This window comes from Calidris pugnax, unplaced genomic scaffold (assembly GCF_001431845.1).
Source record: "Calidris pugnax isolate Ruff unplaced genomic scaffold, ASM143184v1 scaffold398, whole genome shotgun sequence".
Taxonomy (NCBI): domain Eukaryota; kingdom Metazoa; phylum Chordata; class Aves; order Charadriiformes; family Scolopacidae; genus Calidris; species Calidris pugnax.
In genome coordinates, this window is record NW_015091280.1 from 3246684 (window position 1) to 3390862 (window position 144179).

Sequence of the window (144179 nt, forward strand, 5' to 3'; positions counted from 1 at the left end):
AAAAGCCAAAAGCATGAAAATCCAACCCCCCTGCAAAAGCCCAAATCCAAAAGCGTACTCTTTGGAAGAAAATGAGTTTAGTGCCTTAGGAGTTTGCTGAAGTGAAAGCTGATTCTAAGTTCAGCAGTTGAACAATCTAGTCACGGTTATAGTGTTTGCTTTAAATAAATGTTCTTTGCCGAGTGCCTCCTTTACTGAACATGCTTTTTGTTGCTTTGAGTTTTCCTGTAGCATCCTCCTCCTTTCATCTTCTAGATTTTGAATCCATTTTTGACAGCGTGATTCATGTTTGCTTAAAAAAAAAAAACAAGAAAAGCAAGCTGTATGCAACTAGTATGTGGGACTTTTTTAAAAATAAGAAAGTTGTGAGGGATCTTGTTAAAGTTGACTTCTTTGTGTTGATCTCAAGAACTCGAGTTAAAAGCTTCTCCAAGTGTGTAGCAACTGCATCAGCAATTTATATGGATGGGAGATCAGAGCTATATAATAAATAGCTAGCTGCATATATATAACTTCTAAAAGCCTCCTATCTTGTCCATTAAATAACTTTTTTTTTTTAATTAAAAAAAGCCTCTAATTAACCATGTGGTAATATTGTGGTATGATTAAGGGAAATTTAATTTGAACTAGAATTCATTTATTTGGCAGCATACTATTTAACTCCATCTCTGAATTGAGCTGTCTACATCGTAGTAATATTATTCCAGTTTAATGATAGAGCTGCTGACTTACAATTTCCCTAGCATGCAATTACAAAGCCTGAGCAGCCTGTTCCCATCCCCAGCTCTGCTGTTGGAGACTTCCATGGCTGACTGCCCCAGAGGTGGCTGATGCTCTGGGGTCACGCTTCACTTTGGCATCCCACTGCAAAATGTTTGGGGGAGAGAGGCCCATGTTCCTGCGTTGTTTCTGGAGGGAAGGACTGAATATCCCACCCCTGCTCTGTTGTACCAGGTTTTAACAAGGAACACTGAAGTTCTAAAACAGACCACAGTGAAATCTTCTCCACACAGTCCTCTGTTGCCTCCTGTGACTCTGCACCAAAAATATTGAGGCTGTGCTGCTCTGACTGATGTCTGCTAGTATGCTGTTCAATGTGGTTATCTCAGCTCATATTGAAACACGAGCCGATTTTGTGATAAAGCACCTACATGGTAGACCTCTGAGCATCATCTGAAATTTAGAAGTCACAGAAATTCTCTAACAGTGTGTTTTGGGATTGGACTGATTGCTGCGGGATATGAGAGGGAACAAAATTCATTTGAACTCTCCTTCCAGAGTTTAATGCCAAACTTTAGTTTCCTAGACCATGATTAAGATAGTTGTCTTGAATACTCTCTTCATGTGAAAAATCTATGCAAAAGTAGTTAAGCATATGATCTCCAGTAACATAGAGGACATACAGCTTTCATTTTAATTTGGCTCATGCTGATGGTGTTTTATCTACTGTCTGCAAACGAGGAAAGGTAACAAGATGGCAATCTTTCTTTCCTTTTTTTCTCAACAAAGAGGATAGCTTTTCCATATGTCTTTCATACTAAATGTTTTAGGTCCCATGTCTCCTCTCATCAGTCCCACTTTCTTTGTACATCTGAAATAGATGGGATCTTTTGCTTGCAAGGAATGCAACTGACTGTTCAGAAAGGGTCAGAAAATGTCTTTCTGGCAAAAATGTCCTAGAAATTAGGTTTAAACCAGGAAAGTGCAGTTTTATATACCTATGTGTATATATATATATGTATATATATATTCAGTTATTATCAGTGAGGTATGTGTGCTTTGAGAGATCTGCTGTTTGATTTTGCAAGCATGTGGTACGGTGGGTAGCTGGTGTCAGAGATGAAGGTGGCCTCAGTGGCAGAGAGGGCTGTGTCGCACACCGGCAGGACAGGGCAGAGCCAGGTAAGTCAGCACTAACTGTGGCACTGAATTGTAACTTGCCCTGTTTAGATCAAAACTCAGCAATGAAAGTTTGGGAGCATATTTGCATTTTTGCTGCTGAGTTTTTTTTCTAAATGGTACTTCATATCCTTGTAGTAAAACAGAAAGGGAGCCTGTAAGTAATATCAATTATCCCCAAGTATGTTGCAGAGGGAGGGAGTTTGCTTTTTTGGAAGGCAATTCTGATGAGTTTTAGTATTCTGTGTGTCCTGAAGACAGGTTTTATTGTTCTGGCAAACTACCGGCATGTCTGATTGCTTGAATATGCTATTATTATCAGTTAACTTTCTGAACTCAGGCACTGAACAACACGAGATTGTTGTTACATTTTCTTTTTCTTTCTTGGCCGAATTGTTCTGTCATATGACAGAATTGGGAAGAAGTTACTGTTCAAATATATCCATTTTTCTTGACAGAGCAATCTGCAAATATAGCTATTAAACATTCCATCTCATAACATGTATTAGAATGCATAAGATTTTATAATATATTTTGGAGTATACACTGAGGATATAATTTATTAATAGAGCTAAACAATGACAAATTTTTTGCCATTAAAGATGTCTTTTTGTAGGTTTCTGATTAAAAGAAAGGAGGAGGAAAAAAAAGTAGCTCTCTAAAAGAAGTGAAAACAGCTGAAACGTAGGTTTCTGATTAAAAGAAAGAAAGAGAGGAAAAAAAAAAAGCTCTCTAAAAGAAGTGAAAACAGCTGAAATGCACACAGCTCAGCATTATCAAATGCGTAATACCACGCAATTATTATTTTAGATACAAACCAGTTAATCTTTCAAAGGAATGGAGTTCTTGACATATCCAATTTCATGTACTGGCTGCACTTCCTGGTGTCACCAAGCGAGGTGTGTGGCAGCACTTTTTCCAGATAAGCAGTTCTCCTGTTAAAATGTTTGGATCGTGGCATCCAGGAAGAAATCAATTAGAAGTCGATAGCTCGTAGGTAGGAAAGTTGCAGACCATGTGTCAATCCTATTACCTGGGGGTGGGGAGAATAAAAAAGAAAATTAGAGTTTATGAAGTCCTTGTTTATTGGGGGTGGGGAGGGGAGAATAAAAAAGAAAATTAGAGTTTATGAAGTCCTTGTTTAACTTCCAGCACAGAAAAATGTTAGTTTTTCCTCTCTTGCTCTCCACAGTTTCCATTAAATGTGCTTTCCTCCCAGGAAATTCAAGAAAACCCACGCTGTTAACTAGCTTGCAGGATGGTGTTTGTTGTGTCTTGGAGTTTGTCTCAAGCTAAACACGGGCTAAAATTTGGGAAGCAGACTTGCTTTAGAGATGAAATATATAGTACCATTAACTCCTAAGAAAAATAGGTTGATATCATGGAAATTCTGCCTAGCTGTTAGCTACATCAATATGAACAGGACCATTTGATTTATGACTTCATGTATAACTCCAAAGATGGAAGAACAAAGCACATCTCCAGCTGCACACACACTTCACTTTCATTTTTGAGGGCTGGAGTTCTGCAGTTACAGAGGTACAAAAGAAATCCTGGCTCTCAGTCTCTAGGGGCTTTTACTCCAAAATTGCAGGTAACAAAGAGGACTCGCTATTAGTCCTGAATAGCTTTTCCTTCTTTCCCTGAATAAATTAACATAGTCTTGTTTTATTTCTTGTTTTGACATCTTTAAACTTGCATTGTGTCCGTGCTGATATGGCAGTGACACATTTCTATATTTGTTCATCTTGATCTCATTCAAAATTCAAACACTTCCTGAATATTAGCTCTCCTCGCTTTACTCCTCATCCTTATTCTTCTGTGACCTGCTGTACTTGTCAGAGCAGCTGGTACCACGGTACTACCTTTCACCCATCTGGGAGGCAGATGGGCTAATCCACAAAGAGCCACTATTTGCTCATGGATCAATTTTCAGAGAGTCTAAAGTGAACAACTGACAGCCTTCCCAGAGATGCTGAACGTGTCCATGCCTGGGAAATGTTTCACAGAACAAGAAAAGTCTCTCAAGACTTCTACATATTCCCCTAGATACAGGAAGAAAGACAGACCATGGTCATTTTTTCTTTAAATCAGAAGATTGCTTTTTGCTTATAGCAAGTGGCTCTGCAATTTTTTATTTCATTCTATTTTTTTTACGAGGGAAAATACTACAAAAGGAAAAAGGGAGGACTTATTCTCCTCTCCTAGACAACAGCAACTGCAATAGTTAAAGTATTTTACAAATTCAGCAAGGATTGTGTCATATCAGAAGACTAATTTGTATTGACCTATGATCTCTTAGGTTTTTCAGTTTTCCTGCTGGCATCCTGCTCTTTATTTAAATATTTGGGCTTTGCTGCCTGGAGAGTCACTATATCCTTACTGTTTAAATATGATGTAAAACTATTTAGCCTTGGTTTTCGGAAATTTTGGAAAAGTACAAGATGGGCTAGAAGTACACTTCATCTTTCAGAGTTTAGTTAGCCATGGGATGTATGCCATAGTATATCTGACATCATGTAACCTGCATATACGTTACCATAAGAAAATGTCCTCCAGCTCTGTTAGAGGACAGGTTGTTACTTTACAAATTCTCTTTTTATATCAATCGTAACAGATTGAAAACCAAGTGAATAATGGTTCTCAGGTGTATTTCTTAGGATGAGTTAAATGATGATGGTTTATTTGTCTCCTCAGACCTTGAGTTTGCAGCCAAAAGGCCAGGCAGTGGGATGCATTACCCTTGACAGACAGTTACGCCAGAGCAGAACCTCTATTGCAGTCAGAGTTGTTTTCCTTTACAGAGAACTGTATCTCTCTTGTGAACTCTGTGCACTGTCCGGGGAGGGCAGGTAATACCTCAGAGAAGACATGAGCAGAGAGCCTGTATATGTTCTAAGTTGCTGGAAAGTGGCCCTGTAGGTGTGACAGTCCTATAAAGAAAACGATACATTTTCACCTCGCAGCATAGGCTGTCGCAAGAGTTGTAACACATTTTAATTGAGGAGTGGAACTGTTTTCTTCTATGAGCTGGCCCACGCCTATTGTGTGCTTTTCACCTTTGTTCACCATCTGTCCTTGCTGGAGCTGACGTCTGCCATCTGAGGGCTGCCTCCCGATGCTTAATTCTCTGATTAGATGCTTATGGCACCCTCAAAAAAAAAAACAAACCAAAACCAACCAAACCTCCCCCCCCCCGGAAAACCCAAGACAATCGGGTGTCTTTGTATGGTACACACTTCCATATCCCCATGGTGCTTTTGTGCCCACACCCTTACGAACAGCCTTTTGTGTGTCCAGACCCCAGATGGCTGCCTGCAGTCACAGCCTTTAGTAGAAGAATCATATTCAAATTGTCTAATGGATAATAAACTATACTGACTTTGCTTTTGATGTGAATGGATGTTTTCAAGTTGAAGAAACAAAAGATTTCCTGGGGAAAATTACTGAATATATGTATCATTGTAAATCTTGAAGCGGGGGGGGGAGAGCAAGCTGAATAAATTACAAGTATTTATTGAGTTTGCTGAGGAAACAAGCACTGCAGAAGTTGAAGATTAAACCCCAGAATATCTCTTAAATCCTGCTGTCTAAATTATTGCTGCTAAGCAGCTGACACAGACTTTTTTGTATGTTCTGAATTCACACAGGCCATATTTGATACCTGGAATACTTAGCAGTTGAATTTTACTGAGACAAAATGCTTTCAAGAAGACTTTACAGTTGCTAGAGTATTCCCAGAAATTTGCAATGGCAATAACTGAAAACCTTTGAGGCTCTTTCCCCTCCCCTCTGCCCTTCAAATCAAGGAACAGAAAAATATGACACATCCTGAGAGTTTCAGATGGAGTTTCAGATGTTGGTAATCAGTCTGAGCGAAAAACAGTCTTCACGGATATTAATCAGGCTTAAGTGGTATCTTTGAGTAAGTATTCCAGGGCTGGGGAAACCAAATTGTGGATTTTTTTTTTTGGTTGGTTTGTTGCTTGGGTGATTGGGTTTTTTTAACATGATCAAATATGTATTAATGTATTTATATTTTTTTTAGCTTTTTGAGGCATGATGCTAAAACACGTTTCTCTAACAAGTAGGTTTTTTTATCTTTTACTACAACTTTTATTACTATTGTAGAAGTAGTAATTAGCAGTGGACTTTTTTAACATAGAAGGTAAGATTATGAAACAGTAAACTCTTAGCTATATCTAATATTCCTGAAATATTAGAGATATATATTAAAAAACCCTGTAAAACAAAGGTGAATGTCTGGAATATGCTGGATGATAGGGAGGATGTGAATACATCCACCTTTGTTACAGTTTCCACAAGTTTGGGGAAATGTGGGATTTTTCTTCCAGAAGCAAGGCAGAATGCAGGGTAAATTCTGCCTTTTCAAAGAGAAGGATCTTTTTTGGACCTACCTCTTCATTTGTCTGGTAGATATATTTTGAAATCTCGTAGAAATTATCCGCTAAGTAGTTTAGGAAAGCAGTTCTGAAACAAAAACCAGTCTGTTGCAGTTAAAAAATTTCTGAGCACTGTATATGAGACATACATTATTGCTTGTATTTCCAGAAATACATTGTGGGGAAATCTGGATGACAGATCTACTCACATTAGCTCCTCATGATAGCATTTGAAAGAACAGCTAATGTGCTATGGTTTTGCACGCTCAACTTGCCTGTGATCCAAAGTATGCATCTTGTGGCTTTCCATAAGTAATTATTTTGGGATGTCGTATTCATATTAAAAGAAAAAGATAGGAGAGAAAGATCATCACAGTCACTTCTTGCTTACTATAAAGTCAAACCTTTTCCCGTGGGAGGCCATAAAGACCTATTATCTCAGTTGACTGGCTCAAGGAACAAGTACCAATAGTATCAAAAGCATCAATAGTATCTAATCTGAGTTTCCTTCACATGTGTAGTAGCTGATGTAATAGAATGAATACACAGTGATCTAATGATCCAGGGGGCTGGATCAGTCATGATGCAGTCTAAATCAAGCTACGATGATGTTGATGCATTGAGGAGACTTAAGTGAACTAACGAGGATCCCCTTGCACCCCAAACTTATCAGTGTCACTGTACTTTTGCAAAACAAGCACATTATGCCCTGCAGGGTCAGCAGCCCTGTGTACTTGACTTGGTTTGAGGTGTGACAACCATCGTCCCAGACCGTGTATCCATCTCTCCCTACTGAAAATTTTGTGTGTGATTTCTCTCCTGCAATGGACCTTCCTAGAGTTGCCTTTGATTGCTATAATGTACTCCGGGAAGTGCTAGGTAGTAATACCACTTGAAAATTAAAGCTAGTGCAAAATATGATTACGTGCATTATTAGATTTCAAAGCAGAGACCACAACGCCAGAGTCTTGTGATGCTTACTAGCTGCCAGTCAGGTTCTGATGGGGTTTGTGGGATTGTAATGACTTGAAAGGGTCTAATGTAGTTTCAAAGCAACTTCTTAGAAAATGCCTTTTTGTACTGGACTGCAGCAGCCAGTGGAGGTACGGGCTCTCTGGGCTTCCCAAACAAGAGCTACCTCCTCACAGATCGTTCTCAGACAGAGGTTTCTGTGTTGGAATTTAACCACTGGAATTTGCCCTTTAGATTGTGCAGAACCCAAAATAAGTAAATAGAATGAGGTTTGGGTTATTTTCAGTTCTGTAACAACTATCTCCATTGTTTATCAATTGATTCTGTTGCTTCCTCTGAGACATCCCTACCTCGTTTACTGCTGGCACAGGCCAAGTAGTCATTAACAGTGTTTAAGGAAAAACCCTTCCTTAAAAACCTTGGACTGTCTTGTTTCTGTGTTGGTGGACACTTATGGCTGCCCATGGCTGACTGAATTTTGCATGAAGGAAAGACTTGAATACCAACTGCCCAGGGCAGCCGGTTACTTCGGACAGTCCTTGAGACCATGAGCTCTGATGATGATAATACACGAGCAAAACAAAAGGGGACTTGAGCTGCTTTCTTCTTACCTGAGAGTATTGTGTGTGTATAGTCTGAGTATTTTTATTTTTTCTATCTATCTGATGTGTTTGGGGAAGAGACTTGACTATGTTATAGCATGTGAAGTATCTTTGGATAATCTTTGGAAGTACATCTGAGAGTGCAGGTAGCTCTGCTTTTGGGTAGGCAGACTTGACATTTTCAAATAAGCTACTCTTGCAATGTTAAGTATTTCTGAATGTCATCCTTATTTCTCAAATGGGGCATGCAGAATCTTTATCCTCTGCTTAGAATCTTTGAACTAATGAAACATTAATGCAAGTGCTGATTTCCTAATCTCTATGGGTTTTCATCATTGTGGTTGCAGCAGGATGTACTCTAAGAAGGTAAATTCTAACTACTGCCCGATGGCCTATGGGAGCAGATCTCAGGCTCAGTAGCAATTTGTCAATTCATTAAGAGATGCACGTATCCTAGTTTCCTGGTTAATAGCTTTGGTGGACTCTAAGTAGCAGTGGTAAAGTCGGAATTCACCGTTAGAAGTTCATGGCCAGATCAGAATGAAAACGCTCGTGTAGAGAAGCTCTGTCACCAGGTGGTGCTTTGACTGGTTAGAGGAAGGTGTATCCTCCCGTGTTTCTCTGGATCCCTTGATAGAAATGTCCAGCATTCAGGGAAGCAGAGCTTTAGGACTGGAGTACTCTTAAGATTTAAACATCTTGTGTGGGAATTTTGTGAACTTTAGACAACTACAGCTAAGGTCATGTCTTTTCATGTGAAAAAAATGAAATGTTTGAAATGCATGAAAACAAAGATTTTCATCATAAATCTCAGCTTTGGTTCCTCTGTAAGAATGATGGCTGCAGTATTGCTGTACTTAAGAGGGCTGTTAGAAATAACACGGGCTGCCTAAGCACCTTAAATGGAAAATCTGATGCAATGAAACGTTCTTTACAATCCATTAATCTCAGTGGTGTATTTGTACTGTCTTGTGGACTTCAAGGTGGGCTGTGTCCATACTGTCCGTTCTGCTGATAACCTTGTCTTTGTAGCCTCACTTAACTCTCCCTTCTACCTGAGAGTATTGCGTGTGTATAGTCTGAGTATTTTTATTTTTTCTATCTATCTGATGTGTTTGGGGAAGAGACTTGACTATGTTATAGCATGTGAAGTATCTTTGGATAATCTTTGGAAGTACATCTGAGAGTGCAGGTAGCTCTGCTTTTGGGTAGGCAGACTTGACATTTTCAAATAAGCTACTCTTGCAATGTTAAGTATTTCTGAATGTCATCCTTATTTCTCAAATGGGGCATGCAGAATCTTTATCCTCTGCTTAGAATCTTTGAACTAATGAAACATTAATGCAAGTGCTGATTTCCTAATCTCTATGGGTTTTCATCATTGTGGTTGCAGCAGGATGTACTCTAAGAAGGTAAATTCTAACTACTGCCCGATGGCCTATGGGAGCAGATCTCAGGCTCAGTAGCAATTTGTCAATTCATTAAGAGATGCACGTATCCTAGTTTCCTGGTTAATAGCTTTGGTGGACTCTAAGTAGCAGTGGTAAAGTCGGAATTCACCGTTAGAAGTTCATGGCCAGATCAGAATGAAAACACTCATGTAGAGAAGCTCTGTCACCAGGTGGTGCTTTGACTGGTTAGAGGAAGGTGTATCCTCCCGTGTTTCTCTGGATCCCTTGATAGAAATGTCCAGCATTCAGGGAAGCAGAGCTTTAGGACTGGAGTACTCTTAAGATTTAAACATCTTGTGTGGGAATTTTGTGAACTTTAGACAACTACAGCTAAGGTCATGTCTTTTCATGTGAAAACAATGAAATGTTTGAAATGCATGAAAACAAAGATTTTCATCATAAATCTCAGCTTTGGTTCCTCTGTAAGAATGATGGCTGCAGTATTGCTGTACTTAAGAGGGCTGTTAGAAATAACACGGGCTGCCTAAGCACCTTAAATGGAAAATCTGATGCAATGAAACGTAGTTCTTTACAATCCATTAATCTCAGTTGTGTATTTGTACTGTCTTGTGGACTTCAAGGTCTTTACAATCCATTAATCTCAGTGGTGTATTTGTACTGTCTTGTGGACTTCAAGGTGGGCTGTGTCCATACTGTCCGTTCTGCTGATAACCTTGTCTTTGTAGCCTCACTTAACTCTCCCTTCTACCCTTATTGGGAGCTTGCCCGAAACTCAGACCTGTATTCAGGCCTGCATCCAAACAGGGAGAATTCCAGGGCTGTAGATACACACACAGGATATAGAGGCAGTGCCTAAATGGTCTTTTGTGGAGAACTGCTCCTGCCTGTGCTGCGAGGCAGCTCTCACCAGTGAGCTGGGGGGCTACAGGGCAGGTGACCAGGACTGTCAGCAGAGCAGCTGGTACTAACAACCAGAATAGACGTTGACCATAGTGATACCCCGAAACCAAGTGGATAAAACAATAGTAATGGATTTGTTATTTAGATGGATTGTAGGGTCAGGGCTCAATACATTTCCTGCATGTATGTAGGAAATGTTTCCTAATTACTTTTGAGCAGAGCTGGGGGTGGATGAAGGTTCGCCATGCAGTAAGTGTGGCTTGAAGGTGAGTGTGTCTGGGAAGAACAAATTTGGGCAGTTAATTCTTTTCAGTCTGTTTGCCAAGCTCAGATGCCACGATACAACTTCAAACTATGATTTGCATGTGTGATAAAAGTAGGAAGCAGATTATTGCCTTCTCTCTTTTGATCTAAATCAACTTTCCTTTTCCTTGTCTTGCTTCTTAACTGCCCTCACTCTTTGATGGGCAGCAGTGGGCAGCTCTTACTCTCAACTCTCTGCCCAGCCATTCCAAGCAGGTAGGAGAGGCAGACAGTTTCTCACCTGCCCCTCACCACCTAATGGTGGTGCTTCCCAGTCACATAGAGAAACATATATTATCCTTAAGATTTCCTTTCTGATTGTGATTTTTATTTTGTGAGGTAAATCAAACCACTGGAAGACCTGGGGAAACACACCATGCTTATAGCACAGCCTGAGTTCTGCCCTTTGCGGCGCACAGCTCCAGGAACTGTACCCAATGGCTCAGTTTGTTGATTTAGTGTCACAGAATTTATCCTGAAAGGTTCGTAATGTTATACAAACGTGTGCCTCTTCCTCACCTCCCCAGCTATTGTATGAGATGAGCTCAAAAGAACTGGCTGTATCTATACTGTGCTCAAAGTCTGTTTTAAAACTGTGTTAATATTTTAAAATGTGATTGTTTCGTATTCTTTTAATGAGCCCTCATCTATGTACAAATAGCATGTTCTAGGCCTCATTAATCAAAGTGACATTTTCTACACCCTCAAGTGTTTTCACATTTGCACATGAAGTGTGTTCCCAAAACTCTGTGCTGCCTGATTGATCTTTGTATTGTTCAATTTTCAGACCTGGCTGAAAAGATACAAAAGTTGACTTCTAATGTGATTTCTTTAATCTTCTTTTGTAGAATTAGTCTTACAAACCATGTAGAAAGTCTTTCCAAGTTTGCTTTTTGCATCAAGCTTGGCACAGGCTTGAAGGACCACATCCCATCTTGCACTGGAAAACATACTCCTTACTGCCAAAAAAAGTGTTAGGAGACACTGCTGCTTTGGGAAAGTGTGTAAGAGGAAGAATTCTGTTAAAAACTGAGGAAAAGAAAGCAAAACATCCTTCAAGGCACAGGCTCGCCTCTCTTACTCTGTTCAAACACTGCCATTGCCCATTCTAGGGCTCCTCTCCCAGATGAGTGCTGTGGAACAGATATTAGCCAGTGTCCGCATCCAAGAGGAGGATTTAAATTCAGTAACTTGTCTGCTAGTAAAGAGCACAGATGACTACTCATTTTAAGACTTCCATGTGTGTATATATAAACCAGACAAAGACTGCCTGAGGGAATGGGAAGCAGCAGAAAGCCTTTTCTAGGCTTAAAGAACTGTGGAGCATATAGAAAACTCCCATTCATCCCTATTTATTTATTTATTTATTTATTTGTTGTACTTCTGCCAGTTATCCCAAAGGCTGGGGGACGAGCGTGTATACAAGACCTGGAGAGGCGCTTGAGCTAAGTCTTCTTTTCTAAAATATTTCAGTAGGGTTCTGGAGTGTCTGACTCCTGGAGACATCTTTACATCCCCACAGAAGGGGCGCTGCCATTACCTGACACTTTTTCTGCCCACATCACATGGGCTGTGTGAGACACACAGCCAGTTTCACTGCAGCTTGTACGGAGGGTTTCTTGACTGAAGACTCCCAAAGAATTTGCAGAATTTCCTCTCAAATTTTTTTTATGGGCTAGGCATGGGTATTTATCTTGTCTGGCTCAGTTCTTTGCTAAAAGCCTGGCTGAAGATTTTAGTAAAAGAAATAAAGGTAATGTAGAAATAATTATCACCATGAAAGAGCTGAGAGTGTGTGTGTGTAAACTTGCCTTCTCCCTCCCCAGGTGTATAAAGCATAGGTAGAACAGCAGAATTTGAGGAAAAGTACCTGCTAATGCAAGTCCTTCACCTTTGTAAGATTTTGTTGTCTCCTCCTGCAAGAGATGGTTATTTTATGTCATCTTTACGGACTGCTCTAAAGCCTCTGAGAGAGGCTAATGTGGTTTTGGGGTGGGAAGTGCACAGACAGTGTGAGGAGAAGCGGCATCTGACATGTCTGGAGCTCTGGCAAGTGCTCTGTGTGGGAGAGGGAAAATGCAACAGCTGTGTGAAACTTTTCCGATGTTCCTGGTGGTGGTGGTGTTCAGAGCCAGACATTATTGGGATTGGAAAACAGTGATTTTCAGGTCGGTACTTACTGATATTAATGAGTAGCGACGGAAGGGCTGGCCTTTTGACTGTTTTATAACCTGCACTGGTTTGACAGGACTCGCCTTGCCTCTAGCCTTGTGGGTGACCTGCAGCTTACCTAGAAGTGTGTGTTTGGTGTAATTAGAGCTTCACCTGCACGTCTATGGCCTGGAGAGATCACATCATGAAAAAAAACCCACCCAAGAACATACATGCTTTGTTTATCCTCAGCCCCTGTGTGATCTCTCCCGTCCCCAGCTCCGGCTCTCCCTTGCAGACCAGGAGGTGCCAGCAGGAACCCGTTAGCGGGATTTCTGGCATTTCCCTGTTGCTCCCTGGAAGCTGGCAGGCTGACCGTGGGGTCGGATTCTCCCGGGGTGCTCCTCGGCCTCCCGTGGGTGCTCCACAGCCTCCGGGGCCGCGCAGCGCCGCGCACCTCGCCCCAAGGGCACCGGGGGAGGGCGGGCTGAATGGAGGGACGCGGAGCGCGGCGGCACCTTTTAGGAAAAGTTTGTAGGTGCCCGCGGGCGAGTGCCACGCGTGGGCGGCGGGGCCGCGGTGCGGGGAGCCGGGGGCGGAGGGGGGGAGCTGGCGGGCCGTGGGGGGTGGTGGTGGTGGGTGGTGGAAGGGGCGTCGCCATCTGTTGTTAATTCCCCGGTCATTGGATTAGTAACCCGCGGTGATGAGATCAGCGGGATCGGCTTTCGCGAGGGGGCACGGCGCTGGCCGCGCTCCCCAGCTGCGCCGGCCCTCCCGGCTGCTCCCCGGGGCAGCGGCTGGCCCCGGCGCGGCGGCAGCGGCTGGAAGTCGGCGGCTGGGATCTGTCTCCCTCCCGGGGAGAGTTACCGTGTGAAGGGGACGCTCCTGCAAGTCACGGTGGCTGGCGTTTTGTGGGTTTTTGGGGTTTTTTTTTGAGTTTGTTTACTTGTGCTTCGCCTCTCTCCCCGTGGATTCTCCTGCTGCTGGCGTAGCGGATCGGCAGAGGGGCTGTGGTGGGGTTTATGGTAAGTTTGCCACGGGTGGGTTCTGCCGTACGTGGGAATTGTGCGTCTTGTTGCACACCATGTGAGACGAGGTGGTTTTCTTTTTAAACAGTGCTGGCTTTTAAGCTGCTGGTTAAAGAAACGCGCTTCTGAAACGTTTTCTGCTTTATAATGAAATGTTTCACAATGGAAATTAGTTTCCCGAGCTGTAAAAGAGGATTATTTCTAGATGGTAGATAGCTAAAGATTTACGTTTCTTATAAACTTGAGTTTATTTGACTTTGCGCCGGTGAAAGCAGAATCTCTTGCCTAACGATTGCCACAAGCTAATATTTTACAGCGGTTACTCGGTGCTTTTTCCGGCAGTAAAAGCCAGAGCTCGGCTCAGCTGTTCGGCCGGATCTGAAATACCAAACTATCTCCTCAGCAAGGGGAAGGAGCCGAGCCGAGCCGAACCGCGCCTTTCTCGAGCCGAGCCCGAATCTGTGCGCAAGACTCGGGCTTCAACAAAGAAAGGTATTGACTGAATTTGCCCTCACGTTACTTGGGCGAAGTCGCTGGTGGGCGGCCGGTCCTGCGGCAGGGCCGGGGGCCGAGCGGTGCCCTGCGGTCCCGGGCGGACCGGGGGGGAGAGAGAGGGAGAGGGGGGGGGGCTTCGGTACAGGGGCAGCCGAGGAAGTTGCTGTGGCAGCGTCCATGCTGGCAGCAAATCGGTTTTATTTCTTTGTGTTTAGGACTGAGCCCAGGCTGCTACAGAAAGGTGGTGGGGGGGAGCGTCCTATATAGAGGGACGGCCAGCTACAGCCCGTCGGTGCTAAAGTCATAACTGATATTTTCACAGTGCCCCGTTTGCCTTGGGTGACAGAAGCGATCCCCGATAAGATATCTCGACATTGTGAAGCTTATCCTCTGGGGGAAAAACAGCCCCAAAGAGTGACTCTTCATGCTTGTGGCTGAAAGTGGCCTGGCTCACGCTGCGTGTCTCAAAGGATGCTACATTTTTAATGTTGTTTCTGTAACTAAAGCAGCCCGTCGGGAACGTGAATATCAGATTGCTCTTAGGTTATTTGGTGCTGCTGACAGAGTAATGCCAGATACCCTACATTCTCTTAATAACAAACGGAAGTTTTATAACTGGCCTTGGTAGTGGAAGTCTGGTTTTCTCGGTAGCGAATATGCCGGGGTGTCATGCTGCTGACTCTGGATGTCCTTGGATGACTGTCCTGTGCCTCAGTGTCCCTGCCAGGGCTGAAGGGAGGCCCGGTACTTCCCTGCGTCACCAAGATGATAAAACTTGACAGGTCCGTGCCTTGCTGAGGCCCTCCTGTGGGTGTTGCTCGGGAAGAACACCCTGGCGCTGTTAGGCTTGGAGAGCCCTGTGCTCACACCGATACTGTTCTACCGTGTGCTTGCTGGACTTCTGTTTGTCTTTGCAAATGTCACCTCAGGCAGCTTTGAAACACTAGGCTTCCTGTTCGACAGGCTTTGGGGCTTGGGAGTACTGAAGCTGTGCCACCTTTTTGCTAGGAGCTTTTCAGAGTTGAGAGATTCTTGGTTTTTTGCCTAGAAGCACAATCCTCCCGTAGTGAAGTACTAATCGAGTATTTTGCTTCTTGAAAGAACCAGAACTTCTGATTTTTGGTTTGACTAAATTGCAGTCATCTTTGACTCACGTTTGTGCAGCGTAGGAATTTCTGAATGATGGGCCATCTCTCCTGTGACTCCACAAGCAGCAGCTCATTAACTTGTCAGGCTTTATTGTTGCTGTGTAAACTTCTGTAATGGGTTTTCCATGTACTAAGAAAAATCGAGAAAGCTATTTTTGTGGGTTTTTTTTTTTCCTTCACAATCATTGTTTGCCCCTCTTCTCTGTGTAGGTCACTGTCCTTTTTTGTGAGGAAGGAAAATAATTTTCACAGTGGAACTCGATGCCATGTCACAGGACTCCGTGTGATGGTTACTTTGAGTTGGCTTTTCTTAATTCAAACAGCTGGAGACTTCCTCTGAGGAGCTGCTTTGCCTACATATTTGAGGCATGATGATGGCAGTTGAGGAAGAAAGCAGAGCATGGTTTTCTGAGAAGTTAAAAATACTTGGTTAAAGTGATTAGCAAGATCATGTTAGATACCCAGCTGTCCCCATCCCCATAATTCTTCTTGGTCCCAAGAAGATGAGGGTAGAAAGAAGGATGCCTTTACCAGATTCAAGTTCTGTAAGCTATGCTGCCTTTTAACTCTCTTGTCTCTTTAGCCTGCTTGGCTGCTCACTACTGCTGCATTCACATCCTTTACTCAGTTCTTTTTGTGTTGGGGCAACATCACTTCAGTGCAAATTTGAGGCTTTCAGAGTGCTTCCAGGCACGGTAAATCCCAGCTTGAATAATGGTAGCGCAGCGCGGCCTTGATATTCGCATCCATTTCCTCCCTCAGTTAGTGAGGATGAATGCACTCTTCTTAATAGAATATCCGCGTAAAGGAAATCTAGACGTCTTTTCAGTGTAGCAGGTTTCCCAGGGTAGAAGTTTGACGTAAATGGTGCTGGACTTTGTAAATCCTGGCTTAAGGCCAAGGTGAGCCTGATGGCAGAGAGGAGCGGAGGCTCGATGTCGTGGGGGTGCCTGCCCTCCTGACGCCATCCAGGAAGCAAACCTGGGCTCCTGACGCCAGGAGCAAAGGGCTCCGTGCTGGCAAAACCCTGTTGAGATGGACGCAGCTAATTTAGTGTTAATTACATTAATACCCTATACAATTCGATGCTAATGGAGTTATAAGGCACACATGTTATCCTGGGGTCTTAAAGGATTTATTGCAGTATTTTTTTGTGATGAAGGCAATGCTTAGGGCTGTCCGTTGAACAGCTAACCAATTTTTTGAAATCTCAGCGTAGGGTTGCTATATGTAGCTAAATATTTACTAATAATTCTGGAAGCTACTGTTGTTGCCCTTAACTGTTGGAAAATAAACATATGCTGTGGACTGAAACTCACCAGACCAGATAGCTCCCTCACCCACGTGTGGCTTTTGGGGACTGTGTCCATGCTGGTGAATCCGTGTCCCTCCTGCAGCACACGCAGCCTTCAGGGATGGCTTAAAGCTGGCTTTTTGACATGCAGTTTAGGCGATGGAGAGCTCTGTTAGCTGCTGTGTGGTTGTGCTGTAGGATAAGGTGTTAATGCATCGTGTGCTTCCTGGAAGAGTAATTTATGTCTTTTAGACTTCTGTAACTTACGCTCAGGTTGTATGTGGGCGTTTTGCCAGTTTGCTTTGAAAAGGTGGGTGTGGGTCACTAGACCATATCCTACAACTCTACCAGGGTGTGCCCCTCCAGAAGGGCTGACTCCAGAGTTTACTAATAGGGAACAATCAACTGTTGTCCTTTGATTTGAGAAAGTTACTTTGTTACACTCTTGAAGATATCCTTGTTTGAAAGCATCCCTGTACTCGACCTGTGCTCTATCTCTCTGTGCTCTGGTTTGAAGTGGTGGGTGCTGTCTGAACCCCACGTTAAGGTCATGCTGTCAGGAATGTCATGATGTCAGGAAATGCCTTTTCCTCGCCTCGGCTGCTTGCACTGCTTTGCAGCCCGCAGTTCTTTTAGATTGTTTAGTGATAAAATTGGAGTGTGGGGATTTTTTTGTGCGTGTGGAAAGCTGACAGTGTAACGGGTATCATCCACGACCTAGCAAGGAAAAATCCTTGCCCTGAAGAGATTTTATTTTAAAGCAAAGGTTAAAGAGAAGTGTGTGACCCGTTAGCCTTGATGGCAGCACGGAGAAATGCATCAGAGGAGAGGAAGAAAAATGTGGCTTATGTTTTGGGAGCAGTGCTGGGTAAGGGAGAGCAGTGCTGGTGGGGTGTCACGGCTTTGAGCTAAGAACTGCAGCTGCAATTTGACTGGCAATATTTGATTAAAACCTGGTGGCTATATTTTGGCTATCTTTGCTCTGTTAAAGACTGGGCCTGCCCATGGGGAGCGTTGGGTAGAGCTCACTTCTTTCCTTTGGTTCCTTTTGGACCAAAAATGGAGTAGTGACAGGTAATGGCCTATTTAGACATGTGTATGTGTGTATGTTTGATCTGTGGGTGTGCTGCCTTTTTTTTTTTTAAAAGGAATGTCATCTTTACAGTAGGGGCCAATGGAGTGCAGCTCCTAATGTGTGTAGTGATTGAAATGCAGAAATTTAACACAATTTGTTGTGTTTGGCCCTAGGAAAAAAAAAAAAAGAAACACATGAGGGAGTTTATATCTGGTTTGCTTCCTTAGTAAGAAGTGAAGTACCTGGGCTAAGCACGGGTGCTCAGGTTTGACTGAAATCTCTTCATACTGAAGTCACTTGAACTTAGACCAATGCTGAGCAGTATTTTGTTTAATTTTTTTGCTTCTCTCTGCTTATTCTATGTAAATTTGGGTTGAACATCAGTGGCTAATCCTGCTCTTGACTGGTGTGAGATGACAGGTTTTATTGTGTAGCACTGCAGAGCCCGGGTGACTTAGCAACTTTATCTTGGAGGATTTGTCAGAGGCTGAAGTGACAAGTATGATTTGGTGCGCAGCGCAAAGCGCGGCAATGTAGAAAATCCATCTTTCAGCTGATTGCAAACTAATTCTTTCAGAGCTGTGCAGCAGACTCTTTAGTTGAGTTTGTTTTCTTGATTTAAATACGTGCATTTCCAAGAGCTCATCGTTCTTTTCTCATTTTACCTGTCATCAAAGTCTGGCGCGCACTTGTCTTCTGTTAGACTGGGTTGTCCCTTTCTACGTTAACAACTCCCAAAGAAGATCTCTCAAAGGACTTCTGAGAGAGAGAAAAAAGATTGCCCATGTTGATACTGTTTCAGCAGAAGAATGAGGATTTTCTTCTTGCACAAGCTGGTCCATTCCCTGGAACCTAATCAACCTCTGAACTGCAATAGCTCTGTCTCCTGAAACCTTCCCTTGGCGGGGTGGCTTCTGGTGACAGCCTGGGACATCTGAGTCTCAAGGCTACGATAAAGGACTACAGTAGGACTGCTGACTTGCACTTTGCTATTGTATTTCTTTAGTGGTTTTTCTGCTTTGTACCTGAATGCAGCAAAGCTCTGTGTGAGGGGGAGAAGTGAGGCCACTAGAGACCATTCAAGCTCCTACACCCAGCAGCAGCAACTGCCTCATGTGACTTTGTTTTTCTTGTGATTAAACTGCAATATTCTGTAGTCTGAGCAATGCGGTTTCCATTTCTTTTTAAATTCAGTAGCCTTTGTTAAAAGTGGTGTTTAAAATTTGGCTTGTTTAAAATTGCTCTTTCAAGGGGGCATTAATCATGTGAGAGCGCTTGCTTTAGGCATGGAAAAAGGTGGGATTTTTCAAAACTGCTGAAAGGTTTAGATACTCAATTGTCCTTTAATTTTTACTGTTTCTCCTACATCTTTTCTTCAATGAATGTAGAAATAAATTCCCTCCAGTGGAGGGCTACATTTTTCAGTAGATATTGGAGTTCATAATTTTAAAAGAAAGCCTTGTTGCACAAAGTATTTATGTCAGTGCTACATTTAATACTGAGAATGTGCTGTCCACAGAAATCCCTAAGTGGTGATGGTAGCTGGAGGCATGATCTATGAGTTCGGTTTTTTTGTTTTTCTTTAAAAATATTCTGAATAATAGTTTAATTAGGGAGGTCCAGAAAGTTGGAAGCTGGAAGAAAGTTGGCTGTTATCTTTGAACACTGACCTGTTCCCCAAAATCTTGAGCTTATTTAATAATTAAACTATTTTTGATAAAAGCCACAGAATGCACAGTTGTGTCAATGATGACTGTATTGCTTCAGAGGTGAGAAAATGCTGTGACAGTCACACTTATGTGTAGCCAAGGAAATAGTTGGATTAGGTGTTGGGTGAAGAGCATTTTAAATTCGGAGCTTTAGCTATTTTGTAAGTTACTAGCTAAATTATAAAAGGTTTCTTGTTTTGAGAATTACTTTAAGGGTAGCTTGGACATATAGAACAATCTGTGTTTTTTCAAGCTAAATATTTTAGACTCTGTTTCCAGAGTAAGTTCTGCTGTGTTCCTTGCAAAAGGTTGTCGTGTGCTTTTGGCAGCAGAATCATTGTGGTGTTTTGAAGTGAATACTTGCTTTAAAATAAAGTTCAAATATGAATTTGCTCATGCTAGTATTCCTTGGTCAATGATGTCATTGCATATAATTTTGTACTGTATCCTCTATTTGACTTTGTTTATGTGAGTTGTTGGCTTGAGTGAAAAATGATCCTAAAATGCAGTGTAGCTAGCCTGGGGATTTAAGAGTTAAAATTGAAATGTGCTCTTGATGGCATTGTTTGTGTTGTATTATTTGCTTTTCTGGTGGAAAGAGACACTTAGTTGAGGTTAAAAAAAGCCCATTAAAATTAAAATTTAACTACTCCATTTGGTTGGTTATCTTCAAAGTTTATCCTTATTTAACCTGTAAAAAGATCGACTTGTAGATATTTTTTCAGATTTGTGTGACATATTTGCATAGGGAATCGAGTGTCTGTTCCCCAGGGTTTATCACTGGTCTGCCTGGGCTTAAGCTGAGGACCTCAGTGTGTGACACTTGCACTTGCTGAACTTTTTCAAGGCCCTGGGAATATTTTTGGGCTCCAGTTATTTCACTTCAGCGGGGTCATTATTTTACCCTTTGCGTAGCAAAGAAGCAGCAGCGTGCCCCTAGGTTGATAAATTAAATTCTGAGTTTTGATGGTTTCATCCCATGCTGTATCAAAGTCCCTGTCTGTGGAGCACAGCAGCGAGGTGGTTATTTTGGGGCTGTGACCTTGCAAAGAGGTTTAGTTGCATTATGTTGCCTTGGCTTTCATAAATTATGATGTAGCATAAAAAAGCCAAAATACGATTTTCCATGTTGTCATTGAAGACTGTTGTTGAGCCTGTCAGAGCTGACAGAAGTTGTTTGAACTCAAGATGATGACACATCAAAGTGTGTAAAAGACAGCAAACATTGCCATCCCCACCTCATTTTGACTGCATCGCTGCGTGTTGGTGTGACAGGGTTTGTGCCAGCTGTTGACTGTGTCCCTGCATTTCAGTATTGTCAGTCTCTGATGCTATTAACATCTGGGTAATTCTTACTGTGATATTCTCACTTCTAATTAAGAGAGTACTGATCATTCGCTAAATATTTATGCAGTCCTTGGTTTTGATGTTGCAAGATAAAAAGGGTGTGTTTTCTATCATCTTTGGTATTCAAAGGCAAATAATGCATTGAAGCTGCTGATTATTTAAAATGATTAAAACATGAAATAAAGAGGTTCCTTTGTACTTTGGTCAGTGCTGACGTAACTGTTTCCAGCAGTCTAGAAAATCTTACACGTAATTAGTTCATTGATGGCTTGTTTAGACTAAGATGCAGTGTTGTAAGCGCAATGATCTTCTACCAAAGATGTGAGAATGTGCTCAGGAAGGATTTGTTACAACATGTATCCTATCTCATCCTTTGAGGTTTAAATATAACGAGATATATTAAACAAGCATGAGCATGAGACCTGGAGTGTGTACTGGGTGTTCTTAAGTTTCTTAACGTTCATATTAACGGTATGTGAAGCAAAGTGTGTGGGTGGAGGGAAGGAAGGGCAGAGAGACTTGCCTGTACAATAACTCTCCCGGTAGCTGCGTACTGAAGGATGGACATAACGGGAGGAGGGAAGGAGAGGAACATTCAACAGGACGAATTCTTGGAGGTGCACCTGGAGAAAAGGTGATTCATTTATGAAAGGGACTAAGCTTAAGTGTTCATCAGGATTTAAAAATGAAATTGGGAGTGGAAATAGACTTAGTAGGCAGGGTGAGGTGTCAGAGTTGTTGCCAGATACTTCTGTGATGCTCAGACTCTGGTGGGAAGTCAGCACTGATGTGGTAACATACTTTCCCTCACCTCAGTAAGCTGCGGCGGGATGGGAGAATGTGTGTGAGGCTGCTGCCTTGAATTTATGTCTAGGGATGTGGTGGTCCTGGTCCTTCAATTTGCTCTTTTTTGCCTTTTTTTTTTTTTTTTTTTTTTTTCCAGTGAGCCACTTAAAGCATTGATAATTGGCTTGCGTTTCCTACTCTTAGAGCCTGTAACAAGAATCAAGTTTATTTTTACTCATCTGCACCTCTTTCTAGCAACGTTGAATGATAGTGCAAGAGAAGAAAAAATCCATATGTGCCAGGCCATCTCAGTTTAACTGCTGGAAGAAGACACCCAGGGGAAATTCAAGCTGAAACGTATCAACACTCTGGGGACATGTGACTGACTGATGAGCTAGCTTTTACTGCTGTACTCCATCCACATCCTGCTAATAGGAGGTGTGTGAGCAGGAAATCTTAATGAATACAAAAGCCAACCCTTTCCCTTTATTTTTAGACTTTGTTTTCCCTGGTCTGAAATAGTTTTGAACTTGGGGGAGCTAAGCCTGAGGTTGGGCAGAAGTGTGACTTAGTAGTGGATGCTGCCTGGTGTGCAGCTCTTCAGGAGCTGAGGGGGGAGACTGTATCTCTTTCCCTGTAGCTAGGGGTTGCTGAGATTGATTGATCGTCAGTGTAACATAATTCCAGTGTGTGGAAGCCTGATACCCTGTTTGCTTCTGCAAATGGATGAAGATAGTGAATTAAAGCAGAAGTATTTTTCTTTTCATTTTGGGTATTGGAAAGAGTGAGAAAACCACTGCCTAAATCTGGCATCTAAGTTTAGATGTCTGAATTAGCAACGCAGGAGACATAGTAGTGAGTGTAGCAGGCAGCTCAGCTCCTCCAGAGCAATGCTGGCAGTCTAGACAACTTGGGCACTAAACTCATTCAGGCAACTAAGCTCTGCAGAGCAGGCAGCTCTTGACACCCGTTGTGAAAAATGTGTGTGGGATGCTTCCTCTGGATATCCTCACACCGAGGTGGAACTGGCGTTTTAGTGCAGCTTTCAGCACAGAGCTCCCACTGAAGTGGTCTTCACAATGGATTTTCTGCTTGTGCTTTTCTTTTTTTTAAATCTGAATATTTGCATGTAGTGGTTTTTGCTTCCACAGCTGTTCTGTGTTTGGTTTCCTAAGTGGTAAGAGATGTGGTATGCTGAAATCAAAGCTGAGCCTCATAGGCTATTGTATAAATATAACTGTAAGGGAGAACTCAAGCAGTTGCTGTATTGCAGCAAAGATGCGTGGGTTGATGGTAGAATTCAGTTGTTGTGTTTGGGTCTCTTATGGTGCAAGAAGAAATTTTTATTACATGTAATAATTAGCTTTTGAAATAAAGGGGATTATCTTTCATTTTAATCACTCTGCCTTAATAGCAGGGAAGTGTAAGAATCCGAACTCTGTCCTCAGTGTTTTCTAGAATGACATTTTAATTGAATTTTATATTTATGGGACTGATACTTAAAACTTGTCATTCTCATGGGTTCTTACCCATTCCCCTACTGTATATTCATCAGTTGTATTTTTAAAGAGTGTAAACTTCCTGCTCATCTTGCCAAAGAAAAAATCCCGTAAACAATGTTTTGTGAAGAGAATTATTACTCCTACTGGTCATAATATTCAGCTACGCTTCTCTTGTTAACATGAAGCATTATATAGTTGCTTCATATCCAGTACGTGAATAGCTTGTAAATAAATAACAAAAGTAGGTTTAAATTTCATGCTTGTACTTAGCAAAACTAATGGCTGGTAATCAGCGTAATGGCTGATGATAGATTGTGCTGTGCCAGCGGGGAACTTGTGCCCAGAAAAAGTAACACAAGATCAGGAGTGGCGAGAGACTGGTTGGTGAATGTGTTCTTCTCCAGATGCTTTCTTAATTCCTTCAATTAACTTGATTAAGCAGCTTAGCTTAAAGAAGCGGAATTTGTGATTTGGAAGTTCTCCCATGTAGTATATTCCCGTTGCTTTAGGAATTAATTCCTTTAATATTTTGTCTGTGTAAAGCAGGCAGCCTTGGTTGCTCCTGTGTCTTGCCGAGACACGCGATGGTGTGTGCTTAGTATGAGGAGCACACACAGGGGTGGGTTTTCTGCTCTCTGCAATTGGATCTAGGCAGAAGTCATAAATCACAGTGATTTCTGCACAGCACAACTGAATGGAGACTGACTACCTTATTTTTTTTTTCTATTAGTATTGAAAGTTCTCCCCTGCTTAGATCACTATGAATCCTTCCTCAATAGAGAAGAGCGAGGCCTTTTATTTCCTTTTGCCTTTTACTCCAGAGCTGTGTTTCGTAGTGCAAGGTCAGCTCTGAATGCTGCCCTCTGGTACCTGAGCGGGGCAGCTGGTGTATCTATGGTAGAGCCTGACCAAAGCAGCAACTGAGAAGACTTTATACGTGGGATTCTTTCTTCAAGAGCACTGTTCCAGTTAAAGCATTTGAAGGTGCACTGTCTCTTGAGTGTCTGTGTTGGCTGCAGCTGTAGCACAGTTCACCGAATGTTCTTCCTCCTACAGTTGCTGATCAAGTGACTGTTCTTGTATTCTCCAGACCATTATTTTAAGGCAGTGGTTCCTAGCCAAAGGAATTGCTCTGAGAGACCACTTTGGAGCGTAGTTAAACTTCTTAGTTGTACCATCAGTGCCCTCACTGGGTAACCTGGTACATCCTTTTTCCCACCCACAGTGTTAAATAGGGAATAGAGATAGGGATATTAGATAGGGAAGTTAGATGGTAGCACAGGGTTGCCATCCGTCTCTCTCTGTTTGCTTTCCTTGAGGCTGTTTTCTCTCTTTCGAGTAAGAATGGTTATGTTATAGTGTCCTCTATTTTTCAGAGCACAGAAAAGTGGCCTGACATGAAACCTGATGGTACCAGAGAGCTTGCCAGTTAGTAACTACCGCAGCGCAAACCTAGGGTTGACTTCTGGCTATTATAGCAGCCTGGAGCTCTGTGTGGCTCATCTTCCATGTTTTTAGCTGCTGGCCCAACAAACTGTGGATTTCCAAATGATAGGTCTTTCCATCTGGTTCTGGCTTGCCCTTCCAGCAGGAACATGCCCTCAGTTCCACTGGTATGTAGCCATAGATTATTTTGAACCGTTTTGTGAATAAATAGAAGTATTTTTTCAGTCTTAGGAATAGTGGTGTCTCAGTGTCTCACATAGATTGTCTCTAAATCCATGCAATAGCTTTGGAAATAGGAATCTGTGTTTATAACTGGTTGGGTTTTTTTTCTGTCAAGAATTTCAGAAAAGACCCTGATACTACTGTTACCTTTTTATCCTCCCCTTGGTTATAATATAATAATCAAAATTGTGACATAAATGGTTTGATAATTACTGGTGAGTCTGTAGATTGGGATTGAACTAGGTATCTGCTACCTATTGAAAGGTGGTGGTTGAGTGTGCTTGTGTGACCTTTCTCTTTCCAGCATTGCCAGGTGGGCTGTACTGGCCTTCAGAACCTTTGCTGTGGAATTGGAGGTAAATATCTTTAAAAGATACTAAAAAATGAAAGGAATGTCCGAGCATTTTTTGGTGGCCTAATATATGCATTGGTTTCTCCCCCTTTCTCAATGTTGATTAGGAGGGGAACATTAAATGTTTTGTTATGTTGGTTCTGGAAATATATGAGATGAGTTCCTTTCACTGTTTTCACTTCTAATTGCGTGGAAGATTTATGTCCATTGCAAAATGGGTTCAGGCTGGATATTAGGAAAAATTTTTTCACTGAAAGGGTTCTCAGCCATTGGAATGGGCTGCCCAGGGAGGTGGTGGAGGCACCATCCCTGGAGGTGTTCAAAAGACGGGTTGATGTAGTGCTGGGAGGTATGGTTTAGTGATGATGCTCCTTGTTTGTTGTGTGGGTGTCTATTGTTGTCAGTTAGGTTGACGGTTGGACAAGATGATCTTTAAGGTCCCTTCCAACCTAGAAGATTCTGTGATTCTGTGATTAATTTTATCCTAGTGATGAGCTCATCTGCATCATAGAATCTAAATTTAGTTAGGTGAATCCCACCTGTGGGGTCTGGTTAATATTTGCAGCTGATTTTTTCTAATTTGGAAACAAGTGATCTTTCAGAAATTGGAGTGGCCCAGTGCCTGTGGAGAAAATAGGAGCAGCATCCACCAGGGATTAGTTGTGGTGAAGCCTCTGGAGGATGGTCAAGAAGACTCACATGGTAAAGAGCTCTGTCAGTGGGGGAGAGTCAAAGCCTTCATTCTTAAGAAGAAGAGAAAACAGCAACACACAAAGTCTTTCCTCCTGTTATGCAATGAGATGAGCTTGCTGTAGAATCTTATGTCTTGATGACTAATGAAAGCCAGTTAGCCTTTATAAGCCAGTCTTGCCTAATTGTAATTATTTTGGGTATGTTTCAGCTTTTTGTGACTAGTTGAATCCTAATATGAGAACAAATTTAAGTCCGTTAGGAAGGCTGCATGATTAAGCAACCACATGTGGTTTCCAGCATTAAAAAAGCTGACAATGGGATGTTGCAGAGAAAGGAGGGGAGGAAGGGCTGGAAAGGAGAGGGAGACCGGAAGGACCAGGGTTGTAGCAGAAAGAAGCTCTTTACCATAAATCTGTGATGGAGATGATATGCAGGGAAATGGAAAATACCTGTTTCTCATTCCTTCACTGTGGAGGAAGATCACTTCATGAGAGAGATTCTTCAAGTAGTTAGAAGCAATCATAAACTTCTGCTTTTTAACGCTCCATTTAACTTCCCTTCTGCAAAAATTACTTTCTTAAAACCTGGGTTTGTTTTTGATCTGTCTTAGCTGTAATAGAGTTAATGATAAATATTAAAATGCACAACTGCTCTTGATCCCATGATTCTATTAGCAATTTCCATGTCTGTACAATGCTTCTGGGAAAAGCATATGTCAGTTTGTCTTTTGAAAGACTTCTTGAAACTTAAAACCCTCATATTTCTGGTATCTTTAGATACTCTTTTTTCTTAACCTATTGGCCACAGGATTGGCTTTCCTTTACTGAAGCAGTTTGTAGTGTTTGTGCAGTATCCAGCGTGGTTTTACGTTTAACTGAGTGAGGTAGTTTGTATGTGACTTCCAAGTCTGTTGCAATGAGTAAACCATAGTTTGCTTGATAAACGCAAATTTGCATTTATGCTGATGTGAATACCTTGGTTAGATGTCGAATGATTCTGGAAGGATGTTTGTATTAATTCAGTTCTGTCCTGCTCTTATTAAGGATGTGGTAAACAAAACCAAGTCTAGCTCTGATAAAGGTGAAAAAAGAATAATTTTCCCAGATTTGTTTGGGAATGTGGGCTATATTGAGTGTGTTATGGTTTTACAACTCAATGGGAAAATTGTAATAATAATAATAATTATTATTATTTTGTTTCCTAGAGATAGTCCCTTACTTTTAAAGACAATTCTAAATGTTATTTTCATTCTTTATTGTGCTGGTTATCAAGGTAGTCTGTGTATCTCAATGGAATCTAGGGTTTCAGTTGTTTTTCCAGAATTAAGAACTCTGAACATTAGTTATTTTTATTTATTTGGTTTTTATGTTATACCTGTTGTATTTACTAATGTGCTTTCTCTGTGTGTAGTCCTGCTGATCCAAAGTTAGACAACTTATTTTTCTTCAGGGCAAAGCAGCAGCCTGCCTGAGTTAATGGACAATCAGTGTCTGGCAAATTCAGAGGGTGTCTTGAAGATTCTTTGCAATAATATTGAATAAGGGGGGTTGTGCAAAGATTAATTGTAGTGTGTTCATTTTTATGTAGCTTTCGCAAGACTTTCAGAATGTGATGCCAGTTATTTTATTTCCGTGACAGTACACCTAGAGATTGAGTACTAGTATCTTTTCAGTCTCCTCAAAACTTGCTTCCTGGTACAATTTTCTTCCAAATAATTTTCAGTCTTTTTTTTTTGCCCCTTTTCCTGCAATGCACCAAAGAATTATATGTGATTGCAATTAACTGTTACAAATAAAATTCCACTTGAAAGAAAATTCTGTATGGAATTAGCATAGAATGCTTAGCAGTGGGAACTTCAGTGTGAAGTTATTTTAGGAAGTGCAGAGCTGTGTTTGAGCTCAGAGATTGTAGTCTGTGTTGAGACTCCTGAAGGTAGGCACAAAGCTGACTTATTTTTATCCATACCTCTATTAGGAAGTCTGGTGTGGGCTTTTTAAAGCACTTTCCTGTGGTCAAAAATACCTGGAATTGTTGGCACTTGTATCATGAAATTCTTCTAGGATATGCAGTGTTAGGTCAGTAGTAAAGAGATGGAAATGCTACTCAGAGCAGCAACTTGTTTCACCGTGGCTTTTCCTAGTTGGAGACCCTCCCTGATTTTAACACTGGGAAGAGTCTGGGATACTTCTTCTCTGTAGAACACTGTTTGTTTGAAAAGGCAGCCTTTCCGCTTAGTCTGGCTCTAGCTAGGGCAGTGAAAGATCCAGAAAGAAAACATTCCATGTAGCCTTCACCACTTTGAGACTCATCCTGGGTTCTCACCAAGGCTCCCTTGTGTCTTCAGGAGGAGCCACAGGCTCTTGATGTGGGGACATAACTGGCTGTAAATCTTCAACTCTGTAAGTCCCTGTGGCCTTTCCCAGCCTCTTCTACATTACCAAGTGCCCTATTTCCTAAATTAATAGCGAGCACAAACGAAAATACTACTCTGTAAAATGGGAAAGCTTTTATGTGCATAAGGAAAATCAATTTTGTTGCTTGGAGCTCAGGCGGTTTGTTTCTATGATATTACTTTCTCCATCATCCTCATTTGTCTGTGCAATTGTTTTCTTCTGACAGATGGGCTTTAGCAGAGGCGTGTGTTTAAGACAGATGAAATTCATTGCTGTTGCTTAAAAAAAATGCGTTGAGGTTTCTTTGAGGAAACATTTATTTAACAGGAAGTTGGTTTGTCTTATTGTTAGCACTCAAAAGCTGCGTGTAACTTCATTTGTCGCCTCACCTGGGAGATACAAAATCATCTGTATTTGTGATGATGCGCTTCCTTAAGATAGATAAAGTCCATTTACTGAATTTCTGCTCTTTAAAAGAAGTCGTGTTAGAAACTGCAGGACTAATGAAGCATTGCTTCCTGGGTTTGTGTCTTGTGACTGACTTAACTTGGAGCCTTTAGGACACTTTGCCGGCAGTTGCAGCGTTGAAGTGAGGTCATTCTCTTCTGGGTTCTTTGACAAGATATGAATTCGTAGCCCAGCCTGGTCTTCCATGGGGTCACTTCCACGATGTCTGTCCTCTCCCCAGCTGCCCCTGCTGTAGGAACATAGTTATCTTTGAGCCTGCTGCTGTGGTGTCAAATTTGGCCGATGTGGCTATTGACTGGAATAGTTAAAGGGGAAGGGTTGGGAGGGATGCAGATGGCGTGATTGTGTAAGCCTATTTTCCTATTAAACAAAAGAATAAGCTTTTGTTCAGGATCGAACTTGTTCTCGTGTATTTATCTTCTACATGTCTGTGCAAGCACAATGGCTGGGTTCCCTCCAGCCCTGCCCTCTCCCTCTCCCCACGCAATCCTGAAGGGAGGGAATGGCCCCGAGCCCTGTGTGTGATTGTGGCTCCCCTGCAACAGATCACCCGCGGCTTGTCGGAGACAGCCTTTTTGGGCATCTTCTTCTTGTGAGTCTGTTCAACTTTCTGCAGGGGGGGAGAGTATTGTCAACTCTTGTCTGTTGTGTTTGGCCAGAGGCATAATATGTTTTTGTCACTGGAGTTTGGCAGCACCGTTGGGAGTATTAAAGCCACCCAGGTCAGATCAGGAGCTGCCTCTAATGGGCTGCTGCAGCTGAGCTGAGGACAAACGTAGTTCGGCCATTCCAAGGGATTTTAAGATGTTAGTGAACGTCTTTTTGTAGACAAAAAGGTGGAGAGGGTGAGCACTCGACTCATGCACTGACTGCAGAACGTACAGACAGGCACTGTCAGAGTAGACCCATCTCTTGTAGAGTCTGGTAAGTCTACAGCAGCCTCGTGATTAAAAAAGAAGAGCTGCTATTAATGGGTGTTCCTCCTTATCCCCATCCTCATCATGATACTGCCCCAAGAAAACCAGGTATAGACCTGGGCTCCGTGATGATTTACAAAGGCTCAACGGGCTTGGAATACATTAACATGTATAATACTGTGACTGAACCTTGAACTAATCACTAGAGCGTGTTGTTACAGTTTCTGCAGTTGCAATAAAGTTTTGGTGAACAATTGTGTTAAGCTAGAGGGGCTCTCGTCTGTGTGATTGGCACTTTCTACCAGCTTTGTACCTCCCCACAGTCTGCTCAGGGATCATCTCTGGCACGTCCCCTGGGATTTGCTGCTGGCTAGAATAAGGAGTGGTGCTTTCCAGGAGTCTTTTTCATCTGTGACTTTCTAGCTTTTCTGTCTTTTTGAAGGCCAACTGGCTCCACTGTACATTACAGCAAGAGAAAGGTAGTGGGAAGGTATTCAGCCCTCATAGTCATCATTTAGTGAATGTTCTGGTTTTGAAACTGAAGTTGTAGGGGTATTGATCCTCTACAAAGCTGTAGAGATACAAGTAAAATAAATTACCTAAGAGATATTAGACCAGTGAAAAGTAGTAATGACCGGAGAGAGACTGCAATATTAGAACTTAATTATTCTTTGGGTTTTAAATCTCATGTGGTCTGACACCTATTGGTATTATAGGTGTTATTTGGTGAAGCACGGCTGAATAGAAATGTAAAATGGTAAATGATCCTGTAAAATGTGAAGTAGAGCTGAAAACATAATTCTTAATTTAGTGTTAAGCCTTTTTCATGTGTCAATTTGCTATTTTAATGTAACACTGACGCTTGAATATTCGGAATGGTTGTGTCAGACATTCAGGAAAGACAGGAAGGTATTTACTGTAACAGGGGGGTGGCTGAGGGATGAAAGATGCATCATTTCGTGCCAGAAGGGTGAGGAAGATGCAAGCAGAAGCTCATGACTGTACTGAATTTAGACATGAAGTTCAGCTGTGCCCCTTAGGGCAGCTTGAAGTGACTGTGGAAATTTGCTGCACAATTTGGGCTGCTGCTTAAATATCTGGCTCTGCCTTTCAGCTTTTTTTTTTTTTCCCTCTCCCTTTCCATACGCCAGAGCAAGTGTTTACATGACCGTTTGATGTGCCAGATCAGAGGGCTTACCCACCTGAAAATCACCAGGCAAAATAAAATACTAGATTTTTACCTACTTTAGTTTTCTGAGGCAGACCCCTCTCAAGGCCATTTGAATGCAGGTGGCTGCGAGACAAAAGGGCAGAATGAATAGGAAGGGGTGGTAGAAAGGATGTAGCAGCTGGAACATCTGTAAGCTCATGGTAATTGTGGAATCACATGCGTATTCCTGTTAAATACCCTGAAAAGAAAGTAAATGTTTCCTTTCAGTAACTTTAGAACTGCAGTGGAGCTGTTTTAAAACGTACTTACATATTAAAACAAACAAAAAAAAAAAATTATTGTATTATGTTACCATATTTGTCTTTCAAGTTACATTGCTGTATACTGACTGAGAAGTCATTATGCAAAAAATCTGTTTACAGAATCTAAGTGGGTTTTTGTCATCTTTCATGTTTCTTCAGAATATAAAAGTTTGCATTGAAAATCAACTTTCAGTACCAGAGAGTCAAATTCCAGAAACACACGCAGAGAGATGGAAGGCATAAAACCAGCCCAAAACCTCAAATCAGCTCAGTTCCAAACTACAGTAGATGGAAGTATTTTAAAATATACATTCCACTGTATTTGTAGCTACTCAAGATTCTTTTTGAATTCTTCATCATATGACTAAACTGCTTCTAACTCTGGTGGTACAGATGGTGTGGTATTTCAGATTATTCTAATTCCAAACAGCTAAATGCACAGTCTACTTTAATAACAAGCTTATCATGAATTTTGAAACAATTACATTTTTGTAACGTTACAAAACAAGTTACCCTTTACGGAGGAATGTCCTTGGGATTTTCAGGATTTGCATTCCTTTCAGGAACTGAAGGAGTCATGACTTACTGCTGCATTGTTCATCCCACATGTTAAATGTCATCTGCTAAGTGTGCACGGAACATAAAATTTTATCTGTAGCACAGGGTAGTTGAGAGTATCCAAGCATTTTTGGCTGGTTGCATTGTTACTGTATATTCCCAGTTTGACAAAGAAAGCCAACATTGTTCAAAATGGGCAATAAATCAACAATGTTGGATACCAGGATCTGTAGTTGAATCCAAGCTGGCCAATCTTTTTAGGGTGCCAAAAATGCGCTTAATTCATTCACCCTCAAACCAGTGTTGTCATGGTTATGTAGCTGTTTGCACACTGGGAACATAGCTGAGAGATACTGGGCCTCGTGCCTTTACATTGTATGGGTGGAGGTAAAAATCCTTGTTCTTGAACTTATAAACCCTCGCCCAGCACAGCAGAGCTGGTGTTTTTCTTCTCCCCGTTCCTCCCGTGGAGACGTTAGCACCAGGGTTAGGTTGGGAGCACTCAAACACTTAGGGTATTGATTCTGTTCGGGCATCTGGGAAATGAACAATTTTGGTGCCCGTGGAGAAGAGACCTTGGTTCAGAGCCTCCTGTTGCAAATCTCTTAGTGTTCAGGAGTCCCTGCTTGCTGGTGACAGCCCAGGAGAGGTGGCAGCGAGCTCTGGCTGCAGGAAGGGAAAAACCCAGCGAGGGTCAATAGCAGAAAGAATGGGAAATGCTGGTAGAGGGATCGCCTTCCCTGCCTTTCCTGATAGACAGTTTCACGGATCAGTATCGTCAGTCGGGACTCACCTTGCTTCTCCCTTCTTTCGTAAGTGTCAATTTAGCAGAATTAACCTAAACCTTAACACGTTCTTACTGTAGTTTGGAATGGCATTTATGCGGGGTCGTTTCTCACGCATGGTTTTTCAAGCTTTCTGCACGTCTAGTTCCTGATAATCCGGAGGGAAATATAACTATGAATGCTGGAAGCTGACTTTGCAGAAAGCATGTTTCTTTTATCAGCAGTTATGTTTTACTGATGCCAACATACCGAATTGTTAAAAAATGCACCCTATTTAATTACAGCAAAGTGATCTCCCAGCAAGCCTTTCTCCGGTAAGTATAACTTGTGCTTTTGTTGTGAAGAATTTCCCTAAATATTTTGGCAGTCTGCATGAGGACACTACTGAGCGATGTTGACACACTTTTCCTGTTTGGAGTTGGCTTATTCTTGTACAGTGTGTTTAATCTAATCATCGTATCCTGACAAAGCGTGGCATGAATGTGAAGCTGTGAGACAGAAATAATTTAGGTTACAAAAACTAACAGGCTTCTCAACCAGAGATTTTCAGTTGCTACAGGAGTATACTCGTGTGGTTCTTTTCTTCCTATGAAAACGCTAGATTTCTTTTCCACAAAATACCTTTTATCATAGGGATAACTGCTGAAATTTGGTGGTTCAGTTGTAGTCACTAAATGAGTATAATGGAGAGGTCATATATATTAAACCAGATTGAAATATTTTCTTATTTCTTAACTTCTGTAGTGGTTTGAAATTACTGGAAGAGCAAAGTTTGGGAAAAAATTCAAAGCAAAACTATAGAGTGAAAATGCATGTTCCTTTAATTTCAGAATATATATGCATCTAGTGAGAAGATACAGGCAAGGAAATCTTAAGTTTCTCTAAGTAGTACAAGATTACAAAAAGTCACAGGAATTGAATGACAGCGCTGTGTTTTGGCAAGTTTTTATTAACTAAGGAGACAGTGAGAAGGCTTTACAACCAATTTCTGTAAATGTAATGTAAATGTAAATTTCTGTAAGTTTCTACAACCTTTTCTGTGAATGGATTGAATAGAACGTAAGCTGAAAGGAAAAATCTTCCATCCTTTCAGGTGGGCCCACAGCTTTTACCCTTGCTGTGTGGTGTAGCTGAGCAGCCCTGCGGGCAGGAGGCCGCTTTGGAGCACCTTTTGCCAAATGAATGGATAGTCACTCCGTTCCCCTTGCGAGCCTCGTGCTTGGCTTTCCTAGCAGCCACTGGTGGGTGAGAATTGTGTAACTCCGTGAGGAGGAGCTGCCTGGAGATCCTGACAGGGATGGTGTGAGCGTGGGGTTTCTGAGGCTTCTGTGTTGGAAGAATGGAAGTAGGGAGAGCATGTTTATCAGTGGAGATGGGCTTTTCCAACAGCAGCTTCTGGTAGGGTGAAGGACAAGGTTGTGCCTCTGGTTTCTCACCTCAGTGTGGGTCTCTGCCATCTGCTTGGTCTAAATGGACAGGGTACAGACAAGAAAAGGAGATAGATGGTCTTAGCTTTGAGACAGGTCACTCCTGCAGGCAACCAACAGGACTGTCCTGAGCTGCCAGGAGGACTCCCTGCCTGAGTGGCTCCCTGTGGAGCTGACAGTAATGTTGCGTGGGTTATGAGCTGGAGGTGTGTGTTGCAACCCCTCGCTGCCTCCTCATACAAAGTTTTCATGTCAGCTGCTGCTGAAGACCAGCAATGAGAGCTCGGATCACAGCCAGCACAGCCTTATGCCTTTATTGGTGTGCTCGTACAAACGATTAAACGTTGGCTTTTTTTACATTTACTTGTTCAAGTCCACTAATAGTTGAATGAGATTAGTGTGGCTGTAGCTGGCCTTTTAACAGAAGCTGAGAACACCTCCCAGCTCCCCAGAACTAGGATGTAAGAGGGTGTAATATGGGACAGTGAGTGGGACAAAGTGTTTGATTGCTGGAAGGCAGCTTCTGAGCTGCACCGCTGCTTAGGAACTGCTGCATCTTGAGTGCATCGGGAACTGTAAGATTTTTACTTTGTTGTTCAGTCCTATGTCTGTACAAATCTTCGGCAAAATGTTACATTATATAATTAAATTATGTGGTAATGTCCATATACAAAGAAAGGCCTGATATTGTAAGATACAGTTTCAAACCAAAGTACTTACTAAGCACATCCTGGGGTACAGGCACAGGTCTGCGTGTATCAAGGTACTTAGAATGACGCATTTTACTCCTCTGAGTTACTGATCTACCTATTAGCAGCCTATTTATGTTACAGTTTGGGGCACATTAGGAAGAATGTTTGCCTGTGGCTTGCCAAGTGAGTCACTTTGTTTATAATCTCTTGGTGATTTGCCAGGTAAACCTCTGTGCCAAGTTGAGTTTCTCATGTGATTAGGAAGCGATACAGGAGGATGCGCTGAGGACTTCCCTGGCCGCCTCCCCCTCAGCACCCTGACAGGGACATGGCAGTTGTCTTGTGCTTTAAAGAGTAAATTTTCAAAGGTCTGTAGAGATAAATCTCATAGAAAAATCACTGGGATTCCCTTTGAACATCTGACATTTTTCCCTTTTCATATTTTTCTTTCAAGCTCAAATAATCAAGCACCTTTTTAAAAGGAATTACCCAATCCTTGAGCATGTATCCTCCTAGGAAAGCTTGCTTACCTGATGACACCCCTTTTGCCTCCCTGTATGTATATTAGCATCGGTATTTCATTTCCCCTGGGATTTATTGTGTGGAATCAAGTATTGAACTTGATTTGTTGGGCAAAATTTGCCATCACACCTTTGAAACAACCTAGTAGTGCTTCTGCAATAGTGGAAGTGGCAGACATCAAGTTAAATATAATTACTATTTAAACTTTCAGATTCTTTTTATGTGATTTGGAAAGAAGTAAGGGGGCATCATTCAAGCTGATTTCACACAGGGTGATTTCCAGGTTGTGGTAGTGTTTCTGTGAGAAGCAGCTCTTGTGAATCATTCTGAATCCTCCTATAAGTGTGGTGTGAGGAACTTGGGAGCTTATGTTTGATTTTGATTTTAAAGATTAAAGTTTAATGCCAAGAGGTGGTGGTTTGGTGCTCGGGTGTGCACATATACCTATCTGAGACCAGCCCCCAGAAAATAATATTTTTATACAGTAACTTAACTGTCACATGAATTTGGAAATCAACTTTTAACTTATATTTTTTTTGAAAGAAAGCTTTCATATAACACAGACTTTGTTTTATTTCCAGACTTAATACGTACACTTTACATGCTACTGGCCATTGTAAATAGCGTAAGGACTTTATTCACTTGTAAAACATGGTTGGACAATAACTTTAGGGGTGTTGTTTTCCTAGAGCTCTCTTTTTATTTATTTTTCTTATTTTAAGTGTGTGTTTCTTATTCATCTTCTTTCAGAAATTATCTTTGCAATGAGACAGTATATCTGGGGTAAAAGTTCTTTTAAAAGGAAGAACACTGACTTGTGACTTGCCAAGTCTTGCAAGATTTTTTTTTGCAAGACATCTACGCTCCATCTGCTGTTTGGTGCTTTATGAAACCCAGTTGTCACCTGGGCTCTTCAGGCTTTTGAGAGTCTGGTGATTTTTGCTTCTTCTTGAAACATTTCAGCACTCTGTCCGTAAATAAACAGAGTGGGTCTCCTCAGCTGTACTTGAGCATTCCTGGGCTTGGCACTTAATTTGCTAGAAGATGGGAGTATGTCTGCTGTTGTCATGGTTTAACCCCAGCCAGCAACTAGGATCGTGCAGCCTCTTGCTCACCCCACATTACTTCCCTGAAGGGAGAAAAGGAGGGGCAAGGAAAAAACAGCTCATTGGTTGAGATAAAGACAGATTAATAGAACAATAATGGAAAAGGAAAATAGTAATAGTAATAGTGAAAGAACATACAAGATACAAGTTGCCCTCACTGCTTGGAGAGTTGGTTGCCCAGCCTGAGCCAAGCAGAGATTGCAGACTCCCAACCCCACCCCACTGGCCAACCCCTATTTATATATTGAACACGACATCTATGGTATGGAGTATTCCATTGGCCGTTCTGTCGTTCTGTCTATGCTTCTTCTCAGCTTATGTGGGAAGCTGAAAAAAGTCCTTGACTAACATAAACATCACTTAGCAACAACTACAACAATATGCCTTATTGACATTCCTTTTGTACCAAATCTGAAAACACAGAAACGGCTAGAAAGATAATTAACTCTCTCTCAGCTGAAATCAGGACACTGGTGCAGATAGTTTATTTGATCCCATGCCAGTCATCCACTTGAGTTTATAGGACTTTGTTTTCATTTTTATGCCTTCAGTACTTTCAGAGATTCTTGGCTTCCCTTTCTGCTCTACCTGAGCTCTAAAAGGGAATGAATCTGACTTATTCAGGCTGCAAACAATGTTTCCTGGGTGCTTTTGACCATGTCCAGCTATGTTAGAATGTTTGTCTGTGGGAGCAGAGAAAGAATATATTTCCAAACCCAGTGTTCCCCTTAATTTATCCTGCTGTGTTTCACTCCTTTGCATTGGCCTAATACTGCAATATAGAATACGTGGGATAGCCTGCTCTCCAGTAGCATGGAGAAATACCCGGTTGTAGTAGCTGCCCATATAGAAAAATCTGCTGAAGAACTGAAATTGCTGTTCTTCATTTGTCCTTCCGTGCCTCCTCTTCCCTCATTACCCCTCCCTCTCTTATTTATTTTTTTTTTTTTTAACTCCTTTATAAAAACAGTAAAGCTTGATGAATTCTTCTTTTTTTTTTTTTTTGTTTTCTCTTTTATTTAAGGACAGGGTGTGTTAAAAGCAAAGATTTAAAATTTGCAGCCATTTGCTGTTGGCTGCATTTGCTGTAATAGCAGCACAGAAGCTGAAGCCCTGCGTCGCCAGGGCGCGGGGAGGAGAACAGCCAGAAATAAAAGGACATTCTGACCCAGTGCGTATTTCCACGATTATGAAACAAAAGCGCAAGTGAAAGTGAAGCTACCGCTGAACATAAAGTTTATCACTGTTGCTGGGGAATAGTGTCTGCCTTCTGCAGGACCGCTGTGAACTTGGCCAGACAAAATGGGTGGAAGGGCAGAAGGTGGGGAATGTCTGCAGCCTATTATGAATTGGAGGAAATGACTGTCTGCGCTCCGGTGGGCTCGGAGTATCCTGCTGGCAGGCTGCTTAGCGCTGGAGGATACCGGACAAAAAGTGGTGAATTGTCAGCTCTGGTGTTTAAAATAACTCCTAGGGATGAGAAGAAGTTCTTTAAAACTATGCTGTGGGTTTTCTGTTGGCTTTCTTAAACTAACTGGAAACTTTCTGCTTTCTTTCAGGAGCGTTTTTTCTCTGAAAACATTGCTGCTAAAAAGCTCCAAACAGGAGAAGAAAATCCAGTCAGCTTGTCGGGTCACTGGCTCGGTGTAAAAGTGCTTTCATGAGGTAACGTTGGGCCAAAGTCAACTTCTCTTTCTCCATTGTAAATCTGCAGCCAAGCAATGGGCCAGAAAATCTCAGGGAGCATAAAGTCTGTGGATGTGAGGGAGCCCCCTTATAGACCTGTTAAACGAGAGCTGAGAGGCCCGGATTTTTGCAAGCCGGCGCGACTGGACATGCTGTTGGATATGCCCCCTGCCAAGCTGGAGGTTCAGTACAAACACGCTTGGAACAACGAAGATCGCTCCTTAAACATCTTTGTAAAGGAAGATGATAAACTGACTTTTCACAGACACCCAGTTGCCCAAAGCACAGATTGCATCCGGGGCAAAGTTGGCTACACGAGAGGCCTGCACGTCTGGCAAATCCACTGGCCCACGAGGCAACGGGGAACTCACGCCGTGGTGGGCGTCTCCACAGCCGAAGCCCCGCTGCACTCGGTGGGCTACACGTCGCTGGTTGGTAGCAACAGCGAGTCGTGGGGCTGGGATCTGGGACGCAACAAACTCTACCACAATTGTAAAAACCAGCCTGGGGTCACGTATCCTGTCTTTTTGGAACCGGATGAGTCTTTTGTACTCCCAGACTCCTTACTGGTGGTTTTGGATATGGATGAAGGGACTCTTAGCTTCATGGTAGATGGACAGTATCTTGGAGTGGCCTTCAGAGGACTAAAAGGGAAAAAACTTTACCCCATAGTCAGTGCAGTTTGGGGGCACTGTGAAATTACAATGAGATACATCAACGGACTTGACCGTAAGTGTTACCGTATTTCTTTATTACACTGTCCTTCAGCTCTTCTCATGAAGGTTTTTTTTTTTTTCTTTATCCTTTTGTTGTGACCGGAGTGTGCTGGGGGCAGTGGGGCTGTCCACTGTGAGCAGATTGCATCCCACAGATAGCAGTTGTGGGCAGTAACTCTCAGTTGTGTCTTGTTATGAGAGTATGGGTCGTAGTGAAATATTTTCCCTTTTGGCAAGCAGAGTGGCAAGAAATCTGTGTCCAAAGAAAGTGAATGGACTGAGAAAAAAGATCTTGAGAAACTTCCTGGGTATATTTAACAGTAAAACTCTTGTTTACTGGAGGATATGTTTTAAATCTGTGGTTTTCAAATAGGATTTGTGGATCCTGTAAAAATTTCCTGTAGTAGTGGGAACTCTTACGTGGTGTGCATAAACATACTTGAATTCAGGCCTGTAGGCTTGCTTTCCATAGCTGCCTTTCCAGGACCCTCAGAAGCAGCTATGGATCCCCAAGAATCTGGGAGCTCTGGTCAAATACTGCTTTCAGCAGTTTTTATGAAAGAGAGCCCTGTTCCTTAGTTTGCTTCAGAAGGTGCTCTCTCAGGGTTATTTTCTTCTCCAGAAATACAGGGTTTGGGATAAGCATTAGCTATTTTTGATTTAAAAGGGGTAGTATCAAATTAAATCACTACGTAATAAGGAGCAGCCTCTTGCTGCTGTGACCTTGAAGTAGTAGCCCACCAGAAGGTGAGTTGCAGACGTGGGTCTTGTCCAGTTGTCACTGCCCAGGAAGATGTGTGCTCTGCCAGGTCCACACACAGCACGGCGTGTGTTCGGTTGTGCCCAGTTATCTCCAGTCAGCTGCTGTAAATTGGGGAATGGAAGACTGAACGAGGTAAAGTGGAACTTTTTTCTTCTTCAGGACTGTTTTTCTTTGCCATCGGAGGAACTCTAAATACATAGATTTAACAAAAATAGACGACTAAACAAAATTTTCATGGTTTTTGGGCTTTGTGAATGGAACTTGGTCTTGTAAAAAGAGAATAACAGCAAGTGTGCAACACCTGCCTTTCAACTAGTAATTTCTAAAGGAATTTACTCTTCTATTAGGATGGGGTGGTCCCATTTGTTTTCCTGTCAAAAATTAATTCTCTGCTCATTAGCCTTTCATCTGACATACAAAGTAGAAACATAATTAATTAATTTGACCTTGTTTAAGATTGCCTTTTCATAAACATCTGTAATAAGCACAGGGGGAAAGAATCTTTATCCGCAGAAGCCCTGCAGGTTATTACAGACAGATGCTAAATGGCAGCTTCCTGAATATCAGGGGAATATCAGAGGATTGTAAGTATTTTGCAATTACTCAGACATTGCAGAGTGGTGTACTGATAGCTGCTTTTTTTTTGGGTTTTTGTTGGTTTTGGTTTTTTTTTTTTTTTGAAGGGTGATGAAGGGAGAGATACTCTTACGAACTGAATATTTGTGTGCAAAAGCAGTTTTTATAATACTGGGAATATCTGCCAACCTAAGCAAAGTACAGCTTGGCTTGGTCCACCATGTCCACACGAGGAATCGTTCTGCATTCCTTTTGTAGCCTTCACAGGGCTGCTCAAGGGAGCTCTAGAAAGATCAAAACACAGGAGGAGGATGTGAGTGAGTTTGGTAGAAATTATAAAATAAAAGGGGCTAAGTAGAGAAGGATAGCTGTGGTCTGAGAGATGGGAGAGAGAAAAATTCCCATCCGGTTTCTCGTGGGATAATTTTGCTGGAAGAGGCGGGATGACTTCCTAAACTATTCCTGAGAAAGTCCAAGTAGTCATTTTTTTTTAAAGTGTGAACTCATGGTTAAAAGTAAGCTTGTAAACTAAACTTTTATGTAGGCCTGAGTGTTAATCTGATCATGTGAAGAGGAAGTTGAAAGCCACTTCGCTGTGGGGCACTTTGACATCCTGGAATCACATCATCTGTTATCACATGTTCACTGATCCATTGCTGTCCTCCAACAAAAACAGCATTCAGGAAAACAAAGTAGCTCGTTTATCTGGTGCTCTAAAGCAAACACCTTCTCTGCTGAAAGTGTTTCTATCCAGCCAGTGCTTGTGTGGCAGTGCAGGTTTGGTCGGGGCACTCCCCGTGTTCACTCTCACAGCACTTAACGTTACCGCTCTTTATAATTGTTTGGGTTTGTGAAAATTGGAGTAGATATTGAACAGTGAGATGTTCATTTGCATTCCAAATTTAAATATGTTTGAACATACGTGTGTGTGTGGAGGGTTTGTTGTTGTTTTCTTGCTTTTTAACCTTATATATTATATCTTTTTTTTTTCTTTTTTCCCTCCCCTTCCGTGGCAGCATCTCACACGGCTGACTGCAGCTTTTAGTAGATCTGGCAATAGTTATTTAGCTGTTCCTGAAACTGTGCTGTCAAACGGGGACTTGTAACTTGCTATTTAGTGATTGATTGTTACTGCTCAGAATGCATACCCCAGCTCGCAATGGTTGTTTACGTGGTGTCCTACAGAGCAAATGGAGAGCTGGACTGCAGGGGTTTCTAGTGTTTCCAGTGCTTGCTGTTTAAATGGAAGACCTCGGAATACTTTAAAGGCTAAATACTTCAGTTGCCTGGCAAAGAGTGAAAGGCTTGCAGGAAGGGAATAGTGAAAGGGTAAAATGATGGGCTTGTGCAGATGCAGTGGACTTAAACATATGTCCTAGTGATATAGAGACAATGCAGACTTTGAAGTGTGTTAATTACCCCAAAGATGGCAGAATCATAGAAGGATAAGGCTGCAGGTCAAAGATCGAGGACCTGTGTGCCCTCTGCACTCTGGGTATTGCTCCTAAAATAATGCTGTAGTTAAAATCATAGTTCTTCCAGTTGCATCTGATACCTGGAGTATTCTGCTTTCAGAAGCTACTTTGAGCATCACATGATGATGTGCTGAGACTTCCAAATCTGTCTTGTGAGAGACTTAGAATTGCAAATATTTGTCAGGGTTTGGGAAGGAAGGCAGGGTTTCAGGATGGCGAGTGCTTATCGTAAGCACATTGGGTTCTTCTCAGGACAAACTTCTTTGATCAAATGTTATCAGCAGTTACCACACTGATGTTTGCCCAGTGCCTCAGTTTTACAGAATTTTATATCAGACTTCTGACTCATTGCCTATTGCAATAATTAAAACCCACAGATAACATAAATGCAGTTTATGTTATTTTTCAGATGCTGTTTTCATCAGGGTACGTGCACGTTTAAAAAAAGCTAGGCTATTTATATCTGTTGTTTGAAGAGGAGTCCTGAAGACTATTTATAGGTTGGAACAGAGAAATGGCAAAACACTTTTGAATAAATGTACATTGCAGATCATGACTGATACATTAGTACTTTTGTGTTTAAACAAAGTGGTGGGAGGACAATATAACAGTGCTGTGGTGGAAAACATCATCGTTGAGTAGGTGAGTTAAACGCAGTGAATTTTTTTGATCCTTAAAAATACCTGATGGAATACTCAATATTTAGACTCCTGGAAGTCAAAATACTTTTTCTAAGCATCCTTTACAGGTCTGGCTCTGTCCTGTTCTGAATTGGTGTGGAAGAGCAAAGCAGGTGGTCTGTATTCTGTATATAATAATAATAACAGTTGATTCATAAACATAGAGTTTTATAATGCAACTCATAGGCACAAAGCTTAGAATTTTATATCTTCCTAGGTGGGGAGAAGGCAGAAGGAAGCTGGAAAAAGCTTTTCTAGCCATCCTTGTGTGGTAGCGTAGAGTTGGTCTTGGGAACCATCCCACGTGCATACGTCAGCACAGCACGCTCTCACTAGTGTCGTGAAGTCACATCTGCAGGTGTGCATCAGCACTGGCCTTCTGGCCATCTCTGAAAATGCCTACTGGTAGAGCTTTCAATTTTTTTCATCCTGTAACAAGCACTCTCGCTGAAAGTGCAATTCTGGCTGCCACAGCTGCTGCCTTGGAGTGAAGCATCTGTTTGGGATGTGTTGTGGGATGCGTCCTAATTAGAGACACTGTGTCCATGTGATTGTGGCAATTGTAAGAAAAGCTACAACTTGCCAACTCTAAACTCTTGACTGTTGTGCACTTGCATGAAGGAAGGTTAAGTCAATGTCTAAATGAGCTCTGAAAGTCTTGAAATTGCATGTGAAAGGAAAGAACTCTGGGTTCTGTATTACAACATGATGAGTAGACTACAGTAACTGAACATTAAAAAGCTGCACCCCACTACTGCCAGTTTATGTTTCTGGTTATAAATCCCAAAGCTATTTCTTAGAGATAAGTAAATTTCACAAGATTTTGGGGTACCACTGCCCAACCAACTCTTTGGTAGTAAAGTCTGATGTCCAGCACAGCCATGTTTTACTCTTAGAATTTCTTTTGCTGCCTTAAGTTCCAAAAAGAGTAACTCTTGTTTTGGTTGAAAATGGACCGTAAGACTTTTTAAGACAAACAAAAGCATCCCATAAGCTTCCTTATATTCTTCCATTCAGAATTTAGCCATTTCACCTTCAACTGATGTTTTCTTGTATCTAAGAATTACATTTATGAGACACTTGGGATGTTGGCTGATCTTTATGCCTGAATCTCCTCCTCCTAAAATTATGAATGTTGATTTCAAAACAGTAACTTTCAATTCCCTTGTATAATAGTACAACTACTTTGAAATATTCTATAGCACAATATTTATTTCCTTTTGTGTGGTATTTATGGTTCTTTTTGCCATTTAGGTGTGAAAGAATGCTTCTCGAACTTGATAGCCCTTTGTGGTTCTTGTGTTAAACCTTGCATAGCCCTTACACAGTTTTGAAAATAAGTCTAATTGTTGCATTCAGGCAGTTCAAAAGAGAAGACAAGTTTGCTTACAAATGTAATTTCTGTTCATATTTTATCCTACAGATCCTTCATGTAGTATTTGGTACTTGTGGACAAGGGTTTGTTGCTGACTGCTGCCCTGCAGCACATACAGCCTTTCTTTAACACCTGTAACTATTTACAGCCCCAAATAGAACAGAAGTTTGTGCTTCAAACTTACCTACGAGTAGGTGAATTAAAGCAATCATCCAAACAGAAATTCTGGAGTCCTGTTTTTAGGTGCCAGCTGTTAGCTGTGCCCACAGTGAGCTGGTGAGAACATAAAGCTGAGCATGTTTGAAGAAGGAGCTGTATCTGCTCCTGCATAGAGGCCCAGGAGGAATAGTTGATGTTTCTGGATCCTGCACTCCCTCTCCACCCCTGGATTGACTGGAGGAAAGCGGGATCCCTTTGGCTCTCTGAGGTTTGGCCACCCCTGCTGCTGAGGCTGCCCGTGCACCCGCAGCCCAGTGGGAAGAAGCTGGGGGTTGTTCCCCACAAATCACAGGTGTGGGGAAAAAAGGGGCTCAGTGCACATCCCCTCTGTTTGCTGGTACAGCTACAGAAGTTTTGGGATGTGGGGTCTGTTTTAACTTTTTGCTTTTAGCCTTGCAGAAGACCCACATCTGCAAAGATCCCTGCATGGCTTTCAGACCTTTGGTTGCGTGTGTCTAGCATTGTCAAATAAGGGTGATGTTTCTAAGCTAAAAGAACAAATTTGGAGCTATGGAGCAAAGCACATCTTCTTACCTCTTTCCTATTGTTCTCAGTTTATTTTAATTCGCATTGAGCTGTCTCTAACATACCACAAATGCTAATTGTAAATATAGACATTTCCCATTGGAGGCCTTTTTATCATAAAGAAAACTTAAGTCAAAATTGCAGAATTGTTAACTGCCAGGAGAAATATACAATCTCTCATCAGACTCTCTGGGTTTTCCCCCAAATGGTTTTCAATTAAAATTTTTAAATGGATATGGGGTTTTTTGTTTATCTAAACCTGTTTGTTTTATATGATATTTATGTAATGCATTACTCTGGAGGTTGCAATGGAAATAATGTACTGTGAAAATCCAGTATTGTTAAACCTTAGGAAGAATTTTCCCTACAGATATGCAATCAGAGGATGAAGCGGTAGTAATTAAGCAGCTAATGCTGTGAAGAAGCAATCTTTAGCTTTTGAGATAATTTAACAGGAAGCAGCATTTTCAGTTCCTGCTTCAGGAATCAGCTTATTGTTGGGGGTTTTTTGGTCTTCCCTCACATGCACCCGCCATCCCTGGTTTAAGTGCGTTTCTTGTCCCTTTAATCCTAATTTGTTGATACTTTCTAATTAATTCTCAGCCTTTTCTCAGCAGGTTTAATTGTTAATAATTTCTAATTAATCCTTGTTGCCATTAGAATATACCACTGCTTTTGCCCCAGCCACCTGCTGCCCCTTCCTGGTGGTCTCCGCATTGCATCTCTTTCCAAGATACTCTTCTCTTTTTTTTTTTTTTTTTTAAATCCTCCAATTTCTCTCTTCCACAGCTGAATTTCTCTTCTTTTATGTTACCGCATGCTTGTTAATAATAAATTCTAACAGAACTTTTTTTTCCTCATCCTTAACTTTCGTTTTTGTTACTGCTAACAATAGGACATTAGGTGCAGTGTCACTCTTCCAGAGGAAGAACATACCAGATTTAAGGGTATGACTTTAGCTGTAATGGTGCGTGGTCTTTGTAATGTTTTTTTTGGGTGAATGTTGAATATTTATATCTTTTTTTTTTTATTTGTATAAATGAACTGTAATCATGCAGAGGATCATCTGATTACCTCAGGTTGGTAGCAAATGGTTGCTTATGGAAGTATGTAGCTGGAAAGAGCTTCTCAAGCTCCTATGCTTTTAAGATTAGTCTTGTCTTGTTTTATTCAAGTTTGAACTATTAAGACCTCCAACGATACAGACTCCTCAGGCAATCTAAGGCAGGCATTAGCTTTACAGATAACAGGGTTTTTCCCCTTACGGTCTAGTCTAGCTTGTTTATTTAGCAGGGAATCCAGTTATCATTGACCTAAACCATAAGCAAGTGCTGCATACTTTATTTCAAGTTCAGTAGCTCCTAAGGCTAAGAACAAGCATCAGGTGTCCACAGCTGTGTTATGGGTTATTTGGGTGCTTTTTCTTCCTGCTTTTTTCTTCCTTCATAAAGGTGCCACGGTGACTGCCAAATCCGACAGTTTTAAGGAAAAAGCGTGTTAGTGTGTTCTGATCATGTTTCCACTGATTTCCCATTTATCCTGTTTTTAAGAAATAAGAACCTTGAAAAGCAACAACTACACCTCTGTTCTCAAAATTGAAATGAATGTTGTAATCTAAAGTTACGCTTTAATTATCATATTTATTACTCTAAAATAGCAATTAGAAATTTGATAGCCTTGCTTAATCCTTTTATGAATTTGCTCGGGCTACGATGCTGGAATTGCTCAGCAATGTGAACTAATTCTCACAGGTTTGTGTTAGAAGTGGAAATTTATAAAGGGTATTTATTTTTCTTATTTCTTCTGTCTGTATTGCTGTTGGGCATTGTACCGCGTAAATCCAAGTTTCAGTGCAAATAATGTTGCTTCTGCAATATGTTCTGTGATAGATTATTGCCAAAAATGTATGTGCTTTGTCCATTTTGACAATGATTTCGTACAGGTTTCCTCATAAGTTATGTATCTCTTTAAAACACTACTTTGTCTCTCTAGCTGTGGAAGTTTCTTCTCTTCTCTAATCACAATCTCTTTCTGCAGATGGTCTCTTCTTCCCTTAAAGATTGTGTAGCTTCTCTATGAGGAGAGGCAGATAGCAACCTCATTTCTAGTTTGGGCTCAGAGCAAATTCCACTTGAAAGAGATAAACATGAGAAGTCCCTGATCTTCCTGGAGTGTATTGTGGTGACTGGCAATTCATATACCAGTCTTCAGATCGTAGCAAAACCCATGTCTTTATGGGAAATCTAGAGGCAATGCGTCTGAAAACGAGCATGTCCAGCACTGCTGCTGTGTTCTGCAGATGGTGCCACTGCAAGCAGTGACGGTGCTGTCTGCCTCCCTGCAGAAGTGTGAGGACAAAGCTGCCCCAGCAGCGTGGTGTTAAAACGCTGTGTTAAAATAACGCTGAGGCTGTGAACTCAAACGCTGAGAAGCTGGCAAGTGGCAGAAATGGGATTTGCTTTTTGCAGCTGTAATTCTGAGCTCAGCAGCCTTCAACTGTGCTCTGTCCCACTTTCTCCCAGTGAGTGTTTCACTCTGGTGAAAAGGTGGTAAGTTCTGAAAGTCATTCTTTTGTGTTCCTTTTCTGCCAGCATTTTTCCCTTGAATTTTTCTCCTCGGCTCTCTGTGTCTGTGCACTGGTGTATTTTGTAGTTTCCCTGGGACAGCCAGTGGGGAAACCTGGCAGAGCATGACAGTCCCTGTGTTCTCGGGTTCGCTTTCTGTTGCCCTTTGAAGATAACAAATGACAAGTCCTGCCAGCGAGGACAGGATCAAAGCTTCCCCCTCGTCTTGTTTGATTCCTTCATGTAGAGAGAATTTCAATAACTTTAGTCTTTCACTTTAAACTGTTTTGGGGTGGGACTGATGATCAGATCTGTCTTCGGGCCTGTTATCAAACCTGTCTTTTCCTGAAAAACCTCCATGAGTAGAGGTGTGAGATGGGGCATTTCGGTCTTCAGTGCTGAAACTCAGGGTTGAGGCAGAGGAGATGTTGTGTTAGAAGCTACTGACACAACTGAACTTCATCTGTAAGAAATATGAGGATTCTTTCAGTTAAATGTCAGTTGGTGGTGAAATGCGGAAGATACAATGATGATGCTCTGAAGAGGATTTCTGTTGGTGATTTGAAACAAACTGAGAATTTCTTATAGCCTTCTGCACACTGGCCAGGATTCTGCATGACTGGTTTAGAGTTGCACATCTTTAGTGTTGGTGCTGAGAGTCTCTATTGTGATGGGAAGATGATTCATTAGGAGCATTGGATAAAATACTTTCAGCAATGCTTGTTCAGAGTGGACTTAGCAGGCAGTAATTGAGTGAGGCAGGTGTCCAGTGTTCCCTCAGCTCAGTTACTCAAAGCTAGACCTGTATTTTCCATGGACATGCCTAAGAAAACACAAATATGTGTCAAACTCCTATGATGAATAGCAATATAAGAGTATCTTGTGCCTTACATGAACATTTTTTTCTGAAAGCGATGGACTTCCAGACCTGGCATATCTTTGGGCTGTTTTGTTTTTTTTTTTTTTTTTAAAAAAAAAAGAGAGTCTTTCTATAATTGGTCTCTGTCTTTCTTATCACTGGTTGGCTAAACGGATTGTCTTACTCCAAAAAAAGTGATTTGTATGAAACCGAAGTGTATTTTGAGTAAGCAAGTAGGTAACATTAAAAAAGGATGATTTTTCTTTGATATTCACAGTTTTTTCTCACTACAGGCATTTTTATTTCTACTGCATATGGCATCTCTATTGCAAATGGAAATTCATATCTGCCTGTATTGTTTGCATGTGAAGTTTAAAGAAGACGTGCTTCTGCTTTTTTAATAAAAAAAACTATAAATGTTTCATAATATTCTTCTTGTGTCAGCCACATATCTGTACGCCTATTCAGTGTACCACTGACTAGCACACAAAGCTTGATACAGTATCTTGAAGCTAAAAAAAAAAAAATAATTGCTTCCTGTGTGATTTCAGCAAGCTTGACAGCTACACTATATTTAACCAAGACAAAGTGATTAGTTTCTTTTAGATCCGGGTGCTTTTCCTTATTTCTTGTAGTGTTTGCCTTCTAACTTATTGGCATTTTCTTAAGCAGAGAGCCTGTAATGGTTCTCATAAATATGGTCCTCTGTCCATCAAGATAAAACAGGGTATGGGGTTATGTTAGTACCCCATTCACACTTTCAAAATTGAAACGCTTTATGCTTCTGAAAATGCCTCATTTCCAAGGAATTCTTATTATGTAAAATACGCTGTTTGGAGAGGCTTTTAGAAAGATCTTTTGCTCTAAAGGTTAAAATAATTTTTAAAGGCTAGGAATTAGGGTTTTTTAAGCACTTAATGATTTTTTTTAAATAGCAAATTTTAGTTTTAAAGCTGGCATAGGTATTATGAAAATAATGTATTTTTATTGAGCAAAGAACTTCCCCCAGAAAGTTGCCTCTGGTGAAATGCATCACCCGGCCACGGGCACCGCAATGGGACCTGGTGCTCCAGGAGGGCAGCCCCGCAGTGGGAACGGGCTTGGAGTTTGCGTGACTTCAGTGACAGCTTCTCTTCCAGCCTCCCTGCAGAACTCTGCTGTTCTTTGCAGTATTAACTGCTGTGGTGCTGAATTCACACTTGCACTTTAAAATTTGTAAAATTCTGATGCTGAAGATGTCAAAGGCTGTCACGAAACAAGCGCTGTTACTTGGAGTGACTTGGCTTAGGCTGGACTGGAATGTGTGTGTTGGCTTCTGAGGCAGCTTATATTCTGAAGAAATGCTTACAAATTTCTTAGTTCATCCTGAGTTTCATTGCACTGGAAGGTCTCCTCATCAGGTCTGTGGAGTCACTGTACCTTTGTTATTTTAAGCAAAGCAATTGCTTTAATGTGCTGTGTATGGTTGTCGCCATGACTACATTACTGCTCCATGCGTGCTTGCCATATGTGTAAACAATTTGCTGATTTTAGTGGTATGACCTCTTGGCCTCTGCCTGTATAAACAAATGAAGGCCAAAGTTCAGAGAGATCAGAGGGGGAACTTTAAACATCCTGCAAAATCTGCAGTCCATTAAGTGTACGTTGGTATTTGGTTACAGCCAATCCTTTTGTACTTCTAAATAATTTGTTCATGACACCTTTGGGAAAGGAGGATAGCTTCACCTGGAGCATGGAGACTTCAGGGAACTAATTGCCTTGGGTTTATGTTAAGAAACCGGCTTCAGTGGTATTTTCTTGTCTCAGGAAGGGAAGTAATGCTTAACACATGCTTTACTTTTCATTTAAATTGAGCTTTAAATGTCAAAGTTGTGGGGACAGGCCACTGGAAAAAGGGCTATAGTGTACAAAGAATGAACAGGATCATGAGGGATGGGTCACCCACAGGCAACAGAACGAAATGTGTGTCAAGGGAGGAGGACAAGTTAGAAGTGAGAAGTGCCAGCAAGAACTAGGAAGATATATTTGAAAGAACAAATGTGAAGAAGGCACTTGTGCTTAAGAGGAAGAGAGAAGGCAGAGAAGCATGGTAAGAGGGTTAAAAAAGAAAAGATGCTGAGATTTTGACAGAAGGAAGTAAGCCTTGATGTAGTAAGCCAAGTAGCACACAGAAAAGAAAGTTCAGGCCTCTCCAAGCTCCTGAACTGACCAAACATCCCTACTTTACTTTCATCAGCAGTTTTTCTGGCAGGAGCACAGGAGCTCAGATTCCAACCCCAGCTGTATGGTAGGGAGTGAAGATTCACCTGGCTGCTCCTGGTGTTAAGCACAGCCCTACTGGGCTTTCCTGACCCCTGGTATCTGCTTGGGTTTCCAAGTAAACTAAGAGCCCCTGTAAGTCAAAGAACTTAACGAATGTTTGCTGTGTTTTCAGTATGAACTTTGCAGGAGTTGCTGTGATGCTATTGGCATCTCACGAGGTCCTGTAATTTGTAACTTTACAACTGAGCTACTCAATTTGATTAGAAATGAGTAAATGGTTAATGTTTCTCGATCGAAGAGACTGAATGAGCCCTGGAGATTCTTCTGACTGAAATATACTTAATTTGTGATCAACTTTTATGTTCTAAAAGTCTTCTTTTCTTAATTTTCTGAAGACTTACTAAAAAAACCTTAATACTGTTATTTCTATGTAGCAGATCTTGTATCCTCCGAAAGAGTTTTATTGACTTCCAGGTATAACTGATCACAGTAAGAAGTTTTTAAGGCATTTTATGATTCCATTGACCAAGACTAAAGCAGAAGCTAAATTGTCTATGATGTAAATGTTTTCAAAATCCAGCATGTAACTTGATATAATTGAAATACTGGAGTTGTAGCCTTTTATCATCATCCTGGGCAACATTTTGGAAATGAATCTGGTAAATTGGCAGCATGAACAACACAAGCATCTGTATGAATTCTCAGGAAGCTGCTGTTTGCAATTTTTTTCCTAAATCACTTATGTAGAGGAACTTCCAGGCTTCCTCTGGCCCATTTTTTCAAACACCTTTAATACTTATATAAGCTATAATCTTAAAATATTAATGAAAATAAGTTTATCTTCAAAACAAAATGGAGACGGAACAAAACAAAAAGATGGTTTGGGCTTTGTACCGAAGAGGGTTATGCCTCCAACAGCGTCTCTGTACTGTCTCTGAAGCAGGTCAGTACTTCTGCTTCTTATCCACACAATGCTTCTCTGGTTCTCCAGATGTCTTCTGGTGTGATGTTGAGATAATGGATGTGAGAACGTACCTGGTTGGGGGCTATGTATGAGATGGTGCACACATGAGTAGTTAGAGGGTGAGAGCTCGCTGAAGAGACGGAGTTGCGGAGTTGCAGTAGAAAATGGCTAGTGATTGGCCATTTCCAAAGCTGTCTAAAAAAGCATGCCTTTTGGGGCAGGGGGACGTCTGTCCACTTAGAGAGGCCTCCCCTGCGATGCTTTGCTCTTGTCATTAGAGATTTTCTGTTGGGGAATACAATCTTGTGGAAGTGGCCCATGGTTTCCTTTTCAGTGCCACTTTCAGAGCAAGAAAACCCATTGCGCTGTTGTGGCGGACGGGTTTCCCAGCAACCCACTTGGACGTGCTGGTCAACAAATCCCAGAGCTCCAAGTAACTTCTCGTCAGACTAGTCGGCTGGAACCACCATCTGCTTTCTGTTCCCCAGATTTCTGTGTTGATAGAAACTTCCTTAAAATGAAAGTACCAAGAAACGCTTTCTGTATGAAACATAAGCGAGCATAAAATCTAAAAGTCACTTATTCCCCATTATTCTGAATTATTGTCATTTTGGTTTAAGAGAAATTCAATTTTTTAACATAAATTCACTTTAAGTGTACCAGTTTAATTTATAAGACCTCTTAATAAACAGTTACAGTAAGCATGTAAATAGGGAAAAGGTTTGCTGTCCTAGGTAGAAAATAACAAAGTCCTATATATGATAATGATGTCAGTTCTCCTTCATTTACCCTAAAGAGAACAACTTAAAAATGTAATTCAGAACTCAGTAGGAGCTCTACCATAAGTGATATTTACATGTGTGCATTTTATATTCACAGACCCTAACGGACCCACAGAGAGCTTTCTGACTTTAAGGATTTTTGGTAGGGTCATGAAGTCCTTTGCACGTGGAGGAAGATTACTATATGAAAATAGAAAAAGCATGCTAATAATCATTAGGCAGGAGGGAGTTGAATTAACATGTTGTACAATTGTTTGGTCTTCCAATGTTGACAATTACTTGCGATAACAAATGTCATTATTTGCTTTTTTCCCCTCGCTGTTGTATATCTGGTCCCCTTTATAAACAGGGTAAGCTGTAGATTCAAACCCCACTAATTTTAAAGTCTTCCAGCAACCTTCTCTGCCTTTGTGCTGTTGACTTTTAAAAAAGAGGTTAGGCTATTTAACTAGAGCTTTTGGCTAGCTCTACAAGGGAAGTATTTGTGGTCATTCATGAAAGTAGGTGTTTGAGGAACTGACCTACTCGTAGAGCAGATGAAAATGGTAATAATGGAATGTTCTCTCTACTTGGGAAGTTGCTCAGAACTTAGAGAAGAAGAAACCCCCATTATATAACCAATATGGGAACACACACTAAGTGTAAAAACCAAACCAAAAACCACCTTTGTTTTTCAAGCTTTTAGGATTAAGATTGTGGGCCAAGAAGGCAGATGGTAAATCCATCTCCCAATGCTAATCTGACAGTAATGTTCTGATCCTCTGTGGAGCTCAGTAATGCTGTGTGCTTGTCTGAAACCCACAGGCTGCCCGTAAATGGTATCTCCTTGTGCAAAACGTCTTCCCTGTTGATTTAGCTGGTGATGGAGGAGTGTCTCCTGCTAGTGAGCAGATATGGGTAAGGCTTCTCTGCAGTGAGTGTTGCAAAATACTGTTTTTTCAGGAGGCAGGGGAGTGCTGTGTTGTCCTTTTCTGAGTTGGCAGCTGTAAGCCATCTTTTGCTATTTTTCTTTCTTTAATCTGTAAATGATACTGTCTCTATTCCTACAGATTTGGGAAATGGGCTCTGTTCAGCTGATTCTGCCAGCTGTTTTGCAGAAACAGTATTTAAAAGTAGTCTTTTGAGGTAAAAAGTGAGGAGTGACCTTTGAAGAAATGGGAGGAAGCCAAGTGAGTGAGTCATCAAAACGCAGTTGTGCAAAGCTGTCTAGATGCCTTGAACGCATCTAAATTTGTATTCATCCTCTCAATAACTCTAATTTTTTTAATTATTTTTTTAAAGAACAATTTTCTTTGACTGTCAAGAAACCATTAGTTTTGTTTGAAATGATAAAAAGGATTCAGTTGTTCAGCACTACTTTAACTTTCATCTTGCAGAATATACGAAGCTGCCAGAGATGAATTTTCAGCTGGTAGGTTGGGGAGGCACTGGCTAAAAGACCTTTTGTACCTTTTTATTCCTGATGCTGGGAAAGGCCTGTTTTGTTTCTGTGTTAAAGTCTATCTCCATCACTGGGTTTCTTAAGAGCTCTGACTTGGTTTGGCACCTTCCTTTTCTTTTTCACCTGGAGTGTGGTAAATTGGTAAGCAAATGGAGCCTTTTTCACATCGGGGCTGATGTTTGGTATTACATGACGCTTTCAAAGAATGAAATGTTCTGAGTTAAGCAGGATTAGATCTGTAATATTTCCAGATCTTTATCTGTTTTTTAGGTAACAACTTCCACGTTTGGCTGCATTGTCATTTTATAAATAAGCTTCTGCAGATAGAACCAAAGTACCCTTGCCCCCTGTGGGCCACCCAAAATGAACTAATACATATATTTCACATTTTAGGGCCTGTCTTAAAATTCTCATAAAAAGCATTCAGTTATTTTTGAAAAAGTGAAAGCAACCAACTGCTTCATTAAACCCGAAATGGTGTGGTGCAGACAGCAGTCTCCGAAGATGTTACTGTCCTTTTTGCTTGGTAATTGTAAGAGGGAATTTAGTGCCCTCTGGGGCACTTCTCCTGCCTTCAGTCTCTGGCTGTTTCCTGCCTCACAGGAAAAAAAACAGCGAACAGTAAATGATTTCTGGTTTTAATTAGGCTGACAAAGATGCGTGCCCTGGAGTACATTAGAAGGTGTAGTCATTAAGTGCAGCGTCCCTGTAGGCATTTCCTGGCTGTCCCTTACAGTTGTGTGTGTGTGTCCCGGGATTTGCAGTTCAGCAGGCGCTGGGGAGCACACGTGCTTGTGACTTGTTTCTCAAGCGGTCTCCAGGGGTCTGTATCGCCCAGTGCTGGCCATTCCTCTGGTTGCTGGCCCCCCTGGCAGGCCACCAACTGGGGGGCCCTGGCCTCTGCTCCTCCTTGCTGTTGGGGTGCAGCCAGCCCAGCCTCCCAATTCGGCGTGGCCCCGGGAAAGCGGTGAGTGTGTGAGTGTGCGAGTGTGTGAGTGTGTGACACACGGCCCCACCAGGCTGCAGAGTGTGAGGCCGTGTTGGCACTGTCCTGCTGCTGGTCCTCAAAGCAGCGTTAAACAGGCCTTCTTTTGGCTATTGAGAGACCAGGGGTTTGGTTTTATTGCCCCATTTGCTGCTGAAATTGGAACTCAAATGATAGTTTTGAGCAAAATAACAGGCAGCAGTGGTGGTTTTAATGAGTGCTTATTTAGACTTCATATAGAGGGATTTAGGTGTCTTTTCAGCCGTTGCAACTTGAGTTCAATGACTTTTTGATAACAACTGTATGAACCTAGAGCCTCCACTGCTGGAATGGTGACTCTGCAGCGCTTCAACTCGTGCTTTTGTGCTCAGACTACAGACATTTTCACGTTGCTCCCATTGAGGCCCCAGATCAACTTCTGCAGTGCTTTTCAATTTATCTAGATGTTCCAGTTGAGAAAACAAGAATATTTTCAATTATCTAGTCAATGTTTTGTACAATAGATTGCATTGCAGAGGGAAAGTCACATAGGTTTTGCTTCTCGTTTATCCAGGCTGTAGATCTAGTGTTCAGATGAAGATTAGATTAAAAATCTATGAAGAATTGGGGCTTTTGCTAATAGAAACTAATAAAGAATAGAATTATTAGGTGGGTGAATATATATGATGATAATTGTGATCATTTTATGGAAGGGAGTTAGTGTAATGCTTTTCAGAGTTCTCTGAAGGTGGTACCACACTTGGGAGTAAGGACAATCCACTAGGTTTTGAAGTTTCAGATACTTCAGAGAACCAGACAAAAGCATCCCTTCTGAGAAACTTGTACATTGTTAAAGTTGGACAGTTCTTTAGGGGACTTTTTTAAGAGACAGGTAACAAAAGATAGAAGCAAATAGTGAGTTTTTAAGTTGGAAGGTTATTAGTAAGATCTCTGCTGGGATCTATGCTGCTCAGTACGTTAATGATGAACTGGAAAATAAGGTGAAGTGATAATTTACACACATTTTTTCAAGGTGGATAAATCTAATTGGACTCCAAGAAGAGTTGTAGCAGAGTCCCGCAGTACTTAACAAGCGGACAATAAGGTGGTAGGTGAAATTCAGCGATGGTACATGCCCAGTAACGCGTAGGAGGACAGGGGTGAGGGGTGTGTAGTGTGTGTAGTTCCTGCGCACAATGAACTGTTGCCACCTGGAAAGAGATCCTGGAGCCATTGGGCATAATATTATGAATTATGAAAATATAAATGATGAGGGATCCAAAGGGTGAATATGATGTTATGAGTTGGAGCTGAACAGGAAACCTGGTTATGTTGCTGTGCCCAGCTTGTATCTTGAGTACTGTGTGCTCTTGCTGCCCATGCCTGTTCTCCTCTACCCTTTCTCCCCACATGTAAAAATAAGTAAGTAAATACTAAACTAAATAAATACTAAAATTTAATAGGCTGGATAAGAAGGAAAGTATGGCTTCTGCACAAGGAAAGAATAAATAAACTTGGATCTGACCAATTGTTCACCTAGGTCAGCATCCAGTCTTCAGTAATGACAAATTAATATGGCTAAGGGAGAGTATGGGAACTGGGTAAGCTTATAGGCTGATCCTTATTCTTTCCTTGATTCCTGTGAAGCTTATTTTGTCTGGGTGATCCCTTAGCCCCTAATCATCTGTATTTTGGTGATTTACTTAGCCAGATGTATATGTGTTTAGTAATCCTTAGTAGTTAGTTTCCTAAACTCTCTAGTCTCCTTTTGTGGAGCTGTGCAAGCTTTTTGCATCCAGAGCACGTTGTGACAGCTTACATATGTGTTATGTGACAAACCACCTCCTTTGGTTTGTTTTGGAATTGTTTGGAATTTGTTTCAGACTCTTCAGTCTGAAAATGAAATAACTGTAGAGAATATTAAAAAAAAAAAAGCCTATGCATTCGTAAATGACACAGAAAAGGGGACTATGGAAGGTCTCATGTCAAAATCTGATGACTGAGGTGTTTCAGTGAAATATCACGTGCCTTATTGAAAAAAAAATCAGTCCTGTGAATCATTGGAGTGAGATCACGTGGAGATCAAAAGTATAAATGGGTTCGAAAAGGGATTAAGTACATTAATCAAGGATCTACTGATACTGGTTGAATATGGCAGTCCAGTTACATCCTTCAGCAAGGGAAATGTCAGAACATAAAAAATAAAATAGCATTAGGTAAACTATAATAAGATTATCTGATAATAAAAAACGTTGAAATTTCATACGGTGCTTCCTTGTACGTTAAAATAAATACAAGATTTTGCTATATGTTTATTAAAACTAAAATGCCAAAAGGTAATAGAAGTGAGTTTGTGCTATGCATATAATGATCTATGATAGGAGAGAGAGAATAACTTGTGTTTAGAAAAATGTGAAATAATTTTTAAAAGCACTAAAGCTGTTATATGAGTTGCAACAGGGATTACATGAGTTGCATGTCTGGTCATATAAGGTGAATTTTATTTCCACTCCACCTCTATGAATAAGATTAAAATAAAGTATGGAAATACTACTGTTAGAATTATTTGATATTCTGTTTCTCACATGTGTTTTCCATTACCAGCTAAATGCTTAAAATAGTTCCAGGAGTCTAAAAACAAGTTTTTGTCAGACACAGTTTATAAAATAGTTTCAACAACTTAAAATGGAAACAGCTTAAAACGGATTATTATAGGTGAGCCTAAAAACTGCCCTCAATAAAGATTAGACCATGGCAGAATTCCTGCTGTTGCTCGGTAGTGGAGTTAATTCCACCTTTTTTCTTGAGCTGAGTATGGGCATCTGTTCATACTTAGGTAACCTTTAAACCTGAGAGGAAGCTGTACGTGTTGTTTGCAGGTATCCTTACAGGCACTCACTGATCCTTCCTTCAGAACTGGTCATCACACACACATTGTAAACGTAAAACCTCCCCTGCTGAGGAAAAGCAGCAATTATTTTGCCTTTTCTCTTTCTCTAGACAGTAGATGCAGCCCAACCTGTACAGAAGAAAAACGTTCCATTTAGAACGAAGAACCTTATTAGGTCTGATGTAAAAATCCAGCTGTTGCTCAAACCCATGCCCAGTGCTTCAGGATTGTAAGGGAGACAAATGCTGCCTCCTGACTAATTTCCGATCTGCTTGATTAGACGCAGCTTTATGTTAGCAGGTAGCACTGATCAAAGAACTGCTACAGTATCTGAAATACGAGCTGTATCAGAAAATGGGTAAAACCAGATATTGCTGAAATTGCTGATCTGTACCCTTGAAATGGTTCACTCTAAGTGACTTTGGTCTGAATTTATGGCAAATTTGCCTTTTCTGGTTTGCTCCACTATATATATATATATTTATATCTGTAGATCAATTCCTTCTAAAGAGTGTGTATTTATATCCTAAATGTTTGGCAACCAGCCTACTCTGTCTTGTTTCTGCTTAACGTTTGGAGCTTGATGCTCTGTAGTACATCCTTAAAGCATTATGCAGCATGTGACAAAAGCTGCCTCTTGCCTCGAGGGGGTGTTGCACGCTGGCGGTGTTGGTGCAAGTTTGGTCTTGGTGGGCTGGTCATGGAACAGAATTCCTATTAAGCTGAAGTCAGGGAGGAAAGCATCAGGATACCTTTTTGGCAGATGGTGCAGTTGGCGTGACTCTTTGTTGCAAATCTTCACCTCCCCCAAGACATCACTAACAAGCACATCATCAAAATAGTGTCCCAGTCGAGCTATTAGCAACACTTTGCTATCTAAACACGATGGGCTATAAGAAGAAAAAGACATTCATTTTTAACTTCTCTCTTTTTTAACCCTGACAAACTTATTAAAAAAGATATTGAGTTTTAAGAAAAATTAGTTATGGATACCTTGAATCATTGAATGACCTTGGAGTAGTTCATTTGCAGATTGACTTATCTGCCAGCAAGCTTAATCTATTTGACATGCATTGATCCAGTCCATTAAAGAAGGTCACTCTCTCATTATTCCCTGAATTGGAGCTTAGGATCCCAAACTGCCTGGCTCTGGCATGGTCTTACAGTAGGTAACCAAGTCTTCTCCCAGCCCAGAGTGACGCCACCACCCCCTGCCTTCTTTCTTCCATGTTTTATCCTTCAATAGCACCAGATGTCCAACAAGCGTATGTTTTCAGCAAACCTCCTGGGCCTGTTTATTGTTGGACAGTCGCACTGCAGAGTGTTGGGGAGGTCAGAAGTTGACCTATTAAAAAAAATAGTCATTGATTTCAGAGGAAAATTAAATGTCTTAAGTGACATGGGAAAGCAGTGTGTGTTTTAATGTTTAATTTTGTGTGAGAGCATGAGTGAACCAGGGCTGCTTTGTTGTTGGCACCTAGTGATAAGTTCTTAAAAAAAACTCCAAAACGATAAAACAAAGAAACCCCAAACCTGTAGCTTTTAATTCACTGAGCAGGGAAACTTTGTAGATGCTTTTACGCAATGGTTTGAAACGTAAAACGTAAAAATGGTTTAAAAAAAATACCAGAGTTAGTTTATTATTATTATTTTTTTAATTCAGTACTCTGCTCACTTTTATGTAGGAGTTTTTTTGTATCTGAGCTGCAGATGCAGTGGGCCACCCCCTCGGTTGCTGTAAATCAGTGTGGTGCCAAGGCAGGCAGTGCCCGGGGGGGCAGCCTGTGTGTTGGGTGGGAACGTGAGCAGCTGCCTGTGCTCCCTGAGTCCTTTCCCTGTTTGCTGAGGTTTGCAGAGCGTTGGACAGGCTGGCGCGTCAAGACAAATTCTGTTTGAGATCTGCTTCAGCCTTCTGGCTTTTCCACTCTCAAACTCGTCATTTCAGCATTAAGATCTATTTTGGAGCTAAGTGTGTGTTCTTCTAAAGGAGGCACCTGAACTCTGTACCTTTTCCATAGTATTACTTTTGTGTCTTTTAAATGCTCTTTTCTTCCAAGCGTTACTTTAAACGCGGAGTGTAATTTGACAGTATGGGCTGCACAGTCCTCCCCGTAGGCTCCCTGCTGCTGTTTTATTGAGAGAAATTGACCTCTTCAGAAAATTGTAACTTAACAGTGCTGTGATGATGGTAGGGCTTTGAAACACTTCATGTTCTTTCCTGATATTAAGTTCCCATCAAAGTGCCATAAATACCTAGGAAGGGAATTGATAACACATTGTGCACATCACACAAAGGACTTGGCTGTGGAAAATGCTGCTTTTCTTTTAATGTCGATGTTTTGGTTTATTGTCAGTTGCATTAGGTGTCATCTTTTGTAGTCTTGGTTGATGAGCCCCAGAGGGGCTGCATTTGAAGAAAATGGTGATCTTCCTCTTTTTTTTCCCCCTCTTCCCACCCTCACCCCATCTGTGCTACATGTACTTTGGGGTCAGTTTTGGTGCTGTAGCCATAGTTGGTGTTTTTCAGCCTTCACAAGCATAGAATTTGCTTTCCCTTGGGGAAAATGAAAATATTGAAAGTAAGCAAACTTTGACTGCAGTCGCAAGATAAGGAGAGACTTACTGGGTCGGTGTTGTCCAAGGACATTTAATACTGACTAGATTGCTTACAGGGCAGAGGAGCTAAGTTTAGTTACTGATGCTGTGTTGAGTACACTGAGTTAAGCTTCAAGGGGGAAGAAGAGCCTGTAAAATCACACAGCATAATTCTTTGCCTTATTTATAAAGCTCTTGTTCTGAAGTATCTGGGTAGTGTGGTGTATAATGTTATGTTGAAACTGTAACGAATCCTGGACTTAAAGAAGGGGAGGGTAACTTGAGAGTGTGGTCATTTTTGGGTATGGGATGATTTTGGGGATAGGCTTATTAAATGTGATTTCATTAAGAAAAGTATTTGAGCTTCGTATTGGGGTTTACTCCCATTCAAATGGACATCAGCATATTTAAAAAAATAAGTCCTGTAAGAAACACAGAAAATGGACATAACAGGCTTTTGTATAAGAAGCGGTTTTATCAGATGCTTATTTTTGTTGGTGTGCATTCATGTACTTTTTTTTTAAAATTTTTGAAGCATTTGTTTGTTGCATAAGCTCTTGGTGCAACGTTTTATTTGCTCTTAAGTTTTATTACAAGAATCTTTTGACCAGAGTACTACTGTATTAGAAACACAGACTCTATTATTTCACTTCCTGCTTGATGTTGCTTTATTACAAAGAAACTTTTTGTGGAGAAAATGCTTCTGTCTGTCTTGCTTTAGGTAGCTGCCGTTACTGTGGAGTTACTGGGGCTGTGTGCTCCTAGAAAGTTCATAAGGCAAGGAAAAAAGCTTGGCACTTCTTTAGGTAAAAAGCTTGTGTTGGGATGAGGCCAAACCAAACACCAGTACCTTGCTGGGGTTGTGATTTGCGTCTCTCTCCTCAGCTATTGGGGTTCCTTGGGGTTGGGGTCGTTGCTCAGGGTCTGTCTGCCGGCCCTATGGATCCCATTGTCATCTAGAAGGAATATATGGAGTGCACCTGGGTAGAAATAACATTTCTATTCTTTGACTTTTTAAGTCAAAGAGAAATTTTACTGCGTCTCCCTTGACAAGTGGTTCCTGTAGGTGAGTGATGATTGTTTTCCGTGAGGGGAAATGTTGAAAAATGTGTGGGTGAATCCACACGTTTTTCCATTACAGTTTAAATGTGTGCCCTTCAATGTTAGATTTTAAAAGTATGTGTAAGTCAACCAGCAAACCGTAAATCCTCACTAAAAGCTACTAAAATTATTGCAATGTATTTTTCTTAAAATCACACTTGGGCCTTGTTTATTTGTTTAGAAAAGTTCAGAAATGTTTGTTTTTCAGAAAACATTTCAGAAAACTTACATCAGCTTCTATATCAGATTTTTCCCTCTCTCCATACATCTACATGTCTATATAGACATACATAAATAATAAAAAAGCAATGTTCTTAAACTTGGAAGAACTGTTTTCTGTCTTTGTCCGTCATGGGCGAGGTTGCTTCGTAGCACAGCTCTTAGCTGCCTCGCTCCCTTCCCTGCAGGGTTCCCTTCTCCTCACCCAGTGCTCCTTCAGCCAGGAACCACTTCACGGCTCAGGAGTTTGTGTTCAAGGAGAAAACCCATGAGAGAGAGCTCTTTCAGTTCACGTGCTCAGGGCCCAGAAAGATCTGCTGGTTAGAAGGAAAATATGAACTGGAAATAAGTTGCATGTTTTAATAGTGAGGAATAATTGGAAGACTTTGTACAGCAGAGGACTACAAAGATGATGAGGGACTTGGAGCATCTCTCTGATGAGGAAAGGCTGAGGGACTTGGGTCTTTTTAGTCTGGAGAAGAGAAGACTGAGGGGGGATCTGATCAATGCTTATAAATACTTAAACGGTGAGTGTCAAGAGGATGGGGCTGGTCTTTTTTCAGTGGTGCCCAGTGACAGGACAAGAGGTAATGGGCACAAACTTGAACATAGGAAGTTTCATCTAAACATGAAGAGAAACTTCTTTGCTTTGAGGGTAGCAGAGCCCTGGAACTGGCTGCCCAGAGAGGTGGTGGAGTCTCTGTCTCTGGAGACATTCAAAACCCACCGGGACGCGTTCCTGTGCAGCCTGCTCTGGGTTGACCAACTTTGGCAAGGGGGTTGGACTAGATGATCTCCAGAGGTCCATTCGAACCCCATATCATTCTGTGATTCTATGGTATGCAGTAAATTCCCCTAGTTGTGGGATTATTTTTTTTTAAGTAAACTGTATTTTGTTTATTGGATCTGAAGGGGGGGTTGCAGGGGGAGACTGTGGCTGTCGCTATGCAGGACTAAAGTTGGATGATGTTGATTCTTCTGGCTGAACAGTGACCCCTGAGGTTCATTCAGCTTCAGCAGAAGCAAATGCTGATTTGGCTTTGTTCTGCTGTAGCTCCACATTGATTTTTCAGTGGAAGTGCAGCTGAGTACCTCCTAAGTGCCACCCGTGGTCACTTGCGCAGTTTGTAGCTGTGGCAGCCAAGGTGACTCGCCTGTTGCTACTCGGAGCAGGTTTATAACTCTGACAACGTGATGTGGGTATTGTGTATTCAGCTTTAGAAAAGGAAGATGGGTGGAGGCTGGTGTTCTGGTGGCTCGTGGGCACAGAGAGGCTGCCACTAGTCTTTCCCTCTCTCTGAGATCTGGAAGCGAAAGGTTTTCGGGAACATATGTTGCAAAGTAACCTCTGATGCTGGGTGATTTACATGGTTGGCTGGATAAGTCGCAAAAGATGTGACAGTTTTTTGGTCTGCAAAGCCTAGAGGCCTTGAATAATGCATGGCTGGGCCACCAACAGCTGGTCCCAGAGACTCCCTGCCAGGAACAGGGGATGGCTGTGGTGAGCGGGGTCACCCCCGAGAGTGGCACCACGGGATTCTTGTCCTTTTGTCATAAAATATCATGTACTTACTAACATTTCTTTTAGACAGCAGCTAATGGAATTATGGATATTTTATGTCATCTCTACATCAATAATGCAATAGGGGCCACATAAGGAATTGATTTTTTTTGTTTGTTTGTTTGTTTTTTGTTTGGGGAGGTAAGCAGAAAGATGATTTAACTCTTGGCAGTAAGAGATTTCTTTGAGGAATTCCAGTTTGATGTAGACACTAGTTGTGACCTTGAAGTCACATCTAGAAGGGAGGAAGCTAATTAGTAAAATTTTATAATTAGTTTGGATGACTTCCTAAATTATAGCCATGCAATAAAATCAATATCCCCTGGAGCAAAGCAAGTTTTACTGCAAAGACAGGTTAGTGCTTAGGACTATACTGGCTGTATTGCTATGCTAAATAGGTTGCAACATCAGTATTTTATTGTGTCTGGAAACTAGGCTGTTGGTTGGGTGTTTTGTTGCTTGGTTTTTTGTTTTTTTTTTTTTCCTCGTCCATGGGGTAGCCTGGGAGAAGAATTGTTAATTCTTCAATATGCTATTTCCATGCCTGTTCTCCTTCAGTCAGAGAAAATGTGCACTTTTGTCTGCTGGTGCCAAGCTTGTGGTGTCCTTTGAGAGGATCAGTGGAGTCCTCTAAGCTGCCTTCAGAAAGGAGGAATAACTTCAGCTTGCCTGCTCCTTTGCAGATGGCAAGGAAATGCTGTGACTGAGCAGAAATGATCCGAGGCAGGTGCATATTTAAAAGGAGAGGGTGATTCCATGGCGCTGTAGAAAGCGTTTGGGAATGTTTGCCACTTGTAGATAAGCAAGGAATGGACTTCATAAGCTGCAGTTTTGGTGACAAAACTTCCCTGAAGGCTGACAGTAAGCATTTCATGCAGTGTTCAAAATTTCCAAAGTCTGGACACCTGCTTGGTTATGTTTACCTTGGGTATTAAGTATTGAGAACCCAGTATTGATGTGTTTATTTGTATAATTTGTTTTTTGTTTTCTTTTGCACACTGTAGACATATATTCAAACATTTGTAGCAAACATGCATTTGGGAAGATAATGTGCAAGAGGTGGAGTTTCTAACATATTAATGCATTTTTTTTTTTATAAAAGAGAAAAAGATTGTATCTTAAGCTTTTGCTCATCTCTATGGTACTGGAAGCTTTTTGTTCAAAATGCAGGATTCCTATGTAGCAAATACTTCAGAAGCGTTATTGCCATTACTGTTAATCCACAGTTCTAATACAGGTTAATCTGGATGTTGATTTTCCTACCATACATGATAGTCCTTACCTAAAACTGCCAGAGAAGCCCCTTGGATACTTGTTCTCTTCAATTTGTGAATTTTGATTTTTTTTTTTTTTTTTTTTTTTTATTTCCCCCTCCAAGAACATACGATACACAGCATTTACCATCTTAGAATAATAAGCAGCTGTTCCAACATCCATTTGCTATTAATGGCTTTTGAAAAAGAGGTATTTGAAAGCGCATTTTAGGTCTTTTGGGCTTATTTACATTCAGTGTGAAGTTGGTCCACTACTAGCAATATTTTCTGGGAGTTTAGGATTGCCTGCTTGGCACATGTGTAAAAGGTGGAATTGCTTATGTTTCTGTTCCTTTCTTAGGCACTAGTACTGCATCCATCATTAAAATACCTTAACCTGTTTTGTCCATTCTGTATGGTACTCCTATTTACCATAGTCCTAGAGGCATACGTAGGTTCTTAATGCTTTTGTCAAGTCTATTATATAAAAAACATGAAGGTGTGCCATAGTTTGCTAATCTCGTTTCTTCTCCATTATACCTTTGTGATGTATGTTGTATGTTGAACTCAAAGTCTTTTCCAACCTAAACAATTCTATGATTCCCCCCCTTACACTTAAACTTATGCATTTTTTTCCTTTGCCACTTTGGTTCCATAGACTATGAAGGAAACTAACATGTTTATGAAATCTTCTTTTATTTTAGACTGACTGAGGCAACGTTCATTTATCGAATCTGTACCCATCCCATAGTAGGATTCCTACCACTGATGAAATATGAGCGTAGCTTTGTCAATGGATAATTAGGTGGGAAAAAGTTTGAGTGTGTCATTCTACCCAGCAGGTCATTGTGGAGCGTATGAAAGAAGGTGGGATGGTTCTAAATATGTGTTTAAACTCCCATGTTGTTGATGGAAGATATGCTTCAGGTGGCATTTCCAGATTAAATACCTTGCTGCTTTCTTTGTTTTATACGCCCAGGTGATAAAGACTTCTCTTCCGTGATGTTTTCTAGGGGTTTCTGAGAAATTCCTTGAACTGGCAAATGCGGTACTAAGAAACGATGAAAGCCATTTTGGCTGAAAATCCTCCTCCATATATAATTTGTTTCAAGAGAAGTTGTTTTGGTAAGCTAAATCTTGTGTCTTGATGGAGTTGCTTAGCAGCTCTGTTTTGACTTCAGACAAGGGTTTAAACCATAAACAAGCAAACTTGTAACTGAAGAAGCCCGCAATCAATACGAATGCGTTGGGTGCCTTTTACACAGCACACAATGTTGTATTTTATTCAGTATGAAAGTTTCTAGTTCCATGTTACATTACAAGCCACTCCAGGGCTTCCTTGTATTGCTCAAGAAGTTCATACAGCAACTGTTCCTATGTTTGCCCAGAAGCCATTCACCTGGTGCTTATGGGCACCAGGATAGTACAGAAGGCAACCTTCAGCGTCCTGGTGTTCCTTCAGCAAAGGCGTGTTTGGATAATGAGCAGAGCTGAAAGCATTAATGCTGAAACTGTGGCCTGAGTGCCAGCCCCAGCTCGGGGCATTTGCTGTTTAGAAAATTCTTCCAATGTGTGACCTAAATGCAGTAGAAGTCAGTGGCGTGTAGGCACATGCTTCACTGTACTTGATGGCTTCCTGGTGCCTGGCCCAAATCTGTAGAACGAGACCAACCTACTGGTGGCAGAAGTTGGTTACAGGCATCTTACTGAGCCAGCTGATTCATTAGTGCTGACGGAGCTTACGAAAGGCTCGCTCCTCTGTTGGTACACCGTACATCAAGATAATCAGCTGTGATTATAAACTGACTTACCCGGTTTTAAAAAAAAACCCAACCAGCTCACAAACTCTTTTCAGTCTTTCATCAAATAGTATGTTGCTGATGCTGACAGAAATGAGGCAGGCATGCTATGAATAAATACACTTGCCCTCTTTTAAATTTGTCTGTGATAATGAAAACTCACATCCTTCCCATTGACACAAAGAACAGCCGTGCCTTTTGCCTGCAGACTTGCTGAGTGGTCGTCTCTGTCCCTCGGACTGTGCTGTCGGCCCATCATCATCTGGTCATATTTCCATTCTGCTGGCAAGTCTGCACCATCTAAGATGCAGGTGATGGAAAAAGTCCAGTTTTTGTTCCTACTGACATTTTGTCATCTTGGGATATATTTAGGTTTATGATTGTTGATTTTTAATTTCCTGTATTCTGTTTAATGTGTGCGACAAGGGGGTGCGCACTCGTGGTGTTGGGGTATGGGCCTTTGCAAGCACACAGGTACTGGGAGTTCGAAATAAACACCTCTTTATGGGTGGGTTTACGTGTCCTGAAATCTTAAAAAATGATACATTTTCTAGGATTGTTTTTTGTCATTGCATATGCAGGTAAAGACTTGCTTTCTGATGTATTATAAACACAGAGCAAGATCTTTGCAGCTCCCCTCTCCCCATGCAGGAGTCTCCATGGCTGGGGAAAGCTGGGGCAGGCTGGGGGGGGAGCTGGCACTCTGCCTCCATCCTGCTTCTGGTGACTTCAGCTGAGGGGGGAAAAAGGATGAGTCATCCATCAGCTTATTGTAGGACAGTGTAGACAGCTGTAAATATATCCTGTCTGGAGATTTGATTCCAGTAATCAGCACAAAATTACCGTTGACATCACACGGGGTGACTCTGAGCCTGTCTCATTGGAAAAAAGCTGGGGGGGGAAGGGATTAATGGTGCCGAAATAGCAGAGAGTAATAGTCCTTCTTGTGTAGACCGTGTGTGTTCCGCTGGTGTTTGCTGCCTTCGCAAACTACATTGAAACAACTAACTTGTAGGCTGTTGCTCTGGGCTAGTATCTCAATACAGCTTTCTTCTAAAAAATAATAATAATAATGAAAATCTAAACATGAGGGTACAGCAGTTTCTGTGCCTGGGGCTATACTTGTGGCGTAGGGAACAGGTTTCTCATAGTACGTTTCTAAATTGTAGACAACTTGGGTTGAAATCTTGAATTTAGCTTGCAGAAATATTTGAGAAGGATGTGGCTAAAATGTATTTAATTTTTACGAGCATGGCTTTTGTATTTCTGTGGTTAAAGGCTTAGGAATTACATGTCTCCGTTTGAACTTTGAAATAAGTGGAAGTGTATGCAGTGAACCAGTTTCCCCTGCATACCTTGTGTTTGTTTATTTGAAGGGCTTAATTCCACCAAGGCATTAAGGCAATACAGCAGCTTCCAAAGGCAGATTAGACACATGGCCAAAAGCAAGGAATAGGATAAAGGTTTGACATTATTTTCTGTCTGGTTGCGCAACAGCCATACAGACCAAATATCCAGGACAGACCGAGTGAGGAAAAGATTGCACAGTCTCAGTGTACCTGTGGCCAGCTGTAGCTTTCCTTCAGGAATAGTGTTTTAGCAATATGAATGTTTTTAAAGCCCCTTTTTCTTCCTGAAGCTGCTAGTGTGGTTAGGATCAGTCCGTAACAACCCTGTCCAAAATAGCAGTTACAATTGATATATTTTCTTTCCTGCAATGTTTTGAATTTCATAATCTGTTAAATGTGTGCACAGAGTAAATTAGGGATTTTTGCATTCATCTGAAAAAGGCTAATTTGTAATGCCTAATGCAAATCAACTCTTTAGCAAAAAGCCCCAGGGGGCATATGTATACTTTGTTTTCATGCCTTTATCGAGTGGATCTGTAGGTTGGAAGCTTTCACAGTACGAACAGAAGAAGCAGGTTACTGCTCTGCTTGGCATATGGAAATGAGATTTAAGAAATCACTCAAACAGCAATGTCTAGCTTTTCTGCTTTGAAATGGAAATTGGTTGCAAAACAAAGATGTTGCTTTTATAAGAGTTTCTGATAGTCTTGCTAGCGCTGCTACAGGAGGCAGGAATGAAGTGTAAAATATTAAAATAACAAAACCACCAAATCCTCTTTTTTTTCCTTTCAACCTAGCTGTATGTAGTCCATGTTCAAAGAGCTGTTCCTTCTGTCAAAAGCTTCTCAAATTAACATAAAGTCTCTAATTCTGCTAAACAAATGTTTGAAACGTTCACATCAAACGTACTCGCAGTAGGATCCGCACCTGTGGGTCTGGAAGTGGGGTGGCCTGAAAATCCTGCCTGGCTTGTGGCTCCCAGCCCCTGGATTCAGAGTAGGGGACTGGCAGTCCTGGGCCCTAAGTGCTGTGGGTCTATATATGAGTTAATTAGTGCTACTGTGTTAGGTGTGAGGTTTTTCTCCTCCTTGTTTATATCTGAGGTTTTGGAACCTAATATTATAAAATGTGCGTCCCTCCTTGAAGCAGGCACAGGTCAGAAGCAGCTCTGCCGTACGCGCTGTTGCTGGGGACAAAGTACAGGTGACTGCAGCCAACCCAGTCTGTTAATAAAGAACAGGGCTCAAACCAGCCAGAGCATCAGTCCTCTCTGCATAAAGCACAGATAATGAAAAGTTTCCTTTTATGACTCGTGACTGAGTATTTTTCATGCATTAAAAATCTGAAAGTAAGAGGAGGGTGGTGGTTGTGTGTGTGGTCTGAGGAAGGAGATTCACCAGCTTAATACTGAAAGATGTGCGTTAACTGCTGAATCATCCTCTTGGGGATGCTTTGAACTTTAATGTAGCTGAAAAGAAGTGAATGTACTTTTTTCTGTGCAGTATAGCATCCATGTGGTATCTTTCTCTAAGGGCTTAGTATTTAACATGAATTCTGTTATTTGCTTTTGAAAATGTATTTCGAAGTTTATAAATAAGCAGCACCTACCGGTTAATTTGCTGGAATTAGCATGTGAAAAATGCATGCTCTTTCCCAGAGGGAATTCTGGACGAGCACTTTGAAGTTTATTCTTTGTGCAGATACCTCGGGTTTGGGTTTTTTTGATTTTTTTTTTTTTTCTTTTTTTTTTTTCTGGATGACTTGAAAGGCTGCCAGTCTCTCTGCTGATTCAGAACAAGCTGATAGTGTTCTCACTCTCTGCCGCAGAGATATCTGTGTCTTTGGTGACTGGCCTGAATGAATTAATGCAATGTTTATGGGGTAGAGTCTGTGAAGCCAGTGCAGAATAGTTTTTAGAAAGCAGTTGTTTCCTCATGTAAAATCAAACAAAGGAAATATTACGAGTATATTTCATATACTTTGGAAATTTCAGTGGGGTGTGTGGGGAGCGTTACTGCTGAGAAAGGTGGAGATCAAGAGCTTAGTATTTCTGTGTCTTTTCCAGTAATTCATACATCAGCTTGAGCTGTCAGCACAAGAAGTGGTGGTATGGTGTGTGCTTCTTATGGCTGGTGGTAGGGTTGGTATTCTTATATCAATGTCTTATTTTCTTTTGGAAAAAGCTTTGACTTGAATCCTGTTAAGTTTATTGAAGATAATGGAGAATATGCAAGAAGTTACTGTAAACAATCGTATGCAATTTGGAACGTTCAGTTATTTGTCTTTTTCTGGGCTGAGGTAACTGTACTTGTGGGGTACTATATTGTGGTGTACTTATTTTTTTAAAATCCTGGGTATGAGTTGCAGTCAAAAGCAGAGCAAAATTTGTGTTGTTTTCATTCCTAGTGGTGTAATCTGGGAGGTAACCCTGCTCTCGCTGGGGTCGGTAGGATTTGCAGTAAGTGCTGTGGACTTGTGTGAAAGCTGCTTCCGTTAGTTATTTCACTGCCTCTGGGCCTGGCATCTCCTCTTCCCTGAGGGGCACGTTGCCCTTTTTCACAATGTTTCCAACCCCTCCATCTTTCAGTTTCAGCTGAAGTATTGTAGCTCCATGTATTTGGAGCACTGGTTATTCTCCAGGTGTGTTGCCATAACTTTGGGTAACTTTCACCCTTCTCGTAACCAAGGAAACAAGTTTGGAAACTTGAAACTTTGGAAACTTACCACCCTGCAACTTAATATGATAATTTTTCCTTTTTAGAATTTACAGGAAGTTTTTTGAACCACATTCGTTTCCACTTCTCCTTTATTAAAAACCCATGTATCACCATAAGACTTTTATTGATAACTTTGCGTTTAGTTGCTGTGGGTTTTGAAGTTTGCGATTAGGCTGCTTGCATTAAAATGTATGGTGTGTAATTTGATGTCAGTGTGCAATTGTGTGCATGCAATACAGGTGGTATATTTAGTAGTGGATTTAGATTTTTAGTATTGCAAAATAACGTTTGCTTCAATGGTAGAGCCATGCCCTACCAAATGCTTTTATATACACGTGTGATACAGGGTGATAGGGGTTTTGCAAAATTTGTGTTCCTCTTTTTTCTATTAAAATGCAGGCCTTAATGTTGTATTAACAAAGACTGCCAATGATGCAGGATGCTTTTGCAACAAGTTTGAGGAAAGAAAGACAGACAGACAGTGAAGTGCAACAGATGAAGAAGCAGGTGCAGTCTGTGCAGGGAAGATGTGCTGGCTTCCAGGGAGAGTGGTGATCTTGGAGATTGGGTCCATCCCTGGGTAGTTGTGATCCAAGCTGGCGAAAGCCCATTGGCATATGGCTGCAGACTACCAGATTTTTTTCTTAAAAGCATGGGAATGAGAGTATGAGTCCAATCCAGGCCACATGTCTATCTGGTCCTCAGGAAGACAGCTTCAGAGGATAAATCTGGTCTTTATGGACAAGCACCTGTTGCTTTTCATGGAAGCGATAATCCTGGAGCAGCTGCTGGTGAGGACTGGTGGTATCAGCTCTCGGGCCCCCCTGTTGGCAGAATGTGCTTGAGACCCCCCGAGCGTGGACTCGCTGCTCCGCTTCATCACAAACACAGGCGGCACTTGGATGGCAGGGACCCACAAATGGAAAGTTACAGAAGGCTCCTTGTTGCAGCTCAGCGTAAGTTTCTTTGCCCTCTTCAAGAGGCACCATTAATTCACCATTAATTATCTGCAAGTGTTGATGCCACGGGTCCGTGCCTGTTTTTCCTTGGCGCTGCAGGGTGTAGCAGCTCTCCCACACTGCCCTAGTCACTGCCTCCTCCTGTCCTTCCCTTCACGCCTCTCTAGAGGACAAAAAGCTCTACAGTCTTTTAAAGTGAATAAATGTGTATATTTCTGTTTCTTGAATCTGATTTTAAAAATACCACAGCATAAAAAACTGCCAAATTGTGAAAGGCTTTGTACAGTTTGTTGCAGGATATGCCATTCTCGTGGGCTGAACTGGCACTGGCTGGAAGACAGACTGCAGAAGGTCCTGACTTAACATGGGACTTGAAAGCCCAGTGGTACTGCTGAGACCTTTAAAACCTATTTTTAGACTAGAAATACTGAGGAAAGATGGATACTGTACTCTTTTGAGGTCAGTCTTTTCCCATCTTTCTTTTTATACGAGCCCAGTGACTGTTTTGTTTGCAGAACGATTGCATAAATTGGGGACATCCCCGCCCCCCCAAAGCCCACAACATAAGCTTTTATAAATTCTAATAAAAGCAAGGAGTTATTTCTATGTAGTCATGGGGAGCATGCTTCTGAAATAAGTCACTTTTTTTCCTGTATAAATTTTTTCCCCCTTCTGAAAGTGCCTGAAGCTGACGTTCTGGAGGTGCAATTACCCTTACAAGGGGTGTGCAACTTACTGTTAATGTCATTTTTATAAACTCCTGTGGCTGCTATCTTTTGGTTATTTTATCGGAAAGAATTAGACAGATGAGTCCCAGGTGTTAGCTGTGCCAGGCTGCATAGGGGGATCCACCACCTGGAATTGGCCCTGCTCAGCTTCTCGTGGTCACTGCTCCTTACCAAAATGCAGTGGGGGAAAGAGGCAGCAGGCAGCCAGGTCTCTGCTGCCCCAGGTTGCCTGGGCTTCCCAGGAGGTGATGCTTCTGGGAAACTACTTACAGGATGCTGGTTTTATAACCACAGCAAGATGGTCTCTCTCTCTTCCGTTCCTCTACCTGTGCAGAGGTCTAAAACTGTGTGCGTGGCATATGCAAGCAGACATGTATTTCTTTATAAGCAGAAGATCAAAGGAGACCACTTCATAACTGATCAATGCCTTTTTCTGCAACAGGCACATAAAAAACCTTATATGTGTACTTATTCTCTGTGTATATATACATATATATATACACACGTGTATATATGTATATGCACACCCTCTCAGTATCAGGAGTTTTGGAAGATATAAAACTTTAGCAGAGGGATCCCACAGTGCCTCCAGAACAGACACTTGATTCTCGGAAGGGTTTTCCCAGCCCTGGTGCAGCTCACAAGGAAGCAGTTGTTATTAGTAACAGGGTTGTGGCTTTCTCAGTCATCTAAAGATCACAGAGCACGTCACAGTCATGTGAAAGAAGAGATGAAAAATCCCTTTTCCCCTCTTCCTCTCCCCACTATGTCTACTTCTTGTTTTCTGTCTGTTCCAGGGTATGTCTGTGTAACCAAGAGCTATTTAAATTTTTTGAGGGGTGGCGGGGTGTGTTAATCAGTCAGAGTATTCCTTTAATGTATTAGAAATCACCTTTGTAATCTCCCTTTATTGCAGTGTTTCTTGGAAGCTGTGAGGGAGAAAAGACAAGGGGAACAGGATTTGCCTGTTACACAGTTACAGCCCAGAGTATGCAACTGAATCTTGAAATCACCTAACACCTATTCATGCTTCAACTTTTTTCTGTTTAAAATACAGAAGGCAAGTTTTAAAATTCTTTTTGTTCTGGCTTTTGTGCTGCTGTTGTGTGTTGTTAAGGTATCATTTGTCAAGGTCAAGCAAGCATGGGTCAGTCCATTGGCAGATGCTTGCGCTGGGCTGCTGTGTCATCCCCGCAGCCTCTGGGCCCGGGCCAGGCCCATGGCCAACCCCCAGCAGCTGATAAATCTTGGTAATGCAATGGACAGTGGATCAACTTTATGGTTTTAAGGCATTAACTATGTTTACAGCAAAGAATATAATTACAGTATTCTCAGGGACTTAATACATGCTACCGGTTGTACTAATTGTCTTACAATGCAGTGATTGCTCATTTGGGTTTTTATTTGGAAACCCTCAAAATAAATCATGCGAGGTTGCACAGCGGTGTAAATTGGATTTTCAGAGTGTGATCTAAAATTGATGTGTGTCTAAATTCCCAATATTGCTTTGAAAATTGGGTGATCGGCAATCTGTTAATGGATTTGGTTAGCAAGGTCAGGAATCGTAAGTAAAACCCTGTAAATGCTACTTAGATAGCTAAGGAATCCATAGCAGCTCTGGAAATAAATACACTTCACTCATATTTTCAAGTGTCAGTTTCGTTTTAGTTACGGTTTATGTGATGAGCAGATACCATGCAGAGGTATAGCTCAGAGGAGGATCACTTATTGATCCTCAGTGTTTAGTGAACGTTGTGACTGTTCCACTGCAAGAGCTGGGATCAGTGTTCACAAAAACCAGAGCAGCATGTGGCTTTCCTACAGACTGCACAGAGGTGTGCACCCTGGAACACGTCAGTGATGTTGACTTGAAAGGCTCCTTTTTTGTTAAAAATGAACAGAAAGCTTTTCCTTGCCCAGGTCTATCCCAAAGGATGGGTTGTGTCCTAACAGAACGCAGTGCCATAGGCTCTGGAACAAGTCTTTACCACTGATGTATCCCAAGGTGAAGAGTGTTTTCTGTGGGGTTTTTCTTTTGTCAAAGGTCAAGAATTACTCTGAAGCATAAGCAGAAGGTATCTAAGTACTGTTAGAAATAAATATGCTGGTTTTTATTCAGTCTAGGTTAGATGGAATTCCTCATGTGGAGGTTTTCCATTATTCTTCCTTTCAGAAGTTCTGGTGAACTGCAGTGTTTCTGTAACTTGGGATATAACATATTTCTTAGCTTTTCTAGATAAAACATTTATCACAGGGAGGTTTTCCATTATTCTTCCTTTAAGAAGTTCTGGTGAAGCGCAGTGTAACTTGGGATATAACATATTTGTTAGCTTTTCTAGATAAAACATTTATCACAGGACTGTTAGCCCCAAACAGCGACCGAAACAATATGCTTTGGAATGTGCATAGATGGGTCATTGTAAGAATGTTCAGGTTACATCAGCAGAAAATAAAGTAAGATTCATAGTAGTGCAAATGGAGTGCCCATTATACAGCACCCAGTCTTTCAGGAGCAATCTGTGTGTCTTGTATTGCCCAGAACCACCTGGCCTTGACAGAGAGGACACTAGATCAGGTTGAGAGCAAGGTGGATGCAGCTCCTCAGCCTGAGAAGTGATAGGAAGGTGAGGCTGCTTTTCAGACAGGCCCAGAACCACCTGGCCTTGACAGAGAGGACATCTCTTGTTGGATGGAGCAAGGTAAGCTGGTGGATGCAGCTCCTCAGCCTGAGAAGGGATAGGAAGGTGAGGCTGCTTTTCAGACAGGTTTTTGTTTTAGGCATTCTGGATGTTTGCCTGCAAGGGATAAGCCTTTGTCAGTAACCATCTACTGTCATGAAATGCAGCGATGTTCTTCTGCTGACTTCAGTAGCAGCAGATCAAGCCCTGTTCAGATCGTAACAGCTGAGGCACCGTTTTCTGCCTCTCTTCCCAGCTTGGCAGCATCTGGTGAGCATCTGTGGGCTTTGGGTTGGAGCCCAACAATGAGGCTTTTGTTGCATTGAGTATTTTGGGAGAGGAGAAGGCTGTGCAAAAATTAGTTTTGGGTAGTAGCTCATCTCTGTTAGTGTGATTCCCATCACCCTTTGGTTGATGCTGCTGATGCAGTGATATCTTGCCTGGTAAGGAAAACAAGAGCAACTTTTTCACAGTGGAAATGAAAGTGTAGAGCTCTGGAGCTCTTTGTGGTCTCCTTAATGAGCAGGAGCTGGGGCTTGGGCAAAGTATAGAAATGGGGCTGATGAAGTGGAACTCTTCCTGCCTCTCATCCCTGGTAGCTTATGATGTCTTTTGCATTCAGTTATCTCATTTGGTCTCCCGCTGCAGCCAGGTTTGGAGACACATGCTGATTAAATTATTTAGTAGTAATAGGTCTGAAGCACTCACATACAAATTTACGAGAATAGTAAGTTGTCAGGTGGGAAATAATATGGTGAGTAGATGATTCATAATAACATGAGCTCTTAAAACTTCCTCAGAATTGGGGGAGGTCATTTGGAAGCGCAAACTAAATGTCAAGTTTATTGCTTGTTGTTTTTAATATCAATATATTATTGATAGTAATGTGTCCTATAACTGTGCAGCCAAGTTCTTTTTTTCCAGTTAAGCGAAAGGATTTATTATCTGTAAGTATCAAAAAACAGGGCACAAAGCAAACCATTAAAACAAACCATTAACAGCCTGTGTGTTTGCTCTCAGCCTCTTCCTTATTACAGAGATGGCCCAAAGCTGTCATGGTACCTGTTGGGGAGGGGCAGGACATGGGGCACGATAGGTTAGGTGGTGGTTTTTTTATTGTTGCTTTTTCCAGATCTTACAGTGGAAGTGTCTTATGCCTGAGAGCAGGGACTCCTGGCATTGGATTGGGGTCACACTGCTGTCCACATCCTGCCTCTGTGTCCTTGTAGGTGGTACAGGAGTGGGCAGAGTCTGGGTCTGCCTGATCTCCTCCTAGTCCAGTGCTTACTTACACATTTCTTTTTTCATGTATGTTGAAACTTACTCTACTCTCATTTAGCTTTTAAGCAGGCAATAAGAATTCTACATTTAAATGTCTTTAACAAAGTCAGAGCAGACAAATATTGATTTTTATGGTGAAGGCTGAGCAAATTCTACCAAAAGTTAAGAAGGTATGATGGGTAAAGCTGCTTAATGCATTTATTCCTTATTTATTGAATGTTAACAAATGCAGTTTTTTTTAAGAAAGGGAGTGACTGGGCAGCCAGCTTGAGGACTCTTTTGTTTGATCCTGGGATTGCTCCCTGGCATCACGCGGGACCCCAGGGAGGAATGGAGTGACTGTTCCTTCCTCAAAAGCAGCCCCTTCTGCTCAGCCAGGGCGGTGGAAGGTGGCCGGAGACACAAGCCCAGAGGTGAGCTCGGGTGGCTGCTGGGAGGAGCAGGAAGCCAGTGGATGGTCTGTGCCTCTGAGGTAATGGAAGAAATAGCTTCTCTGTTTGTTCCAACCCAGAAAGCTGCTGAGTTGATTAGCAAAAGGTGAGCCAGAAAGAATGGACCTCCACTGCCAGACCATGGTAGGAGGTTTCTTTACAAACCTTTTAACTTGGGAAATGTTTTACCTATGGCAGCCAAATTTCTTTCTTTAACATTATCTTATTCTAGTTTGTTCTGATAAAACGGGGCTTTGAGCTTTTCGGTGGTGTTCCTGGGGAGCTGTCTTTAGGGTAAGGATTTGGGAAGATTTTTCCCAAAATATTTGCAGACTTGCGTATGCTTTTCTGTGGGTGACCCTGCCTATTCTAGTGTACCTGTCCAAGGGTCTTGTCTTCTGATAAAACGAGGCTTTGAGCTTTTCGGTGGTGTTCCTGGGGAGCTGTCTTTAGGGTAAGGATTTGGGAAGATTTTTCCCAAAATATTTGCAGACTTGCGTATGCTTTTCTGTGGGTGACCCTGCCTATTCTAGTGTACCTGTCCAAGGGTCTTGTCCATTTAGTTTTGAAGTTAATGTTCCAAGTGGAGGGGGAATTTCATTCAGGCGCTTTTCAGATAGAATCCAGAAGTCCTCATAGTGTTAAGCTCTGTGAGAGTTCTCTTGGGGCTATAATTTGTCCCTTTGGTTTTTGGTTTTTTTTAATAAGACTTCTTTCTTTCTTCTCGCGCTGCATATTTTACTGCATTCTTATGCACCCCAGTACTGTGGTAGTGCAATGCCTTTTCCTGAAATAAACTGAAGAATTGTTTTCCTAGAATTTCTTTTTCTATGTAGTAGTGGAAGATAAACTGTCTGTGTGAGCTAATTGTGGTTATTACCATTCAGTTTAGAATATGCTCCTTTTAACACTGCATCAGTTGAGACTACAGCAGGCATCCAAGAGAAAAACTTGAGATATAAGCAGTAAGCTGTGAGGGGGTGGTTGTATTTTTTGTAGCTCTTACAGAAAGGATGAGGATATATTGCCTGCAAAGCTACACAATATGTGGCTGTTAAGTGTTATCTGGAGGTAAAGAGGAGTTACCCATAGTTAATTTTACTCCATTTTACAATTTGGCTCCATTGCCACTTCTGTGGGACCATGCCAGCACCTAGTATTTATCACGTGATAAAAGCAGAGCTTAAAAAAACAAATGAAGAAGGCTTTAAAAACATTTCAATAAGTAAAGAACGAAGCTTGGGAATGACTGGTGTTTATACTTCTGTTCTTATGACAGTAGTTATTTTTGAGAGAAAGGTTTCTAATGAGGAGCCAGCTAGTGTTTTCATTCCTCAAAAAATAGAAGGTTTTTTTCAGGCTTGGTTGCCAATATTTAGGCATCAGGTATTATGGTCTATATGGAACATATTCTTTCCTTAATGATCCTAAGCTCTAAGCATTAAGGAACAGGTAATTTTTTTTAAACTAGAATGCAATTGGAAAAACAGTGCTTTTGTAAGCATCCCCAACCTTAGCAACTTCTTTTTTCATATTTAAACTGTCATTTCCATAAATAGAATAACAAGCCAAAGATAAAGAATTTACTCCAAATGTTTGAGATCTGCAGAACTGGTGTATGTGATGAAGTTGACTTCAGATGGTTTATGGTGAATATTGAAGAAGATAGTGCAAGCATCAAGGTATTTGACTGAGGTCACACTCGCTAATGAGTTCAAAGCAGAGCTTTGTCATGGGATTTAATGTCTGTATCCTCCAGAGAGGAGGGTAGGGATTTGTGAAAAGGAAGAGCAGTGGAAAGGTCTGTGGTGCTGCTGTGATGAAGCAGTAATTCATCACCCTGGTGGCCAGGAAACAGAGGGGGTGTGGGGGGAAAACTCTTGGCTGACATAATATTTGATGGATGATAAATGCAGCTTTTCCATACATTTGGAGAATAATAGAAAAATTTTACTTGAAAACTAGCTCTTTGCCTTGATAGTCATAGTTAACCTTTCCTTATGGCAGATCTGTCTGGAAGGGCCAAGTACATTGCACTTTTCTGTCCCCATCTCTGCGCTGTGAGGGCTGGGAGGACTCTCTCCTCACTTGCCCTGCCTACAGGGAAGCTGTTGACAGTAAAGGAAAGGGTTTAGTGGGGGAAAATATGGCTAAATCTCTTGTAAACAGCGGAACTGCAATTACCTCTGTCTTTGTCAGGAGGTTCTGGATGTTAAAGCCATACCCAGGGCTGGCTGCTGGCCATGTTGTGCCTTGGTGTGGCTGTGCTGTGCGGGATGCTGTGCGGGGCTGGGGCTGGGGGGAGCAGGTAGCACCCTGGCAGCCTTTGTAGCAGGAGAAGGGAGCTGTGATGGACAGAAAGGTGGAACAAGCAAAGAGGTTTGGACAGTCTCAGTGAGCATTAAATATTTCCCTTGAGCAACGGGATTGGGCTCGTAGTTTTTGCATTTTAAGGAATCGGAGAAATCACATGGAGTTTATTTGCAGAGCACAGTAAATAATGCCATTCACTTACAAAACAAGCAAGAACTGGGATGACATTTTCTCTGGGGCACATGGGTTGTAGCAAACCTCCATCAGAAAGCAGGGAGGATCCTCTTTGCGTTGAGCTGCGTGGAAGGGGTGATGGAGGAGGATGGAGTGAGCAGGGGTAGCTCTCCCACCTCAGCCCACTGGCAGCATCACCCCTGGGGTGATAGGGTGGTCTTCATGGCTGCAGGATCTGGCCTCATGGAGGGCTGGAGGTGACAGGTACGTACTGTTGCAGCAGGACAACGGACAATGGGGTGGAGAACCAGCTCCTTTGCAATGCTCTTCCATTGCTGAGCAGAGCTCAACGTGCAATCCTGTATTTCTGACTTGAGAGTTTTGCTGTGGGATTCCCATCACGGGACAGACCAGCAGCTATTCAGATACAGAAAGGCATGGCTGACATGGAAGAAGGATGAGCTTGTGCCCTGCCTAAGGCTGTGCAGAAAAGGAGATTTAGACAGCAGAGGAAGGGAATGCACAGACAAAGCTGAAAATGGGGGAAGGAGGAAAGAATCAATAGTTCATTAGATTTGTTGAGTAGAAGAAGAAGATAAAGGATCAATAGTTCATCAGATCTGGAGACTCAGCTTGTGAAATGTGGTTGGTTAACCCAAGAATATTTCAGTGGAGTCATTGTTCATATTCCATGTTTAACTAGTGCACATCATGTAACAGCTTATATCAGTATACAGTATCAGAATAAAGGCAAAGAAGCAGAAATTAAGGGTAATCGGCTTTCAAAGCCTAGTTTAGTGGAAGGCACCCCCTTATAGGCAGCTTGTTCACAAATATGAAATAATTCTTTGAGGTTCTTTGACCCTCCCTTACCAGCGCTGTCTTTGCAATGAACAGCATTACTCAAAATTCTGCAGTTTCCAATTAGGATTTCAGTGAATGTGAGTTTTGTCTGCAAGATTTGGTGTTGTGGTTTTAATAGTTTACAGCCCAGGTGAAAAGTAAATACTGTATTATAATGGACAGATTTCAGACATGGGTGTGAAATTTTGTACAAAATGAGCTCGCTTATTTAACACACATGGGCTAGAAGTAATGCTGTCATGCAGTTTCCATGATTATACTGTGGAGAAATAATAGCTACTGTACTATAAAGGTGTATTTTTAGAAAAAAGGTTGCAAACATGCAATATTAGTTTGGACTGGCACTTCATGGTGGACGTAAATAGTTTAAGTGAAAAGGGCTACTTTTAGTACAAAGCAGCTATTCTCTGTGCTTTTATTGATTTAAAAGATTTTTGTATTGGCTGGCATTAAATGCCGATGGTCTTATTAGGCCCCATGAAAGCATACTGTATAATAGCCACGTGCTCTGACATCTTCTAGTAATCCAAAAATGCTTTCTTGCATTTCGGAATATCAGTTGGCTCAAAGTATTCCTCCACGTTCCCTTGCTGTGTCCACAGGGGAACAGTGAAGTTCCCATGTTAGCTCTGCACCAGGAGCTCCAGCCGTGTCTGCGAGAACTGGAAGCAATCCCTTTGCCTACACGTGGCTCTGTAAGAAATGGCAGCAGTCAGCTATCAGATAAAATAATGCAGCTTGCCTTTTTAATGGCTACAAATTATGAGAGCTTCAGATTCAGAGTTCCCTGTAGCCCTCTAAGCTGGTGAGAGCACTCCTGTCCTCCACGCATGAATAATGCATGACCTTGCTGGCTTCAGTAAGATACAGTTAATTCTCTTGGCCTTTAAGGGCTTTAAGGGTTTTTCTCCCCCTATTATTACTTAGCTGTTAGAAGGGAATGAATTAACTGCTAGTCCACAAACGCTGGTGAATTTAGGAGATGATTACATTATATGGATGAAGCAGCTCCAGTGTTCAAATTCTTCAGCAGAGATCTGTCTCCGTAGACTTACTAAATGTCTGTCTTGTGCCACGGACATCATTAGTATACTGATATTCAGATAAATTTGTCTATAGAGCTTTATTAGATCTCAGTGAAACCCTCTGGGTGTTGCTGTACGAGGGAGGGGAGGACCTGACACAGTAGGCAGGGCAGAGCCTGGAAGGTGACACTTTGGGGCAGATGACATTGTTGGGAAGGATCTGCAGCTGGTTCCACCTGGGCTCCTACTCAGGCCTGACCCTGCCCGTTGTGTGGCAGAGAGGTATGGGCAGGGTTGCTGCTTGCAGTCCTTTTTGTCTTTGCATTTTGTATGTTTGATACCATTTGTGAAGGTCAAAAGACTGTTGAAACACTGATGCACCCTTCCTAGGATGGCGAGGGAATAGAGACTTGCTTTTCTTTTTCTTTATCAGGACAGAATATCCTTTTGAATGCCTTAATCAAAGCTTAAATCTGTTGTTCTCTGCTTTACTCAGCACAGCTGTGGAGAGATTCTTGGCGTGGTCTGTTAATTTTAGCAACATATTCTCTCTATGTTGAGTAGGTAAGGCAAAACTTGAGAATGGCAGGGATTGACAATGCACCTGCTAAAACAGACTGCTCTTTATAATCCATAAATCAAATGTTTATTTTAAAAGGAAATACTTTGGTTGGCATGTTATGAAGTGTGTGATGATAGCTGAGTAAGCCTAAGCCTACCTGCATAGCAGAAGGGGGTTGTGACAGGTTGTGCTTTTTCTCAAGGTGCTATATTCAACTATTTTTCAGCTAGTTAACTTGATTTGCTGACCCACGTAAAGAATAACTGAACCCTATCAAAATGATTTTTCATTCATGAAAAGCTGTAGCTGGACCGGAACATTAAAATTCTTTTGTAGTATCTAGTGACATTTACATACAGTCCTAAAATAGTTGAGAATAGGTGAGATTTATTGGCGTAACATGCTAACAGCTCAGTGCCGGATCTTAGTTTGGATTCATTATATACTATATTGCATCGATTTATTGTTATTACTGTTATTGTCAGGCCGGAGGTGGAGGCTGGATTCTCCGCTGGTGTGCACAGCTTTGGCTTGATCACATTGCGACAACAAATGCTTAGGCAGTGAAGCTAAGGAGTTCATGCCATGTAGTCTGACCCCGTCAGACCCTGTCATCCTTCTATTGCAACCCCTCTGTTGCATCCAATGATCCGAATAGTTTTCTTCCTAAGAAATTGTTCCACCTGCACCGCTGCTGCCTTCCCTTCCACTGCAGCCTCTCCATTACCTCCAAAATTAAATAGCTTATTTCCACTGTTTGCTCTCAAGTTGAGAAGTATTTATAGACGTTGCTCCATGCAGAAAGGCTGTATAACATCAGGAGTGCATGCAGGATTTTATTAAGAGCACTGGATGGGGTGAGTTGGCATTGAGGAGTGCTGTGCTGCCTAAACTGCCCTTACCTGTGTGGTGCCAGGGTCTGGGCAGGCAGAAAGCCCTGCAGAAAGCAGACACGATAACCAGCTGAAATGGGACTCCTCTGTTGGATTTCTTAGTTCTTGTTTTTCAGGCTGGAAACAGTCATGCTTCTTCCAGACTAATTTCTTAGAATTATGGAATAGTTTGGGTTGGAAGGCCATCTAGTCCACCATCCCTGCAACAAGCAGGGGCATCTTCAACTAGATCAGGTTGTTCAGAGCCCCGTCTAGTCTGACCTTGAATGTTTCCAGGGATGGGGCATCTACTACCTCTGGGAAACCTGTTCCACAGTTTCACCACCCTCATTGTAAAGCATTTCTTCCTGATGTCCAATCTAATTCTATGCTCTTTTAGTTTAAAACCATTACACCTTGTCCTATCTCAACAGACCCTGCTAAAAAGTTTGCCCCGTCTTTCCTTATAAGCCCCCTTTAAGTACTGGAAGGCTGCTCTAAGTTCTCCCCTAAGCTTTGTCTTCTCCAGGCTGAACAATCTCAACTCTCTCAGCCTGTCCTCATAGAAGATTTTCATTTCATGTTAAGTTTCAAAAATATTTATTATCTGTTTGTGTCTTGGAAGCTGAGAATCATCCAGGCATTTCTATGTTTTCCTGTATATACATATACATACATGTGTATATATATATATTTCAATTACAGTTATCAAAATAAGTTTCTAAATGTGGTATATAACTCAGTCACTTTGTAATATTCATCACTATCATGCTAAAAGCATGTAAATGGCAAGAAATTACGGCACCAGGTAACTTAATAGTGTACAGCTGGTTTATTCCTTGACTATCTGGCTCACTTTATTCGGCATTGCCATAGATAGAATGAGAAAGGGAGGCCACTTACGTTAAGCATTGCCATAGAATGAGAAAGGGAGGCCACTTACGTTATTTCATAGCACAGGAGAAACATTGGAGAAAGGCATTTGGTAGTGGTAGGAGCGGTAATTTACGATGACAAAATTGTGTGTTATTTGCTATGCTGAACTTAATTGATATCTTCTTGCAGAAGAAAAGTGGTATTGTTAGATAAGATTATAAATCTACAGGTGCTGCATGTTACGTGCTGTATTTGTCTGGTTTAAATTTTTGTAAGTTTTAACAATTGCTTAACTGTGGTGCATAAATTACTTACATTGCTTGTTCATCTCCCTGATGATGTTCCACTGAATTTTGTAAAGACTAATTACTGTGGTCCCCAGTAGAGTTGCTCTTTTACATCACTAATCATTCACAACTTGCTAGATGCCTGCAGCTACAAGTCAGTCATTTAAGCAACCCTGGGAAGTGTTTTGTAATTTATTTTTCACATTATACAGCCCATCTGGTAATGGAGAAAGTTAATAGTTATAAGCATATTATCAACTTGAAATCAAGCCATTTCTGAAACATTGTAATTACCAGTTAGTTGAGCCACCGAGACGACTGGGAGCGCGCACACGGGTGCTGCTGTGTGCCCGTGGGCTGGAGTGAGTCCAGCGGAGGGCTGTGAAGATGGCTGAGGGACTGGAGCATCTCTCTTATGAGGAAAGGCTTGGAGGCCTTGGGTCTGTTTAGCCTGGAGAAGACTGAGCGAGCCCAGCGGAGGGCTGTGAAGATGGCCAAGGGACTGGAGCATCTCTCTTATGAGGAAAGGCTTGGAGGCCTTGGGTCTGTTTAGCCTGGAGAAGACTGAGAGGGGATCTCATCAATGCTTTCTGAAAGGATTTAAAGGCTCCCAAGAAAAACAGTTTATACCTTGAGACCTGCATTCTTTGAATGACATTTCTCCCTGGACCAGGGTAGTGGCAAGTTTTGATTTGGGAGGTTGTCACTTATCCATAAGCTTAAGAGTCTGGGGAGGGATGCACGGAGCTGACTTCCAGGAGCGGGATTTGGATCTGGCTGGGAAGAGGAGCCTCCTCTCTGTAGGAGCCCTGTGTCTCCCACTGTGCTCTGCCCTCACCACAGCACCCCTCCCTCTGCTTGGGTGCTGCAAACCGCCACAAATACAACATGAAACCTGCTTTAAAGGCACATTTTGCATTGGTCCATGGTAATAATGGGTACACCTTGCAGCAGGAATAAATTTAAAAGAAAAAAAAATTAAAAGGTGTCTGTTGTTAGGTTCTGCTGTTCTGTAGTGACCTTCTCAAAACCAGTTTAATTTAAATGGACTTTGAATAGAACCCAACCAGAAGTTTACTGCAGAAATGCAGTCACTTTTTTGTGAAAGAAAAAAAAATAAAAAGGTGTCTATTGTTAGGTTCTGCTGTTCTGTAGTGATCTTCTCAAAACCAGTTTAATTTAAATGGACTTTGAATAGAACCCAACCAGAAGTTTACTGCAGAAATGCAGTCACTTTTTTGTAGGTCAGACAATCCTTCTCTTTAGATTATAGCTGTGTATTTGGTGTTTCATTTTCTGGGGCGTGTTTGAGTAATAAAAGAGGTTAGAATATCAAAATTTTTGCTTATCCTTTTTCCTTAGGTTTGTCCAATCTAATTATAGATGTTAGGGTTGACCCTTTGCTACTCTTTCTAATATTTGTTACAAGGGAAGGAACCTTTGGCTGCTCCAAGATAAGGCTCAATTGGTTAATGGAATAGTCTATATTGTGTTATTTACAGAAGCAAGATAGTAAACTCAGGGATCCCATCTCTTTTTTTTCGTTTTGTTTTGGTTTTTTTTCTTTAAATGGTTTCCATTCAGCTGCCAGAAGACTTAGTTGTTCTGGACTGAATGTTTTAGCATCTTTCCCCCCGACACCCTTCCTAATCTACCGGTATCAAATGATGAAACTCCCACATGCTGGCTCAGGAGGTTATTCCACGGCTCATTTCTGATACTCATCTCAGAGCAGTTTTGTTTCCCAAGCTGTATGATTTCCTGAGCAGTTGCTCTTCATGCTTAGAGCTGTGACATTTGATTTTTGTCTATCCCATCATCTCCCCATTACTGCTTTCATTTTAACAAGTGCTGTGGTATAAGTTCTTTCAATCTCTTATTCCAAGTTAAATTTAGTCAATCTTAAACCAGGCTTAAATATTGAATTAGTGCATAGAAATGTTAGAACGTTAGAAGTGCACTAATGTAATCTGTTCATATAGCATATACTACAATTTAATGGTTCCACACTAGGAAACTGGATTAGGGATTTAATTTTACACTACATCTGAGAAATTGAAGGCTGTTTTCTCTTCTTGATACAAACTGGAAGGAGCATGGGGTACAGCTGAGCTTTGCCTTTGACTCGCGCTCCATAATTCACTGCCGAAAGACACTTTCTGTGTCCATCCCCTTGACGTGTTTTGCTGCCTGTTTTCAGAACAGACCATCTGTTACTCTCTCAGTATATTTCACAGTCACTTTTATTCAAATATGCTGAAAGCTGCTGAAGGAAGAGATTTTTTTCAGGCACTTAAGTCTGACTAAGTGGAATGAGTGATGTTTAGCTTTGCTCCTCAAGACTAAATAGTTTAATAATGGAATTAGGCTGGGCACATCCAAACTGGAGCTCTCTGATGTCATTCCTGCCTGCATGACCAGCCACTATGATTCTTTCCAGCTTGTCACAACAAACCAAACTAAGGAGACTGTATTCATCATATGAGAAATTAGTTTGACAGGCATTTTTGCTACAAAGTTAGCGCTAAAAAATTTGCCAGCAGTACTCAGGTTAGCTCTTGGTGCTGGGAAGTGAGTAACCTCATCTCTGGGCTAATTTGCAGGAACTCCTGGCACTTAGGTGAGCCTTGTTAGAATCATAGTCTGGTTAGAGTTGGAGGGGAACTTAAAGATGATCGAGTTCCAACCCCTCTGCCATGGGCAGGGACACCTCCCACCAGACCAGGTTGCTCAAAGCCCCATCCAACCTGGCCCTGAACACTTCCAAGGATGGGGCAACCTGTTCCAGTGTCTCACTGCCCTCACAGTAAAGAATTTCTTCCTAATATCTAATCTAAGTCTACCCTCTTTCAGTTTAAAACCATTGCCCCTTGTCCTGTTGCTCCACTCCCTGACAAAGAGTCGCTCCCCATCTCTCCTGTAGGTCCCCTTTAGGTACTGGAGGGGGCTCTAAGGTCTCCTCAGAGCCTTCTCTTCTCCAGGCTGAACAACCCCACCTCTCTCAGCCTGTCTTCATAGGAGAGGTTTCTTTTAATCTACTTCAGAAGAATGCTCCAAAGGCAGGGGTTTTTTTTTGTTTGTTTCTTTGTTTTTAATGTGATGGTTGTGCTTTAAAGGCAGAGATGCTGACAGCGATCCATCCATGGTAGCCCCTGGCTTGTTGAATACTGTCTTCATAGTTTACCTTTTATGAGCAGTGATTGAGTGAAAGTGAAGCTTTATTTTAGAGTAGAGAGAATTGCAGTGAGTCAAGCTGTGGTGGTTTGTAGTTGCTGATCCCAGTGTTCCTCCACCGCTCTGCAGCAGGATGGGCAGGCAGGGCATGTGTGTCATCAGAGGAGGAGGGAAACAGCGTGTTCCTGAAGCCCTTGCTCCCTCCCTCTGTCCAGAATGAGGTGGTTCCACCACCTTGACATGGTGGGCATGTCACTTCTGTCCCCATAACTTGTGTGTCAGCCACGTGAACGGCCCACAGGATAAACACAGTAAACTCCATAGCTCTTCATGAGGCAATCAGATGTTACAGTTCATTTATCCTGCTTAGATGTCACAGCGTCTCCTCTCTATTCTTGAAAAATAAAGAAGTGTTTGTCTCATTCACTCATTTTTATTGGAAAAAAGAAAGAAATAAGCACATGATTTAATGCATTAAGTGCCTCCCTCCTCATTCCTCCCAAGTGGCACAGCTGGTTTCTTGTCAGAACTTCTTTCCTTTGTATTGTTTTTAAGTGACCAAACTTTGTTTTGTGGAGGAGGCACTGCAAGTGCTCGGTTGGTTAGTATCTTTACAGATTTTCCTCACTGTGTGAAAAGTGCTGTTAATGGAAGCTGGTCTGGCAGAAAGGTCACCTCCTCTTAATTACTTGCTTTTTACTTTCCTTTCTCAGTCATAACAATAGGAGAACCTAAAAGTCTTTGGATGTTGGTTTTTAACATATGTGTTTTGGGAAGGAAATTTCTTTTTCTAGTGAGGAAGGCAGCTAATGGCGATGTGTTGTCAAGTGGACAGAGGTCCACTCCGAGCTGTGCTAGTTTCCTGCCAGAATCTGTTCTACTGCATTGCTGTACCACAGTGTGAAGTTTCTGCAAAACACCCAAAACCCTCTACAATTGAAAGTAAAAGATTAATTCATTAAAATGTGGCTTTGTGATGTAAAAATTGTGCTAAAACTAAAGTCAGAGGTGGAAAGACTAGTACGCCTCTCACGTTGCCATCTGATGGTCTCTTCACCATTTGTCAGCAAAAGGAGCCGCATGGAGCCCCTGGGAGGTAGAGGGTGTTTGTGGTGTTGGCACGTGGTGGTTGGCTTGTCTGTGGTTGCCAATGCTGAAGGTCAATACCCATTTCCCTTTAGACTGGAGTGGCTGCTCTAGTGCATGTGTTGGAGGAAAGATCCTCCAAACTCCTTGCGTGGTTCCATGTGGGTGTTTGTTCTGGACAAGGCTCTGGACCCTATTTTCACGTCAGTTGTGTTCATTGGGGAGATACATCCTCGTGGCCTTTCCTTCCCACTGTGGGATTTCTCAGCTCTTCAGGCCTGTATTATACACACAGAGTATTTGCCACGGTTGTCTGCCAGTTGGTACCACATCTCGTGTCCGGCACATTCCAAACACAAGACAAACATTGCTCCTAGCTCAGCCTCTCAAGCTGGATCTTTGCTGCTTCAGCAGTTGCACCAGAGGCCATAGACAGAAGCCTGCCTCTAAATGTTCTCTTACAAAACGCTTTTAAGGCACAGCAAAGTGATGTAGCACTCCTCTAAATTCCAAAGCAGAAGGCCCCCCAGGGACGTGTCAGGTCTAAGTGCAACACCAATATGTCAGTTCAGAAATGGCTGGGTGTTGCTGTGCAGCGCGATGAGCACAGCTCCTCTCCCCACGTACGTGCAGTAGAGCCAGCTTGGTCACAGTGACCCAGGTGGTTTGGCCAGCATCGTGTAGGGGATGTGTCAGCCAGGAATAAGTCCTCTCCGACTGCCACGTTTTCCCATGTGCGATGGTTTGGTATACACAAAGCCTCCAGATTCCTCCAAAACACTGTGGTTCTTTTTACAGTGTTGAAATTACAACTTCTGTAGTGTCTTGTAGGCCTTGTTAAGGTGATGCAAGATGATAATTTCTTTCTCTACTGCTGGTTTTTATTAGTTAGATGCGTAGTTTTAAGTTGATGACACTGCATTTTGTTCTCCCTACAGATGTGAGCAGTTACTTCTCAGTGCTATTTCATTATACATCTAATATCCAAAGTTAGATACCTGAAAATTTGCTGAAGTGCAGATAAAACGATCACTGGTCCTGAGTCAATATGGGGTGCTCTGTCCTGTGCCTTTCATGTTGTTTCCCTAATTTCTGTCACCACTTACAGGAAACTGAAATGCCACTTGGATGTGTAAATCGTCCTTTATTGGTGAACAAAACCAGTCCCATCAGTTGCTGCCAAGTGAAGGCATTTACTGCTGGCCAGTACTGTTTGTTTGCATCTCTGCTGGTTCAGGAGCTCTGCTCCCAGGCTGACGTCCTGTCAAAATGCTCAGGTTCTGTGGAAGCTTCCATTAGTGATGCACAATCTCAGTTGTGCTTAAGCTATTCCTTCCTTTCTACAACATTTTTCTATAAACACTTTGAAAGCATTTTAATGCATTATTCTTAACCTACAATGACCTTCCTGGAACAAAAGATTTGATTAGGAGATTGTTAATAAAGGAATGAATAGTCACAGGCCAAAATTGGAGGATATATGTGTAGGAGAAGCTCTTGCGAGGGAGAGAGTTGTACCTGCCGTCATGTTCCAGAGCTCCAGCATTTTGAGAGGTAACTGCCTGTTGTCTGACCACAGGTCAGATGCTCTTATAGTCAAATTAAAAAAAACCAAATTATTTTGCTGTTACTTGACAAGCCATTTTGGAGCTAAGTGAACTAATCTTTACATAGCATTTTGATGCATTCCCCAAAGCTTTGTTCAACCCTTGTGATATTTGTTTAGTTTCAGATACAGCAGTCTTCCATAATAAAAGCCTGTTTAGCTGTTACTGTGGCCATTAATCCGCGTAACATATAATTAATACAGAAAAAGCAATATATAATTTGCTTCTGCAGATAAACCACACTATTTTATTTTAAAGAGTCTAGTAAAACTTGATGGTTTACCACTTAGGAACGTAACTTTAAATGTTCAGAGTCTATGGTATTTCCCCAGAGTAATTTATAATACAGCAAGAAATGGAAGGCTTAAGACAAGGGAGGAGGGTTTGGATGGGAACACTTAAAATTTCTTGGCAGATGCTTACAGCCAGGGAGGCTTAGTTTCTTCTTCTTTCCTTCTGGGAATGAGAGATTTCAAGGAGGAAATGGCTGATCTGGGTTCCTGAGTGGGCTTTCTGAAAGTGAGCTCAGAGACCAACCTCATTTTCATCGCAGCCCACATCCCTGTGAAGGATGTAACGTGTGCCCGTAACCTGCTGAGCGGGGCTGGGGCTTTCAGGAACGGAGCCCCAAGCTGCCCGAGATGGGCTCCTGGCACTGCTGACCCACTGGGGCTGCCAGCCCTGCACAGAGCTCCCAGGTGAGCAGTCAGCAATAGCCTTCTTCTCTCGGAGAGAACGGAGTCACGTAGGTGCAGCAAGAAACTGAGGTTCTTGTTTCTCAATGCCAAGGTTAAAGAGGTGCATAAGATTTAAAGTATTCTGGCATTGAAGGAACAGTGCTATCTTGCTCTTATCAGATGGACTGCAGGTTTTTGAAGTGATATTTTAAATTCTTGCAAGTGGTAGGTGCAGAGGGGCAACATAGTTGTTGCTGGAAATTCAGTATTTTGTTTTTAAGTGTATCATGAGTTGTTTATGGCACTTGGGGGGAATCAGTGTTATTTGAATTCCTGATAACCGCTCCTAGTTTTACCTTCTTTTGAGCAGAGCTTCCCAAAGACCTGGTTTAATGCTGTGGTGGGTAGAGCTTTGTGGAGGCTCTGCAGGATTGAGAACATACACGGCGTTACGTCTGTGGGGAGCAATTTGCACAGAATGAGAGGCAGTTTCCAGGAATCCTGAAAAGAGTCAGAGGCTTCAGAGAGGTGCTGGTTTGCTTACCTTTTCTATTCTGTGTCATTCCTTCAACTTCCCTGCCTTGAGGGCTCTAGATAACTTTGCATACAAATACAATTAGTTTGGTCTTCAATACTAAAGTTTTAGTGATGGATTGGAAACTTACTATGGACATGTCCCATCTGTATGGCAATGGGTTTAGCTGTGTGTTAGCACTGCATTTGTGGCCCTCGTTGTAATTATTGTATGTCTAATGTACCATATTGCCCAGGAGGAGTGTTTTGGAAAAACAGAGAAGCCAAAGCATGACAGGTATCAATGTTGCTACCCTTCAACCAATAACAAATTTGACATTGTCTCCTAAGGACTTTCTGTGTGGGGATGTTTGCCTTCATTTTTTCTGAAGCTCAGCTTTGGCTTGGATAGGCAATGGAAAAGAAATGCCAAAACCTAGAACTTTGACTTTGAAATGAGTTTTCAGGAATGAGACAAGCAGTAGCTATTTGGAAGAACAGCACTGAAACATAGAAGTTTGTTGAGAGCCATCAGCACCTGAGGGTCACTAAAGGTTGGGAATTTATGGAAGATAGAAATGCATGTAGTCTTGCTCTAAAGTCCTGTTTCTCTAAATGTTTTGTTACTACTGATAAATCCCTTATTGTTCCTCTCCCTTGCCCCTCTGATGCCTCTGTCCTAAGAGAAACCACAAATCCTGGGCTTGGTCCAAATTCTGGTGGGAAGTGGCATGGCTTAACCCCAGTAGCTCAGGGAGGAACTGCATCATATCTGCCAAGAGCACAGTGAAACCTGGAACAAGGCAGAAGTCCATGCCGATTAGTATCTTAGTGTGAATAACTGGAAATACCTTGCTATTACAAGGCAAATAAATATTTTTTTAAAGTTGGGTGAATAGCTTTTAGAGCAGAATTTGCGGAGACAAAATTTCAGAGCAGGCCTTTAAAAAGAGATGTGGGAGTAACCAGAGGGTGGCAGTTCTGTGAAGACAACTTTGGTGTGTTCCATGTTCTCGTTTCATGATGAACACGCAACTCAGCCTTTTGAACTTTCTAAATTTGTGGAGTTTTTTTCTAGTCCATGCACTACTTTTGGGAAACCTGTTCTCATTTCAGGACTCCTTGAAAATGGCTTTCTGTTAACAAAATTCTATAACCAGGATGTCTTCATAAACTGCTTCACAAAAGTAAGAGAGTTTTCATTCAGACATTCTAAATAGCCTCAAATGAAATTGTTGGTTTTTTTTTTTTTTGTGAGACATCCATGTTTGAATGGACTAAGCTGAATTTTTCATGAAAAATGCATATAAAATTGAGCTTTACGTATTGGAAAGCAAGGATGCTTTGTCTGTGCTGCCTGCTGTGACTACTGAGCACAGAAGAGGAACAGGCAATTTTGGCAAAACAGGCAAAATGTTGTAATCTTTTCTGTCAACGGTAGTTGCCAAATCCATATGGATCATCCCAAGCATGAATTTGATGAAATGAGAAATATTGTGTACATCTGGCTCCTAAAAAAAAAAAAATAAAGAAAAAAAAGTGATATAGCGAAGAAAATAGTAGATGAAAACTTCTTATGGGGAATGTCTTCACACTGTGCTGGAAGGTTACAAATGCAGTGTGCTGAGTCTCAGTCCATACTGAAAATCCAAACACAAGGGCTGGGGTCTGCTTTCGCTGCAGGGTGACTTTTGCTCTTCTGTGAGATCGTCATGTGATGACACAAGTTGGTCTCCATGAATTTTGCTTTTGCTCACATGTAGAAGTTCTTGTTCAAAGCTGTGCGGCAGAGAGGTCCATAAGTTTTGAATGATTGTTATCTGGCTTTGAAGTTTTAAAGGGAAGAATGTCCTGGAAGGTCAGTTTTAATTGATGCTGCCTAACAAGGGAAAGGCAGTAATGAATAATACATAGTCCTGCTTTTGTCTTCAGAAGGTTTATCAATAAAGCAAATCATATGAAAACATCTGCCCTTTTTTACTAAGCTGGAAAGTTACCTTAGAGACAGTGAAATGCTTTTATCGATCGGTACCAGGATCCTGAATATATAAACTCCAGAATTCTGATTTTTGCATCAGTAAATAAAATTACAGTAAATAGTATAAAAATAGCTTGTTCAGAATATGAAATGCATGACATCAACATACAAATATGTCATTACTAACAGAGATGAAGTAAAGCATAAGGTTTGTATTGAAAACAATACACTAACCAGTAACACAGAAAAAGGAAAAAAGCCTTTTATTTGTATTTTTATTTTTCCTGTGTTCATTTACATGTTTCCCCTGATCTTGGTGTAGTGCTTACCGCTCCCACGTTGCTTTTGTCTTTGTCAATTAGTAAGGTTTTCCATAGTCTCCTGAATTGCCAGTCCTCCCAGGCAGGGGATCTGCAGGAGGGTCCGTGCCCTGCCTCCCTCCCTGCCTGCAGTCCTGGCAGTGGTTGCACAGGAAACCAGGAGGTGCAGGTGATGGAGGGCTCCAGTCTTTTGGAGACCCTTGTAGCATGGGTGCACCGAGTGAGCAGCACACTCAAGTGCTGCACTTTGGAGTTCTCGGGGAACTACTCTGGATGGTCACTGCCCCTTCCTCCTCGATGACACTTGAACTGGGAGACTCTTGGAAGGATAAAGTCAGTCCCTTTCTCATTGCTGTGATGCCCCAGGTCTTCATGTCTCTGCTTTGGTGGTGTTTGTTTCTGTCTGACAACTCTGAAGGAAAGTATCTTCCTTGATTTGTTAACCCTGCTTTTTGAAGAAGGTTTTCTGATTTTTGCAAGGACAAGAAGGAGATGCAAAACAAGCATCAGCACTTTGGGAAATGGGATACATGAGTGAGTCAGGTTACCATAAACGCTTGAGTTTTCTTGCCCCTAGTGCTTGACCACAGGCTTCTTTGGGGTTGTGGTTTGGATTTTCTGTATGGTTGAATACATTTAAAACAAGCACAAGGTCTCGATCTCTTCTCCTGGACAGGGGAGTAATCGCATAACCAAAGTAAACAGGTACCTGATGCGATGAGTTTAGAGGATAGGTTAAATTGAACTGGGCTGGGTGGCTGTTCCCACCCTTAGGAAGCATGATTTTGGAAAGCTTTGTGTAGCTTTTTACTCAGAAATTGTTTATGTGATTAACTTAATTAGTTAAGAAATATCCAAGACATCAAAATGACATGGGCATATTCTTATGCCCAAGGGGTTAGTGTTGATCTCAAAACTGGGAGTACTTGGAAAAATAATAATCCGCTTCATTTTACAGGCAGATTGACATCAGAAATTACTTGGCAACGGGGTAAAATAAAAGCAAAATATCTAAGGATGGGGGACCCCATTTAGCAGTATTTACCCTGGCAAAATTCCCTTTGGCTTTGCTGACAATGCTAGTGGAGTGAAAAGGGCTGAGTCGACTGGGAACAGAAGGAATTTGGTGGGAAGCATTCTTTTGTGCTGTGTGTAATTCTGAATGTGCTTTTAATATCTTGGAGGTTTGTACTTTGGATTAAGTACTGAGTTAAGAATTTGTTTTGATAATTTAGCATTTCATCTGTTGCACTGGTATCACCTAGATTTTAGATTTAAAAAACCAAATTACTGTGCCTGATGTTTACAGACCCACAGGTAGAAGGGCTTTTCGTTTTTAAACCCCAGTTCACTGAGTGACACTGCTTTGAGAGTAGGAGTATGGAAGAAAGGGAAGGAGATGGCTGATAAGAGGACAAAATAAGACTTAAGTAGTTTAATATGTCAGAAAATTTGGTTGAAAAGAAAGCATAGTGGAGTTTTATATATATATATAAAAATACAAATAATCTATGTGCTTATACATACCACACAAGCATGAAATGAGATTGATAGGTGTCTCTCACCTTTGTTCTTTTTATTTTTGTAATCACATTAAGAAAAAGATGAAAATTAGCATTCAAAATAGGAGGCTGGTAGTAAAGGAGTCTGTCTAGAATCTAGCAAAACATGATGGAAATTTAGCATCAAAGTGATATTCCACTAATTAAAAAAAGCCAAACTAAACAAACCCCAAAACAACCCACAATTCTTCTCATTAAAGAACTTTATATGTAGTTTTGAAATTGTCAAATGCCAAACTGTAAATAAAATATCAAAGAAAAAGTTGACAAAAAATGCCATCTCTTTTTTGGGGTTGGAAATGGCCTTATTGCCGTCACTGAGCTCTGCTGCCTGCTTGACACTGTAATGAATCAGATCATTTATTGTGGTATCTAAGTGTGGGCTTGCATAAACTCACATGTTCTTGAAAACCTTAACCTGCATATTTACCAGTGCCTGGATAAGAAAATGTATCCTCTTGTACCTAAAACCATGTTGAAATTAGTTTATATTTTGTACTAAGAGATTGCACATTTGTCCAAATTGTAAAATTCTAGAAATATTTTTTCAGTGCTATTAATCACAGCATTGTGCTTAATATAAGTAGAAAAATATTAATTCCAGTTCGTAGCTTTATCTCTTTTGTCTACTTCCTTTTGTCTAAAATCCAATAGCAATAGCTATTTTGTGTTACTAAACGCCATGGTATGTTACTGCCACTAAAATAAGTGAAGTATGTTTTTAGGAAGGAGAGGGTGGTTCAAATGTTTCCCTCATATTCATACCTTTTTATGTTCTTCTGTGTGTGTGTGTACGTATGTGCTTTATATATGTACTTGTGTATATACATGCGTACATGTAAGAGTGAGCTGAGTGTTTCAAGCTACTACCTGAATCTCTTCAGGAATCTGAAAATACAAACATGCAGAAATTCTTGTAAAGATTTTAATACATATTCAATTTCTTTCATTCTACCCTCTTATTTGAAATCAGCTGTATTAGTGAGTTGATGAGATTCCCTTCCCTACAGAAGTAAGGCCTGCAAGTACATTAAAGAGCTGAGCGAACTGCTCAGCTTTGCTTTGTTGTTCCCAGATGCAATTTTTTAATTGCCAGCCTTACAGATTGGCTTTGGTATCTGAAAATCTAGATAAATCTTTGTTTATAATAGCTTTTCTGCAGGCCAAATGATGCTTTCATTTACACCTGTGCAACTGCATTAGCCAGCTGGTGGTTGGGGACAGAGGGAGCTGGAAAAGGCTGGTTATGGACAAAGACTATCTGATAATGGATCAGTAAGAAGCAATAAACCCAGCCCCTCCATGGTGTTTTATAGGTCCTTCCAGGGGGTGGCCACGCTCGGTGGTTCAGCTGCACTTGGGTTTCTCCTCATCTTGTTTGACATCAATGACATCCTGTGCAGATGGTGGTCATGCAACCATGAGTGGATAACACAAAGCATGAGGACAGAAGGACCAAGCGTGAAGCTGGGAGGCATGTGAGGAGGAGAGGGCTGGGGTGAAAGCCCCCCTGGTCACTTCTTGCTGTCCTCCTCTTTGTGTCTGAGGTCATTGGAACAGAAAGGAAGTGCCACAGGGGGAAGAGTCAATGTGTGGTGTTTGAGAGGTCTAGAGAAACGTGTTAGCTGGATCTGGAGGGCTGGAGGAGGAGAGGGAAGAAGCCATGACTGGTACGCTGCTGCGGCCTAGTTCTCCAAATATATTAAGCAGTGTCCTGAGGAATAGGGTGACGGATAAATGGAGACTGGCAGCAGGTTCCACCACAACTGCCACCTCCCTTCTCAGCTGGTTAGGCCAGAGAAGACAGATCAGAGAGGGCTCCTTCTCTCCTTTTATCCAGCAAGCCCAAGTACAGGAAAGTTTTGCCCAGTGATGCTGCCCTGGAGGTGAAAAAGTTCAGTGTGAGCAAAGCTCAGGTTAGCTGTCAGATTCTAGTAATACCATGTGAGATTCCAGATTTTTGATTTGTGATCTTTAATGTTTATCATCATGTTGGATCCCCACAATGTACCCAGGAACAGGAAAACTCCCTTTAGAGACAAACCATTCTCCTTAGCCCACCTACCCCTCACCTCTCCCCTCCCACCAGTGGGTTTTAGGCTGTTGCTTCAGAAGCTCTAGGGTATGATGTACCTCATGTACAGTGGGTGCAGGAAAGCGTAATATGGAAATCATCTTTCCACACTCTGTTTCTCACAAAATGACCAGGCCATTTGTAAGACAACATTGCGGGTGTGCTGGTCCTAGGCAGTGGCACAGCAGTGTGAAATTTCAGACAGAGCTTTGTCAAGGCTGAAAGATGGTAACAGGAGCTTGTGATGAGAAGAGCTGAGCAATGGTGAGTAAAGGCAGCCCCGTGTGCTCTACCTGTGATACGAGAGTGCATTTGTGTTCAAAATGAAGGCTTTAGAAATGTTTTCAGAGAGCATCAGCTGTGTTTGCGTACTAGGAACGATGATGAATCCTAAATTCAGTATGAAAATAATTCAGGTCATCTCCAGTACCCATTTTCTGCTAATAAAGATTATGTCACATAAAAAAATCACTTTCAAGAAATTGAACATATAAATGGTACTAAACTAACAGAATCAAATTTGTTATATTGAACCTAATTGCAACTTTATTGCTCTAGATTTATTCCAGTGTAATTCTATTAATATCAAAACTAGAGTAACAAAGTGATGAGTCAGGTCTGGTATTTGTGGATCTCCCCTAGAGATCATTAGCTTGTATACAATGGCATTAAAATTTAAATGACACACTACAGCCATTTTTTTCGCTTGGTTTGAGGAAATCTGCATATGTTGGAGCCTCCGGGTAATTTAAATTGAAGCAGTTGAGAAAATGTCATATAACAATGATATGAGGAATGTAGTCAAATATTTATTGTCTTAAAGAGCTCAGCACAATTTGTATTAATTTAAGCAGAGGAGTCGTCAGTTCTCTTGCCCTGTCAATATGGTAAAACTTTGAAGAAAGCTCCATTGTGGTGCAATGTGATGTAGAAGATGCTTTGAATCAATTTAATTGCTAACTAGAGTAACTTTTATTTAGTGTGATACTAAACACCCATACAGAAAACTACTGTGATAGCTTCCAGCTGAGAACATATGAGTTGTAAGGAATGGAAATCTTGAATGGGCATGTGTTATTTTAGTCATCCCACACAATAAATATGGCATACAAAATACACCAGGTAGGTACAGTAGGTTAGTGGGAGAGGGGCAGATGGGGCAGGTACCCACCTGGAGCACCACAGAGTTCCAGCATTTTCTCTTCTTGCGTGCATCTCTTTCATTCATTCTCTCTCTGATGTACTTGATTAGCTTAACCCAAAATAAAAAATGTTCTTAAGAACAGCTGTGAAACTTACAATTTTGAATTTTAGAATATTTTAATCAGTACGATTAAGTTTCCCAACAAGAAATCTCATCATCTGCTGTAATACTATTAAGGCAGAAATGTGCCAATGAATTGAGGGACAGGATAAGATTTAATTAAAATCTCTTTCTAATTTCCCCCTCCCAACAATAAAGACTTGTTCACAGCCATAAAGGTTGTTACAGGTGTGTGCTTGACATGGGTGTTTTATTTGCCCATTTCCGAAGCACGTTTCATGAAGAGATAAAACACACGAAATTGTTTCACAATATTTCAGTCGTCATGTTGCATATTGTTTGGGGTGTGTGATCTCCTGTTGCAATAGTTGTCTGCAGTGGTTCTCCCTTGAAACCTGAACTTTCCTTCAACTTTCTCAGTTATTACTTTGCCTATAAATCTGTCCATAACCCCTGAACAACATTGTCTTTGAACTCCCATGCATCTACTCAGTGAAATTCTCATCTGAGCTTTAATCTTTGCTCACCTTGATATATTTTAACTTCCCAGTTTATGGCCTGGCACACAAGCTGAATTTAATGGTGATAAATGTGTTTCTAAGAGTAAAAGCTATAAAGTATACATTAGAGATTAATCTAAGCCAAATCCTCATTCCCAACATGTTAAACTTGGGGAAGTTTGGGTTGGGAGGAACTAAGGAGCCCACAGTTGTAGCTTAGGCTCATCTCTAACACCCACAGTTGTAGCTTAGGCTTGTCTCTAACATCAAGCACTTCATTTTGTTTGTTTGCTGGTTTTAAAAAGTATGTATTTATGTTAGGTGTCTCTTCTACTACAAAACATTTAGATCATCACTGAAGTAACTGTCTCAATTTACCTTCCTACTGCGTTCAGGAACAAAGAGAGTTGTTTTGTGGAAGTATTTGAGGGGAGGAGAAGAACAAACAAATCAAGGCCAGAAAGCAAATCTTCCCAGCTCATCCTTCCTATTTGCATGTTCCCAAGGCGCAGAGGGAGTGAAATCATACGTGGGCTTCCTCTTTCAGAAGGGAAGTGGCAGCCGTTCTCGCTCTCTGGCAGCATGCACATCTGTCAAGCTGTAATGAACACAGTGTCTTACAGAGCTTTGCTCCTTTTTGAAAAAGCCGCTCGTTTGCTGGTAAAATTCATTACCTGGCTCCGTTCTGCAGCTTCTGAATTCTGGAGGGCAGTGCAATTTACGAATCTGTAGATTGAAGAAATAGTGTGTTAAAATGTTTTCAAATACGAATCATACCTGTGCCTATTTTTTTGTTCCTGGAAATTGAATTATTATAATGCATATGTACATTTAAATTAGTAATTCAGAAAATGAAGGTTTTCAGGAAAGTTTCCACAGTGAAGTTTGGTTGTAGATTTGGCCTGGGCCAGACTTTGTGTTGCTCCTGTTCTACATATTAAATGTGCTTGATCTAGAGGCCTTTTTAGGTGGATCATAAACCCACCTAGAGGGTAAGAGCTGTAAAGCACATTGTGGCCTCTTGGATAAGGGTTTCTACAGAGATAGATATCTGTATATCTATATATATGACTCTTTATGTACAGCCTTCCTACAAATGTACACAGACAAATTACTTTTCTAGGAAGAACACTCCTATAACCAAAGTGATTAAAAAAACGTGCTTAGGCGTGTGAAGTCTGCTAAATTGAAATCTTTAAGAATCAAAAAACGTGCTTAGGCGTGTGCTGAAGTCTGCTAAATTGAAATCTTTAAGAATAAATGTTAAGCCTGCATTGAATTCATTGGATTTAGGCACGTGCTGTGGTGCTGATGAGCCAGGACCAGTTGTCTAAGTCTTGTGTCGTCTTCATAGGAGATTGCAAACAGTGACATGGAAAAAAGAAACTGTAAGGAGATACGTACTTGTGCACAAATGACAGATTCTTTATTGAACCCCTAACAGGAGGCCACTGGCTTTTGGGATTGGTTTTGGTTTGTTTTCATTCTGTTCTGCTTTTCAACTCTTTTCCTCTCAAGAAAGCACAGCTGGAGAGCATTAACTGAAAACAAATGATACTGCAGAATATGTGCTTGTTCATTGCTGCTTTTTCAGCATAATTCTGCTAAATGATGCCCGGTTGAAGTTTTAAACTGTGCTTAACTGCATTTAACACTTAAAAGCCAAAGGTATCTGTAAAACAATCCCCCTGCCCGGCACAAGACGTGCGGAGGAGGAGGAGGAGGGAGGTTAACCCCCGAGTCCTTCCCTCTACTCAAGCTTTGCCTTCCCTTCAACATTCTTAATTTCAAGCACCAAATTTTTGCCCTACAAATGTACACAGACAAATTACTTTTCTAGGAAGAACACTCCTATAACCAAAGTGATTAAAAAAACGTGCTTAGGCGTGTGAAGTCTGCTAAATTGAAATCTTTAAGAATAAATGTTAAGCCTGCGTTGAATTCATTGGATTTAGGCACGTGCTGTGGTGCTGATGAGCCAGGACCAGTTGTCTAAGTCTTGTGTCGTCTTCATAGGAGATTGCAAACAGTGACATGGAAAAAAGAAACTGTAAGGAGATACGTACTTGTGCACAAATGACAGATTCTTTATCGAACCCCTAACAGGAGGCCACTGGCTTTTGGGATTGGTTTTGGTTTGTTTTTATTCTGTTCTGCTTTTCAACTCTTTTCCTCTCAAGAAAGCACAGCTGGAGAGCATTAACTGAAAACAAATGATACTGCAGAATATGTGCTTGTTCATTGCTGCTTTTTCAGCATAATTCTGCTAAATGATGCCCGGTTGAAGTTTTAAACTGTGCTTAACTGCATTTAACACTTAAAAGCCAAAGGTATCTGTAAAACAATCCCCCTGCCCGGCACAAGACGTGCGGAGGAGGAGGAGGAGGGAGGTTAACCCCCGAGTCCTTCCCTCTACTCAAGCTTTGCCTTCCCTTCAACATTCTTAATTTCAAGCACCAAATTTTTGCGGGATGTGGATTAGCTCACATACGGGGGGGCGGTGTTTGTGTTATTTCTGTGTTTTTACTTCCCCACCCTGTCTGCTCAAAGCAAGGTGCTGCTGTGGTACTCCATAAAGCTTTATTTGTCCTAGTGGACAACTGCTGGAGACAGCGGCTGTTGAGCAGCCTTGACTGATAACAAAAGCCCCTCGCCATCTGCCCCCCGGTACGCTGCTTTTGAAGAAGCGAGGGGGATGGCTTCCAGCTGGATGGGAAGGAGCTGCCGGGGTGGGAGGGCGATGGCGGGGGGGCTGAGGGAAGGGGTGGGTGTGCTGTGCCCACCATAACACCGTCCCCTGCTCCCGGGGCGGCGTAGCACCCCGCTTCTGCCAGAGCCAGCATCAGTCTGCTGGTAGTCTGGGGTTATCCACCCACGCTCTCGGGTGGATAAACACGGGAGTTAGGGAAAAATGGCAATGCTCTTATGACAAAGCAGGGTGTTCCCTCTTGAATGGCAGAATTCATTTAGAGTGGTGATTCCCCTGGATCACCTGAGCTGTAATTAAGATGTGACGATCTAAGGTGCTTCATTTGCGTGGTTTGCTGGGTTAGGCTGCAGAACTTAAAGACATCTGTGGGAAAAATAGATAAGTGATTTCTTTTATCCTGTTATCCTTTGACTGAATTTTCATTGCTGTTAGGAGATTTATTAGCATTTTTTATGACTGGTCATAGCCTGTGTTCTTTAATATATTATTTGCAATTTCCTTTCTCAAGATTGTGCCATTTAAGGAACATGACTCAAATTTTCCATCAGTTGCATCAGGAAAGCCATAAATATGTCACGGGGCTGTATTTATGTACCAAATTATGTGGGGGGGAAAGAATTTGGCCGGTATTGCTAAACTTAAAACAATCATTTAGCTTCGGCAGAAAAGTTGAAAGGAAAACTCCTGACTCACATATGTTTGTTTATTGTATGTAATAATTAAATGGTAATTACAAATTTATATATACCCTAAATTACCCTAATGGAAACACTTAGGCCATGTTACCCCTTAGCAGGTGTTCTAATACCTGAAAGAAGGGGGAAAATTCAAGAAAAAGGATTAAAAAAAATGTGCTGTACTCTGGAGTGCAGTGGGCACTCAGGTGTCCTGATGGGGGACAGAGGATTGTCCATGGGAACAGGTGGGCATCAGGTAGCAGAGTGGTGATGAGCTATGGAGAGAGCTTTCCTGTCCCACCTGGTTTATGGGGACAGTCTAAGAATGTCATCTCATATCCATGTTGGATCCCCTTTCCAGTACTCTTGGGGACATCATCCCTCTAAAGATGATGATGATGATGATTGTTGATCTTGGCCAAGTATGAGATTAAAATGGAGAAGTGAAAAGCAGTGCAGGGCAGGAACCTGGGTGATGCTGACTTATTGGTGGCAAAGAGGGCAGGAAGGAGCACTGGGCAAATAGCCACTAAGTACGTAACGTGTATAGAAAATTTTATTCCCAGTTAGGATACAAACAGAATCATCATGCATTTCCCTACTTCTCAAGACTCCTCCGTGCACCAGGCAGGTACTACTTTTGCAAGAGCTGATTTTCCCATTGTTGAGGTGGTGCTGCTTCACCTCCCTCCTTGGCCAGCTGATGGGCGTCCTGATGGGCAAGAAATTAATGAGCTGGCTCTTCCCTTGTGGTACTGTGGTTAGCACAGAAAAGTTAAGACTGGGGAGATGTCATCCACTGATTTCATGATGTGTGATTGCATCTCTGTTTCCTAACACTGTATTTTTTCTTATTCCTTTTTTTTTTTTTTAACCTGACTTTAAAGCTACCTTAAAGCAGTTGGAAACAGTAACATGAATCACTGAATATAAGGGCTTTTTAATAAGTTTAAGGCTAAAAATATAAAAATATAAGATAATTTGGTATCTTATGTAGACCTATAAAATAACTAAAAAAAAGTTCTTAATTTTTGGTGATAATGTTTCTCACAAAAACTTCCTTTGTCTTTCAACCAGCTTTAATTTTGCTTTAGTTGTGGGTTTTTTTCCCCCAGTCAACTCTGATTTTATAAAATGAGATAAAAATACGTTGTTCATAGATTAATGAAAGCCATGAACGTTATCTGCTGTTAAAGCTTTAAAAAAGTCTTTAAAAAAATGAGTATTTGGCAAATAACTGCTGTGTGCTAAAAGCTGCTCTTTTGTATGAGCCTTATGTAACATTGCAGTTAATAACATTTAGTGTTACTGGATGCTAAATGACTATAGTATCTCAACTGTAAAAGCCTGTTTACAAAGATGAGGCAGCTTTGTTGGAGTGCCAGATTGTTAAATAACTACAGGTTGCCAAAACTAAATGAACTTTTCAGCTGGTAATGATGTGCAAATTGCTATCGCAGATGCATATTTATTGGAGAAATCCTCTCAAGCACATAGTTGTTTCTCATCACAAACCCCTCTTTGCCTTTGTCCTTAAACTGTCAGTGATAGCATTAGAACAAATACATCTAGATATATAAACACAGCCTTTTTGTGTTATTAATAGCTAGATAGCTACTAAATAACTCTTTTTATTTATTTAATTTAATTCAAGTTATTGAATAGCTTATTTAAGCCATTTTTAAGCTATTAGCTATTCTGTTAAATCACCATTTAAGTGATTCCGTACACCATTTGGTGAAAAGCAGCTCTGGGTGAGAGGAGCTGTGTTGCTGTGTTCAGGTGTGGGCCACGGTGGGTCTGTTCCAGATACACTTCTGAGGAGGAGTGGAAGAAAAGGGCTGTTTCTTAGCTGTTGGGTTTTTGTGGGGTTTTTTTTGGGTTGCTATTTTCTTTAATGGGCCTTCTTGTAAACTACCAATACAAAACTGGGAGACGTGGGAATTAAACTGACGTCTAAATTAAGCAGTATTATTTTTTTCCCTGTTTTTTTTTCCTTGTGAAAAATAGTTTTCTGTAATTTGTCAGTAACGAGGGGCTCCCTTTGGGCGAAGAGGTTTCATAGTGAGCTTTAAATGAGAAGATGATGCCTTGAAGTCTGTTGGGGAAGGGGACGGGGGCTGCCCGGGGCTCAGAGGTTGTTACCCAACGAGCTGTAGCTGCGCTTTTCCCTGGGAGCTCTGCCGCAGCCTGAGAGGAAGCGCTGGGTTTCCTGTGCAAAGCTCGCTCCCCTGCCCTGGAGTGTCTGGCTTTGAATTGCTTAGCCTGGTTGGGAATTTAATACAAAGAGCCATTCTTGTGAATCATGTTTTCTTTACAATTTTGCATTCCAGCTCAGCAATTCATTCCTCCTTTTTCTAATGGCAAGACCATTACTGGAGTTCACATAACTTCGGCAGAACGTCTGGTTTGTGTTCTTCTGGGGGGCTTGAATGCTCCAGTTCCATTCCGTTGTGGGTTATTCTAAAAATATAACACCTACAATGCTTATTGGGTATACTAAGTAGTGAGATGATCTGACAATCGGTTAATATCCCTGAATTTAGATGGTTTTCAAAGATAAATATTTAACGTTGTGAAAGGCGCTGTCAGTAGCCAACCTTAGAGCTGACCATGTGGCTTCAGAACATGCATCCTCCCACCTCTTGCATTAGTAGAATATTCTTTTCTCAGCATTATTTATATGATCTCAAATGGAAATAGCATTTTGGAAATACTGTTTTGAACGTTTAAATGTGCTGCTGGAGCGTTTCAGATACATCAAGCCTGTGTGTGTGTGTTAGCTGGGGTGCATGCAGTATATGCTCAGGATGGTTGAACTTTTCCATTCCTTCCCAAAAGGACCAAGTTGTGACTGAATTTCTCTGAAAACCTGAAGTGATTTTGGTGTTTGCATGTGTGTGAAAGAGACATTTCAGCCGTTACAGCAGATGATAAGCCAGCCTCTTTGCAGTGGTCCCTTTTCTTGCTGGCACACTGTGCTGTGGTCACATCATCCCAGTTCTCTCTCCCAAGCTCCAGCGCAGGAAATGCCTCCCAACTGGTGAATTGTTGGAGCAGCAATGGGGGCATGGCAGAGCACATGAACGCCAGATAACTGGCACCTGGTGAACGTTAAAGCATCTCTGAAATTACCACTTGCTCCTGTCTAGCAGGGGATGGCCAACACTCTGCCTGCCTTTGCTCTGCCGGTTCCCAAGGCAAGGGACCTGCTGGGGCACATGGTGGCACCCGTCTGGCCCAGGGCCTGGTGTGCTGGAGAAGGGGGCATGGCCAAGGGTGTCTCCTCAGCTTCAGGGCAGGGATGCACCCGGGTGCCAGAGCTGAAAGCTCTCCCAGCGGCCGCAGAGCGCAGGAGCAAAGGTCTGCACAGCCTTGATTCAAGCCGCCTTTGGCCTCTTCCCCACGGCCACACAAATGCCTCCCCTGGGAACTCACACAGTTTTCAGAACCAAACTCGTGCTGCTTAAAACCCAAACTTTTTTTCCATGTTAATCTCCTTTGTGAAATACGTAGTAAAAATGTGAGATGTGATGGATGGGAGGTTGCTTGCTGTAAGGTACATACCAAATGTTTAATAATGCGTCTTGAGTTAGGCTGCTCCAAAATTGTCAGTCTTTAATTATAAACAGTACTATCATTATTCCATAAGCTATTATGAAAACCAAAATTTTTCTTTTCCCGAACTAAATTTTTGATAATTTAGGACTATTCACAGCTGTAAAAGGTTTTTACTTAAAATGCTATTATTACAATTTTCCCTCAAGTTCTTACAGCCAGCACCCTAGAAAACATAACTTTTATTTAGTATTGTAGGACAAACCTGTTCTAATATTGTTGTAGATTTGAACTGCTGTTGGATAGAAAGGAGAACTAAAAGAATATAGTTAAATTTTCAAGTTTCAAAAACACATTCAGTGTGTATAATTTAGCAGCTGTTTCAAACACTTGGGGGCTTTTTCTGCAGCATTTGAAAATTCCCTGTAGAAGTGAGACAGGCGACATTCATTTAGCATTTCAAGCTTGAAAAATATTTTAACCTTTCTTTCAATTGCGTTTTGAAGTTTAGCATTAGCTCTGTGCCTGGCTGCACAGATGGCTACGTTTTACGTATTCCTTTGTCTGGGGGGAAAAAAAAGAGACCACACGGTCAGTTAGTGGTTTTAAACACTCCTAGTCTTTATTTTACATCTTCTTAATGGGACCTCAGAGATTCTGGGAAGATACTCAGAAAATTGTTGTTTATGGTGTAAGACTTGTAAGATGTATTGTATTCTGTGTCCTGGAACTCAGGAGCTATTTTTGCTCCTACTTATTAATCCTGGTTAATGAATTTTATGGTTTCATCCTGTAAGGTTTAATGTTCATGATTCTGGTATATAAAAATAATACCTAACATCACCACTGTACAGAAAATGTTACTTTATTGCTGGAATGTGATAACTCTTATTTTTTTTTTAATCTTTTAATAGCCGAAACTACAGATTCAGTGGATTTTTAAGGCAAAGTAGACTCTGTATCTGAGTCACTGAAGCGGTTACAAAGTTAAATAAGCTTTTTAGTCTTTCAGTGTAGAACAGAATGCTTTCTAAGCTTTGTCCCTAGAGATGTTTGGGAAGCCCCATAGTGAACTGTGGACTATCCAAATAAAATATGATGCTAGTATTAATGATGGAAAATCCATTAAGTCAGTGTGTCATCAGAGCAGACAATTATAGCATATACCAGTACCATATAGCATAAAACCAATCCTTAAGTTGGATATTTTGTGCTTTGTAATGATTTTTTTCAAGTAGGTTTTAAAACAGTATCAGCTAAAGGATTGGTAGATTAACATCGTTTGTGTAAATCTACATGTGGCACATAAAAGAACTCCTGATGAAACCACAGAGTGCTGTACAGTGTTGAGTACTTGTAAATAATCTGTCAAGTTTATAAAAGGCTATCATAATATAGGCACGTGACGGTTTTTTTTCTCCATTTGAAAGTACTAGTAAGGTTTTAAAGGCGACTACTGTTTTATAACACAGAGGCAGAGTTTCCTGTAGTCTTTTAAGCTCTTACCCTTAGAAACCAACATGTGCAACCAGATCCTTCTGGTTAAAGTTGTTCTTCAAGATAGCTGTAACTGGTTAAAGACTTTAGTCCAGGTTTTAGTTTTTGCTCTTACTGCAGAAAGATTTCCATTGCAAACTCTGCAATCACAGAGGTCATTCATGCTACTATTAGATGGAAGTTGCTCCTGCCATTCTGTGGGAGTCTTGGTTTGAGATGCTGCAGATCGTGGGGCTTCAGCCTCCCATCCTAAGTGCTACCAGCCAAGCATTTCTGACAGCTACTTAACTCACTTCTATTAAATTAAACTAAGGGCATCTACAGATGTTGTTTGCATATTTTGAGGGTGATTGTGTATGTATGTATGTATGAGAACACACACCCTGCCTTCTAGTCAGCTGAATCCTCCTCCCCTAATTTATTCATGGAGGAAAAGGCTAAATTTCCTTTAGATTTTTGAGGGTGTTTTGTTTAGTTTTTTTCTTCCAATGAACTTCCTAGAAAGAAAGGCTAAGAGAGTGTTGTGGGAAAAGCAGTGTTTGCTGAGAAGTTTGGTTACCCTTAAGTACCATTTCTAGTTCTTAAGATGCAGAAGGAACTGGTATGTAAAGGTCAGAAGTTGTCAGCGTAGTTCACGTTAACATGGCATGAGAAATGTTGTGTTATAAACAGAGTAGAAGCTTTTTTTGCTAGAAATCTTGTTAGAAATAATAACTTCTTGTGCTGCAACTTGATAAACCCAAAGAGTGTTTTTGGATTATTACATTAAGCCTTAGAGATAAGGAAGCTCAGTCTGAAAATTTGCAGTCACTTACTACGGGTGAAATGCATAGAATTCTGTCCTTGCTTCTATTGATTATCTTAATTGCCTTGTGGTTGTCAGGTTTTTCACGATACCATTGCTATCTTTATGACTGCTTAGTACAGTACAGAATCTATGTTAATAAATAAAACATTGCCTGTAAATGGAGATGCTGAAAAATTAACTCTTTATTTTCTTGTATTTTTTCAGCGGAACCCCTGCCTTTAATGGACTTGTGCCGAAGATCAATTCGTTTTGCTCTTGGCAGAGACCGCCTGCATGACATAGAAATTCTACCTTTGCCTCTGTCTCTGAAAAATTATTTACAGTACCAATAAGACATCTAGAAACCTCTGGCCTCACATTGGACTACATCAATGCAAATGGCAGAAAATTGTTTACAGCAAAATATAAATCTTTGTGATGGACACTTAAGTGTTATTTAATTTTTAATATATATTTTTTTCTGAACCAGTGAAAGCAGATCACTGTGGGGGACTACTAAAGAATGTGAAAACATTGATTTGATCGAGATTCGTGTATTTGTTGCCTGTTGTGTTTACAGTCCTGAAGGCCATTATTCTCATCTCTCATGTATGAGTTTATCTTTGTTGCCTCTAGTAAATGCCAATAGAAAATCTGAACTGCAAGATCCAGTCATGCAGGACAGAGCATTCTTCGATAATGTGATTTTTTAAAATTTCTTTTTTCTCTCTTCTATGCCTCACCCCAATAGATAAATATAAATTAGCAAAGGAAAAATCTTTGCAATAACTTGGAAAAATATTTAAACCTTGCTTTTGGTATCCAGAGTTGTTGAGAGCTTTGAGTGTTCAGCACTCAACATAATCAGGCTTAAAATATCTAAAAGTTCTAGCATTTAAAAAAACAGATCATTGTCTAGAAGAAGAGTATATGATTTAAAAACACAAGAGGAAAAAAACTGGCATATGTTGTCAGAAAGATCCATTTTTGGATGTGGCAGCAGTAAGATGCAGTCCATTGTTTTCAAGACCAAATCTAGTCCCTCCAAAGTTCTGCAGTTTATAACAAAGTGTTCACTATCCCAAGAATTTAGGATATTTGTATTTTAGAAAGCTTGTCACTTTTTTTATTTGAATAAATTTATAATTTTTATGTGGTATGAACTCTAAGTACTTGGTTCTCTTTTTAATGTATGTGTGGTTATAATGTTTATTTATCTGTTTAGAGTCTGTGGAGTTCTCATTTTACTGTTTCCCATCCTGGGGTGACTGATTTTGGTTTTTTCCTCAACTCCACCTGAAATGTATTAATTTTTCAGGCTCGTCCCATTTTTTAAGATGCTGCTTTCTATTTGCATTTCTTACATGTTTCAAGTTATCTGCCTGATCAGTTATCTAGTTTTTAAACTGGAAGTTGTTGTTACGGCAGGACGTCAAATGTTTAGACTGAGCTGCCTTCAGCATATTTTAATGTGAATTTACTGATGAATGAGGAGAAAATTTCTAATAAAGTCTACTGTCCAAAATAAAACTCATGTCTCTTTTGATGAAGTGCTAAATAACATAGCACTGTGTACAGAGCTGAAGTTCAGTTCCTCCTGCAGCTTTGAAAATTTTTCTGTTCAGCATTTTGGAATCGCTGCTCTGGGCTCACACGTGAGAGACATCACAGGCAATGTCATGTCCTGTCCCTTTCACCCTGGATATAACTGTACTCCTGCTCTTAACACAATTCTGGTCAGATTGCTCTAAACAAAACCTCAGTTTTGTGCAAAACTGCACTTTGAGACTGCGTGCTTTTGAGGTAGGTGGAAGTTTGACTGCTGTGCACTGATGATACAGGCAAACCCACCCAACCGCAGGTGGTTGCCCTTCTCTCAGTCACCCCAAGGAACAGAATTACAGTTTCACTTGGAAAAGAGAAAGGTGAGATAAACATGATACACCAGCAGAAGCAAGAGTGGAAGCAACAAGGGCAAGGTAACACAGGGATGTCAAAAATTAAATGACAAGTATTTCCTTCTCTGGGCTCAACTGCGTAAGTTGATGCTTATTCAGCATCAACTTACTTTTGGACTTGCTTTCACTTAAGGGGAGAGGTACCTACTGGTTCCTTACCTTAGTCTTGCAAAGGGGAAGAAATTACATCTGTGATCTGTTTTTCTTACTTATCCCACTTGCTTTTTTTAATTTAAACCATTTTTCTCAATAGGTACATAGGAAGAAGGAGGTATAAAGGTATAATAACTCATCTGAAAGGAAAAATATAGCTGTTGAGTGATGTTTCATAAGCAAGGCAAGCAGCTGCTCAGGAGTGGAGTGGCATAGTAATCCTGGTAGACCTTGTTTTTCCACCACTGGAGTCCATGTTAGGTAAGCCTTTCCTAAAATCAGTGTTTCACTGTGTGTTACTAGACTTCATGTTCCTTTGAATAACTCCAGTGACACAACTGTTAAGTGTTGTCTTCTCTGTTCTTTAACTTGACCCCAGCTGACACCTTTTTCATGTGAGAGTAAAGTGGGAACTGGTATCATGAGACAAATTAATGGTGCCTCTGTATGTTAATTAACCTAATTATTTTACAGTTGGATTGAAATTTCAGTTGGTGCCCCTTCTGTCATGGTTCTTCTAAACTAAACGCCCTTATTTTAACTTTCAAACATTTTTTCTAATACTTAGCTGTCTTCCAGGAGTGCTAGTTTTACAGGAATGATAGTTTTAATATTGTACTGTTCTTGAATTGCATGTTGTGATGCTGTAGATGGTAGATACACCCCTTCATGTGGCATTAGGGCACAATTTTCAGGGATCAAGGTCTTTTTGGTAAAGTTTTCTTGGTCCGCAGAAGTCTACAAGGAGGATGTACCATGGAGAAGATTAATGATTCCTGCTGACCATCCCTTTGCAAATAGATTCTCTTCCAAGGGGGCTTATAGGGAAACCAGAGTGCCCATCTGTATTGCTAAGAATGAGTCAAGCATTAAGACTAAGCAAGTAGTCTGAGCACCTCCTCACAAAGTGTACCAAAGAAAGAGTCTCCTCTCTGTTGCTGAAGTCCAGCCTGGGTGGTACGTTCCTCACATCGATTCTCAAGGCTCACTTTACTGGAATTGCAAACATTGTTTACTATCTGCTTCAGGAGTGAATTGAACAATAATTTATAAGGTGGTGATGCGTTGGCTTTTGCCCAAAACAGAGGTCAAACACTAAGTTATGATCATTCTTCAACCAGTGCAGCTGAAACTTCTCAGTCTCTCTGTCCTGGAAAGCTAATTGCAGGAAGATACCTACCCAGAAATCCACTCCCAGGCATATCTAATGGAGAGGATGGTTGCTTACTACAAAGCTATACTACTAGGTGATTTGCAGTAAGATCTCTCTTACATCTGTATTTTTAAATACCGGACACTTCTGGCTTTCCTCACATGAAGAAACACAGACAATAGATTTGAGGGTTTTGAGCTTTTGTGTCCCTGTGTCTGAGAAAAAGGACTATAGCTTTTCTACACACAATCTGGAGGTGTTCCCATGGCTGGTAAACTAAGGCTAATAGAAACTCCTTCAAGCAAAACACGAGTCTTTATTGTAGTGTTTAAAGGAAAAGGGCACATGCCTGGGAACCGCAACCACAGTGCAACTGCTGTGATGGGTGTGTGCTAATTAGTTGCAATAGGAAGTGTTTCACCTACTGTTTGGGGTTTGGATCTCTAATGTAGCCCCTTCCTAGGAAGTATTAAAGGTGCAGAATCCTTTCTGTTAGAGCTGTGGTTAAGACCCATGGATACGTGCATCATCGCTTCTCTTCGTTATTTTCTCAGTATTGCCATTCTTCATCCTCCTGCAACTCTTGTGAGGGAGGGGGCTTGATTTGTCCACCTAGAGGTGCTGCTGGTGTCATCACGATTTGCAAGTGCTGTAACCTCAGTGGCATTCTTAGCCATTTTATAACACTTAAATTTGGGGTCAAATTTGTGAAGCCATTTTCCTTTAGTATAGCAGCTGTCACACACACGGCCCTACTACTGGGCTGACAAAGATGGTGCTATGAAGGCTTTATTTCTGCTTCAGATTGGAGGAAGGAAAACGTATTGAAACGTCTGCATTCTCATCCAGAGATAATGTAATACAATCTGTAAAGAAATTGTGAAATCTTATTTTAGACTTCACGTGTAGTCTTTCTGGTGTTCAAGTTTTTATCTCAACAGACTGACTCAAACTGTTCCTGGTGAGGTAGGATCTAACTTTGCGAGTTTCTCAGCGTTGACTTGAAGCTGGGAAAAACCGTTACAGGAGTAGGTATGTGCGAATGGTTTCAGTGTTTCTCATAGTTGTAAAAGAGCAGCAAGCCAGAAATGCTATAAAATTTCCTTCTCATCTCCATTACAGTTGGTATTGTTAAACTCTAACCATATGTCCTCACGTCAGTGGGCGGCGATGTACAGCGCGCTGTGTACGGCAGCCAGCAGCCCTCGGCCAGGTACGGCTCCCACTGACAGCAGCGGGGGATCGGCCTGAGTCAGCACCGCTGCTTGCGGTTCCCATGTCAAGTTCTCCAAACATTTCCAATACATTGTATCGAGCGATGCTTTATTCTATGTAAGCAATGTCAAGCAGATGGTTTCTGCAGCAGTTTTTCTAATTTGGCAAAACATGCTGGCAAGTGTAGTGAGGTAAATGTTGTGAGAAAGTTGAACGAAAAAATGCGTCTAGTTGAGGCTCAGAGTGATATTCAAAGGGGAAGCTAGACTTTTTGGCTCCTTGATGGTGATTTTCAAAAGCTTTTTTAGTTTATACACCTTTAAAATCTCACAGTGCTTTTTATTCTGTATACTTAAAGGAATGTAGGGTCTTTATTCATTCCTGTTTATCTCACAAAAGAATGTCTGGTGATCATGAAGTGGAAATCCTTTGTTTGCTTGATTGAAAAAGACACCAAAAAGCCTCCTTCCTCCTTGGGAAATGTCCTCTATAGACATAGAGCCATGAGAAATATACAACACACATCAGCCTGAATAACCCCCCTCCTTTTTTTTTTTTTTAATGAGATTGCAACTGTTCCTTCAGAGAAGAACTGCAGTGTGTTCTGTGGGCACTGTCTAACAAAGTTTTGAAGCATCTGCTACAAAGCAGAACACCTTACTGAAGGTATGTTAAAGCAAATTTGAAGGTACTATGGTGGGGGCAGAGAACAAAGGACCAGAGCTCCAGGGAGCAGCATTTCCCTAAGGGGTTATCTTCTTTTCTTTTTTTAGCCCTGCTATAGAGTACAAGTAAATTCAAGGGGAAAGAAAAAAATCAAAAGTTGTTCATGCTGCCACCGCCACCAGGTGTTTGGTGTTGATATTCAAGCAGTAGCATCTTTTTCACCACTACACTCTTGTTGCAAAGCCTTAACATCCCAAAGATCTCCTGGTGACCACGTGTGCTTCAAAAGCCTCTGAAGGACCTTGGGCTCTGCTGTGGTATGGAGCTATTTCACATTGGAACTTAATTCATTAACTTTAAGGCAAAGAGCAGAGCTGCTCTGTCATTATTGCTCAGACTGGAGTAACATTTGGGTGTACCCGAAGTAGCCAAATAGAAGCCCAGTAATTGGCAGAGCAGAGTTCAGTAGGGGGTACTTTCCCGTGCAAGGTGGCAGTGAGACAGCATTGTCAGCATATCTGAAGTGATTAATAAATGGCTGGGCTTAAAATGTAGACCTTTCAATTTGGAGATGTCTTTGCAAATCCTCTTTAAAATGGGTGTCAGGATCACATCCTTCTAGTTTAATTTGTGTAGCTGTGAAAATTTGTAAGTGATACAGCCTCTAATCTCTCAGGGTGACAGTAGATGTAAAAGTAGAGCTCATGTTTTTAATAACTTTAACATATTAGGGGTTACTTACAGTTGAGACAGTTATGTTCTTGGATTTTAATATATTGTTTCTCTAGCTTCTGACAGCTACAGCACAAAAGGGCAGGTGTGTTCAGACTTCTAAGGGAAAGCAAACAAAACACAAAATGAGCTGATGTTTCTGGCAGTCCTCATGTACAACAAATTCTACTGACAGTTTCAAATACTTGTCATAAGCCATCATTACAGAGACATTGAGTTGAGGTCAGCATCTGTTCAATAGTGTCTGGATCAGTTTCCTCCATATTTATTTATTTTTTTAAAAGAAAAAGGTATTAAATAAGGCTATTCAAATTGCAAGCTCCACTTGAAAATGCGGTCTTTTGGTGAATAGAACATTCGTATTAACTTAAGACTTTATTAACAGAGACACAAGTAACTGCTGCACACATACCTGGGAAACTAATGCATGTTTTTTAACAGCAAAATACTGCAGCCTTTTTTCTTGTCACTAGAAAATCAGTTTGGCAAGTGCATTGCTTCTCGTGTAACAAAATGTGAAGAGCTCTAAGGCGCGGGATCAGAATTTCAAAATACACATTTGGAAGAAGTGACTGCTAAAGCACGGTAAAGGTGCCTGTGGCATTGTTTTGGGGACTGGAGTTTTACTGTGTCATTTTTGCATATCATTCTCAGGAATTAATAGGATACGGATCCTCCTGAGCAAAGTATTCTATCAGGGCTTGTTTAGGTATGGAACAAACCAAAACCAAACTCCCCCACAAATAAGGCTACCTGGATAAACGTAACCTGGCATCAGGTGCTGCTGCTATTAAAATGTTTCCCAAGTCCTACCATCTAATTGCATAAATAAACCTCCATTGGAAAAAGCCCTCTAAAAAAAGGAAAGGATGTTTTGAGTATGAAACTGGCCTCCAAAAGATACAAGTTGAAATCCAGGTTTAGCTAGAAACTCCTATCACCTTGTTGATTTGACGTTTTGGGTTTTTCCGTGTTTGGTTTAGGGTTTTTTTCCCTTCATCATTTCCTTGTGTACATCCAAAACAGCAGTCATTTTTCTTCCATCTTTTATAGCTAGTGTCTCTACAGCTTCTAATTCCTTTGTAGGACTGTTGTTTTGTATCTGTTGTTTTATATCTAATGCTCTAAGCCCTTCTGTGGTGCTGCTGTGATGCAGATATACATTGTGGGGAACATCTCCAGTTGCATATTCCTGGTAGTAAATAGCTACAGACGTGTTGGTTTATTTGTGGCTGGTGTGGCAGAACAAGGACTTCTCTTACAATGGCAGTTGTTACTTTGGAGCAGGCTCATCGCTACTCTTGTCTAACTTAACTAAACTAAACTGTTTAAACTTGATTCTGCTACCCAAAAATTTTAGAGTCAATAAATATACTGGTTCTGTGCCCTATTATAATTTTTCACACTCCTAAACCACTAGCAATTTCTCTGTTCTCTGACAAACCTGCCTTTCTCCTCTCTAAGAGGAACTCATGTCTTACTGGTTTCTTCTTTTTAATATTCTTCCCCTTCCATAGTTGCAGGTACAAACTTCTTTGATGATGTCATTGATTAACTTGCGTAAGTTAAACTTGTCTCACTAGTTTGAAGTTGTATTTTGCTTTGAGGATCAAAGCTTCAGCCTGCATATCCTGAAAGCTGGTCTAGTTTTTAGAGTATAGCATTAGTCTCATTAAAGATACGATCTTTGTCTGTAAATTCGCTGCTCTTTATATCCTGCAGTAATCCTACCTACATTCACACCATCATTCTGCAGAGAAGATAACTAAAAAGAGCAGATGTCATATATTTAATCAAGATCTTTCCCTTTTATGATTTGCCTGTTTAGAAAAAACAAAGATAAATGAGTTCGGAGAATTTCAATTCTCTGCTGTTTGCTCAGAGCTTCCTTTGAATGTTTTCCTAGGCCTATACATACTCTTCTCTCATGGAAAAACATGGTAGGAGCTTGCTATGAATTTCTATAATGGAGTAAAAAGAAGAAAAAAGATTTCCAAAGCTCTCTCTGAAACACAGCAGAGATGAGGAAAAAGCAGACAATGCAAAATTGCTCTTCTTCTGTTTTTACCAGTTAGAAGGCAAATGGCGAACTTACAATTTAAGTGCCTACAGGACCTTGTGAGTAGAGGCAATTTCTAACTCCACGAAGCCTCTAGAACCTGTTCCAGAAGTCCATCTGGTAAGTACTTCTAGATTTATGGTTGTTCATTGGAACATGCAATGCTGAAAGCAGCCTTTCCATGAGTTTAGCAAGGGCTTTTAAAAAGTTACTCCTCACCTTGTGTAGCACAAAAGTGCTATTGAGACAGACAAAAGAAACAAAAATTTAAAGTTTGTTTCCAGGCCTTTCTCTCCTTCCCATCATCAACTATGAAGAGGTTTGTGGGGTTTTTTAGTTTAGTTTTTAGTTTAGGCTGGAGTGTTTAAGATGCCCTGACACTTACTTGTCAAAGTTTTTCTTTCAAATTGCAGATTTTTGTTTCACTTTTATTTATCCAACATCTTAGCTTTTACTCAGAAACTGTGTCTCCTGGCACAGAAGTATGCCTTCTGTGTTCCTCTCTTATTCTGTCAGTTCCTGGAATTTATAATTTATTTCACAATGATTTGTTTTCTTTTGTTCTATAGAAACTCCTTTCCTCTAATCCTCAAGAAAGCAGTACAAAACTGTTGCTTCCAGGCTCATTGGAAAGTGCTACTCCCTCTATTAGCAGTTGTGTGGAATGGTAAGGAGAATGCAAATAAAACAGAATATATAAATTACAGAGATGGTTTCTTCAAAACACAAAAACCTACATGTCTTGGCAGGCTACGTTGGATCAAAAGTCCGATTTCACCCTTAATAGGAATTGCTAAGCAATGCATGGGAAAAACAGCTCCAGCACACGTCTCTGAGTTCCTCTGTCAAACTCAAAGCAGATTTTCGGCTGTCAGTGGTTCCTAGCTTGGGAAATTCTAGGCAAGTGAAGCTGCTCTTGGCCACCTGTGGCTCTCCCAAGGTCCCTATGCCAGATGTTTGCTCTGTCTCTACGCACAAGCAGAGCAAGGAGGTCCCAGAACATCATTATCTGCAATACACATTAAGCAATGCAAAGAAAATTTGTGCTTTTTTGGCAAGCTGTTAAAAGCTGTGCTGCTTGCCCTTGCTGGTAAAGGGAGGAAAAATGATGAAGGCAGACTTGAGAATGGGCGTTTTTTCCATAGCATCCACATAGGAATAGAAGAGGGAAAGAAATCAGATGCTTCCACAGCTTTTTAAGTCCAGAAGAAATTGTATCTTGTTTAATCTAATAGTTTTATAACAAAGTTCATAACATCTCACTTCAGCAAGTCCATACCCTTGTGTTTGACTATGCTTAGCTAGAAGACAATAAATGTGTTTCTCATTCACCATTTCTTATTATAGTTTGTTCCACTTGTGTATAACAACAATTACTGCTGAGAATTACTTTCCCCCACCTACAATTACCTTGAGCTGCTAGCCAGTGGTGGTCCTTTTTGTATGAAATTAAAGAACGATGTAGCAATCACTGTTGTCTTCCCAGGCTGATACATATGAGCCACAACTTGATCATCTTTTGGTGATTTAACCATATATTTAAATCTTAAATTGTAAGCCAACATCTCTTAACTTCTGATAAAGGACACACCTCTATGTGCCAGATTCTACCTTCTCTTGAAACTGCTTTTGTCAGTCAGTGGTCTACAGCCAGGTAAAAATGTTTTTTCTCTCCTTGTCCCTCACTTGATTATTGATGTGAGGAAGAGATTATCCTTCCCGCTTTCTTTCCTTCTTTGTTTCATTTGCCACAGTGCTGCTTTGAAAACTTCTAGTTTAGCTGTGTGTCTATTGTGACCCTGATGTTTTTAAGCTGCTGCTTCCTGCAATAGGCTCTCCCCTCATAATTAAAACCTGATGTCCTGTTCTTTGATACCTAACTTTGTTTGGCTTTTCATGAGCATTGTGTTTGAATGGATCTAATCCTTCAAGTGATCCAGATTTTTCTGTAAAAGTGTGCTGTTCTCCCTCATCTATTACCCCATCAGTTCTTTTGCAGTCTGTAAATTTGATAAACTTACAATTTGATAGTTGCAACCAAATCACCAAGGAAACTTCAAACAGCACCGAACTCAACTGGAAATACTTTTCAGTACTGATCACCTGTGGATAACCTCTTTGGGAGTTGTCAGCCAGCCAGTGCTTATCCACTCAATGTGCATTTTGCTGAGGGTGCTGTCATTTTCTAAAACAAGGCATCAGGTACTAGGTCAAATTATTCACCAAAGTAAAAGCAGTGCTTTCTCTTTTGCAGCTTAAAATGAAGCTCAAAAGAAGTATGTGAGGGAGAGGCAGAGAAGACTGGCAAACAAAAGCGGGTAGTTGAGGAAGGCGGTACCAGAGGAGAGAAGGTACTGGGGGGAAGGAAAAGAGGAGACTGGTACCAAGTAGAAGTATAGGAAAGTCTTCTGCTGACCCAATGATTTAATGCAGTCATTATGACAATCTCTGAAAAATATTGAGCAGGTTCTTTGGGTCTAAATGGCAAATTTAAAATGCAGGTTTCCTAGCAGTTTTTTACATATTTTCTTTTTATTTCAATCACAATATGCTGTTACTGTGCACTCTCCAGTTGTCAATTGCATTGATTTATTTCTATTCTTGTGTGTGTTTTCTGACTAAACCATTGAGGCATTGTCAATTCACTTAATTCGACTATATTTTGTGACTATTACAAGCACTACACCAGAAAGCTAATACTAGTACTCTAATTTTGTCCCATCTTTCTTGTGTCTTATATTACCAAATCTGTAAAGGGTGCTGCAGGTTGGAAGGATGACTGTAAAGACTTAAAGCTTTCCAAGCAGTAGCCTCAAAAGACAGAGTGCTAAACTGAAGAGCAGTTCCTGCAATGCATGGCAGAGAGAAAATATAATTGCTTGCTGAAAATACAATGAGGCAGGTTCACTTTCTAGTTTTGCCACAGACTTTTTGTACTTTGCTCAAGCCTGTACCTTGGCCATCCTGCTTTTAGGGGTGTTTAGATGTGGGCACTATTTCCAAGGAATTAATAGGTGAAAATACTTTTTCTAAAGGTGCACCACCCTTTGGTGCCCCAGAAGTACTTTGAAAGATAAAAAGATGGCTGGTGAACATGATAATGAGGTACTTGAGGTTACAAAGCACTGCTGGGGTAGCTTCCATTAGGCATCAGTTTCTTGTTCCTACAGAGGCTGATCCTACCATACTAATGGGTTTATAGTAATGACACTGTATCATGATACTATATGAGTTTACTGGTAGGATGCTATGACTGACTTCTGTGCACACAGGTTCTCGGTAGATGCCTAGTTCTTCCAGCTTGGCATCCTGTTCAGGAAGGAAGGTTATATGTTTTAGCACCTTGGCATGGTTACCTTGTGCTTTGTTAGCAGCACAAATTGAAAATATGCTTGGCCAGATGAAGGTTGGCTCGGCACAGGCGCTGAGGGAGGGCTCGGGGAGCAATGCTCTGTGAATCACTGCATACCAGCTGGCCACAAGCTCAATGGCCACCACTCATTCCTGTCTGCCACAGTGGGAGGCAGGAGGAGAGGGAGATGGGCTTCTGATTGCATGCTCTTACAGCAGCCATGAGCAAAGCTTGCGTCTGAAAGATCCTGCTTGCTCCCTGCCCTCCTCTGTTAGCACTCTGTTAATTTCTTTCCAGTCAGATATAACTGCTATCTAAAACAGATAAAGAAAATGCAAAAAACAAACAAAAGCTGGTATTATCCTTACTTCCTCTTAAACAGTCTGTTCTTAACTCCTTGGGGATAACTCCTTTCTGTCTAAGTTTTTGCTTAGTTCTCCATTTTATATTTTGTTTCTTTCACTTGATTATACCAAAAAATCACTGATGTGTGGCAGGTCAGTAGGTAAAACCCTCAGCTATCATGGCACCATCCCACAAAATTACAGAGTGCCACCTCTGGTGAATTTTTGGTTTCTGCCTCCATGCCATATAGCAAAATGCTCTTCCATGAAGACTGAAAACTGTGCTTGTTTCAAAGCTTACAAAATGCATTCATATCCAGTCTACGCTCTCTTTGTTTCTAGGCCCAAGAGTGACTGTTCTGCTGTGTCATTTGTGCATGGTGTGGTTACAGACAACAGCCCCATCCCCTGTCCCTCAGGACATGATGTTCTGGTATCCTCCCTGAGCCAGGGGCCCTTTCTTGGGCACTGGCAGTCTCAGCTGAGGATCGGGCTCTAGTGAAGTCCCATGAGGGCTTGATACAACCCCATTTCTAGGTCTGGTTTTAGATTGTATTTGCTTTATTCACAGGTCTGTTCTGCTGGCAACCCACGATCACATAGGTGAACTGTTTCTCGCACCCGTTTCCCCTTGGGTCTATTTCTAGACTGCAAAATACAGAGTCAAGGACTATTCCTTAGCTCCAAGGCAGAGTGACACTGACTGGCCAAGATCAAACTGTACAGCAACCCATGTCTATGTGGGCCTTTCAGTGGAAAATGTGTGAAACGATAAGGAGGAGGCATAACTTGACCCAGCCGGGGGTGGTGGTGTGGGGCAATGCGGCCTGGAGGACCCAGGGCCGCAGCAGCCTCGTCCCCTGCCTGCCGGAGCCATCTGTGGGGCAGCTGCCTCCCAAGCCCTGTCTGAGGAAAGCCGGGCCTGGAAACTTCCTAACAAACAACTCCTCATCTCCAGAGGTATTAGCTGGGGGGAGGTCTGTGGTAGTGACCAGATCGCAATGGATTTTAGTGCTGCAGCAGGGGCAAGGATTATCAAGGGACCCGAGCATCTCTCTTATGAGGCAAAACTTGGGAGGCCTTGGGTGTGTTGAATCTGGAGAAGACTGGGAAAGGATCTCATCAATGCTTATCAATATCTAAAGGACTTGTGTGAAGAGGATGGGGCCAGGCTCCTTTGGTGGTGCCACAGGACAAAAGACTATGGGCACAAACTGGAACACAGGAAATTCCTGCTGAACATGAGGAAAAACTTCTTTGAGGGTGAGAGACACTGGAACAGGCTGCCCAGAGAGGCTGGGGAGTCTCCTTGCCTGGAGACACTCCAAACCCGCCTGGACGTGCTCCTATCCAGCCTGCTTTGGCAGGGATATTGGAGGAGTTGATCTCAGCGGGTCCCCTCCAACCCCCACTACAGTTCGGTGAAGGTAAGCCGTATAGATTCAGGGTGTAGATGCTCAAATATAGGGAAGGGAATTCAATGGATTCCCCCCACACACCTCAGCAGCTCCCCACCTGCCGGCACGGCCCGCCCGGCCGCGGGGGCGGCACCGGCGCTTCCCCACACACCGGCGGGGCCCGTAATGGCGGCCACCGGCGCGCGGGGGGGGACATGTTTGTGGGGCGGTGGGCCACGGGGCCGCAGGCCTGGGCTCAAATGCGCTTTGTCCTTGCTTTAGGGGCCGTTGTTTTTCCTCCAGAGAAGGAAAAGCTGGTGGAGGTGAAAGGCTCTGTATGTGTAATTGCTTCATTTGTGTCTGGGGGGGGCATGAGGGAGAGCAGCCCACATGGTGGTGGAAAAGAAGTTGGGCCTGAATCTTGCAAATCCCCAGCTGGGGGGAGCCCCCCGCCCCCCCCGAAGTACCAAATGGCTCCAGAGGGGCAGTGCGAGTGGAACACACGCAGCTTTTAAGGTGGAGCAGCTTTTAAGGTGGTGAAGTCCATGTTTTCCCAATGAAGAGTAGTGCAGCAGACACTCGTGAGGTAGGAATGGGCTGGGATTCTCCTCAGGGGAGATGGCGGTGGTGCCAGTGAGGTGAGAGGCCTCTCCTTGGATCCAAAAGGGAGAGCCAGGGGAACACAGACACCCCCATAACCTGCCTGGTGATGTTTGGCCTCCCCGGGTAACTGTGAATTTGACCCTAAGCCACAGGAAGCATTTGGCTGAGCAATGGCTCAAGCAGCATAAACTACTTTCAAATTTTGGGTGTAATTTGTCCTTCAGTCTGATCACCCTTGTCGGATGTAAGTAGAAATCAAAAGGGAAGTTCAAAAGTCATTCTGTACCCCTCAGCTCAGTCCAGGCACAGTTTTCATCTGTCTTTTTCCACAGATGTGTTTAGCTTCTCTGCTCAGTTTCTTCTGGCCTTAATAGCAATATAGGGGAGTGGGAAATGGGGTAAATTTTTGGTATATTTATACTGTTATTGCTGTATTTTTCTGGTGTGTCTGAAGGTACATATATGAAGTCAGGAATCCAACTTGGATTGTGGCCAGTGGCATTGTCTTCAGAATGTTTTTCTTGAGTGAAATCATGAGTTGCTGTTAAATAATTCAAACCTTATTCAAATTGATCCATTTTAGTGTACAAGACCTGAAGAGATCGTACGATACGGCAAGGGGCCATGAGCTCATCGGTTACTAGAGAGGGGAGATACCCAGCGTTGGCACACAGCATCAGCTGTCAGCAGTTCCAATAACCCAGCACAGCCCACTCAGGCAGACTAACAAATATTCGGGGCGTTCTTCTTTTTTTTTTTTCTTACAGTGTTCTTTTTGAATTTCACTTAAGAGGTTACGCTATGATAATTGTGTGTTACTAAATTTTGCCTAAACACACCAGTATTCTGTATTTGTCCTCATGTTTTGCAACACTCTATTCATAAATTCATCGTGATTCATGTCCTGCTACGCTTGTTGCTTAATTAACTCCAAAGAGTGAAATATAGCATACATTTCACACTTTTTTGGGCAGAAAGACTGAGCTGCCTGTCTTGGAAGACTGCCTCCTGGTGCTAGGTGGCTTGTGGTGTGCTTCATTGCAGCTCTTCTAGCTGGGTGTTTCAGGTTTCTCATCATTCAGAGTAATAGGAAAGATTAGAAAAATGTGGTTATTCTATGATCTTACTTTCTAGGTTTACTGTCATAAATCACCCTGTAGCTGCTGCTGAAAAGGACAATCCAATCTTTTCCTCTCATCCACAGAGATTATTGTGCGTGGCTTTCCCTGGGTTGGTGCTAGCAGTTGTGTGGCCATGCGGGCAGCAGAAGGGGAAGAAAACAGATGAACTTTGAGCTGTATCAGCAAGTTGGTCTGACTTGCCGCGTACCAGTGATGGCTGGTGGTGACACAAAAAAGGGCAGGAGCATAAAGACATGAGTGTGGGTTCAGATGGGTTGAAGTGGAAGATGAAACCACATCTTAAGAAGCTGCATAAGGAAGGAAGCATTCTTTCATCTTTTGTGCAGATATACTGTCTCTTGAAAGAGAATTTTGTGTTGCTTTCATCTTTCTAGCCTATGGACTGTTGCACCCAGCCATCTGTTACCACCTTTCTGCATGCAGTGCAATACAACGCAACATCTTTTCCTCACTTTCCCATTTTACTTTTTTCCCCAAACTAGCTATTTGCAAATAAGAAACATTTTCTTAGTTTTCTTGTGCGATTTTTTTAAAGCTTCCTCTAGTGCTGCTTATCCCATATTCCTCAAAACAGCAGAGTATGTACTGAGCAGAGGGAAGTGCACTAGCTGAGGAATTAGGAGATTGTATGTGAGATCTTCTTGGTAACACCAGTATTTCATCCTAGCATGTCTGTATTTTCTTCTGTTGATCTTAAAAGGCAGGTAGACAGCTGTAACTCGATTATGAATGGTAGCCTGTTGTGTCTTTTTCATGCTTTCAAGAATCAATCTTAGTGCAAGTGCTTACTTATGTATTGGTTGAAGTTTTCTTTTACCTTTTTTATTTTTTTTTTTAATTTGAAGCTTGCTGTGTGTTTCAGGTATTTATAGAGTTCTCTGTTTCAGCTTATATTTTGGTTCCCTCTCCTCCCCCCTCCCCGGTGTTATTGGAAAGCAACTCAAGGTTACTGTTTTAAGCAATTTTTCTTATTAGAGCTGTGTAGGTCACAATACATTGTGTAGGTTTTCCACAATTCCAGACCCTTCTTCAGGAAGATTTTATTTTAATTATTTTCCAAATATTCACTTGATATTGAATGCAGTGGGTTTTTGTGGTTTTTTGCTTGTGGTTTTTTGTTTATTTGTTTGTTTGATTTTTGTTGTTTTAACAATATCCACTGACAAATTGACTTAGTCCTTTTGCTTTTAAGGCAAAGTCCTATATAATCTAACAGTAAACTACAACTTTTCTCTGAATTTTCTTAAGCCTAAGGACTTTCTAATCCTCTGTTAAAAATGGTACGTATTTGAGATACAGATGCAGAATCCTTACTAACTGCTTCATATATGAAATATTGTGAAGAGCTAACATGGCGAGGTCACAGTATGGTACATCAGCGAGTGTTCTCTGATAAAATGTCTTTCTCCTGTTGGGGATATTTCGCTTGAATGTTCAGGTAGTGTCTGTGATCATATGGATTCAGGGAAAGATCACATGGATTTTCACTATGTTTATTTTTGGCTTTGTTTTCCTTACACTGCCACTCAGCGGTCAGTAATGTTGTGTCATCTGGAGATTCTGGCTTCTGATAGCTGAAAAATTGCTATCCCAAATGTTTAGCTCTTTGTTTTGAGAGTTCTTATTTCACGGTGGGATCACACTAGAACTAAATCTCAGTGTTCAGAGTAAGCCTTGCTACATCGCCGGATGAAATCTTGTTTAACCACAAAGTTTTCAAGCAATGCAGTTGAATCTGCTGCCGAGAACTTGCTGTTCTGCCATAGAGAAGTAAGATCGCACCTCCATTTAGAGAAGTGGGAATCATGTAAAAGCAAAAAGTTTTCTTTATTTTTTTTAATTCTCTTCCTATTGATGCTGTATATGGGTCTTGGGATCTTGTCTAAGTTAGATAATTAATTTCTCCAAAGACCAGTAAAGAAATGGGAACATCTCAAAGGCAACTCATCCTAGCCTGAAATAATTTATATGAAATGAAAAAGAAAGGTGTTTGGGAGGGGAAATTAAACATTTTTAATGTCCAAAAATATAGTCATGTAGTTTAAAATTGTGATATTTTAAAATTTAAAAGAATTCTAATTACATTTAGAGAATTGAATACACTTCAATGCAAAGTATTGTTTTACAGATAATCTAATTTGTTCAGTTGTAATGCTTTCTTAATTGTTTTAATTTTTTGATTAAACACATCGTAAAAATGGTGCATGGTTTTGATCAGGTAATTGTCTGGAAAATTTTGCTCCTCTTTGTTTTCCAGAACCATTTCATCTTCCATGTGCATTTGGCACGCAATGGACTATTTCACAGAATGCTGTGAAACAGACATAGCAATTCAGTTTTAAGGGAAAAATCACAAATGAGGCCCTGTTCATCCTTTTTTGTGAATGAGAGATTGGTGAGACCTATCTGTGATCAGTTTTTGAGCTGAACATACCTGTGTGTTCTCTAGTACTTTTCTGGGATTATTTTTCAAGCTCTAAACTTATTAAGAGCTGCATTTTGTCATTGGAATTCCTGTTCTTTGGTTATCTACATCTCGTTAAATCATTTTCCAATCTCTGATTGCATAATAGTGGCATCTTCCAACATATAAATTATTAGGAGGATAACTAGGCTATCAACCATATGTCCTGCTTGTGATGATGAAAAGATGCTTATGAAAAGAAGCATTTTAAGTGCAGGAGGCTCATCAGACTGGCATGAGAGCAGGGCATACGGCGGGCATAGTCACCAGTGAATTGTGTCAGGACCTAAATTTTGCTGGTATATTTCAGTTAGGAAAATTTACACATGTGTGGAGATGTGAAAGTTTAATCTCTTTATGCGAAAAGGTGCAGGAATGTCAAAACTGTTCTCTTCAGAGCTAAAAAGGCAGCTTGAATGCTTTCTTCTCACTACTGGTCCTTCACCAGATGCATTTTGCTGATGGAGTTTGTAGGGTAAGGGTGTGAAAGGCTCAATAAACAGATATTTGGGGTGAAATCAGAAGGTAACTTTCTGCTGGTGTCCTGACAGCTAGAAGTGTCTGAGGCAAGAAAAGCAGCACAAAATTAAAGTAAATTTCTCTCCTTTTAGAAAGGAAATAAATGATTGGGAAAACATAGTAAAATTGATGGACATGAAGAACAACAGTGACTGCTGACTCTGACTTGGAAGAGAATACAGTTTGTTACAGAAAAATTTGATGTTATTAGCCTTATTTATGGGGTCATTGGTAGAAAAGTGCATAAAAGGAGGAAGAAATGATGGTACATTGAATTATACTGTCAGAGATGCAGAGTATGGAGCAGAGGAGGCAGCACTTTGCAATGGTACGTGCTAGTTTGAGCCGCTTTGGGCTGCTGCCACGCGGTGCTGACTGACTCACAACAGGAAGGATATTATCAGTGAGAGGCTGGGATGTTCAGCAGTTAGGATGAAACCCAGTCCTAAGACATCAAGTTAAAGGAATGTTTAAAAGAAATGCTTCTTTTTTTTATCCCTTGCTAGACAATATTCCTTGGGAATAAACTGAAGGGTTATTTGGAAGGAGGGGACAAAGCAGGTGGGAACAGATGGCTTACAGTGGTTACCAATAGAAATGTGAGGGCTGGAATTAAATAAAAGGCTTGGGCTACATATTTCTGTGTCGATATAAGTGAACTGAATAAGGCTGCAATTCAGCAAAAGCTTTTCAAAACCATCTCCAAATCTAGCCTTATTCAGCAACAGCATAATTTTTCAAAAATTCCAACCTGCAAATGAGCAACACTTAGTCTGCAAAATTACTTGAGTGCTCTTGAAAATGTCACACCATAAGATGAAAGTACTGATTCAGAAAGGCATCCCTAGTGAGGAAAGAGTTTAAACAAGGGGCTATGTCCATTTCTGAATTAGCACTGTTAATGATGCTTCCATGACAAACTGATTTTCACAAAGCTTAAGAACATGTTTAACTTTAAAGACAATTAAACAGTCTCTTGAATTAGGGCCTAGTTTAGCAGAAGGAAGCAGCTAAAGGAAGTATGATAAAGTAATTTTAAACATCTAGAAATTGTTTTGGGAAGAACATGGGTGACAATCCAGAAGATGGGTTTAAACTAAGCTGAAAAGGATTGTGATATCAAGAAAATGTGTTTATTCAAGCTTTTTTCTTTACCTTTTCTCATGTATATGAACAGCTGTAAAAAAAGCCCAGTTTTGCACCTATGAGATAGGAAATGCACAGGTTCTGAAGACAACAAGCAGTATGCAGCAGTCCTTGGAAAATCAGCTTCTTGAGGCAGAAATAACTAACAGAGATGAGTGAATAAGAGAATGGTGGTGTTTAGTGTCTTATAATGCTGGTGGTGCTCTCCATTTAAAACGTTCTTGCCTGTTAATCATTCAAATCAGTACAAGCTATCTTCTCTCAAATTTTAGGCTTTCACAGTTCATGAAAATGTGAAATTAGTCAAGCAAAATAATTCTGTCACCACTCTGTAACAAATCTTTAAGGTTTATTGAACACATTTGAAAATAGTCCAGGAGAACAGCTGCATAGGATTAGTTCAATACATAGTTCACTGGAAATAGTCCAGGAGAACAGCTGCATAGGATTAATCATTCTCAGGGCAAAAGCTGAATTTTCCAGACCTTTGCATACACTTCCCTGTCTCTCTCTCTCAAATGAAAAGTCTGTTCCTGTTAAAGATCTGAAACAAACAAATGAACAATTAATTTTAATGAATTTATCTTCTAGACAAAACAATCAACTAACAGAAATCTCTGGCAAAAAGCAACAAAATTATGACCCTTTTGAGTGTGGGCTTTCATTAAATTACAGCACCGTCAGAGAGCCTTCTGATGGCTGTTCAGTCCTTGTGTGAAATTAGGTGTTTGTGTGCCAGTTGGCATCTCCAGGTCTGCACGGCTGGTTCTTTGTGTGGTACTTGGTGGTGACCCCGGATCTGAAGTGTGTGGGGACTGAAAGGGTCCCTGGGGCGCTTGGGAGCGTAGTTTCGTGGGGCTGTGTAAAAAGCATACGTTGTCACTGCTTACCTTATATCAACTGTATGAATTTAACAGATGTCTGCTGTCTGTCTCCTGGGTTACCAGTTGAGTATTTCTAAGTCCATAGGCTTGCCAAAAATAACATAAGTCACAATTTATTTTTATTTCATCTGTTTTTGTTTTCTTTAAGCAAAGGGAAGCAAATACAGAGTTTGTTTATGACAGAAGGAAATAATTTGTTTGCAAAAATGCCATGGTCCAAATTACCCTCTGACTTTACTATATCCACTCCAGGAGAAAGGTTTTCTGTCAGCTCTTCCTCTGCCTGTAGCTGTATCAATACTTGTCAATAGGAACACTGAAGTCTGTGGGGAAAGAGCTGTTATGTAAAGAAAGGTTTCTTTAATGAAACAGCAACCTTTGCTTTGTGGAAGCATTTTTGTAAGTTGACGATTTCTGCCTATGTATTAACATGGATTTTAGTTTCCATTTAAAATCTAGAAAATCCGTTACTTTTTCTCCTTGAAAGAATGAAGCTCTTAATTCTGATCTTGCATGTGCCACTGATTTTGTGGGAATGGCTCCGGAACTAAGCAGGATGAGATCAGGCTGAGAACCCAAAGTGCCCTTGTACCATAGTTAACTTGTCTGCAACAATTTGTACTTTTGCAGATAGCTGATCTCTGAAGAAGCACAAAGGTCACCACTTGGCAAGCTACTCTACTGATTTTTATGTCAGGAAAGATGAACAGGTTTTGGTTTTTTTCCTGAGAAACTGATGATGGGTGAGGTGTACTCACAGTAGAGATGGCAGAGGTACATCAAACTTTTCTGAGGTTTGAGCTTTCTACCTGCATGAATTCTAATGTTTATTTAATGGCAGCATATTCTTTTTGGAATATATTCATGAAGCCTATCTATTGAGGTACACTGAATTTTCAACAGGTATGAGCTAGCAGTTTGGTGATGAGCAGAATGAGCAAGCATTTGGTGAGACATATTTTAGTTGCAGTTTCTCTTCAGGAAGCTGAATTCCAAGTATCTGATGAACCTGAAAGCACAGTGATTCCAATTAAGAACCGGTTGGCTCTTGCTAGGCAAACACTTTTTGGTGTTTGCTGTAAATAAAGAGCTAAGGTGCCAGAACAAACCACTGTGATCTCCTACTGGTGGTGTGATCTCTTATTCTGTACTGTAATTAATTTTACAGATATTCAGGATACTAAAGCTAGAAAAGTTGTTTGTTTGTTTGTTTTTGGGGTGTTTTTTTTGAGTACAGGCCATAAGCCTGCAGTTCTTGGCTCTCTTTCTAATTGTTAATAATTGGATGTGATGGATTTTTCCAGCTTATTTCACAGAGCAGGAAAGAGAAAGATATTTAAGTAAGAAAGCAGTATGTGAGTATTGCTCAAACAAGCCTGCTAGACTTTTCCAACCGGAATCCAAGAACAGCTAGAGATCACATTAGAATAATTAAACGTCCTGCATGCCATCCCAGTGATTCTGGGATTCGGTAACCACAGTGCACCTGGCGCCAGACAGTGTCTGCATTTTCAGAGTGTTTCTCTGGATAAGAATGATCCAGCTGTCAAACACTGAGTCTGGAGAACTAAAAGATGAGCATGATACAGATGTACAAAACTCTCTTGTTAGATTATGTTTCTGAATGAGCAAAGTTTAAAAGGAATTAATCAAAAAAAACCACTCTAATTTTTCAGGACAAAAATAAACATAACCATTTGGGGGATAAGTCAAATACTACACAGGAGACAACTGCATATTTTTAGGAGTAAGGAACTGAGCTAAAACAGGGTTGCATGGAGCCACATGCAAACACATAAATTATTTAAATGTGTTGCTGCTATTACTCAGATGCTCAGTAGGATGAATTAAAACTTGCCTGCAAGGAATTAGGTAGGAATCCTTTAACCCTACTACTACTGTGTATGAGCTGTGCTCAGTGCTTATGGCTTATATATCTGGAAAAGGGGTAGAGTGGGAGCTGCTCCATGAAATTTGCTCTGACAGGAAGTTGTTTAAATGAATGAAAACAAATGATGCCACTGTAATTGTTCTTTTTAAATAATTTACTCCAATGTTTTATGAAGAGCAATGTTCTACTTTGCAGCATCAAGCCCTTTGTAGCCTGAATCATGAGTAGCAGTATTCCATTATTATATACTCTGCAGTCCACCATCAAAATGGTGCCAGTAGAGAGTAAGGATCTTTCCAATAGGTCAATTCATGTGAAGGACTGACAAATCCTAATGTTCATTCTGATGTAGTAATTTTTTGTTTGTGGAGCTGAAAGTACTTTTCAAGGCAGTTACATTTATATTATGTGGTTGGGGATATTGCTTCCCCAGGGTCACAGCAGCAGGGCCAACACAAAACCAAAAATTTCTTGATAGAGAGCTGTTTCCATGCTGTACTTACTGCTGCGTGGGGCACAGATCTCTGTGCCTGAAAGGGGTGTTTCATGAACAACTGAGCATATTAATGTTCTTTTCAAAAACCATTTTATAGCCATAACAGTAAGACAAGAAGAGACCAAGAACTCTGACATAAGGTAGTTGATAGGCAGGTTTAAGTTAATTTCCATTCCTCACTTATCGTTTATTTAAATAAAATCTTTGGCATTTAAAATGAATGAGAGCTGGAAGAACTGCCCTCAGAAGCAAATTGAAGTGAATTTCATATAAAAGAGCACAGAACAAAACATTTTTTTAAAGGCTGTGCAGATAGGCAAACTATGCATTAATTTAAAGTTGTAATACATACTAATAAGTTTTAAATGTTCATGACTCGGAAAGAGATTGCCTTAAATAATTTAGACTAGTGTTTGCTAATGGCTGTGCCAACCAGAATATAAATATATATACAAAATTGAGTAACCTGTCACTAGAAATAGATAAAACTATTTACATGTTTATATTTATGATTTGTGGTGTTCATAGTGTGCCTATAGAATAAATACTCAATATAAGGAGGGAAGTAGCAGTGGCAGTATGAAATAGCAGATTTTTGTGTTAACATTTCATAGATGGTATATATATCTCTGTATAATGGAGCCCTTATTCATCTATTTATATGTTGTTCTATCCTTCCCAAAAAGGTGTTGAATCTCCTTGCCTTGTTAGTTTGAGTGCTGCCTATTTGTGAAAAACTAAAAGTATGAATATCCCCACCAGACTGATCAGCAGCCTCACTTGGCTTTCCAAAATATAGTCATCTACTCAGTCTGAGTCCTCTTGGCTCCTCTTTAATCACTGGAAAAAGATAGTCTAAATGATGACATCTTTCACATATCCTAGCTAGCTATCTTAAAATATTATTGTTAGATTATTTTGCATTGTCTTATCCATATTAACCGTCCACAGAGCAAAGTGATCATTGTCATTAAGTAGTTTGTAGTGAAGTGAGTAGTAAGATTAAAATATGTTACAGGATAGTTCCAATGAGCAGTATTTAGGTCTAGGTGCTGAGCTTTTCACCCTTGAATTATGCATTTAAATATTTGACTGCAGTCTAAGGTTGAGCCTTTGCAATTTTAAGGGTTCCTGTTGTGTCATTCAAGTTAATAGGAATTTCTTACCGTCTTGCGTGACACCTGGAGCAGATCCTTAATGGCCTAAGTCTGAAGGTATGGTGCTTTTGCAAATAGCCCTGCCACACGTTTCCAATGTGTGGGCTCTATTTAGATATATATATAATATATATTTTTAAATATAAATATTTGATGGGCTTAAAGGTAGGGTTTTTTGCTTTTTTTGTGTGTTTAGAGCTAAATATATTTACTTTGTCACAATAATGCCTCTGATACGACAGAGCAAGTTTCTAATACAGATTTCAGTAGGTGTATAGTATATTCTGTTTGTGTAAGTTGTCCCATGTAGATTCTTTATGCACGTGATTTGGTGGAAGAAGTTGATGTAGAAAGCTTGTGTAATCCCATGTTTCTGTGAATTGTTGCTCCTTTTCTCTTTTTTTCTTTTTGTGCCTGGACTATTTGAATCCTTGGTTTTGGTAGTCTTTATTTTCAGAGAGACGAGTGACATTTAGAAAGCAAAGCTGGATTCGTGACACCCAGCTTCAACTTCTCATTTTACCAAAGGTTTTCAGCGCAACCTTGAGTGAAGTACATCTCAGGTGTCCAAAGGTGGTTCTGAGCACGAGCATATTAAGATCAGTCATATTCTACTTCACTTCCCTGCCTTTTCCATTTATTCCAAGGAGGTTCTGAAGCTAAATAAAATAAAAGCTTTGTGGTGCTTAGCTATTACTGTGAGGGGAATTACAAGAGTACTTGAGACAGTGAAATTATAAGTCCTTGATGCAGTCCTCCACAGTCCCCGTCACAGTGTCAGTGTGTAGCTAATGAGGCTCCTGTAATGCAGAGCAGTCTACTTCATTTTTTAAAATTTAGAGACATTCTTCAGCTGTAGCAGCATCACAAGCCATTCAAGCTATTATCGGCATTAACAAATTGCCACTTTCCTCACATCACTATTAGCAACAGCCGGCCCACCTGCCAATGGATTTAGTGCATAATCTACACAAGTCACTCACTACATCTCAATGGGATGATACACCACTGCAGAGATGACATCCAAAAAAATGGTATCCTTTACCCAAGCTGTCAAGTGGAGGCTGGGTATTTGTTATTGAGTAAGAGGGGATGTGTTTATTTTTCTACCACATTCCTGAGTAACTTCTATGAATGAATTTGAATGATGGCTCAAATGTAACTTCAAGCAATCACTCTCTTCTGTGTCCAAGAATGTTGTAAACCAAACCAGGTGTAAAGATTTAAGAGCTCTTGAGAGTACTATACAACTGGTACAAAATAGAGTAGTAATAAGTAGGTACTCTTTACTGCAAATGTTTTCTGGTACTAGCAAATTAGCGATTACTTTGAAGTGAACACTGAAGTGAATGAAGCAAAACTCTGTCTATTAACGTTATATTTAACAGTGTGGTTGTTGGGGAAATCAACAAGAGTTGGAGGTAGAAAATATTAATAATTTTTTAAAATTTCTCCTTCCTTCTTTTCATTAGTTCCATTTCCCTATCATTACTATTTTCATTTAATGTGGTAACAATTATCTGAGGGTATCTGAGAGTCATACTCCTGAGGTTTTAGTCATATGTTAATTTCCATAGTAATGTGCTTCATTTTTCTTTCTATATTACAGAATTAAGTTTCTGCCAGTCTCTGGAGGAACTTCAGAAATGGAAGTTGGAAATGAATCAACACTGCCTCAGTCACGTTTTATACTCCTGCCACGAGAGTAAAGCAGTTGTGGACCAGTGCTTTAGGTACTTGTCTTAACGCGTGTAGGTAAATCATGTCAGTGTAATATGGTTGCATGAGAACATAAAGTCAAGCACCTTAATCTAAGTGCCTGAGATCGCTGATGTATTTGCAGGAAATGTCAAAAACATTAGCTGCTCTAAGGTTTTGTTTCTGAAAGTGACAGGTTAGCTAAGGCATGATTTCTGTCCCTTGCCTTAGCTACATTATATTTTTTCTAACAAGTGAAAAGACTACTGTGTTGACTCCTAAGCCTTGCTGTTTGGTAGCATTACTCAATCAAATCTTTGACCACTGTTGCTTCTTTCTTCATGCTAGACTTTGCTGCTGTCAGACTAATATGCTGCACATTGAAATCTTCCTGGATCACACCAATGTTGTGTAGGCTCAACTCTTTATGAAAGCAAAGAGTTCTTGTTTGTAAGGAGCTCCTGTGCAGCCAAACTTTCTCTCCTGTGAGTTCATCTGTGAGACTCCCATTTATGCTTACATCTGTTGTCTGTGATGACTGAACTGCTTGCTATCAGACTTGCTATTTTACCTTTTGATGATACAGATGAGTTCACAGCTGTGTGACGTACCTGTGATTTTTCCAAACAGCAAACATAGCACTTAATTTTGTAATAAATCATAAGGAGCATAAAATTTGGTGAAAATGGGCACAACAGCAGCTGCTATACAATTCTAACATTTACTTTCAAAGTGGTACACAGATTTTGAACTGCTAATGATGTCTTCAAAGGTACAATTGAGACATCTTGCGAATAGCTATAAAGAGCTCAGTAAAAACCTCATCTCACCACCCTCATCTGCAATGGTGCTGGGGAAAAGAAACAGAGTTTTTAACAGAAAATGTTGTATTTATGCAGCATTACAAAAGGAAAGGAGAATAACAGTAAGTATTATGAAGCCATTATACAAATGAGTGGTATGTGCTTTTCAGAAATACAGTGTTTACTCTTGGTTTGCACCTTCTTTTTTTTTTTTTTTTTTTCAGCTACTTTAAGGTTGCAGTTAGGAATTTTCCTTATATGAGGCTGTATCCCACCACAGTCCTTATGAATAGCTAAAAACGTGAATAAGAGAGTAGTTTATGTGCCTTTCTCTGCACTTGTAACCTGGCTCCTTTCTTCCTATAATATATTTATGCAAAAAGTTGCTGTTGTCCTTACAAAACTCTTCTTTTCCCCTACCTCATTAGGCTATCGTAACTTTTTCAAAACCCAAGGAAAAGCTTTCACATGTTGAGATAAGGGCACCTTGTCAGAAATAAAATCAATGCACTAGAAAAGGTTTCATCGAGAAATTTAATGTACAAAATAATCAGTTTGTCCAGTTGTGTAGTCCAGTAGCACAATGTATCTGTGAAAAGGGGGAGGTGCTAATGAGCAGGTATATTTTTGTATGTATGTCAGTGAATGAACAAAGTATAACTGTTTTCTCAGTAAAGAAAAAAAGAATTACAAACTCAAACCCTCATTTTTATTTTTCTGAAATGAACACAGTGGACTTTCTCAATGTATAGTACAATTAATATCGTATTAGTTTTCAAGTTTGAAAAAGCCATAGGAAGCAAACTCCATGAATTTCCTCTGTAAGAGATCCCAAATTCCCAGTCTGAAGTTGGTTGGTGTATATTTTCAGATATGATACTTTTTATGGCTGCAAATTCATAGCATAAAACCAAAACTGACCTAGTTAATAGTGGGAATATTTTTTAATAGGGATTAGTTTATGTACTTGCACACCTTGCTGACTTTAAGATAGGGCAGTTGTGAAGACCCCTGTCCTTCCCAGCTGCTAGGCAAAGATAGAATTTACCATGTTCTTCTCTTAGCAATTCCACATCACATCTGTGTTTGGTGTCGTCTTGTAAGTATGATTTCTTGGAAGTAACAGCCTAGTTGTGGCTGAAATTTGTTGTGCCAGGAAGGTCTTATCACAGCCAAATGAGGCTGAACATGGCTGAAACCTATTAGCTGCCACGCTTAAGGAAATGGATGTGGGAAAGGAGGTTGAACAGCAATCGGTTTGCTCAGGCCTTTCTTGCTATTTGTTCAATAATTCGGTATATGTGTGCTTTACTGAATGCTTAAGCAGTCTATGTCTGTTGTAATCAACTAGTTTAGGGTTTGGGGTTTTTAAATATATGTTTAAAGGCAGATAATGGAGACAGTAAAGAGTAAGAATGGTGTTGAGTTGATGGTTTCTCTGTTCTTGGTCTCATAGAGAGACTTGTTGCATGGCCTGTGCAGGACAGTCAGTGTTACCGTTTGTTATCCCCACTTCAAACTCAGGAAAAGCCAGTCTATGACTCTGCTGCTTCTACACCTGCACTGGTAGATAGCAGCTTAAAGTATTTGCTTGTGGAAAATCAGTAATTAGTAGAAAATAATAATGAAAAGTGTAGGAAAGAAACCATGTGCGTGCAAAATGATAGGTAGAGTTTGCTTGTGTGTCAAGAAGCACAGACCTGGCCTTAAACCCAATGGCATCAGAGTTTGATTCCTATTCTGCTTATCTGGATGCTCAGAATAAGAGAAAATTTTTTGATGTTACTATTCTAAACCCCTTGATGACTATATTGCTAATTCTTGGCTTAGTCTTCCATATAAATGTAACCTTTTCTATTTGTATGCTGTGTCTGCAGATGACGGTCCAACTCCTATGCTCTAGATAGGAAATGCTTACTGACCTTGACTGATAAAAATATGCCACGAACAAGCTGTGGTGCTCCTTTACAGAACCTGTAATGAATCTGGGGCATGGATTTTCTCCCACAAGTAATCAAGCCAAGTAGGTTAAGTGAGATTGAGAAGTACTTTGAAAGTAGAGGAAAAGTAAAAATAGAAACCTGCGGTTATATGATGGGGGTATTCAGACTTTAAATTTCAGGGAGCAGCATGAGTATGTGTGAAAACTGGGAAGGCTTTTATCCCTTCCTAAAAGTTTTTCCAGTTTTTTTGATTGTTAAAATGAGATTGCAAGGAGGCATGAGATTGTTCATAGAGGGTTTTTTAATGAGTGCTAGAAAGCCCAAATTAAAAAAGAAAATAAAAAGTGCAGTTCCTTAATTTGAACTGTTTGTATGATTGCATTTATAATCTGCTAATTATCTCTGCTGAAGAGAACTTGTTCTTTCTTTGTAAAAGTACCCAGATTCTTCTTATTGCCTTCAGGACAAGCAAGTTGCTAGCTCAAAACAACCCATCTGTCTGATCTAATACAGGTCCTGTGTGCTGCAGAGAAATAATTTCAGTTGTGTACCCGTGACAGGGGAGGAGTGAGTGTGTCAGCCACAGGGTGGGGCGGTGGTGATGGAACAAATCTCTTGCCTACAGTTCCCGGTACAGGCAGGTCATTAAGCTCTCTCCTCTCCCAGTCATGCTAGGCTGGTGAGGACCTGGGGGGGCACTGTCCCTGGCCCCCCAGACTTGGGTGTTGTTCAATAAAAGCAGTGTTTGTCACAAGAGCCACGGTCTACAGGACCTAGATCAACTCATAGTTTCAAGGTAATGCTTTGGACAAGCATACCCTGGGGAGCTGGGGGAGGTGTGTTGCTGCGCCAGCATCGTGAAAAGTGTAGGAAAGAAACAATGTGCGTGCAAAATGATGGGTAGAGCTTGCTTGTGTGTCAAGAAGCACGGACCTGGCCTTAAACCCAATGGCATCAGAGTTTGATTCCTATTCTGCTTATCTGGATGCTCAGAATAAGAGAAAATTTTTTGATGTTACTATTCTAAACCCCTTGATGACTATATCGCTAATTCTTGGCGTAGTCTTCCATATAAATGTAACCTTTTCTATTTGTATGCTGTGTCTGCAGATGACGGTCCAACTCCTATGCTCTAGATAGGAAATGCTTACTGACCTTGACTGATAAAAATATGCCACGAACAAGCTGTGGTGCTCCTTTACAGAACCTGTAATGAATCTGGGGCATGGATTTTCTCCCACAAGTAATCAAGCCAAGTAGGTTAAGTGAGATTGAGAAGTACTTTGAAAGTAGAGGAAAAGTAAAAATAGAAACCTGCGGTTATATGATGGGGGTATTCAGACTTTAAATTTCAGGGAGCAGCATGAGTATGTGTGAAAACTGGGAAGGCTTTTATCCCTTCCTAAAAGTTTTTCCAGTTTTTTTGATTGTTAAAATGAGATTGCAAGGAGGCATGAGATTGTTCATAGAGGGTTTTTTAATGAGTGCTAGAAAGCCCAAATTAAAAAAGAAAATAAAAAGTGCAGTTCCTTAATTTGAACTGTTTGTATGATTGCATTTATAATCTGCTAATTATCTCTGCTGAAGAGAACTTGTTCTTTCTTTGTAAAAGTACCCAGATTCTTCTTATTGCCTTCAGGACAAGCAAGTTGCTAGCTCAAAACAACCCATCTGTCTGATCTAATACAGGTCCTGTGTGCTGCAGAGAAATAATTTCAGTTGTGTACCCGTGACAGGGGAGGAGTGAGTGTGTCAGCCACAGGGTGGGGCGGTGGTGATGGAACAAATCTCTTGCCTACAGTTCCCGGTACAGGCAGGTCATTAAGCTCTCTCCTCTCCCAGTCATGCTAGGCTGGTGAGGACCTGGGGGGGCACTGTCCCTGGCCCCCCAGACTTGGGTGTTGTTCAATAAAAGCAGTGTTTGTCACAAGAGCCACGGTCTACAGGACCTAGATCAACTGATAGTTTCAAGGTAATGCTTTGGACAAGCATACCCTGGGGAGCTGGGGGAGGTGTGTTGCTGCGCCAGCAGTGCCCCTGCTTGGGGTGAGCCTTTGAGGTGTCCTGCTTTGGTGACAGTGGCAATCCTCTGACTGAATAGCCCTTCTTGTACATTTATGTTGTCTGGACTAGTCATTCAGCTCTGGTTTTTGCAGTTCTTTCTATGTATGCTGGAGGTTTTTTTTGTTGCTGTTTTGATAATTACAGAATGTATATTTTGCAAAGGTTTCCAGCTGCTGCTGCCATCTGTCCTCTACCACACCACATAAAACATTTTTTTTAATTAGCACTTGGTCTCTGTGGCCACAGGAGCTGGTGTGATGCAGATTCAGTACTGCTAGGGATAGCAGCCCAGCAATGGGTAGAATGAAGGCTTTTTAATGATTCTTGGTGGGGTTGGATTTGCAATGTGGAATATGTCTCTGTCTACCTTAAATTGGGTTCCTCTGTATCAGAGATCTGGAATGGGCTATTGGTCATACAGGAGCACACCTGAGTGAGCCTGGGAGCTGGACATTCATTGTTAGAAATAAATGGTGTTTGACATTCTCTGTAAAGAGAGAGAGTCCTGCTTAAGCTGTACTTCCTCTTGTTCTGAGGGGCCCTGTCTGTACACATCATTGCCTTTTACAACACTAAACTTAATTCACACCATGCTAAAAGTGCCCCTGGAAACAGTTGTCCCTGATGACTCCTTGCCCTGAGTGACCTCTGCATCTGTCATTAAATTTAGTTTTTCTCTTCAGTACTTTTAATCTTTAGTATTTAGAGTGAAACAGAAATGAATGCTTTAGAGCACACAAGAAGATAAGAATCTGCTAGATCAAGTGGGATAGTCCCGCAAGTCACTATACCCAATAGTATGGTGTGGATTTATCAGATCTCTCTTCACTTTATTTTGAGTCATAGCTACTTTTTTTTTTTTTTGAACTTTGAGGAGAATAGCACTGTCTGCTACTAACCTCAGGTGCAGATCATGGACTTCCTGATAAAGCAGTTTCTGAACAGATGGTTGATTTCTTTCCGTACTTGAATGCAATTTATTTTCATTTTTCATCAATATTGTAGCATAAGGGAGATCTCTGCTGCAAGTTGATAAAAGTCTCCTTGACTTCTACTGCTATAGTAACCTAAGGAGTCACTTTGTCATTTACAGCACTATTCCTTTGGGCTTTCTACTGTCTTAGCCAAATTCTCCACCACAAAGCTTTCTTGCAACTATGCTCTTAACTGAAATACATTGCTCTGAATTAACTTGTTTAAAAGTATTCAGTCATTACCGTGGCCCAGTGTAGGCTCTCAGTTAAGTAGTTATATATATTGCCACTGATTCCAGCTTGTTTCAGAATCAGAAAACCCTGATTCCAAGATAAAAAATATCCTTTCAAGACGATAAAAGATAAATTCTACAAAAAATATTTGAAAAGCAGTGATTGAAATGTGCATACTCTTGTTGAATGTTACCTTGATTTAACTAAATCTAAGAATAATAGGTCTCTGGCTGGTTTAATTTCCTCTAAATTAATAGAACAAAGGCTATAAAGAGAAAAAGAATAAATCCTACATCAATCTTGAACTCAGCTGCTCCATAGCAAAAGCTTGCAGTGAGCCATTGAGAAGGGATAGAAGTGTCAACTGTAAATTTACGTGATCATTATTAAAAACTCATTATATTTTGAGATAGAAATAATTAAATAAGGAGGGATGGAGAAATAGTCTAACTCCTTTAACATTATAATATAAGGATTTCCACTACAATTCACATTGCCAGGCAGCTGGGCTAAGCATGTGGCTGGGGAACAGAAAGCATGAAAGGAGTCTGTCCTGGAATCTCATGGGGACTGCATGAAACCTATCAATCCTGTGGGTTGTTTAAAAGGGTTTTACCAAATCAATCTATGTTTTTACCCCCCTGCCAACCAACAGAGCCTCCATTTAGGATATTTCCAAAGTAGTTTTTCAGGTTTATAAGAGGGGATAGAAATGGTCATGCTGTAAAGCCACTGATTCCCCTTTCTTTGCCCAGTGGTAATTCCACCTCTCCTAGAGGGGCACTCAGTCGTAGAAACTATTTCTTTAATGGTTTTACTTCCACCCATATTTTTAACAGATGTCTAAAGCTGCAGCCACTCTGAAGGGCAAATGAGACCATGACTGTTGCCTGGTTAGGCTTTTTATGTATTCCCTATGGAATTAAGACAAACATTTAAACAACAGTACTTTAGTGCTGACACCTGTGTCAAGAAGAGCTTAGCTAGCAAGAAGAGCAGAAGTGGTGTGTATGAACTCCTTGGAGACTTGCAGTTCTGTCCTCATGAAAAGCAAAGGAAACAAATAAAAACCTTTTGAAGAAAAATAACTTTGCTATATTCTTTGTCACTTCGTTAGCTGTGTTGTGCACAAGCTGAAGAATGTGAGGAAGTGGGGACATAATGGGTTAAGACAGATTTGGGAGATAAGTGGCAAAGAGTTGACTATAATCTTCCTTTAATCCCATTGTATTTTCCATTGTCACTGTAATGGTTGTAGCTCTGGGAGCTTGTACCTCACTCTCCGCACTGGACAGCGAAAGGAAGGAGATGAGTTTTCTGTGTAACACATGAGATTGGAAAAAGAAGAAAATCAGAGAATATGGCTAGGTCAGAGTTTTATTGCAGTCTTTACAGGTCAAGTTTACAACCAAACTCAGTCACAGCTGAATTTTTATTTCAGAAGCTACTCCATTGTTTCACCTGAATCACTGAGAACCACTGTTACATGGTACATGTTCATGTGGATGTTTGGTAACGTGAAGTGACCTTTCACATTCACTGATGCTTAAAGGAATTATTACTTATCAAGATTTATATTTATTTATAATTCTGGATCATAATGTCCATGATGTTTTTCTGACACGTTTGATTTCTGTGACCTAAGATGGAAGAAGAAGGCTGAATTATTTCTATGCAATGTTATTTTCTTCTGTCTTCGAGTTGGCTAGGTGTAGGGCTGCACCGCTTTATTTAGAACATTCTGTAAATTATACATTTCACACTTTGTTCTCAAATCCCTGTATTATTTACTTGATATGTTGCCACTTCTGATTTATACCAATATAAATGAAATGTAAATCAGGTGTCTGTCCACACTTTTTCCTTCTCCTTTGCAGACGGTGCTGCTGGGAAAGCCCTGCTCTTTCAGAGGTTCTCAAGTATTCTGTATCCAATTAGTTTACATGTATGGATAGATAAAGTTCTCTTTCCTTTTCCCGTGCTCAGTTTTGATGTTATTAGATAAAATACTAATTGCAAAAACTGGTACAATGGTTCTGTATCTGGATACTGCGATGATTTTGTCTTTCTGTTTCTGTCTCTACAGGTGAAGAGAGGTCAAATCAGATTAAATAGGGTTGCGAGTTCTGTGTTACTCTAGTACTTTCCTTTTGTTAGAGTACTTTTTTTGGTGGTCTAACTGAAGAATTTTCATTCCAAAGAGTATTTTAATATTTATCCTCAGTCAATTTATGATTAAAATAAGTAATCAGTAGTTTGCTAAAATCAACACATATTTTTTAAATTTTCTATCAATAGTGAGGCCTTGGAGGGATTCTCAGCATAACAAAATGGCTGTGCTTGACATCAGCCTGTTTTGATAAGGGCTATTGCAGTGTTATTTTGAAGCCTCATATCCACATATACTTTTGTGGGTAGGGTCACAGGATGTCATAGCAGGGATACTGTCCGGAGCTCATCTGGAAAATGAAGTCTGTGATGGGTCCCGGGATGTGTATTCTAGTCAGGAAGCTCCAGCTCTGGTGCAAGGGGAAACCAGAAATATTTTGGCTTCTTTGGTGAATATTAACTGTTGTTGAAATGATCCAAAGTGGTCTTCAGTTTGAATGCAACAAATACAAATTTTTCAGAACAGGTTCACATGATGGGTTTGTGCCAAGCTCACCTGGACAAGTTCCTGTGCAACCTGCTCTAGGTGGAACCTGCTTTGGCAGGGGGTTGGACTAGATGATCTGCAGAGGTCCCTTCCAACCCCATGTGATTCTGTGACCTAAAGAGAATGACTGTCTTCTCATCAGGACAAAATCAAAATAAAAAAAAAAAACAACAACCTTCTAATAAAATCAAAACTTCACTGTACAAACAGTGTCAGTTTGGGAGAAACTGCAGTGACACTTAGCAGAATTGTACTCTAGAAATGCTCCTTTTCTGCAGCTTTTTCTTGCAGAAAACTCTCCTAATTTACATTGCCCAGACTTTGAGTTTAGTGACTAAAAATAATCCTTTTTTTCTGTCATTCTTTGGAAAGTGGAAGGAGTTTTTCCCATATTGGGAACGGGAGGCAGAGTCCACGTAATCTCTGGAGAAGGGTCCTACGTGGATGTATTATGCCACCTTCCAAAGCAGCAAGCGTTTCACCCCCAAAGCTCCCTGATGGTATCCTCATGAACATTAGCCTTTATAATTTCTAATCCAAGGTGTAATGTAAAAATATAATTAATTAATATGATTTAATTAATCAGCAGATTTCCTTCCTGCTACTTCACAGTTCAGTTCTGTCATCCTTTTTTGTGTGGTGCCTTGCCATGCAGGCATTCCTGTGAAGGAGCAGGGCTTCGTACACCACAGAGTACCCTGCCTCAGCAAGGTTAACAGTCAGGCCTCCTGTGTGCTTAGTCCAGTCACAACTGTTAAATAAACTGTTATTTAATTAACTGTTTCCCTGTTAAATAAACTTGTAACTATGGAACAAGGCATTCCATGGGAATCAAACCTTTCAGCAGTGGCTCAGTTCCTCCAGAGAGCAGAGTTTAATGCTTTCAGTGGGAAGGTCACCCGCTGGATGTCCCCAAGTGCAGACATCAGCTGGTTGTGACAGTAACATATCTTAGTGATTGTCCTCTTGCAGAATTAGCTATTACATAGAGCTCAGCTTGTTCTTCAGTTTGATGAAATTAGTTCATGTTCATTCTATGTCCAGTTCATTAGTTTGTTAGCTTAAAGCACTGATTCGTTAAAGTCATAATTGTCATCATATTTATTTAACTACTAAGTTATTTTCCTTACTGAGTGAAGATACTTGGCTACTATTGGGAGAGAATTTGTTAGTCTAATTAAAAATGACACACATATGAGGCTTATAGGCTTATTAGGAATGCATAAGAGGTGAAAACATAAGCTCTTTTAAAGCAGCATACTGTTAACCTTGATCACAGCATCTTTCCTACAGTGTGATTTCTTTTTGACCAAATCAAAATGTCAAAAAAGAATGTGTCCACAGCTCAGGGGCCACTGGTTTGGGCAAGCTACAGCTAAATTCATTTTCACATTGATGAGAAAGTTTTAAAAAATATTTTACCTCAGCATTTCCAGCAAACTGTTTGTTGCCGCTTTTAATTAATAAGAATAGTATTTTCCTTATTTCTCATGTAGTATCAGAATTTACTGTCACTTACCATGAAGAAGGATTGTTTTTATTTATTAATTTTGAGTATGAGTACTTTATATATAAACAGGATATACATACTTAGTTAAAGAAAACCTTAAATATCTATATGTGTAGAAATAAAATATCTTAGACATGTCATGTATGACTAGAGTCACTATTTTGATGTGTTTAATATGCACAAAATGTGTTAACTTTGTAACACTGGAGTTTCATACAGTAAAAAAAAGAAGCATTTGGGAACTTAATTTTATTCTTCAGTTTACACTTGAATGATTCTGTAATGAGTTTGCATTCCTCTAGAAATAAAGCCAGTTTGGGGAATTTGATGGCATGGCTCTTCAAAGCTTGCCTTAATTGCAATGCTCATTTCATTTTGTTCCAGTGCTGCAGCAGGAGAATGTTTTAAAGAAAAAGGGGTTTAGGGTTTTCTCATCAGAAGGCACCATCTAGTGTTAGTTTCTAAAACTGTGGCCAAAAATATAAAGAACAATGAAAAAAAGAAAATAGAAAGATCTCAGGACTTCACTGTAAATAAGTGAAAAGTCTCAAAATGAGACTGCACAAGTCACAGTGTTGGTTCATGGGACTAGTATAGTTAAAAGATTTCCTTGGCACTCTGAGTAATAAGTTCACTCTAGGGTCCTTCCAAAATGCTTTGAATCATCTCTCACTGTCATGTATTTTTGATCTCTTGCATTCTAACTTAAGACACAGGGCAGAAACATTTCCTTGCGACCTAGATGCTTGTAAAGTGGCTATATTTCATACAGAATGGAAGAGAGAAATTACTTCATTCAGCTGGCAGGATGCTGTAGTAAAGTAGGATTTTTATTTTTTTTTCCTAAGTATGATTATTTTTGTCACAATGTTAAACCAGTTTTTATCTTCTAGTTATGCATTTTATTGTTTAGGGTTGACTCTAAATCCATTCATCTGTCGTGCAGCACTCAGCAGGGTGACTAGGTTTACACCAAGACTCTAGGGCAGCCTGGCTTCTGTGGCAACAGTAAACCTCAGATGATTAGTCCCCCTCACTCGCATAATTCAGGAGAAAGCCTAAATTTTGGTGGGATGAAAATGAGCAGGATTATCTGCAGAAAGGGGATGCTTCTTTCCCAACAGGTCATGTGCTTGTGATTGGACTGCACAAAGGGATACTTGGGCTCTCTCCACTACCCCAATGAACATTTTATATGTGGTCCAACAAAGCATTTCATACAGAGTATAAGAGTTTCAGCAGAGCCTGAAAGACTTGCCATTGTATTCCCTCTAGCCCAGGGGTTAGAACAGCCTCACTGACGTGGGTGGAAGCTGTTTATCATATTATCATGTTTTAGCAAGTAAGGAAAGCTGCCAGCTTTCTGCTGACAGGACCAGTAGATTGTGTGAATGATTCTTGAAGTTGCAGAATACTCAGGGCCCTCTTATCTCAACAGAAGCTCGAGATGTAAAATCTCTCCATGAATTGCTAATATATAAAGTTCATACTGGTGACTGCTGTAAGGAAAATGTCTTTGAAATAGTACAGCGAACGTGACGTACAGTTATCTCCTCTGGGAAAATGACAGAATTAAATTTGAGGTGTAGCTGGGAGAAGGATGGAGCAGTATTTAGTTTACCTGACATCTTTTGAATCTATAATGTTTAATAAGTAGCAGAATTTTAAATTTCAGTCCCTGGAGACCAAACACATACGTAAATAATTATCAAGAATTTGATCTAAACCCCACTGGAGTCTAGGAAATATTTTCAGTAACTCCACTGAGAATATTTTGTCTGTCCAGAAAGAATCTGTTTGATTAATCAAGTAAAGCATGTTCTGAAGAAATCAAAGGCTCATAAATAAAGAACTGGCTAATAGCTAGGGCAGTGTTAGCAGAATTCCTCAGTGAATGAATATCTTTTAAAGTTGAAATAAGCTCTGAAGTTTTAGAGAGCCACTTTTCATATATGGCAAGATTTTGGTTGTGGAGAAAAAGGATGAAAAAAAATGGCTGTTTTCCTATGAGTCCTTAAAATAATTCCAACAAAATAAACAAGGGCTACAAAGAAGTGAAATACAATGGTTTGAGAACTGGAGGCAGGAGAGGTGCTATAGAAGCCATCTGAATCATGGCAAAAAGTCTGTACAGTGACTTAAGCTTGGGAATTAATGGGAGCAGTGAAATGCAAATTTACTACAGGCCCTGGTGGTAGATCAATTGCTATTGTTATCTTTACTGTGATAGCTATTGCTTTAGAATAATGTACTTTTTACTCTACAGCAAACCTGGGGAAAAACTCCAGATGCATTAAGCATGTAAAAAAATGGCTAGAAAAACATGTGAAAGCAGCTTACATTGCTTTAGAACAAACCAAAACTGAATCATGAACATAATGTTTCAGAATATTTGGGGTTTTTAAGGTGAAATATTATCTTTTGGGGAAGAGGTGAAAAAGGAGGAATGTTCCTTTTCAGGAAAGCCTTGTTATTTATCCAAGTAAGGACAACGAAAGTAAGTGGAGAGGAAGGACA

The 144179-nt window shown here is 40.9% G+C and overlaps 1 protein-coding gene across 1 annotated transcript; it reads left to right on the forward strand.

The window, feature by feature from the left end:
* Window positions 1–13414: 13414 nt before the first annotated feature.
* On the forward strand, window positions 13415–107982 carry SPSB4 (splA/ryanodine receptor domain and SOCS box containing 4). The gene is made up of 3 exons (XM_014960633.1): window positions 13415–13667; window positions 37640–38495; window positions 106675–107982. The coding sequence occupies exons 2-3, from the start codon at window positions 37802–37804 to the stop codon at window positions 106800–106802; spliced, it is 822 nt and encodes a 273-aa protein (XP_014816119.1). The 5' UTR covers window positions 13415–13667; window positions 37640–37801; the 3' UTR covers window positions 106803–107982.
* Window positions 107983–144179: the final 36197 nt, after the last annotated feature.

Excerpts from the sequence above, each read along its gene's own strand:
- SPSB4 (XM_014960633.1), top strand. The coding sequence starts at position 37,802 with ATGGGCCAGAAAATCTCAGGGAGCATAAAGTCTGTGGATGTGAGGGAG. Across the intron at positions 38,496-106,674 it reads ATACATCAACGGACTTGACC|CGGAACCCCTGCCTTTAATG; the intron begins GTAAGTGTTACC and ends GTATTTTTTCAG.